Here is a 144179-nt window from a genome sequence, read left to right as displayed (position 1 = left end):
GGTCTTGGATTCCAACTTGTCTGCACTCGTTCTTTTAACGTGTGCTGGACAACCCCAAATCTTCAAGGGTCTGACACTTGGTTTCTTTCCGGTCCAAAGTTCATATGGAGTATTCGGAACCGATTTGATTGGAACCCAATTCAGCACATAAATCGCAGTCTCTAATGCATAACCCCAAAAGGATATGGGTAACTCTGAGTGTATGAGAAGCGACCGGACCATATCCAATAAGGTCCTATTCCTCCTCTCTGAAACCCCGTTAAGTTCTGGTGTAGCAGGAGGAGCTAATTGTGATACTATCCCATTGTTCTTTAAGTAGTCCCTGGATTCGTCAGAGAGATACTCGCCACCTAGATCTGATCAAAGGGCTTTAATTTCTCTCCCTAACTGTTTCTCGACCTCTTGTCTAAACTCTTTAAACTTTTCAAAGGATTCAGACTTGTGTCTCATTAGGTACACGTAACCGTATCGTGAAAAATCATCTGTGAAGGTGATGAAATACACATGTTGATTTCGTATCCTAACACTCAGGGGACCACATACATCAGTATGTATTAGATCAAGTGTGCCTGTACATCTTTCAGGCTTACCGTTAAATGGCCGTTTCGTCATCTTGCCTTGTAGACAAGGCTCACAAGTGGGAAGATCTTCTACAGTTTGAAAATCCAAATGACCATCCTTTACCAATCTTGTGATTCGGTCAACACCGATGTGGCCAAGTCGGTAATGCCATAGACACGTGGGATTAACTGTATCACGGACTCTCTTCTTGGGGATTTCAGCCGATGTAGTTTCGGTTATGTTAGTTTCTAGAGAAGGATGTAGAACATTGAGACCGTTCTCCAGTTCCCCGTATGCGATGAATTTGTTGTTTCTTTTAATAATAATCGTATTACTAAAGAAGACAGAATAACCATGTGCACACAATTTTGAGACGGACTCCAAAAACACACATTTTCGAAATCCACTTTCTCTCTCTCTCTCTCTCTCTCTCAGTTCGGTCTGCTACAGTCTCACAGAAGGTTTCTCCGGAGATTCTTCAACTTTGCTGGTTGCAGATTCTCACCCAAGGCTCTGTGGTATCCTGGGAACGGATTTGCCTGTAACCCAACAGAAAACTCAATGAAACTGAGTGAGGGCAAATAACGTTCTAAAGACAGTGTTTTCAGACGCGCCTCAGATCTTCTCCTCCAAAGTTACAGTGACCCTATTTTCCAACAGGCATCCTCTAGATAGATGTCATGCAAAGCAACAAGTGGCCATGTTATAAAAGACTTCACCGCAAGTTCGTGATGAGTTCTCAATTTCTCATTTCTGCCTGTGGTTTGATTTTGATATATGTGAAATTAATTCTTGGAGTGGGTAAATTCCCAAAATATAAGGGGACTTGACTAAAATAGCCCAATGTATTATTTGACTTCAATATGTATTTATGAGTTATGACAGTTGGTAAGTAGGGTTCTTGAAACAACCTCCACTTTTAACACATCCCTGTCTATGTCTAATGTGGTTATGGGGCTTTTACTGATCCTCATTTTATTGGATCCAGAACCCGATCTATTATTAATCAGAGCAATCGAACCCATTTGTTCTTGACGATTATAATTATCTAATGAGGGGTAATTTGATCCTCCAATGATATAACGATACAAGGCATTGTATAACAAATAGGGTGATATCTCAATATCACGTAAGTAGACCCTAGGACCATTTTACAAATGCCTTGACGACCTCGACACTACTCTTGTAGGCCGAACAACAAATTGCCAGGCAAGACCTTAGGTCAGTGTAAGAGGCAACCTGTTTCCACCGATCTAACCCGACTTCTGTTAGTGACCTACCCAACATGCCGAAAGACCTCCCCCATAAGCAATCTATTGCCTCTGAATTCTGCGAGATCACGACACCACATCGAAATAGTCGGTTATCACCCTGCCCACTTTGGGTGGGATTGGATAAACGTTATTTGCTTATGCGGAGTCTGCCTCTAGTAATGAAACTACCTCCAAACCAAATAGGTCGGCGATCCTGAACGCATTTTGTGAGCCTCACAATAGCTTGCCTATATAAAGGCCTCACCTCCAACCTCACAAGGTACGTGCGATTTAGCTCTTGCAATTCTCTAGCTCTCTTGCTTTCTTGCAAATAATTACCAGTTCGCTGACTCAAGCGCCGGACACTCTGATAATCACTTTCTTGTAGCTCGACTAGACGACCTACTCAGTCTGATGTCCGAGCTGTGTGGTAGCAAGGATAACCAGATCGCACATCATCAATTGGTGTCGTCTGTGGGAAACCTACACATGGGGGTGTAACCGGATCGAATTCGGATCGGATCATATCTGAATTCGAATCCGATTAGAAAATCCAATATTGAATTCGATTTGATATCCAACGGATATTGAAAAATAATATCCGAATTTGAATCCGATTAAATATTTGAATATTATATATAAATTATATAAAATATTCTATATATTATATATAAGAATTAAATAATCGATCAAATTTAGATATTTATCAAATTGAATAAGGTCATATCCGAATTCGAATCCAATTAACTCAGTAAGAATAGGATATCCAAATTCAATCGATTAGATATTCGAATTATTTGAATTCGATTCAATTATGTCGAATATCGAATACAAAATCGGATTTTTGAATACCGTTGACACCCCTACCTACACAAAAGTCGTATTCTCACCCTCTCTCTAACCACAAGTTTAATAACATCTTCTAGCAACACCCCCGTCAACAACAACATACGTGTTGACGAAGCAGTCGTAGGGGGACAAGACCAGCACGCCATGCACACTGATGTCTTCTCTATCACTATCAGGCAGTTCACTATGCACCTGACCTTACCTGGCGTCCCTGTCACATAGAACCTTAACTGCCCTCTGCCCACCGTGAATGCGCCTCTTCCACCAGTTGAGTTCTCGGTGGTTCTCATTGGAATTGATGGTCGCCAGCTCAACGAGCTGGTGCAATTTGTCCGCAGGACTGACCTATAGATGAGAACGTAGGAAGCCCGTTTTGCAGCATTAACAGGGATGCCGAAGTAGCAACACCAGCGAGATCGGACTATAGGGCAGAACGCCAACCAGAACCAATAGCCCGATGACCAAAATCGGAATCAAAATCAGGACCAAGTACTGGACCCACATCATCGTCACAACAACCAAAACCAAGTTCCCATTGTGGAATCAACTCGGGTTGTGACGTCTAAGGCCACCAGCTCAACTGAGGGGTCCCAAAGAAGGTGTCACATACATGCACGCTGCAACATAGGAAGGAGTTGCCTCGTTCTGAGTGACAACGAGGAGGTGGAAAATAAAGAAGAAGACAAGAAAGAGGCGAGCCAGATTGCCACCTCGTTAGTGTAGCCGGTGACCCACACCTTGCCACTAGTCATGGAAATCCTCATGGCCCCACGACCTAAGGATTTCAAGGCTCCCATGCTGGAGTCCTACAACGAAACCACCGACTCGGTCGATCACCTTAATAACTTCTAGGCCTTGATGTAACTACACGGGGCCAACAACGCGAGCCTCTGCATGGCCTTCCCGACCACCTTACAAGGCACATCTCAGAAGTGGTACTCGGGACTGGACGCATGCTCAATCAAGAGTTGGAGCCAGTTTGTCGATCTCTTCACCACCCATTTTGCGATGCGATGAGCAAGTGGTGTCCGAAGTCAGCAACCTGCTTCTTGAACATGGTCCAATGACCCAACAAGAAGCTCTAGGATTAAATCAAGCGGTTCAACTTGGAGCAGCTATAGATCCCAAACCTCGACTCAGTCATCCAGCTCACCGCAATAGTTAATGGCATCTAACACCCTGGCTTGCGTTGAGAGGTTGAGTTGAACCCTCTAGCCTCCATGGAAGAGTTTCTCAACCAAGTGGCCAAGTTCACAAAGGATAAGGAAGCGCTCGAATCCTGGTTAGAGCTGAGTAGAAAATGGAAGAAGTTGGAGGATGAACATGGGAGTAGAAAACAAAGGAAGAAGGGCATGTCGCTGAGGTGCAGCAGGTCCCCCTATACAGAGGCAGCAGATCCTCAGGCCAGCGTTCTTGTACCCCTCCCGTCTAGAAAGGTAACTACATTGCTCTGAATGTGAAGAGGGGAGAAATCTTGATGCAGATAAAGGCGGATGAATACGTTAGATGGCTACCTCGAATGAGAGGGGACCCCGCCAATAGGAACCTGAACAAGTACTGCCACTGGGACATTGGCTATGATACAAAAAATTGTTGTAATCTCAAGGATGAGATCAAGGAGCTGATTCGCTGAGGTTACCTGGAGCAGTTCATCAAGCATGAAGACCGCCACCAACCTTCAACTAGTTTAAAGAAGTGTCGCAGTTGAGTAAGGATTAGAAGAGGGACCAGTCTCTTCGAGACCCACCACTAGTAGAGTAGCCCATCTATGGTGTGATCAACATGATCACGGGTGGGTCCATTGTGGCAAGATACAACACCTCGATAGGAAAGAACTTAGTCCAGGAGCTTGTACATGAGGACGAGAACCAACCGAAGCACCCTCACGGGGAGGAAGTAATTTGCTTCACTGAGGATGACACTCGCGGGATCCAGTATCCGCATGATGACACCCTCGTGGTCAAGTTACTGATAAATAACTTTGAGGTAAAGCGAATTCTAGTTGACTCTGGCAGGTCAGCAAACATCATCTTCCTAGAAGCATTCGAGTGGATGGAGCTGGAGAGGGAGGACCTGCTACCGGACAACGTCCCCTTGGTTGACTTCAGTGGAGAAATGGTGAGGCTTCTAGGTTGCATAAGAGTGTTAGTGATAGCGGGCTTACTACCAAACCAGGTGGACTTCGACCACAACTTCTTAGTGGTCGCAACTCTCTTGCCCTACAACTGCATCTTAGGCCAACCAATCTTACACGTACACAAAGTTGTGGTGTCAACCTATCATCTGTCAATGAAATTCCCGACAAACTATGGGGTGGGAATGGTGTGAGGAGATCAGCTCAAGTCACGGAAGTGTTATGTGGTTGTGCTCAAAGGGAAAGAAAAGTAGGCTGTTGATGTCGACTTGGAGCTACCCTCGGAGAACGGCAATGAGAGAGCTCGTCCTATGGAGGACACTGTCCTGGTTTCAGTCTTAGATATCGACCCTGCAAAAACGGTGCAGATCGGAGCCCACCTCACGGAACCACTGCGCTCTAAACTAATAAGTTTTTTTTATTAATAATTTAGATGTTTTTGCTTGGTCGGTAGTAGAAATGCCCGGCAAAGACCCATCTATCATAACTCATAGGTTGAATGTTGACCCCTTAGTCAAACTAGTTCAGTAGGAAAAGGAACCTTGCCCTAGAGCGGTGACGGATAGTGGACGAGGAGGAAGGGAAGCTCATCGCAAAAGACTTCGCTAAAGAGGTTCAATACCTGAGTTGGATTGCAAACCCAATGCTCGTAAAGAAGGTCAATGACAAATGGCACATGTGTGTCGACTACATTGACCTCAATAGAGCCTACCCAAAGGACAACTTCCCACTCCCTTGGATAGATCGCTTGGTAGATGCGACCTTAGGGTTTGAGCTGTTGAGCTTCATGGATGCTTATTTCGGCTACAACCAAATTCAGATGGATCCAGTCGACCAGGAAAAAAAACTGCCTTTGTAACTGAAATGGGCTTGTACTATTATAAAGTTTTGCCCTTTTGTTTAAAGAACGCTGAAGCGACCTACCAACAACTTGTAAATAAAGAGTTTTTTTATTTAATTGGAAATAAAATAGAAGCATATGTTGATGATATGGTTGTGAAAGCCCTATTTTCAAATTCTTTAATTTTTTTACCTAAATTGCGTTTTTGATATTTTAAGAAAATACAACATGAAATTCAACTTGAACAAGTGCATCTTTAGGGTCACGTTGGGTAAGTGTCTTGGGTACATAGGGAATCGACGTGGCATCGAAGCTAGCTCGAACAGAATCTGGGTCGTCTTATATATGAGACCCCTGGGTCGATTAAAGAGGTCTAAAGACTAGCAGAGCAGATAGCCACCCTAAACCAGTTTATGTCTAAGTCGGTTGGTTGTGCTTTCTATTCTTTAAAACCCTAAAAAAGAAACAAGGCTTTAGTGGACCTAAGTGTGCTAGCTCGCGTTTGACGAGCTGAAGAGGTACTTGAGTTCACCACCATTGCTAACTAGGTCGGAGCCTAGAGACAAGCTAAAACTCTACCTCTCAACGAGTGATGAGGTAGTTAGCTTGGTTTTAATTTGCAAGGTGGACAGGGTGCAACAACTTATTTACTATGTAAGTAAAGTCCTGCATGTTACCGAGATGAGGTACATGAATATCGAAAAGTTGGCCTTCTTGTTGGTGTTGGCAACCCGTAAAGTGTACCCTTACTTTTAGGCCCATACCATTATGGTCCTAACCGATTGACCTCTGAGGCAAGTCCTTCAGAAACCTGAGGTCTTGGGAAGGTTAACAAAATGGGCAATCGAGCTCAACGAGTACGACATCCGGTTTGAGCCACACCTAGTGATTAAGGCCCAAGTCCTGGCAAGCTTCGTCATCGAGTGCACATTTAACATGCCAACCCTTGAAGTAGTCGAGCTCGTGACCACCTCGGAGGCATCTAATCATCTATTGATCTAGCGAAGTGAAGCTAGAGTATTCTCTTTGATTCATGTTTTGAGCATCGAACAATGAAACTAAATATGAGGCGTTTATAACCAGGCTATCGCTGGCAAAGGAGGTCGGCACGAAAGATCTCGTGGTGTGCAACAACTTCCAATTAGTGTTGAACAAAGTGAATGGGCAGTATAAAGCTCAGGAGCCCATCATATTGGCCTACTTGGCCAAGGCTAGAGAGCTCCTGCCTAACATCAACTCTTGGTACATCTAGCAAGCTCCAAAGTCTGAGAAAACTAATGCCAATGTGCTCTCGAAACTGGCTGATGCAACGGACATCACGAAGAGAACGGTCTACAATAAAGACCAACCATAACCTAGCATATCAAGGTGTCAAAAGAGGTTGCTCCTGTTTTGGATGCAGAACCAAGTTGGACCGACCCACTCATTGACTATCTGTGCCATGCGACCCTACTAGCAGAATGCTCAACACAATGCAGCTCGGAGGGTAGAGTGGTCGTGTTGGAATATTTTACTATGTAGGTGGAAGTCAAGCTGTCAGTATCCATCACAACTCATAATGTCTAGAATTTCTTTTAGAGTAATATCGTTTACAGATTTGGACTCCCCAAGGTGCTGATATCAAACAACCGGAAGCAATTCGAAGACATCTAGTTCGAGAACTGGTGTGCCGAGATGGGAATCTAGTAGAATTTCACCTCGGTGGCCTATCCCTAGGCAAATGGTCAGGCCAAAGTGACGAATAAGGGTGATCCTCCATGGATTGAAAGCTAGGCTTTCCCGAACTAAGGGTTTGTGGGTGAACGAGTTGCCTAGTATTCTCTAAGCCTACTGAACTACTATCCAGATGGTGACCAATGGGACTCCTTTTAACCTGACGTACGGGATGGAGTTTGTCATCCCAACCAAGATTGAAGTGTTGACCTTGCGGTCTGTGACATACGGCAAGGAGGCTAACAAGGATGACATACGAACTTACATCGACTTAGTGGAGGAGGTCCACGACTTAGCCTACTCAGGAAGGTTATGGTACTTGAAACAAGTATAAGAAAGGTAGATCCGAACTGGGAAGGCCACTATAGAGTACTCAAGGTGATCGGCTAAGGCACACACAAGCTCAAAATGTTGGAGGAGAGGTAGGTACCTCGTGCGTGGAACGTTGATAACTTAAGGAGATACTATTTCTGAGGAGTTTAGAATTTTTGATCTGCATCCGCGAGAACAAAAGTATAGACCGCCCACTACAGTGACCTGGTCAAACTAACAAGGGGAAGCCAAACCGCTTTCAGCTCTAAGGACTAACGCCCTTATGATGACCTGAAAGATGTTGAGAGCTTGACACATCGGCAAGGTTTTGACTTAACCGAAATCGTAAGCCTAGTCGCTTTGAGATCTAGGCATAGGTGCACCTTGACAACCTTGGGCAGTGTTTTGACACTTAGTCTATTTTCTAGTGATAGAAAGTAGAAGGCGAGAAGGGGGGCACAATATATGCAAAAATTAAATTTCATTAAGTAATGCAAAAGGTACATCGTACTTCGCTAAAAAAAGAGAGAAAAGAAGAACATGAAGTAGATCTTTCTAACGCCGTCGAGCTCAAATTCTCTACGTATAACATATAGGGGGTCCAAGAAAAGATGCAAGAAGTTTAATTGCCTTTGGGCTCCTCAACGCCCATGTTGCCGACTCCATTGCTGCTAGTACTGGCTCCGCCGTTTGCTAGGGGTGATCATGGGCCGGGCCGGGCTTTGCACTTATGATAAGGGCTATAGCTTAGGCCTGAGCCCGGCCCAACCCAGGGTTCCGGGCCTAAAACATAAGCCCTAACCCAAGTCTATATGGGCCCGGGCCAGGTCGGGCCTGATTCCGGGCCAATGTCACTCATATAGAAAACATTATATATCTATATATTAAATGACATAACATGCATATAAGCTTATTTTATACATTATATTATATAAAATATTACATATAATATAAATTGTAGATGTCATGTTATAATATTTATATATAAAATATATAAAATATTGTAAAATTACATGTATATATATGTGTATACATATGTATATATTATACACAGAATGTGTAAGTTTAAATATATGTGGGTCGGGCCGGGCTTAAAGTATTAAGCCCAAGCCCGACCCTAAAATTTGCAAGCTTGATGTGGGCCTTGGCCTGGGTCGGGCCTAAGCACAAAACCTAGGCCCAAGCCCCGAATCTCCAGGCCGGGCCGGGCTGAAATGATCACCCCTACTGTTTGCGCTGCCCTCAACGCCCCCGTCAACCTTGTCTTCCTCCTTGAAGTCAGGCTCCTGATCGACCTAGGTATCATCTTGTCGGTGCATGTGGAGTTCTTCAGCTTGTCCAGGTCGAAGTCGGGGCACACTAAGGCCACCAGTATCGGCATAGCTTGAAACCTTGACGGAAGGCACCTGTTTCAAACTCCTCTCTCTCCTTTAAAAAATCAGGCAAAGTCTTGAAGTCCTCGATAGCTCGAACCTCGACAGTATGGGTGTCATCGAGGAGTTTCCCTTGAAGCTTAGCAAGCTCGACCTCCTTCTCTCGTAACTCGCGGCCTTTGGCTTCTAACTCGTCAGTCAACTTCTCAATGGTGCTCGCTAGTTGGCACTATGACTTCGCTCCTAGACAATCTCGGCCTTCAAGTCATGGACAAGATAGCTAGCTTGTTCCAAGTGAGATCGGTGCTCCGTCACCTCCTCCTCAAGAACTTGGGTTCTAGTAGCTCCCCTCTCAGCTTGCCCTAGCAGTGCATGGGCCATGGTGTCCGTCTAGGGAAAAAGAATGGTGTATCAACAAAAAGCTAAAATTTGGCTAAGAATGAAGGAAGAGGTCAGGAACATACCACCAGGAGGCAACACATAAGCATCCCACCTAGTTCATTGGGACGCGACTCACGGAGCTCTACGACCTCCTCTGGAAAGATGACCTCCTTGCTCTTTACTAGGGTAGTCCTGAAGCCCATGAATCCATGATGGTGTGCTTCTCCTCGGAAGTGGCAATGACGTTCGAAGTAGTGGTTGCCTTGGCCCTGAGTTGTGGAATGAGCTCCTCGGAACTCTGTGCAGCCTTGGGTTTGAGAAAGGTCCCCTCTGGTCGTTCTCCTCAACGAGGTCAACCATCGGCATGGCTTTGGCTGCACTCCGTCTAGCAAGATCAAAAGTTGCAACCTGAGGAGCTTCTTGGGGAGTACCTTCCTCTTATTCCTCCTCATAGCCTAGAATAGACCGGACATTGGCACACCCAACATATTTCCTATACAAAATGTGAAAAAATAAGTTAAGACCAAAAAGATCAATCGAACCTGGATCAACTTCTCCTCAGCCAATAATTCACTCAACTCCAACCTCCTGTCCACTAAGAGTTGCACCCTAATTTGCATCTGTTCACTCAACGTATCCTCCTCGGAGTCCTAAGTCCCCACTCTCCAGGACGTTGAGAATGGCCATCCACCACTCCGATCATGAAAGAAGTACCTCCTCTTCCAATCCGGTACCTTGGAAGGGAATTTGTGCAAAAATTTACACCCGGGCCAAAAGGATAGGTAGTAGTTATACATCCCAGGAGTACTTGAGGGATTTCACTTTATGTGGCATATGCCGACGAAATTCTTGAGATCTAGGGGGAAGCCGACATGGTGACAGAAGGAAATGATGCTAACCAGAGTCCTAATAGAATTGGGGTGAAGCTGATCTAGGCTAACATTGTAGTAGTTTAGCACCTTGGGATTAAGGGGGCGAAGGGGGAACTGAAGACCCACTTTCAAGGCCTCGTCGAAGATAGCGACCTTGTCATCATCATGCTCCTACGGGAACTGCCCAAGGGGAAGGGAATATTTGAACTGGTCTGGTATCCTTTATCGATCTACGAGCTCGTAAACATACTTGACAACCAATTCGGTGGGATCGAACTCATATTTATTTTTGGCTTGATGATGGGAGGATGAGGCTCCCTTATTAGAACCTCGTCATTCCTGGGCCGAGGATCCATCTCTTCCCCGGATCCCTCATTGGCCTGGCAGGACGGATCCCTCTCTTCCTCGAATTCAACACCCACATGATAAAAACAAAGAATGAATCAAGGGGAGATGACTCACCTAGAATGAATAGATTGACCTCGCCAACTACACCAATGACTTCGACAACACCGAGCTCTGCAACCTTACTATGCACTAGAACTCCAAGGTTATGGATGAGTGAAATGGGCCCCCAACGGTCCTATTTATAGATAGTCAAACCGAACTATGGATAGTTGAGATCAGTTGGATCTAACTGTTCACAAGGACACGATGGTTCGTATTCCGAGGCAAAATTAGTTTAGCACGTTTTTTATGTCCACGTGACCTAATAGTTATGTGCCATCCGCGCATCCCCGAAACGCTACCTTGTGCTTAGGTCAGACCGGTTGAACCAACCCAATCCTGAGCCATTGGTTGGACCACAATCGAGACTGAACTTGGGCCAAATCACCTCAGGTTAATACTACTCCCTTATCAGACCAATCACACTAGACTCAAGAGTGAGGGCAATTGATGAGGGATAATTTGGTACTCGAATGATATCACGACACATGGCATTGCAGAACAGTAGGGTGACATCTCGGCACCATGTAAACAGACCCCAGGAGCACTTCGGACACTTCACAACCGCCTTGACGACCTCGGCACCACTCCGGTAGGTCGAACAACGAACAACTAGGCAAGACCTTAGGTCGGCGTAAGAGGCTACCTACTTCCACCAATTTAACCCGGCTCCAGTTAGTAACCTACCCGATGTGCCAAACAACCTCCCCTTAAGCGGTCTATTGCCTCCAAATTCCCCGGGATCATGATGCCACATCGGAATAGCCGGTTATCACCTTGCCTACTTCATGCGGGATTGGATAAACATTACCCACTTATATGGAGTTCGCCTCCAGGCATGAAACCACCTCCAAACTAGATGGGTCGGAGATCTCATACGCATTTCGTGAGATTCACGGAAGCTCACCTATATAAAGGCCTCACTTCCAACCTCATAAGGTACGCGTGATTTAGCTCTTGTAATTCTTAAGCTCTCTTGTTTTCTTGCAAATAATTACCAGTTTGCTGACTTAAGCATCGGAGTGCCCACCCCAAGTCATGTTACCCGAATACTCTGATAATCACTTTCTTGCAACTCGACTAGGTGACCTACTCAGTCCTATGTCCAAGTTGTCTAATAGAAAAGAGCACCAGATTGCACATCATTTATAGCAATTCAAAACTACATTTTTTGGGTAAATTGCTAATCTTCCCTTGAGTTTCTTACCATTATTGAAACGTCCCTTGAAATTTAGTAATAATCATAATCACCTTTTCTTAACTTATCGTCACAGTTACAATAGTAGATTTAAAATCTTCTAATAAGAAGCACAAAAATGTCTAAAATACCCATGCAATTACTGTTAAGGATGGTTTTGAAAAAAAAAAACAATATAAACTTTATGAGAAACAAAAAAAAGGAAAGTTAAAAGTTGAAATTTACCTTTGAACGATTGATATGAAGGGCAAATTTGAAAAATAAATATTTTGGTCAAAAATAATTTTATCTGCATGGGTATTTTAAACATTTTTATTAAAATTCTAATAGTGGGGGGCTAATTGCAACTGTTTTAATAAGTTAAGGGGAAGTGATTACAATTACTAAACTTTAGGGGATGTTTCAGCAACGATAAGAAACTTCATGAGAGGATTCAGCAATTTATTTATATAATAACTTTAATAAAAGCGACAATAAGACGGTAAAATGTTTATATGTTGATAAAACAAATGGTTTTAACCCAAATTGTCTTAATCCTGTCACCTGTTAGACATAAAACATAATTAAGGCCCCGTTCACTTTTCGGTAGTTATTTATCCAGGTAAATGCAATTATCTGGGTAAGTTTTTCCTAGGAAACATCTATCCAAATAAGTGCATTTACCCATGTTCTTTTATTTCTTAGGTTAATAAGGTAATGACCATTTTAGCCATAAAAACCTATTATTAAAAGGGGCATTTTTGTCCCATTCAAGTGTTAGCAACTTTCCCCTAGGTGGGTATCAGTTACCCGCGTAAGTGGTACCTAGGAAAATAAACTTTCCTTGATCTCCACGTAACTCTGAAAAATGAACATGGGATTCTTGGTCAATGGGAACCAAAATCCCATTGACCAACTTCCCCCCCCCTCTGAAAATCCAAAAAAAAAATGCCCCCTAAAAGTTATTAAATAAGAAAACAGGGAAATCTTTATGTCATTAACCATTTAATCGCTTGGGGTTTTCATTGGTTTTAAGCAACAAGAACCTCTCCTGATTCAATTGTTTATTGAGGCATAAATACAGAGCCAGAACCCACATAATTAGTTAGGTTATCTTGGGTACGTAGAACCAATCCATTGACAGTTTTAGGTTCCCCTTGTTTTCACTAGTTCGTTTATCCAGGTTAGTGTTTTCTTAAATTTCAAAGTTCTTGCATTACTAGAGTAAAGAAAGAAGTGGGAGGGAGAGTGCATTATTGACAATTTGGCATGTAGATCAGTTATTTATCCATCTTTCAAGAAGGTATCGGGCGTTTGGGTAACTGATACTCTTCAGAATTTTAACTTAATGTGAAATCCAATAAAACAATATATGAGTATAAGGATGTAGTCAATTGCCCATTTAACCAACTTAATCACAACTAAATATCGGCAAATTAACGAGGTCATAGTTGTGGATATTATTTTAGTCATCTTAGTGCACGACCTACAACTCGTAACCAGAGGATATATACTCTAGTAAAAAAGAATTCTTGGGGGATTTTATCATAAATCAGTACTATGGTTTTTAAAAATGAACCGGTCAGGGGTCCAATTACCGGTTTGAACAGTCCGATCGTTCGAGTTCTGACAAAAATAAAAAATTAAAAAAAATTAGAAAACGATTAAAACCATTTGAACAGTTAATTGGCCGGTTCAACGGTTTGTTAATTAAAATCAACTGTTTTGGAAGGTAATGGAACCGACCAGGTGACCGATTCCCGATTTTTCCGGTCTGACCGTCTGTTCCAGTCCGGTTTTGAAATCCATGATTATTACAATACAAAGTATGAAATATTATGAATATAAGACCTGTTCACGGGCTGTTCCTGTTCTGGATGGGGCTTCAGACTGGGGCCCTTCAAATTTGGCAAAAGCCAAAGCCCGAGCCTGGCCATGAACAGCTCTAATTACGAAATACATGGGGAAATAATGAAGAATGCTCTAGTTGATGACTACGTATTTATTATTAGAATTGGTAATCAAGCTGGGGTTTAATGAAATGGAGAGGCGCAGTAGTTGAATCTCATTCAATGAAGAAAACGGCAGTTGATCAGCAAAACCGGTGAGCATTGTTTAGCTTTGTTATCTCTCATATACACGCACTGACGCACAGTAACCCAATGGGACTTGACCACATGTGAAGACTTTATGGACTCTGTCGGCGAGCCTCATTCACACTGTATTTTTTGTTTTTTTAAGTAACTCTTTCACTCTCTTTCACTCTCTAGTTTGTTATATAATAAGGTCCAAGGGTCTCGCACTTAAATCACACAAAGAAGCTACGGCCTACGAGCTTCTTACCGAGTTGCTACTTTCCTTCATCCCTTGCTTCTCTGATCATTGGGGGGCGTACTTGCATCCCCAATGAGGGCTCTTTCTTTTTGTGGAGGAGCCCGTTTGGGCTTCTGGGTCACTCTGCTACTGAGTGTAGGTTTCTGCCGCTGCGATGATAAGTCGGTCGAGGTGTTTGGCGTTGGAGAATGCGTGGATTGTGTAAAGAACAATATTAAGAGTAGCCATGCATTTTCAGGTAAAAAAGTTATCTTGTGCGCTTCACTAACCTATGATATTGAGTTCACTTTTGCTTCGACCATCGACCGGAGTTAACATGGCCACTCAACTCATGTTATCGTTTGAAGTTTAAGATTCTCTCAACCACGGGCGATTTTCTTTGTTATTCACCGTGGAACGGAACAAAAGTTCTTTCTTAATTTTCTTTTCTCTTCTATAATATCTGATTCAATTCTAAGTTTCTAACCCAGTTGTGTCGTGGTTCTCAACTGAATACTGTCTTGTAGAGTGGTTTGTTCGGTTGAGACTGAGGGCCCAATTGTTTGCAACCTTCTTTGATACAGCTCTGCAGTCAAGAGACTGAAAAACAACTAAGCATATGAAATACGATGAACAAATTTTGAATAGAATCAAGAGAGAAAGAGAGAGAGAGAACTTTCGTGAATGACTTCTGAAAACAGAACGTACACACAAGTGAGCATAAACATGATGGGCCTTGGGCCTGTTCGTTTTTCTGGTAAGTTGGGGGGAGAGTTGGTCAAATTTTTTTTTTTATTTTTTAGGTTATTTACTAGAATATCCCTTATGGTTTCATGGATTTACTTAAACCTACTCTATAGTTTGTATTTTACTAAAACCCTTCTTATAGTTTGCAATTTATTTACTTAATCAACCTTTCATTAAGAACTATTTGTCCAATTAGAGAAAAATGGAGTGATTGTTTGTGTTTTACAAGGGGCAAAAATGATATTTTTGTTTTCAATTTCTTTTGATTAAATTTATTTGAATGGATGTTAGTGCTAAAACTGTAATTTTCCACTTTCATCTAATGAAAGGCTGATTAAGTAAACTGAATACAAACTATAGGGGATATTTTAGTAAAACACAAATTATAGAGTAGGTTTTAGAAAATAACCCTTCTTTTACTTATTATGGGTTCCATGATAAATATACCTTTTTTTGGATATCATTAATATCTTTCTAAGTGGGTAAAAATAGTAAATTGCCTAACTTATCCCAATAAATGCATTACTCAAGAAAGTATTACTTAAGAAACATTTATCTAAATAAGTTACTGATCAAAAAAATAAAGAATCGTTGATGATTGCATAAATCTGAATCTTCTACCCACATGATAGTATGATACAACTGTACATTGGAAACATCTCTCCATGAATGAGAACATACAAATTGGAGAGATATTGTCAATGTAAGACCCTTTGTCCTGTGGGTAGGAGATTTGAATTGTGGTTGCATATGCGAGGCCCATGTCAATTGAAGCTATTCGTGGGCTATGATAAATAATGTGACCAGTTTAACCCATTCATGTTTTACCAAGATTTTGGTGAAGAATTTTGGACCATCGTGTATTCCCATTGAAAGCTAAATCAGAGATTCATAGGCTTAATCGGTATTTAATTGTATTTCAGAAAAAAAAAAGGAATGCTTATCCTATTTTTTTCCCGTCTTTGGGCACAAAAAACAAACCACGTTGCCTCCTTTGGAATTGAAAACAGCGAAAAACGTTTCTTTGAAATGTAATCAAATGTTGCCCAATTTCTAGCAATTCAAAGTCGATGGTCGGTGGAATTGATCATATATATATACTTAGCCCCCTTGTCTTCTCTATCTAAATCCATACCAATGGATGATGATCATAAAAAGAGTAGAACAGTTTATGAATGAGCTATTTTAGTTAATGATCTATTTATACTTAGGGTTTTGAAAAAAGAAAAATCTATTTATGTTTGGGCCTTTGTTAGTGATCTATTTATGCTTATGCAGTTATGCTCCTCCTAGCTCCCTCATTTGTATTAAATTCATTAAAGTTAAATATGCATGCGAACTTTCTGTCCAATACAGTTTGACAAAAGGTTATTAAACTATCTCTAGTCTCAAAGCTTGTCTTATTAATATCTTGGTAAAATGGGGTACTAAGTCCTTTTGCCCAACAAGCTTGCATTAAAATATGCTGGTTATTATTGTTACTTGCATTTGCCTTAACTGTAGGGCTCCGCGTGGCCATTGATTGCAAAGACGCAAAGGGAGAGTTTAAGACAAGAGGCATCGGTGAACTCGACAATGAAGGGAAATTCAAAGTAAATCTTCCCAGCGAAATCGTGAAAGAGAATGGAGAGTTAAAGGAGGAATGCTTTGCACAGCTCTACGGTGCTTCAAATTCCCCGTGCCCAACACACAACGGCCTCGATTCCTCAAAGATCATTTTGAAGTCGAAGGATAACGGAAAGCAAAAGTATGGGCCGACCGGAAAGTTGGCATTCTCGCCGATTACCTGCACATCGGCTTTCCTATGGCCTCATTTCAAGTACCCACCATTACCCAAATTACCACCTTTCCCAAGCGTCCACCCAATGTTTAAGCATCCATGGTACAAGCCCTTCCCTCATAAGGTCTATTATCCTCCTGTGGTTTTCCCTCCATTGCCACCAAAGGTATATAAGAAGCCTCTCCTTCCACCAATACCAATTTACAAGCCCCCAGTTTATAAGAAGCCTCTCCCACCACCAGTGCCAATTTACAAGCCCCCGGTCTACAAAAAGCCTCTTCTACCACCTATTCCAGTCTATAAACCCCCAATCTATAAGAAGCCTCTCCCTCCACCAGTGCCAGTTTACAAGCCCCCAGTCTACAAGAAACCTCTTCCACCGCCTATTCCGGTATATAAACCTCCAATCTATAAGAAGCCTCTCCCTCCACCAGTGCCAATTTACAAGCCCCCAATCTATAAGAAGCCTCTCCCACCGCCCATTCCAGTCTATAAACCCCCAATCTACAAAAAACCTCTCCCACCACCAGTGCCAATCTACGAGCCCCCTGTCTACAAGAAGCCACTCCCACCGCCAATCCCAATTTATAAATCACCTTTTACTCCAATCTATAAGAAACCATGTCCACCCATCCCCCAGCTCCCTCCTTACCCTAAGTTTCCACCAATCCCCAAGATCACTCCCATTTACAAAAAACCCTTGCCTCCTTTCCCCAAATTTCCTCCGAAGTATTATATCCCCCCTAAGTTTGGTGGCTGGCCTCCTCTTCCACCTTATTCATCCCATCCTTGAAGTCAGTTCAAAAGTCATTGGTGTAATTAAAGTAGGACTCCTTTCATGTGTTTACGAGTATTAGTAAATGTGTATGTGGCAATGCCTTCGATGAAGGTAGATTTGTTTTGTTTTTCTATGTTTATGTAAGTCTTATCTATCTATTGATGATAAAGTGTGGGAACTGTAGGTGTTATTTCTCTTTTTGATTTCCATGACAATTTCGTTGTGAAGACTCTTTAGTAGACATTTTCTTATATGGTTATAAGCGGATCGTTTCTGAATAGTTATAAAGGGGCAGTTTCTGAATGGTTATAAAATGAACAGTTCCTGAAGTAAGAGTAAAGGACATATATGTCATCTTTATGCCCACTGTATGCTTAGACAGTTACTATTTCATGTATCCATAGTCACTTTTTATTGTGAAAAAATCGGCTTGAAATTTTACTAGTGTAATAAAGTCTTCAAGGTAGAAGGTGTAAGGCGAAAACCTATTTGGAAAAAGCATGTGCTAGACAGAGAGGCAATGTTACCTTTTTTTTCTTCATAATCAATTGTTTGTAATTGCCGCCATATTCGTAATGCTTTTTGTATTTTATAAGTTGTTTCTTCTTGATGATGAGACTGCAAGAAGCATTGAAATGTCAAATTACACCAATTTAAACTGATTCTTTAATTTTGTGTGAATCAGGAGTTCATGAATTCACTCGTGAAAAAATAAACTTTGCAAAATATTGTGCAAATTAACTATACTTCGGAGATTTCTTTTACAATATTAAAATGAAGAAATAAACAATAAGTTTCAAGTGTTAATAGGTTGGGCTTGAAAAGTTACAATGAAAACTCAATGGATGGAAAGCAAAATGTTTATCTCATGCTTGTAGATCTGTCTTCATACACTCTACCCTTTCCTCCATCTCCACTTATTTTATGGCATCCCATTTATTTTGCTAAGCATATTTTATCTCAAGACAAATGCTTAGGCAAGCGGTTTTTGTAAAGCTAGAATGATGAGGGGTGGTACTACTTTCTAAAGCCATTGAATGAGGGGCTTCGAATTTCGTGATACATTTCATTTTTGAAAAAAACAAGGCTCTTGCATGTTATGAAACTAGGTTAGCCACTTGAAATTGAGAGGTACAGACCTTGGGCTATTTTGAGAACCAAGAATATTCATGATGGCTTTAGTAGGGGTGTCGATTGGGCTGGATTTGGTCCAATTCGATCCAGTCCAGTGTGAGTCCATTACAAATGGATCAGGTCTAATCCAATTCAATGAATAATTTAGGATTATTTTGGACTGGTCCAATTCAATGTCCGGATTGCCCAATTTGTTCAAATTCATTTTGATTTAGATTGGTTTCAACCCAAACCCGGTCCATTGGCACCTATATTCTTATCTTATATCAATGGACCAGATATTGGCTTAATCCAATATAAATTTATTATGGACGGACCAGGTCCAGTCCAATCTAATAAATATTTTAGACCAGATTGCTCCAATCCATTATGTCTTTTTGGTCCGTCCAATCCGTCCAATTCGATTATGGACTGGACAGGGTCAATTCCGAAAACGGTCCATTGACACCCTTAACTACTAGTAGGAGGCCTTCTACTTCTTCCTCAACTTGGGCAAATATTTGAGAGATTAGCTCAAGTAAGTTGTGTTTCGTTTGAAAGAAAAGGTAGAGAAAGGAAGGGAAAGTCGGGGAAACCTTAACAAATTTTGTATAGATTTCCTTACTTTTCCCAACATTTTCTTTTAAACCAAATACAACATAAAGGGTGTGAGATCGCAAGACAAAGATGGTTGAAGTGTTAGACTTTCTTTTTCCTGACCCTTAGCTTGGATGTTGTATCCCATGGACAATAAGCTGTGTTCAAGTTCTTCCAACAGCGAACAGCGAAGGTGATGGTGGCCTCTCTCATTGATGATGAGAATAGGGTGTGGGATCGAGGAATTGTGTATTCTTTCATTCAAGTTACCTATAATACAAGAATCACTCCTGACTCTTTGGTTTGGACTAAGACAATATCAGGCAACTTCTCATATTCTTAAGCTTAATTATAAAGTCTTTGTTCAAAATGTTGTTTCTTCCTCCACCCATAACATGGCATGTCTTGGCCTTTCTTGGAAAGACTTTTGGAAGATCAAGCACCTCCCTCCATGAATTCACATGTTCCTTTGGAGGTGCTTGTGTGGTGCACTTCCCATGTTTGAAAACCTCATAAGGTTGTCTCCTTAAGTTGATATTTTGTGCCCGATTTGTGGTCTATATCCAAAAACTCTTGACCATGATGTGGACACGTTTATTGGGAAGAAGTATAGCCGCTAGCAGCAGCAGTAATTGGGTGTTCTCTATTCTCATCTTATCTAATTCCAACTAGATACAGTTCTATCTTATTTATTCAGCATTCTTATCTTATCTGTTTTCAGTAGTAAGATTAGTAGGGAGTCTTATCTATTTAGTGTCGTTATCTTATCTTATCTGTTTTCAGTAGTAGGATTAGTAGGAAGTCTTATCTATTCAGTGTTCTTATCTTATCTGTTCAGTAGTACAAATTAGTAGGGAGTCTTATCTATTCAGTGTTCTTATCTCCCCTAATCAGGGATCCATCTCCAGTTATGGAAGAAGCTAATTCCAGCCAATATATTTCTAACTCTTCAGATTTTGTGGTAACCATCTCCCGAAAGAAGCTGCCTCCATCTCCTCTCGTGTCAACCTAGAAGGAGCACTTCAGCACCTAGCCCTCTCCATTCTAGATGGGCATCATTTCATAGTTTGTGGTCAAAATAAAGACCAGAAATATTATGAAAATTTCTCCTCCATACTGGATCTGCGTAAATTCAAGATTATTTTAGAGATCCAAATAAATTCGAACTAGCTTATTCCAAGCTAGTAATAGTCAAGTTTATATCTTTATCTGCTTGGGGTGATGCTAGCAAGCCAAAATTCATCACTAAGCCTATTGATAGGAGACCCAATATATTCAACTACTGGGATTATCAAGACGCCTGATACAAAGTCTTCCTATTGCAGAATTCCATCTTTAGACATTCATGGTTTATACGTTTCTTTAAAGATTTTCAAGGCCCATATCCTGATTGGGCATATGTTTGGTGGACCTCTTGTGGAGGTTCAAATGACATTTTCCCTTGCTAGGAGCTCATGGACAAACACAAAGCATTTGGTAAGGGGAGAGCCTACATAGAATTCGATCATGTAAAGCATTTCAAATTCTTCAAAACATTTCGTCTCCCATGGATTATAAAATGAAGTTATCACCTGGGTATTTCTTGGATGCTTCCAACTATTGAGAGAAAAATTGAAATAAAGTGATAGGATAAATTTGATCTCATGGAAATTCTCAAACCCACCTCAGAAGAAGACGACATTTTTTAGTCTATCTTTGAATCCTACATGGACAAGCTTTGAAGTTCCCAGATCTAGACCCACTAGAGCTCGAAGAAATGTCCCTTCGTATGGCCGGAGAGGTGAAAGAAAAAAGCAAAGGAATCTCGAAGGACCTCGAGATTGAAAGTGTCTGTTCTCTCAGCCCGCACCAAGGACATGACACTATTTGAAGATTCCATCTCATCCGAAACAGTAAAAGTTTCGACAACTATTCCTAATAGGACAAGATGGAGATAAGCTAGCATCTCAATAATTAAGATGTGCAATAAGAAAAATCAAAAGGCATCTCAATTTTAGAGGCCTTAGAGATAAGATCGAACAAAGTGGTTCTAGGTTGTCTCTCTTTGGAAGTCTCTGCAACCTCTATATAAGGAGCTCTTCTCTTAGTTGAGGGTGTGCAAAAATTTTTGTGAAGTGCAGAAGTCTCCAAGTTCTTAGTGCTTTGTAATAGTTTGAGTGTTTTTCTTTTCGAGTGATCTTAGAAGTGTGCTATTTGAGCTTTGTAATTTTGTGTGAGATTGTGTGTTGTTATATCATCACTAAGAATCTACCTATTTGTTCTGTATCTTTGTAAGTATCAATATTAAGAAATATTTCAATTTCTATTTTTATTATATTAAGAAATATTTTTGATCGCTATTTTCAATACATTTTCTGCATAATATACTCATCTGCATGTTCTTATTTTCATTGGCTCCATATCCATCCTTTACTATTCATGTTGTTGTTCTAACTTATCCATCCTAACCCTCTTATCATACTGATCACTGTTCATGATACTGTTCACCGGTCATTGTTCACTATTTATACTATGGTGTGGATGAAAACACACCACACTCCAACCAGATAGTTGTTCTACACTATGGACAAAAATGTATGGACCAATCCACACACCTCTATGGTGTTCTACAAGGTGTAGTGCATTTCAGTCCACACCTTGTGTTTGATTCCATGCATCTCGACTACATCATTTAAGATAGCCTATGCCATTAATCATTAAAAACAATATTTTATTTTTTAGTAATATACACAATATAATAATAATAAATTGCTAAAATTTTTAATTAATAATATTAAATAACGCATAATAATATTAATTTTAATAATAAATGGGTAGTAACATTAATGATATTTGATAATATTAACAACAATATGAATAACACTTAATAATAACTAATAATATCGATAACAATTAATATTAATAAAAGTAATATCCAAAACTTAATAATTATAAAATAATATTAACATTAATCAACAAAATAATTAATATTAATAGAAATAATATTCAAAATTTAATAGTTAATAAACTAGTAACTATAATAATTAATAAAATAAAATAATATTTGAAGAGTTGAGAAAGCAAAAGCCAGGTGCGAAAGCAAAAGCCAATTCCATCTGGGACAAGCAAATCATAACTCCCATAAACTTAAAGAGTTGAGAATCAAGAACACATTCTGATTTCTAAAGTAATTTGCAGTTGAAACCCAAGAACCCAATCTATCAACAGTAAGGTTATTCAATTCATCAGAGCTTTTCCTTTTGTTATTGAACAATGTATTGTTACTTCCCCCGCCCCGATAGACCCAATCACCATAGCAGGAATTGACTTCAAAAGGCAAACTTAGAAAGACCTGGGAGGCACCAACTATAGAGCACACCTGGGAAGCACCAACTGCAGAAGCACATCCTTTACTGAGCCTGGCATCACCCAACTAGCCCCAGCAACTTTAATAAAGTGAATTCAGATTGCCCAGGCAGCCAGACAATGAATGTACAGGTGGTCAATGGATTCATCCACTTGTCCCAATAATAGAATGCATCAACACAACAATACACCATGTTCTTGTACTTTTAGAGAGCTCATAGGCTAAGCACTTCAAAGGTCCAACCCTTAGAATATCCTATCTCTTCCTGAACAAATAAAAGGCAATTTTTAGATTCATCTTCATTCCTACCCCCTCATAATTCTCTCTTTTCCGACACAATTTCCAGCACTCAAGCTAATAAATGTTTGGGATTCACATGAAGAAGGTTAAATAGTTTTTAACAAATGATCAAGCAATAACTCTTGTCTTCTTGACATCAACAAGAAAGATATTGAAGGAGGATGCTAATACACCCTTGCTCAGCCAAGGAAAATCAAACTTTTCATGCTAGACCCTGTGTATGGCATTACATTTTGAAGGAGGTTGCTACCATCCCCCTACTGAAGTCAAGTTCCATTAAATCAAGTCAGTTTTAAAATTATGTATAGTTATTATACAAACAAAAGCTTTAGTTTCTGAGTATTTTCTTGAATGTTTTCTTTCGTTGAATATTTAACATGTTCTTTGTATATGCTAGACAGAGTACAGAAAAAAGTAAGGAAAAAGAACACCAACGAAAGAAATGGTTGAAGTTGTAGAAGCTGGCGAATGAGCACTTACCGCCGGTGGTTCGATGCAGCAATGGTTGAAGTTGCAGAAGCGAGTGAGCACTTTTGTTTCTATAGATTAATAGAATATATGTTTATTGCTTTTATAACTCTATAGATGAAGAGGAATTTTGTTTCTCACAGTATATAAACATGCAACCATTCACAAAGCAAAAGAATCGAAGAAGCACGTATTTATCAGCTGTAAAAAAAATATGAAACAAGGGTAAGAGTAGATGGAGATGGAGCACTTAACGTCGGTGGTTCGGTGCAGAAGTGATTGGAGTTGTAGGCAGTGATTGGTGAAGCAAGCAGTGGTGGTCGAAGTTAAGAAGGCAAGTGGAGAAGAAGGGGCAGTAGCAGTGCTCTGTAAGAGAGGTTGCAACAGTAAAAGAAATTAGGTTTACCTTAAGTAAACATTAGATGCGAAGTAGGGGATTAGTCTTCATAGCATACAACGGGGTAGCGTGTTTTGATCCACGAGAAAAACCCATGGATGAGAAATTGGCCCGTGGTGTGAACCGATCCACGAGATAGCGTGGATTTGTCTACACCACAGGCAACCCGAACGTTCTAAGCCACCATTGTGTTTCAAAATGTAATATCTCGTGATCATTCCACGATACCAAACACCACCTAAAAGGCCAAAAACCATTGTTTGGATTGACGGGTCAATGGTTCTACTACATAGGTCAGCGGTTTCTAACCAAACCAAACCAACGGTTTTTGGCCTATAAACGGTCTTAGGGTGAAACAAAACTGGTTGTCTGACTGGTCCTCAAGTCAACCGGTCCGGTCTAATTTTCAAAACCATGAAAAGTAGAGTTTTTTTTTTTTTTTGGGTCTCTGGATGGGTATTTTGACAATTTAAAGCATTTCGTCATCTAACTTAAGGCTAATGGCATATTTGTTTCAAAGCGAAAGTTAACGGGTCTTTATTGCAAATGAAAGTTAAGGGCAATGGTCGCTGACCCATCTACTATAGTACTGTTTTCCCAAAACGAAGAAATCACCTATGTGAAGGAAAGGAATAAAACCCCCTTGACTCGGAGTCTTGGACAGGTCCAAATAGTGCACCCGACACCACTCTCAAGTCTCAAGTGTATGCTTGATATCCCTCCTAAAATCCCTGCGCGCTATACTAACCTCAACTCTCCCAAGTGCCTTTCCCCCGTTCCGTGCCTTCACCTCATACATTACCGACCCAGCTTACCCTCCATACTTCCCAACTTTGTTCGAAGAATAAAAAGCGCGGGTTCATTCCCAGACAGAATCCTTCTTCTCTGATTGAGGAGTTCCCCAAATGGCAAGTGCTGCAGCAGCCATTGACCTGGCCGCGACCCCCAAGTCTGTCGACGAGTCTCTTTGGTGGGACTCTTTCGTCCTTCTCTTGAATGACCTCGAAAACGCCCCTCTATCGCTCGAGCTTCCGCTCTCTCTGGTAAAGCCATGTTATCTCCATTCATTTCACTCATTAGCCACCATTTGGATCTCCGCATTTGAAATCTATCCCTCTTTGTCCAGGTAAAGAAGTTGAAAAACAATCACTCTTGGTTCTTGGATACGGTTTCCCTTTTTAAGCCCCCGAACCAGACATCTAGGGCTGCTCTGGATTCCCATAAAGTTGATGTAGGCTCACATCGGTTGATCATACAACCTCAATTGAAAGATGTGGCTTTACATGTTAGCTCTTGTCTGGTAAGTTTATTATGACTCATTTGTTCTTGCAACAATTAAACCTTGCTGTCTTTCTCCTCCTCCTCTCTCTTCATTTTATATGTTCTAATGCCAATTTTTGAATTTTATTTTATATTTTTGTTTACAACGGCCTTCTGAAACTACCCGGTTTTGACTTAATTATGGTTAACCCTTGGTGTTTCAGGTTCTTGTGTCTTGTTAATTAGGTGACTTAGGTTTATGTTGTGTTAAGTCATAAAAGACAAACACAAGAAAATGCATTTAGACCACTGTATATATCTTTTATACTTTTGATGGTTAAGAAGTTGTTGTGGCTTTGAAAAGAATGAAAAAAATGCATTTAGTCTTTGAGATTCTAATAGTGGAGCATGGAGATATTCTTATATGGTTATACTTTTAATAGAACAGGATATTAAAATTGTCTGTTTGGACCACTTATTGTCTACCCCCTTGCTGTATGTGTGAGATGTTAAAGCAGGAACCCGATTCTTCTGGTTCTAAGAAAGTGTTCTGCTTTATTATCTGATGGCTATGAATGACTATTTTTGGTCTGAGAAAATTTATAGGCATGGCCTACTGGTTGAAATGAATAAGCAGTGCATATATTTTATGTCAAGACAAAAAAATGCTATATATACCAAGACACTGATAAATATGATGCAAATCAGTCTGTGCTGGACTCTTCAAGTTTTATTAGTACTCGAAAATAAATTATCCATTCCTTCCTTAAAAAGTCTAAGCTACGCAAGTATCTGCCTTAGGGGAGAGGATCACAACTGATCCCCATGATCTGGTCTATCTGCAGGAATTAATCTGCACTCTAGTTGAAAAAAAAAAGAAAAGTACAATAGTAACTCTCCTTGATAAGTGTACTGAAACAGGTCAATTGAAACCAGCATAAGCTAAAAACAAGAATGCTAAAGAACCCAAATGCTGCAGAAGTGCAACTCACCATATTAGTTATGTCATTGCATTTTGTGTTGGTTGATAAAAGTATAAGAATTTGATTTTCATGCATACTAAATGAAAACATAATGCATTGATGGCATTTTTTTCTTTAATTTACATTAACCGACATGAATCCATGAGATACACTTCAAATTTAGGTCTGGATCTCCTGAAAGCAAAAATAATGGGAATACCCTAGCACACACCAGGAATATCTCCTATACTTGTATATTAAATTCATGGGGAGTTGTTCCTGTGTGTGGCTTGATACTGTACACTCAGGGTGTTTACAGGATTTATTGCTTTCAGGAAATCCTAGTGCCTCTAGTTTTTGTTTTGCTCTGAAAGACTTAAAGTTGAATTTGCAGTAATTATATTGTTCTTGAAACTTGAAACTTGAAGCCTGAAAGGAAATAATAATGCATTAATGCTCCAGTATCCCTTGACTGAATTCTCCTTTGTTTGATCTTTACATATTTATTTTTAAATTGATTACTTGTTCATGCTTATCCGTCTACTGAATCATTTATTTGATGCTTATCTGTTCTACTGAATCATTTTTTTGATAAGTGATTCTGTTGAATCAATTTTTTTCTGTATTCATGCTAAAATGTATGTTTCTTAGCGTCTCTTCAGTGTCTAGATGAGGTGCAATCATACATTCTTGTCAAACAATCTGTTGAACGTGATAATATGGCTGCAGATTTGAAAAATCAAGAATTTGTGCATTGGGTTAGTAACTATTTACTTTTTTATCCCTCTTGTGTAGTTATACTACAATTTATGATTGTGGCGTTGATTTATACTGCATTCTGCATACTTGTACATGTGATGAAGGTTCTTATGATGAAGTTGCCAGTTTATTGCTATTCTGGTTACAAATAGGATAGACCCTTTGGTTGGTCAGTTTGCTGCTTTCACCTTGTGGTTTTAGCATTTGTACCCTGTAATCCTGTATTACAAGGGCTTTTGAGCCCTGCCTTCCCCTTTGCCCCAATCCATTTATCTACTGGGTTTCAGAAGCATCCATCTTGACCTGATGGAAGGCCTGAGATGTACTCCAAATCTTCGTTGAGGCTTTCTGATTCTGAGAGCTAATTGAGCTTGCCTAACGACTTTGTATTGCTAACTGCCTGCACTTTTCCTCTTTTTGACTAGTGAATGAACGGCAGTAATTGTATTTGATGAGACATCTTTGTCATTTAGTTTCATGTGATTGTATAATGTTTGGTCCTGTTTGAATTTTTTTTACTTAAATTTTAAATAAAGTAGATTCTTTTATGCAATAAATCAAACTTTATGAAGCAAAAGCCCTATTTAGTTGAGGGAGGAGGATGTTTGTATCTTGGTGATTAATTGTACTATAGCTAAGGAGGAGTAGTGCAAAATCTTTGGAGCTTGAGGTTGTTGATCCGTGGCCTTTGAAATATTTTGGTTTACCTCTAGATGGAAAGTAAGGCAATTTCTTTTTTGGTGCTTCATGGTGGAAAAATTGTCTAAAAATTGGGAGCTTGGATAAAGAATTCCTTCTCCCTTAGAGGTATAATCAAATTCATTATCACCTTACAGAGGTGGCAGATGGGTGGGTTGAGTGCCAACCACCCAAATTGACCCACTAACTCACCATGACCCACATTAATTGCTTGTTATTGGGTCGCAACCCACCCTGACCCACCCACTTTGACCCATTTATGCACTACATTCAACCTTTTTTTTTTTCAAAACATAGAAAAAATGTAGTAAAGACAAAAATTGATAAAAATTAAAAAATTATATATTTTAGCAAAAAAGCAGAAATTTCAAAAAAAAACATAGAAATGATAATTGTTTTTTTTTTCAAAGACGTGTATTTCATCCATAAAATCAGAACTGCAAAAATACATAAAATGATATATTTTTTTTAAATTGTATATCTCAACCAAAAAAAGAAAAATTGCATAAAAACAAAGAAAAGGATATATATATATATATATATTTCAATCAAAAAGTAAAAATGTAGAAAATTCATAAGTTGATAAAAAATTCATTATTTCAACCAAATAAACAAAAATTGCAGAAAAAAACAAAATTGATAATAATTTTCAAGAGAAACTCATGTATAACACAATGATTTTCAGAAAAAAAGCCTCATTAGTCATAGTCACAGAGACTCGCTCCTTCAACAGCTTTATCTTCAAACTAAAACAGAAAATAATCAATCAATGCATCATCTCGAAAGTAATTCCAATTATAAAAAGTAATAATTTCTTACATTAAAAGGAAAGTTCTATAAAATAGTTGTAAGGTCAGCTATGTCGTATGGAGCAGAGTGTTGGCAATCAAGAAACAACATGTCCAGAAAATGAATGTGGTAGAAATACGAATGCTAAGATGGAGGAATGGGAAAACTAGAATGGATAGGATTAGGAATGAAGTTATCTGTAGGAACCTAGGAGTGGCTCCAATAGGTGGTAAAATGAGAGAGAGTAGACTAAGATGGTTTGGGCTACAACATGTCCAGAAAATGAATGTTGCAGAAATACGAATTCTAAGATGGAGGAGTGGAAAAACTAGAAAGGATAGGATTAGGAATGAAGTTATCTGTTCGAATCTGGGGGTAGCTTCAATGGGTGATAAAATGAAAGAGAGTAAATTAAGATGGTTTGGGCATGTGCATAGAAGACCGCCAACTGTGCTAGTTAGAAGAAGTGATTTGTTACACATTGAAGGGGCTCGAAGAGCTTGGGGTGGACCAAAAAGCAGTAAAGGACATGGGTAGAAGTAGTAAGAAATGATTTAAGCACTAATAATTTAACAGTGGATATGGCTTTAAATAGAACGGATTGGTGAAACAAGATTCTTGTAGCCGAATCCATATATAGTTGGGATAAGGCATGGATGATGGTGATTTCTTACATTTTGAGATAACACATTGATCCAGAAGTAAAGCTAACAGCAAATAGCTGGGGGGAAGAACTTCAAGCCCTAAGTGGTTCAGATCAAATCAAGGCTTAGATTGAGAATGCTTCCAAAAGCCGAAACCATTTTGAGTTCTGCTTCAGTGGATCAAATGGATTCCATGGATCCCCTTTTCCATATCTTGAGATGATATGTTGATTGATTGTTTTCTGTAAAAGGTAATACTTTCTTACATTTTTGCCAAGAGCAACCCTCAAGTGTTCATCCGTTTCCTGAAGTGACTGTTCAAGCTGCAATGCTTTCTCCTCAAACTCAAATTGAAATCTGTCCTCCCACTGTTGTAATTTCCACTGCTCAGCGTCATTTCCTCTGCTTTCAAACCCTAAACCCCCAAATCCTGCCTAACTTCCCTGAATCTCTTTTTTGACGATGAGGAGAATAAGAAGAAGAGGGAGAAGAAGGAAAAGCATAAAGACGTACTGGGGTTGACATCGGTGGTCACTACAGCAATAGCCGCTAGCAGCTTTTCTCTCTTCTTTGTAACTGCAATTTGTACTCAAGGAGAAGTATCTCTGTAAATGACAATGAGTTAGAGGCATCTCACCCTATGGGTACCCTTGACCCAACCCACCGTGACCCTTTTCTATGAGCCAAATGGGTGGCTTACCCATATTGACCCACTACTCAAATGGGTGGGTTTTGAAGTTGGTGGGTTGGGTGGGTCAAATGTGTCTGGGTCAAAATTGCCAGCCCTAACCTTACCCAATCTCCTAATTTATTTTTCCCTATCTTCCATGCACTTGTAAAATTATCAACAAATTTGGAAAAAGGTTGTGTATGATTTTCTTTAAGAGCAGGTGGCTCTAAAAATGATCAATTATTGAACTGGACCACTGTTTGGAAGAGTAAAGCAAATGAAGGCTTGGGTTTGGGCAGGTTTAGGGATGAGAATATGGCTCTTTTTGGAAAATGGCTAAAAGTTCCTTATTTAATCAAGCTTTGTTTTTTCATTCAGTTATCAAGAGAAGATATGGTCTTCATGTTGGCTTCTAGGTGAGCCTACAACATCCTTGCAAAGCTATTGAGGTTATTATTCCTTGTTTTTGATTGGTAATGGTCAATTTTTTTTTTGATTATTAGGGCTGTTCACAAAATAGTTAGAACTGATCAAACTGACCAAACCGGCCCGATTCAACCCGATTTGATCGGTTCTAAAAAATGATCAATCGGTTCTGGATTAGAAAAATGTAGAAACTGATACTTTGGTTCAGCTTTGGTTTATTATATTATAAACCAAACTAAAACCGGCTCGATGTGTCACTTTCAAATTTGACATATTAATGTGATGTCATGCACAATTTTTATTATGACACTGGGTCCTTGGGTCCCATAGTGTCAATTCAATGTCTTATACTGTTGTTTATCACTCGCGAAATTTCAAGTACTCATCCATTTACCCAAAAAATAAAAGCTAGTCCCCCAAATCCAGCTATAGGCTTGCATCCTCAATCCCCATTATGACACTGTGTTATTTGAACCTCTTACTTCGGTTAATGGATTAAACCGACCAAATGCATTTAAAGTCGGTTTAACGGTTGGTACGTGTAAATTAAATCAAGCTGAACCGACCCGTTTACAGCACTATTGATTATGAAAAAAGTTATCTAATTACAAAAAATAAATGTGGCAGAAATGCATATGTTTAGATGTATGAGTGGAAAAACTAAAAAGGACAGGGTTAGAAATAAACTCATTTGAAATTTATCGAAAAAAAAAAACTCATTTGAAGGAACATAGGAGTAGCTCCAATAGGTGATAAAACGAGAGAATGTAGAGCAGGATGGTATGGTCATGTGCATAGAAGACTGTGTATATAGCATTAGTAAGTAGTAAAACGAAGTGATCTGCTGCAAGTTTTTATTTTTCATTTTTTTAATCTTGAAAAAGTAAGGTATTGTATTGCAAAGAGAAAATGGTTATATCAGCCCATGCACATCAAGGAGCTGTACATTGGGAATATACAGTATAGAGATGATAATATTGTTTACCAAAAAAAAGATGATAATGTTGCTGTTTACAAAAAGAGTGTATGTAATTCAAAAAAAGAGCTGTGTGGAGCTCTTTGAAATGTAAGGATTTCTTTCCTCCCAGATGGTCCAAATTATTGGAGTGGGACACATTCCCTCCAAAAGCTTGCCACTTAGGGGTGCTAATGGATCGGATTCTGATCCAATCCGATCCTATATTGTTGGATTCGGATCTCCCCTGTTCAGATCTTCGGATTGGATTGGATCAGAAAATAGGATCCGATCAAAAATCAGATCGGATTTGGATCACCCCTATCCGATCTGAGAAGATCTGATCCAATATATATATGTTATATATATATATATATATAACACATATGTGTTATTTATTTATTTATAAATATATTATTTGTATTGTATTTTTTGTAAATTTGTTATGTTAATTATTATTATTTTTTATAAAAAACAAGTATATATATGATGAAAATAGTTGAAAGCTACTTGTATTTTTTTTTATTAAATTATTATATTTTATTTTTCTTTTAATAATTTATTAATTTTCTAAGAAATTTAAATTGGAGTGGATCAGATCTGAAAATCCAACTTCATCGGATTCAAATTCAAATCCATACTTATGAGATCCGATTGGATCTTTGGATCAGATCGGATTGTCTCTTAACAGTGTTAGATTGGATTCGGATAATACCCTGATTCAAATCTGATCTGATGCGTTTGCATCCCTATTGCCACGGTTTCTGAGACCACTAAATACTAGCTTCTGAATAGATAGAGGTGTAAAATGGGCCATGGGCAGCCTGCGGGCCGTCTCGGGCCGTGCTGCCCTCCCCCGGGATAACTTGGGGGGTTGGCTCGGCACGGCCCAAGCCCGTGCGGGCCTGTGCTGTGCTGCAGGCCAGGCTGGTCTGTAGGTCAAGCCGGGCCGTGGATCGGGCCAAAATTTATTTAAAAAATTGAAAAAAACTTAAAATTTTAATTTTATATGAATTTTGATGTATACAATTGCTTATATATACAATAATTAAATAAATTAATATAATAAAATTGAAAACAATTGTTTATTTTATCAATATATTATATATTATTATATAATTATAATTTATATAATATATTATATATAAACATATAAAATGTATAAATATATTATAATGTATATTATATATATATATATATATATATATATATATATATATATATATATATATATATATATATATATATTATGGGCCATATCGGCACGTGGGTCGCGGGCGGAACGACCGCTCGGTAGTGCCGTGCTGGCCCAGCCTGCGGACCTAAAACCCCAGGCCCAGCATGGCCTACACAATCGTGCCGTGCCTGGCACGGTCCACGGACCATTGTGCTGGGCTGGTCCAAATTCGTGCCGGGCCGCCGGTGGCACAGCCCGATTTACACCTCTATGAATAGAGACTGAACCAGCTATAGCAAACATCCACTCACCCCAAAGCTTTGAAATAACTGTCCAGAGCTTATAGCTGAAATTGCAATGCAAAAAGAGTGGTCTAAGATTCCAAACTTTGAGCATATAAGATACATCAAGTATTGTTCTGATTCATCCCCTCTTGATAAGGTTGTCTGTACTTAGGCATCATCCTAATACTGCAGAAGCTAGAAAAGGTTGTCTATAATCAGACTCTTGGGAGCACAGTTTCCTGTATAAAGATTTCACAGAAATAGCCGGGCCTATCCTAGGCCCAGTCTCCTTATCTTTATGATCAACACAGGGTAGCACATGCTGTATTTCTGTAACAGTTCAATAGAAGAGTTAACCTCCTAGTCATTTAGGTCTCTCCTGAACTTGGGGCACCAGATTATGGAGTTGTTTTGGGTTTCATAACATTCAACCACCAATGCTTTCATGTTTGAGCTGCTGGGCAGAGAGGGCAAGGAAGGAATCCTTCAAAGGGCATTGTCACACCACGGGGACTTAATTCTGTCACCCTTACTTTGTATTTGATTCCTTTTAAGAAAACTTGAGCTACTTTTACGATGCTTGTCTATGAAAGGTCTAGAAGTGCTAGGTGCAATGACCTCATAAAAGGACTTAGTTTGAAGTAGTAAGAAATGATTTAAGGATTCAATTTAACAATGGTGGAGTGCATCTGGAGGCTTATGTGACAGGTAAATACCACTTTGACTAAAAGGAAAATTCTATAAAACGGTTTTAAGGCCAGCTGTGTTGTATGCGCAGAGTGTTGGGCAGTTAAGAAACAACATATCCAAAAAATGAGTGGCAGAAATGTGAATATTTAGATGGATGAATGGTAAAACTAAAAAAGACGGGGATAGAAATGAAATCATATAAATGTATACCCGGGAGTAGCTCCAATAGGTGATAGAATGAGAGCAAGTAGATTGAGATGGTTTGATCACGTGCATAGAAGACCATCCACACCACCTATTAGGGGCTAGAAGAGCTTGGAGCAGACCAAAAGTTTAAGGGGCTAGAAGAGCTTGGAGCAGACCAAAAGTAATTGGGGAAAGTAATAAGGAATGATGTAAGGACCCATAGTTTAATGATGGATATGCCACCGAACAGAATGGAAAGGTGAAACAGGATTCATGTAGTTAATCCCTGTGACAACTGACAAGTGATTATGAAATTAACAATGGATGTGACACTGAACAGAATGGAAGGGTATAATAGGATTTCATGTAGCTGACCCCATATAGTTGGGATAAGGCTGAGATGATGGTGATAACAAAGATTGTGCTTAGCACCCTTATTGTTAGACTTAGGCTAGCCCCACCCACCTAACATACTTCAGATCTTATTACTTTACCAATCATTTTTGTAGGGGAATATTTCCTAGTGTTTTATATAAACACTTATGATAGCCTCCAGAAGAGAAGGTCTTGTTGGTTCCCATCATCAGATATCTACTTTCTTTGTTGAGCAAGTTGTGAAACTATGAATTACCTGCTAATTGCTTGTTCTTTCACTTCTAGCATTTGGAAGCAGAAGCACTTTTTTTTTCTTTGTTAGGTGAAAATGGAGTGTTCCTCAGGACATCAAAAGCATTTTCAGCTCATCTTTGTTCTCACCTCCTAAGAAGAGGGGAAGTGGCTATCGAGGTGCACAAGAACTGCTGTTGTATTAGAGGAGAGGAATGCAAGGATCTTCAAAGAGAAATCACTACAGAAGGATGCTATCATAGAAAATATTTCTATTAGGGTGGCCCATTGGGTAATTGGATGCATTATCTCCTTTTACTACTAATGACATCATTTAGAATTGTAATACTGTGACTAATTCTTCTTATCCTCGGAGAATATGAACATTGTTGTGGCTTTCATCCCCTGCCTAATATGACAAAGATGAACTTTGATGGTTGTAGGTATGGGTAATCTTTGGAGATTTTGGAGTGGGAAGTGTTCCTAGAAAATGTGAAGGGCATAAAAAAAGATGGCTAAGTTGTTTGACATTTTATTCATCAAAAAAAAAAAAAAAGATGGCTAAGTTGTTTGACATTTTATTCATCAAAAAAAAAAAAAAAGATGGCTAAGGAATTGGGAACCAGTTATAGGTGTGGAAACCAAGAATGGCTAATGGTATGTCTGATGCATTTGCTAGATAAAGCAGTCGGTAAGGAGCTTTTGTATTGGGGTCATAGTTTTCAAAGCACCAAGGCGAGGCTAGGCGACTGGGGGGCGCCTTGTCGCCTAGTCACCTAGGTGGGTGCCTAGGCGTCGCCTAGGCGATGGATTTTTTTATGTTAAAACATAGATCCTAGGGTAGTTCCCTAGGTACCATAACCATATTTCTTTAATAATTGTTCATGATTTTCATAAGAAAGTATAAATTTCATATTAAAGTATAGAAAATCAACATATTCATGAGAAAAAAAGGAAGAAGGAAAATAAAATTCAAAAAATATAGGGGATGTACCCTTATTTTTGTTATAGGAAAAGAAGAAAATAAAAAGTATTGGTAGTAGTAGTAGTAGTAGAAGAAGAAGAAGAAGAAGAGGAGGCAGCGGGGTCTGTCCCTTGAAGGGATGCTTTATCCTTTGGCTTATATTGCTTTATAGTTTATACAACATTCTTTATATTATTACCTTTATAAAAGTTTTGACAGTTACTGATAAAAATATATTTCCCCATTTGTTGAAATACATGCCCAGGTGCACAGGTAAGGTGCATTTTAAGTCATGTACCTTGCTAAAACCCAAGTGACACCACTATCAAGAGGCACATTCTTGGGTTGCTTTGTGCCTCAACCTGGGTGTGCGCCTTTTTATAAGTTTGTTTATTTAGTTTTTTTTTTTTTATGTTTTTGTGTGTTTTACACTTTTGTAATAGTTTATTAAATTCTAATTAACCTTTTATTGTTGCTTATACATTATTAATGGACTATTAACTTTTTAAAGACATAAAAACAAAGATTTTTAAATACTTGAAGCCCTAGCTGTTGTGAATAGGATATCAAATGACAAAATTTAACTAAAGAAGTAACACGAGTCTAATTGATCTCCAATCCTTAATCTTAAACCAAAATGACTTGTGATCAAAATAACTAATTGGCTTTCCGCCTTTGTCATGGCTCCAAGCTTCTAAGATTAAGAATATGGGACTTCTAACATCACACTAGCTACCTACAGGGATGTAAATGGTTTAAAGTGTCGATACACCCAATACACATGAACAGCCGTATCAGGTGTTTCTCTACTTAAGAACTTTTTTTTTTTTTTTCAAAATTGCATTAGGGGGTCGGTTTTAAGCATGTCTACCCCCTGAAAATGGTCAAAGTCCAAAACACCCCTTATTTGAGGTTTTGGACAACTCTTGATACACACATATCGTATCGAAATTTTGAACCTTGGTGATGTGTCTAGGTGATTAACAAACACATTGAGAGTTTTATAGGCTTGAATTGTTGAATGGTTGAAGCATGTTGGTCTTGGAAATCTAAGAGCTTCTAAAGTGGGTGGAGTTGTAAAGGATCATGGGGGAATATAATCGTAAGTTATTCTGGACTAGTTGGCTTTGGGAACTCTCTGAGGGCAGAATTGCTAGCCTTAATTTATGGTCTGAACTGTGGTGAGGCAGGACCGGAGGAATGTGCAATTGGAAGGTGATCGTCAAACTGTTTTAAGTTGGATGAGGACAAATGGTCAATTCCCATGGGAGTTTAGAACTCTGGTGAGACAAGCTCTCTCACTAGGTGCTAGACCTGTTCATGGGCCGGGCTTTTAGTCTTCATTAACGAAAAAATGATAGGCCCGAGCCCGAGCCCGGCCCTACCAACGGGCCTAGAACTTGGGCCCGAGCCCGGCCCTGACGAAAAGCTCGGGCCCGGGCCCGACCTAATAAAAGAAATTTAAAATTTTTCCTACATTATCTATTTTAATTCAGATATTTTTCCCCTATTTAAATAGACAGTTTTACATTCTTAAATCAAAAAATTTATTCAAATGGGCATCACATAACCCATTTTAATTTCATTCTTTTTTTCTTACAATCAAGTGAATCAATTCAATCAACAACCTTCTTTAAGGTTGTTTAATATATTCCCTGTTGTTTGGTTGTTTCTATACAACCAAGGCAAACCTGAAATAAAACACATAAGAGCAAATCATATAGGTTCATATTCCTACAAATAGCATCACACACTAAAACTAAATTCATATAACTTCAAGTTCATGTTCCTCCAAAGTCAAAAAAAAATAATCTGAATAAAACAAACAAAATCCATAAAACATATTCTCCATCCATTCTTAAATTCATCAACAAGATGGAATATTCCAACTCTCAAGTTCCAAGCCATTCTAAAAAATAAAATAAAAGATTTCATTGCCCATATGACCATATGAAATAAAACATTTTCTAGGCTTCTAGCCATCTCCATTCATTCTTGAATTCACCAACAAGATTGAACATTCCAACTTCCAAGTTCCAAGCCATCCTACAAAAGAAAATAAGAGATAAATTCAGTACCCATGTCACATATGTAATTTGTTATCATGTCAAATGACAAATAAATAATGGAAATATATGTTATTATAATACCTAAAACATATCATCAAGTTCAACATTTTCATCATCATCATCACTACTATTTGATTCTCCATCATCTTCTAACAAGCTTGATCGTGAAGAAGCCCCTAACAAGTTTGATCCCCTTGCATACAATTGGAAAATCTATTAGAAAAAATTCAATGAATCATATATTTTAATAAACAATAAATAAAAAAAATTACCTAATACAAGGCCTTGTGCACGAAGCCAATCTTCAAGACAAACCAAAGCTTGAATTGTCTTGGACTTAAGTGAACTTCTCCAAGGATTGATCACCTTCTTTCCAATGCTAAATGTAGATTCGGATGCAACTATGGAAATAGGAATAGCCAAAATATCTCGAGCCATTGATGCCAATTCAGGATACCTAAGTGAATTCTTATTCCAATACTCCAAAACATCAACATCTGCTTTGATATCAAGGTTTTGTTCCTCCAAGTAAAGGTCTAATTGAGTTTTTTCACTTTGAATATTTCTTTTTGAATTCAAAAATTGGTCATAATCCTCAAACCCGTCACCATCATCATTTCTCTCACTCATGTCAAATTGACTAGAAGATCCAACAAAGGAGGTGGAGGAAAAATTTTCTTTGTATTCATTAAACAAATCATGGAGAGTTTTAGTTATAGCATTAACATGTTCCTCAGCTTCATCCCCATAAAGTTTATCAAAACAATACTCCACTAACCTAATCTTGCAACGAGGATCCATCACAGCAGCACAAGACAAAATCATACTATATTCAGCCCAATATTTATCAAATTTCTCCTTCATTTTTCTAACCATGTCAGTTATAAAATTCTGAGGTTCCTTACTCACTAACATCAAATGTTTATGAATCATCCACACTCCCTTGAAGTAAATGTTTGAAGTAGGGTACTTAGTGGCAGAAAACATGCAAGTAACATCATAAAAAACCTTTAAGAACTTGTGAAGCTTATCCACGTTTCCCCATTCTTCTTCCGAAAGCATAAACATTTTAAAAATATTATCCCTTTGCCCCCAATGTTGTAAGACTTGCTTATAATAAATGGCATGTTCAAGCATCAAATAAGTTGAATTCCATCTCACACACATATCTAACCTCAATCTTCTAGTTGTGTTTAAGTGAATTTTTTTCAGCAAGTTCATAAAATCTATGCTTTCGGGCAGCTGATTTCTTTATATTTTTCACACCATCCCGAATTTTACAAACAACATCATCAACAATATTTAAACCAGCTTGCACAATAAGATTCAAAATATGGCTACAACAATGAACTTTGAAAAAATCACCACCACACACCAAAGATTTATGTATTGAAGATCTCAATTTCAAAGAGTTAGCCATCACATCATTGTAACTAGCATTATCTAATGTGATGCTAAAAATTTTCTGATCAATATTCCATTCGCTTAAGCACATGGCCACCTCATCTACTAAAGACAGTCTATCAAAAGGAGGTGCCAAAGCTTTAAAGCGAATAATTCTTTTTTGTAACTTCCAATTGTTGTCAATCCAATGAGTAGTTATACACATGAATTCATTATTAGTGTGCTCAGATCTCAAATTATCAGAAGTTAAACAAATCCGACCAAGTGTATTAGACAAATCACTTTTCACACCCTCTCTCTCTTTCACATAACTAGACATGATATCTCTTTTAGCAGTATGCCTACTCACATTTTTAAATTCAGGATTTATAGATTGAACAAAGAATCTAAAACCAGGCTCTTCAACAGTAGTAAAATGGTGTTTTCCACATACAAGAAAAATTGATAATGCCGTACGAGACTCTTGTTGATCAAACTTGTAGTTTTTCAAAGAAGTACTCCCTCAGTGTTTGATTGAGTAGTTACTTTGTACTGTCTAATATCCTGAATTCTATGTCTAGGGCAACGCTTTAAATGACGCTTCAAGTGAGTAGTTCCCTTACTTGCCTTACCTTGTAATATTTTCATGCAGTGCTTACATCGTGCCTTCTCCGAATTAATCTTTTCCATTTCTTCCCCCACCTTAGATGTCAATCTTTTCTTAGTGGAAGTCTGGTCAAACTCTTGATAGTCATCATCAACTATATCTACTCCAGCAGCCGCATTTTCACTTGCCATTGACATGACAGTAATTATTAAATATGAAATAACCTGCATAATGAATTCTAATTTTATCAATAAGACAAGCATATATTAAATAAAAAACTAAAAGAAATTTCTACAATTTGTTTACATTAAAAAAGAATATAATTTCTGAATCTACAAAAAAAACCAATTGCAGATTATTCAATATAAATTCTGAATTCAATAATCAATATAAATTCTGAATTCAATAATCAATATAAATCAGAATTTATTTACATTAAAAAAGAATATAAATTCAATATAAATTCTAAATTCAATAATCAATATAAATCAGAATTTATTTACATTAAAAAAGAATATAAATTCAAAATAAATTCTGAATTCAATAATCAATATAAATCAGAATTTATTTACATTAAAAAAGAATATAAATTCAATATAAATTCTGAATTCAATAATCAATATAAATCAGAATTTATTTACATTAAAAAAGAATATAAATTCAATATAAATTCTGAATTCAATAATCAATATAAAATCAGAATTTATTTACATTAAAAAAGAATATAAATTCAATATAAATTCTGAATTCAATAATCAATATAAATCAGAATTTATTTACATTAAAAAAGAATATAAATTCAAAATAAATTCTGAATTCAATAATCAATATAAATCAGAATTTATTTACATTAAAAAGAATATAAATTCAATATAAATTCTGAATTTATTTACATTGTCAAAATCTTTTCAATCTTTGTGTCACAGTCCTCTTTCTCGCATATGCCTTCTATGCTAAATGCTGATCTTTCCAAACTATGAAATGCAGGAAAAAAATGTCAAAATTCATTCGTACCCATAACTCAAATGCTCTTTTTCTTTTGGGCTGGTCTAGTCTCCCTATTTGGACCGTGCCCTATAGAGGGTCGGGAGTCCGGACAAACATGGGAATGGGATAGGTCAAATTAAACGGGTTTAGAAGATGCTCTATATGCTGTCCTGCTTCTAACTGTGAACTCTAACGTGGTTCATAGTCTCAGTCTGATTAATCCAAACAATTCAGCTCTTAAGGACAACAATATAGATATATGCCCTTCTGTGAAAAAAACCAATCATGTCCATGCCCCATTAGGTTAATGGGGGGTGAAGAACAATTTTGGGCCCATAGATTTGTGGATCAAAGCACACAAACTTTTACAAGTGACCAATTGGCTACCTACCACACACCCACAAGCCCATATTTTTTTTTATTTAAATAGAAAACATGAATAAAGCTAATCAGTGCACACGACAGTTCTATTGTCTCTGCTTCTGTTCAGCCCTTCTTCTTCTTCTTTCCTTAGTACGGACTCCCTTTGACCTTATTGGGTCAGTGTAGTTAATGTTTTTCTCTCCTTCTTGTGTTCCAAAGACTGAACTGGGTCCTAAAGCTTCTTCTGCCTGAGACATGGTTAAGCATCATTTGTCAGTTGGTTACAGCAGAAAGCCATGTATTTTTGGGTTTTTTTTTTTTTTCGGGAGAGGGGACTAATTATGAGATCCCTGGTTAGCTTAGCCCCCTCAAAGAGGGAAAATTGACAAGAGGAAGCAAAGCTGCAGAATTTCGAGAGAAGGTGTTTTGTTGTAAAAGTAAAAATATCAACACAAGTCGCATTCATTCAATGGGTATTACTGCTGAAATCTGTAAAATAATATGAGTAAGCACCATCAAGAAAGAAAACAGAGGGATGATCGGTTTGGAGTGGGGTAAACAGGTCAAAATCTCCATGTATCGGACGTGAGCCCAATACAAGCCACCAACTCTCCCAAGTGCTGCCACTCGGACCGAGTGGGGTTTATCATGACATCATCTCCATCGTGTCCTGAGTGGCTGAGTCTCCTGATGTTTCTGTTCAAGCACTAACAAGTTCTCAGTTCTCACCCCATCCCTCTTTTATGGCTTACAAGTTACAACATTTCTCTTATTTTGTTGTTTAATTTTATTTGATTATTTCTGTATATTAATTGTTTCTAGACAGGGAGAAGAAACAAGCCACTTCTGCGGTTCTGCCTTGTTCAGAAACAATAGGACCAACTGTTATAAAAACAGTAAACACTAAAGAGGACTCACCGCCACCGCCGGTGATTGTATTCGCCGGAGAGTTCGCGGTGAATTGGTGACTGTGGTCTGTGAGCTGCGAGCTTGACCTGCGATTTTGACAATGATCACTTGATCAGTTCGCGTCTGAGAAAGAAAGAGAGAGAGAGAGAGAGAGAGAGAGCTCACCGTTGCCGCCGGAGTTGTTGCGCCAGTGAACGTTCGCCGCCTCGTCGGTTGTGGCTGCCTGAGAGTGTGAGGATGAGAACAATGCACTGTGGAGGATGTGGAGAACTAGAGATTGGAGATGAAGGGTCGGCTGAAAAAAAGAATGGGAAGAGACATAGATGTCTCGACTAGGGGTTTTATTTAGGTTTAAGTATAGGTCGGGCCGGGCCGGGTTATTTTGGCAAATCCCGAGCCCGATTCGAATTTATTGCGGGCTGGGCTTTTTGGCCCGAGGTTAAGCCCGCGGGCCCATATACTTGTTCAAGCCCGTCCGGGGGCCGGGTCAGGCCGGGCCGGCCCGTCGGGCCGCCCGGCCCATGAACAGGTCTACTAGGTGCTACTTGGGATGCCTCATTTAATTGGGTACCAAGGAGCTCTAATATGTTGGCTGATTCTTTAGCAAGAGCAGGGGTGGGTAGGGAAAATTTTGAATGGGGATGCCCAGGGTTGGGTGCTAATTTGTAATTTGTCTTTTTTGTAAGCTTCTTTTGTAAAGTTTCTTCCTTTTTTCTATTGGAGTGAATCACCTAGCAAGGTGTTGTAATGTTCTATATTGTCGGTTTTCGGCCTCAGCTTGTTTTTTTTGAGCAGATTGGTTCTATTTCAATGAAATATTTCCATTACTAATAAAAAATCCACATTTGTAGTAGGTACACATAATTCTCTCTCTCTCTTCTCTCTTTTCTTTCCTCAGACTGGCCTCACTTACATTTTAGAAAATCCTCAACCTAAGCCTGCTCAAGTTGCACTCCTACTTTGTATAATAATGTGATTTTAGTTTGGCATATATCTCTAACATATATCAATTGATAAACTTATAATGTGAAGCCAAAAGCTTTGATCTGGGGATAAAGGACCCATTGCTAGTTTGAGACCTCCCCCTCCCCCAATAATTTTTCATGTGTCCTAGTTTAGGATGATCAAGACTCACCATTCAATAGGTCATATCTTGAAGATGGTTTGCTAAATTCAGTTTAAAATCTTATCACAATGTGGGTTTTTGTAGAGAACATTTGGATGGTGGTTGGAAGTTCTACATAAACTCTTTTAAATCTCAGATAATGATACATGAATCAGTTGTTTAAGGTGAAGCCCAAAAACAAAGGAAGAAGAAGAGAAAGGAGGAGAAGAAGAAGAAAGTTACGAAGGTGTGTCTCGAGTTACTATTCACACCATAGACAAAAAAGTTTATAATGTTGCTGAACGTACAAGTTTTCCCTTGGGTGCCCAAATAAAAAGAGGAAATGAAAAAACCAAAAAAAGGCCCTTTCATCCTATTGCATATTCTCAACACTCCTATCTATCATGCCCAGCTTGCCTAGGTTACTATCGAACTTTGGCTTGTGAACTCCTTTAGTAAAGCAGTCAACAAGTTGATCCTCAGGTCTTATAAAGATTAGGCAAATTTCTCCACTATCAATTTTCTCTTGGATGAAATGCCTATCCACTTCAATATGTTTTGTATGTCATGGTGAATTGGATTATGAGCATTGTTTATAGTTGCCTAATTGTCATAGTAAAGTCTCATAGAATTTTCTGTTGGAATCCCCATTTCCGTTAACAAGATTTTCAACCATAACAACTTTGAAACCCCATGAGCCATTGCACTGTATTATGCCTCTGCACTAGAGCGAGCAACAATAGATTGCTTCTTGCTCTTCCAAGATATCACATTGCCCCCCAACTAAGGCACAATAGCTAGAAGTAGATCTTCTATCGTCCATTGACCCTGCCCAATCTGCATCTGTGTAGGCCTTGATCTTCAAATGCCCATGATTGGAGTATAACATTCCTTTGCCAAGACACCCCTTCAAGTAAGCGAGAATCCTGTTGATAGCTTGCATGTGAGAGGTTCTGGGCATATATTGACTAACCACATTGACTGCATAGGATATATCTGGTCTTGTCAAACATAGATAGAGAAGACAGCCAACCAATATTTGATAGACCTCTCTATTTAGAAGAAAATCTCCATATGTGGCATTCAACTTGTGGTTAGGGTCTATTGGGGTTCCAACTGGTTTACACCCCAATTTTCCAACATCCTGGAGCAAGTCAAGAACATATTTTCTTTGAGAAATGAAAATACCTTTATTTGATCTTGCTGTTTCAATTCCCAAAAAGTATTTAAGATCACCAAGGTCCTTGACTTCAAACATGGAGGCAAGAAAAGATTTCAACTCAGAGATTTCTAGAGATCACTGTTTTAAAAGGCACGCTTGAGGCGCAAGGCAAGGCGCATTCCAGAGTTGGCGCCTCACATGGGTCAAGGCCGTCAGACTTTAGGAAGGCGCTCGCCTTTGCGCCTAAGGCGTGCGCCTCAGGCCAGGCACCAGGCGGTCTAGGTGAGCGATTATTTTAAATTGCCCTTTCTTTTTTTTGTTTTTAAATTTAGTTTTATAGATGATTATAATTGTATTTATAATATTTATTTCCTTTTATGTGCCAAAATATTGGGATATGGTATGGCAAATTTGAAAGAAAGAATTGAAGACCCAATCGAGAGTGAAAAAAACTTGTCATGCAAGGCTTTCACAAAAATCTTCTCAGACTCCCACTATCAGTCGAAGTCTTGAATGGCAAAGTTCAGAGCCCTTAGCCCTCAACCCCCTGGTTCTTCTTGGATCATCAAGTTCAGGTCTGTCTCAGTTATCTTAGACTCTCAATCGAACAACCATCTTCGAAGTTCGATTATCAGAGGCCATCTCTTAGTCGGACCACCAACTGCAGCGTCTTCAACTCTTCAGAAAAACAGGGGCTTTGCCCAATCAGTTTTTTTCGTTGTGTTACTGTTTCTTTGCTTTTTACACTGAAAACAGGGGTTCCGCCCGCCTCCTCCTTCTTCTTCTTCTTCTTCTCCTCCTTTTTCTTTGTTCACAGAAAAATAGGGGCTTTGCCCAATCTTTGTTTTCATTGTGTTTCTTCTTCGGGAATTGTTTTACACTAAAACAGGGGCTCCGCCCCCTTCTTCTTCTGTGATTGTTTTACACTAAAACAGGGGCTCCACCCCCTTCTTCTTCTTCTTCTTCTTCTTCTTCTTCTTCTTCCCTTGTCTGTTTCACACTAAAATAGGGGCTCCGCCCCACTGTTACACAATGTTTTTTATCAGCAAATATTAATTTGAAAACAGTAAAACAGGGCTCCACCCCATTCTTTTTTTTTTTTTTTAATTTTATTTTCAGTTTTTTCTTTACTTCTTTCTTCCCCCACTTTGTTTTTTGATATTTTCCTGTGCGCACGCCTCGCCTTGCACCTTGCGCCTTAGGCGCATTTGGAACTTGTCGCTTTTTGTGCACCTTTTTCTTTTAAAACACTGCCAACGATGTCATCTCCAATCAAAACAATATCATCTACAGAAACTATCAGCATAGTCACCTGATCATCATGCCTTCTTATGAACAAAGTATGTTTAGCCTGCGACTGAGAGAAGCCAACTGTCAAGATTGCTCTTTTGAATCTATCAAACCAAGCTCTTGGAGATTGTTTACATCCATATTGGGACTTCTTTAAGTGTCAAACCTTTCCCTCACTATTAGGAAGGCTCACTCCTGGTGGTAGGTCCATATAAACTTCCTCTTGTTGGTCTCCGTTAAGAAAGGCATTTTTCACATCCATATGATATACAGGCCAAGAGAAGTATGCCACAAGAGACAAAATCACACAAGTAGAACTCATTTTAGCTATTGGAGCAAACGTTTCTCGGTAATTCAATGCCATAAGTCTGAGTATACCCTTTGGCTACCAACCGTGCCTTATATCTTACAGCAGAGCCATCAACTTTGTGTTTGATTGTATACACCCACTTATATCCAATTGTAGATTTATCCTTGGGAAGAGAAACAAGCTCCCAAGTCTGGTTCTTTATGAGGGCATCCATTTCTAGATTCACAACTTTCCAAGGAGGTGATTTCACTGCCTTTGTAGCACTATGAGGAATAAAAACAAAAGCGATAGAATATAGGCACAATAAGAGGGTGAAAGAGCATCATAGGAAACATAATTGGTGATGGGGTAGTTGGTGCACTTTCTCTTTCCCTTGTGAATGGCAATGGGAAGATCAAGGTTGGGATTAGTGATAGGAGCATTAGTAGGTTCAAGAGGAGTAGGATCAAGGTTACCTGAGTTCGGGTGTTCAAATTGTGATGGACGTTCAGCATAAGGAGCCACCTTTTTCTACTGCTTGATAAAAAAATGTTGCCAAGACCGAGGACAATACATAGGAGGGGAAGGAGGAGGTGAAGGAATGGTAGTAGAAGATGGATTGGAAGTTGAAGATGAGTACGGAATAGGGAGACAAAAGGGAGTATGATCTTCATTGACATTCTCCCCTTGAAGAAAAGGACGCGTTGGCTGGAAAAACGTGGAGGACTCAATGAATGTAACATCCTTAGAAACATATCTCCTTCCAGATCGGGGATTAAAGTAGTGGTACCCTTTCTTGACAGAAGAATAACCAAGGAAAACACATATGATAAACTTAGGATCAAATTTGTGTCTAGAGGGACTCGTATCACGAACAAAGTAGAGGCAACCAAGGGCCCTAAGAGGGAGGCTGAAAGGTGGCTCATCCGGAAAAAAGGAGTTGATGAAGAGATTGATGTTTGAGGCTCCTTGATGGAAGTCGGTTAATGAGGTAGTCAGTTGTCTCACTAGCATCTCCCCAAAAACGAGTGGGAACATGAGTCTGAAACAACAACCTTCTAGCAACTTCAACATGTCTATTCATTCTCTCAGCAACCCCATTCTGTTGTGGAGTACGAGTGCATGAACTCTGGTGGATGACTCCCTTTTCTTCAAGAAATACTTGCAGTTGGTTTTCAAAGGATTCTTTTGCATTTTTAGATCTTATTATTTTAATTCTCTTCTCAAACTATGTTTCTACCGTATTCATGAAATTCTGGACAATTTTAGGAACCTTGTCCCGACTTCGCATCAAGTAGAGCTTGGCGTATCTAGAATAGTCATCAATGAAAAGAATGAAGTACTTGTAACCTCCCATAGAAGTAATAGTATATGGGCCCCAGACACCAGTGTGGATTAAATGAAAGGCAACATTGCTTCTTATATTACTTACAAAGTATGTGGTTCTACATTGTTCTGACAAATAACAAACTTCACAATTAGGACTCAAGCTTAATACTGACTCAAACAACTTTGAAAATAGAAGTTTAACATAAACAAAAGATACATGACCAAGACGACAATGCCATAGTTGCAAAAGACTCAATTTTTGACTTTTAGAGGACTCAACCTAACACAACATTCCTTGTTCCAAAGCTTTATCAAAAAGGTAGACTCCCTCAACTTCAAGTCCACTTCCAATCATCCTCCTTGTGCTCAAGTCCACAGGGCAGTTATGACACTTAGTAAGAGAATTAACAAATAATAGATTTTTATGCAACTAGGGAACATGAAGGACAGGTTTTAAGGAAAGGTTGTTGGCAAGCTTAACTTCACCTAGACTAGATATAGGAGCTTGGGATCCATCAGCAACTGTAACTTTACCTTTTATAGTCGTCAATGTGTATGAAGAAAAAGAGGAAGACATACTAGTCATGTGGGCATTGGTGTGGAAAGGCAAGCAAGTGCAGTACCTGACTTAGCATAAGCATTGGAAGGATTACTATAACAAGTGGATGTCCCATTTTTCTCCAAGTGCAACAAGAGGCCTCTCAGTTTATGCATTAGATCAGAAGACTCCTGAGAGGAAGTCATAGGAATAGGTGGCTGAACATCATTACCAACTACAACCAAGTGTGCATTGCCCTTCTTTCCTGTCTTCAACTTTTTAGGCTTCAGGTGTGGATGAAACTTCCGACATTTGTCCTTAGTATTTCTGGGCTTCTTGCAATATTGACAAATGACATCATCAGACCCCTTGATGATTATAGACTTATTATTTGCTTTGCTTGGGCTTAGAGAACATGAGAGCAGAATGTTCAACCATGGGAGATGTCATCATGGCTGCTCTCCTACTTTCCTCACCTTGCACTAGGGAGTAGGCAACAAGAGAAATAATGTCTGCACTTAGGATATGCTGTTGAGTAAGGTCAAATACAGAGTTTAACCCCGCCTAGAAATCAAAAACCATATTCTTCTCAACATATTTCTTGTACTGCTCCCCATCATGTGGACCTTTCCACTCTAAGGCCTCCAAACGATCCATTTCTTCCCACAGGGACTGTAAGGAGGAGGAGTACATAGCTACAATCCTCTCCCCCTAACAAAAATGACAGGCTTCTCTATGGAGCTGATAAATTCGAGTAGTGTTTTTGACTTGAGAATAGGTAGCTGTGACCCTATCCCAAATATCCTTAGCAGTGGATAAGAACATATAGTTAGAAGCTATATGTGGCTGCATGGAGCAAACCAACCACGACATTACCATCAGATTGTCTTGTTCCCATTTAGCAAACTTTGGGTCTTCTAATTTAGGCTTTATTTCCTTTTCGGTAATAAAACCTAGCTTTCCTCTTCGTCCAATGGTGAGCTTAGTAGATTGGAACCATTCCAAGGAAGTTGGTTCCATTAAGTTTCGCAGTGGTTATCATGCCACTGGAGGTATCCACGTTTCCTGGAAGCACTCTGGGAACTAAGTGAACATCCTTCGAAGCTCCTATTCCTTAACTAGGAATAATTTTTAAGAGTCACAAAGAGTTCCAATACACCACCGACACACAACAAGGCCAAGGGAAGAGCCAACACATGGCTAAGAAGCAACAATCCCAACAATAGTTTGGGTGGCAGAATATAGGAAGAAGAAAAAACCCCAAAAAATTTCTATGGTTTAGAAAATTACATGACCACTTTCTATCTTCTTAGAAATATAAAACGAGCCAAATGAAATTGGTTTGAAGGAGAAACACTCCATTAAAGGCATTGAAACAACATCAAACTTGAATATGAATTTTTTTTGAATTTCCTTTCGGAAAAATCCTAACAAATCACAAAGGTTACAAATGGAGGTGAAACCTATACCAAAAACCCATAAATTCAGGGCGATTTGAACCATACCGATTTCAATAATGGTTGCTGCCACTTGTATGGGCTGCTGATGTCATTTGGTGATGGTCTGATGTCAGTAGGTTGCCTCTAGGGTAATGAACACCAGCAAAAGCCTACCTTGAATCCAGATGAGCTTTGATACCAAGTTGTCTAAGGTGATGCCCAAAAACAAAGGAAGAAGAAGAGAAAGGAGGAGAAGAAGAGAAGAAGAAGAAAGTTATGAAGGTGTGTCTCGAGTCTGTTCACACCAAAGACAAAAAGTTTATAATGTTGCTGAAAGTACAAGTTTTCCCTTACTTGGACACCCAAATACAAAGAGGAGATGAAAAACTGAAAAAAGCCCTTTCATCATATTGCATTTTCTCAACAGAATCAGATTTCAACAGTAGTGGCTAGCAAGTTGGAAAAGCTAATGAATGATTTTCTATGGGAACCGGGGGAGGAGAAAAAGGACCATAGGGTTGGGTGGGAGGTAGTGAGTAGAGGTAAGATTTTTGGTGGTCTTAGCATTGGGAATATCAGGAAGAGGAACTTGGCTCTCTTAGGGATGTGGTTGTAGAGGTTCCCCATTGAGAAAGAAAAGTTGTGGGCTAAGATTGTAACTAGTATCCATGGGCTTGTGGATAATGGGTGGGACTTTGGGATTCTGGCTAGGAGTACAAGATTTTACATTTACATAATGAATGGGACCTTGGAAAGTAATTCAAGCTATCTCCACTTTCCTTGTACCTTCTAACTCGACTTCTGGGTTTGATGGAACTTGGGTTTGAGAAGAACTATTAGGGACACAGAATTGGACAGCACTTTAACTCTCTTGGGCATCCTTGATGGGATTTTTCTAGACCCCACACAGTTAGATAGTAGAATTTGGACCCCATCTCCCTCCGGTTCTTTCACTTGTGCCTCCTTTTTAAGACACTTACTCAACAAGTTGACCTTTTTGGCTTGTCTTTCCCTGTTAAGGAAGTCTTGTGTCAGCCTATCCCTCCTAAGGTTGGGAGTTTATGTTAGGAAGCGTTTCTGGAAAGAACCAACACAGGCAATTTGCTTCAAAGAAAGAGACCCAATAGATGTTTATCTCTTCTTGGGGTGTTCTCTGTAAGACTGTTGGTGAGTCCAGTTACCACTTATTAATTGCCTGTCATTTTGCAAAAAGTATTTGGGAATGGTTTACTTCTTTGTTTGGGTGCAGCAGTTGGAATCCCCCTCTGAATGTGCAAAGCCTATTTACTTCTTCCTTCAGCTGGACAACAAAAAGAGGAAATGTTATGCGGAGATGTGTTAGGGCTGCTGTATGTTGGTATATTTGGGAGGAAAGAAACTCAAGAATATTTTCTGACAAGGAGAGTAGAAAGTGTCATGGAAGTGTCCACATAAGGGCAATACACTGGCTGAAATCATTGGAGCTGTTCACAGACTTCTCAGTGGTGATCTGCTATGAAACTGGAAGGAAATTGCAAAGTCAGTCCTATCTAAGGTGAATTCAAGTCCATCATGGAATCCTCCCCCTCATGGCTTCATCAAACTGAATTTTGACAGTAGCAGTTTGGGAAACCCAGGGCCTTCTGGCATTGGGTGAATTCTATGGAATGAACAAAGGAATATAATAGCCATGTTTTCTGGTCCAATTGGAGTGGGAGACTCCCAAGGTAATGGTAGTCATGGAAGGGGTAAAAAGAGCAAGGGACCTGAATATCAATATGCTGGTCATAGAAGGTGATTCTGAGGTAGTAGTGGGCTGGTTAGGAAGAAAAGATTGGGCTCTGGAACTATAACAATGAGAAGAGGAAGTTTAAGTGGTTGACTAAGGACATTGATGTAAAATGTATTTGGGTAAAGAGAAGAGCCAACTCCTTTGCCGATGGTTTAGCTAGGCGAGGGGTATAGGGATTCTATTTTCTGGGCTCATTTGTAATTGGTTTTTCTCTCCTTGATTGTTTATTCCGATGAAGCTAAGATATATTCTCCCCTCTGTATTTTAATCTCTTGTGTTAATGAAATGATTCCTGTTGTTGATCAAAAAAAAAAAAAAAAAAAACATTGTAAGTTACAGGATCCTGATAATGCTGATTTTTTGGTGTAGGACCTCTGTTAAGTGGTTGGGTCCTGATAATTTGGATATCTGCCACATTGTAAGTTACAGGGGTCCCAGATTACATTTTGTGATTTTGTGCCCCCAAAGCTGAGAAAGTCCCTACTTAAATTTATATCTTTATGGTGATATTGTACAGACATTAATAGTAGAGATATAGGGGCAGGTTAGTTTTGTCATTTTCCTTGTATTATTTGCTGTACTTTACTGTACTTGTAGATTGGCTGTACACTGTTTGTATCTTAAGGACTGGATAGTCCTTTTATCTTTTAATATAAAAGGTCATCTTTCTGGGTGTGGGAGTCAGTTAGACATACCTGATCAGCTCTTTCTTTTCTCCTCCTTCTCGACCTAACTCTGACGATATTTCACAAAATTTCAACATATCAAGTATTTTGGCAGAAATGCTGCAAGTATTTCCTCTAAATTACATATTTATGGTGATACTGTTAATAAATTCATTGGGATGGTTAATCATGTGGGGAATACTGTTAATAGATGTGAATTGTTGTCTGGTAACAAAAATGGAACAGTAATTCAACATCAAGCCACCTGTATATTGCTACTTTCTTTGTCTTACCTTTTCTTTTGTTGCTGTTTTGAAGATACTACTTCAATACTACATTGAGCGACAGTGCTTGCTGAAGTGTACAAGGCAAATTCTTATGCATGCTTGTAAGTCATCATTTTCTCATCTTTTCTTTGGGATAGCATTTCAATTCATGTTACCATTTCCCACTTGTTTCCTTATATTCCTTAACATGTATTCATGTGATTAATAATTTTGGGTTACCATGGTGAAACTTTACTTATGTTTATTTTATTTTAAACTTGGTATTGAGAAATAAACTGTATCGTTATCTGATGTTTGAGAGTATGTGACCTAAACCTTTTTTTTTTTAACCTCGCTAATATACAATGGCAAATGAATTGAACATCAAGGAAATTAGCCATGCAATTTGGGCGGGTCTGGCCCAAGCTCAGTCTGGTCCAATCCATGCTTTTGCATGGGCTAGCTTGGACTTTGAAGCTCTGGGTTTGGCCTGGGTGTGAAAATTTAGGCTTAACCTCAACTTGGTTGGGCTGAGGCCTCAAGTAACCCAAGCGACTTAAAATGCAACTTGAGCCTGACAGGCTTTCTGTAATATATTTATCCCAAGTATATATGTACAACATGCATATATGCATGTTGGTAGGGTCTGGGTTATATGGCATTGGGCCTAATAAACTCGTCAAAAAACACAAAAGATCAGAGAAAAGGCGACTCGAAGATTGTTCTCAAAAAGCTGATAAGAAGAGTCATTGAGTGGGAGTCTTGGTTGGGTTTGGGCAGTAGGGGTGGGTTTTCGAAGGGTGTCAATTTTGGTTGGTAGGGTCTGGGTTTTGCCTTAGTGTTGCAGTGTTTTTTTTTTTTTTTTTTTTTTTTTTTTTTTTTTTTTTCTTTCTTCTGGGTCAAGGATTCTTGTTTGGGGTGGTTTTTCTTTTTGGGGCTTGGGGTTTCTTTGCTTGGGTCTCTGTTGTTTTGGTTTCCCTCTGGTGATTGCTTATCACCTTGTATTTGCATTTTTGATTTAATAAAAAATATTTTATCTTAAAAAAAAACATGCATATATGCTATGTATAATTTACAATACTTTACATACTCTAGTATAGTTGTCGAGGCGTTGCCTAGGCGACAAGGTGCTCATGGAGGATCACCTCGCCTAATTGCCACGATATTTTTTACACTGTTCCTAGATACTTTTATATTCTTAACCTTTTGAGATTATAATAATAAAAGGCATTATTAAACTAAATTATTCAGTTTAATTTAAAATACTAGTCAAAATATTGCTTGGGTTCTTATGATGCTTTCCTACTTGAGAAACAAAATCCAAAACTGAACTGCCATGCAGGCCCTTTTCATCCAAAAGTCAGAGCTTGCTGTTGGGAGATTGCGCACATGAAAATGAATGTGCTTGTGATATTCTTCAGATGAAGGTGGGGGGAGGGCATGGAATTTGTCTTCTCATGCATCTTATCCCAGAAAGTTAGTTATGCTGTTAACAGTTTCTTTTTTTTTTTGTTGAGTAATCAAAATGTTTAATTAATATATGAAATTATATTTATAGATACACAAAAAAGCCTCTAGCCATACAATAAGCTTTACAGAGCAGTCTCAAACATCTCTTTATTTCTTGTGTAATCAAAATGTTTAATTAATATATGAAATTATATTTATAGATATACAAAAAGGCCCCTATCCATCCAATAAGCTTTACAGAACAGTCTCAATCATCTCTTTATTTCTTGTGCTTTAGCAGCTGACATTTTTTTATTGGCAACAAAGGTCAAGTTTATTGATCAGAAGAACATATATACAAGGACTTCATAAAAAGAGGCACCTAATGCTGTCTAATACAATAGCTGACATTTTGAACCATTTCATGCTTCTCTTGGTGTTAAATGGGAACCCTTGTGGAAATTCTGAGTCTTTTGAAGTGTTTTTCTTTGTCTACTGCAGAAATTTTGAGTCTCATGAGATCATTTCAGATTTGATCTTTATCAGAGTAGTTCATTGAGGTCTTGACACTTGACAAGGTATTATTGTATAGAGTTCTCTATTGATTCAGTTATCAGAGGATGGCAGGCTATTTCTGGTTCTATGAGTTGTAGAAGGTGAAGTTATAGAATTGATCCCTTCCAACTTGATGGGCTGTTAAACTCAATTGTGATGGCTGCTCTTTTGGGAAGACTGGATCCTTCTGTGTTGGTTGTTATAAGGATGTGGGTGGTACTATCATCATGGTGCATTCTGGTCTTGTGGGCCATCCGCATGTGCTGATATTTCGGGCCTGTTTGGCGCATCTTTCCGCGTGGTCTTTTGGCTGTTTACAAGCCGGGAAGATCGAAAATCGGTCTATTTCCGTTTGGCACGCGGAAGATCTAGCCGCCAAAAGACGGGATGCCGAAAAGACGCGAGAAGCCCATTTTGGGCTGATTTCAGGAAGCTCCAAATGAAGCTTCTCGCGTCTTTCGCGTTTTAATCTCGTGCGGAAAGATGCATGTCTGCCAAACGGTCTTCGGGCTGCCCAAATCTTATGTCAAAAGCCCAATGCGTATTTTGACTGTCAGAGCTACAAGATGATCTTCTCAAAAAGACTTGCCAAACGGGCCCTTAGTCTTTCTATGGTTTTAGGCTCTCATTCCATCAAGGTGTTGAGAGTATAGAGATTGAGGGAGATTTCCCGGTGGTTTTTGGTTTGATGCTTGGTTATTCTATTGGTCCCTGGTCCTTGTGGCATCATATCAAACAAGCAAGAGCTTTGGTCTCTAGAGTGAACAGCTTGTTATGTGTATCCCAAAGTTGGCTCATTTTTCCACTGATAGCTTGACCAGGGGTGCTCTCATTCCATCAAGGTGTTGAGAGTATAGAGATTGAGGGAGATTTCCCGGTGGTTTTTGGTTTGATGCTTGGTTATTCTATTGGCCCCTGGTCCTTGTGGCATCATATCAAACAAGCAAGAGCTTTGGTCTCTAGAGTGAACAGCTTGTTATGTGTATCCCAAAGTTGGCTTATTTTTCCACTGATAGCTTGACCAGGGGTGCGATAGGGTGGTTCAACTTGTTTATTATTATTATTTTTTTAATACCAAGATAATACATTTGTAGATCGTTCATTGTGTTTGTTTTCTTATGTCTATTTTAGATGGGATCTTCTAATAGGGGCTCTTCTTCAAAAGAAAGAACCTTATCTAATAGCTATATGTTGTTTTTTTAATATAATTTTTTGTTATTGATAAAAGGAGTATTATATATTTCATTCTTGTTTGTTTATTGAGTTCTAATACCAACAGCCTTAGACCTCATTTATGTGGCTCTGCTTGAGTTCTTATCCAGTTAAGCCGGATCTGAAGTCTCTCTCTCTCTCTCTCTCTTTTTTGATGTAGTATACATTGGAAATGTATCCAAAGATGGTAATGCCGTTCAAGAGGAGGCACTGAAGCTGTTTGCTGATGGATTAGAACGAAAGTTATTATCCGTTCTTCAGAACCTTCTATCCTCCAAATATCCAGAACATATGGTATGTTGAACCGCATAATACTTTTCTTTTAATTTGGAACTGTCAGCTAGTATGTTGTGAAATATTTCTGATGCTGATACCACTTTGCATTTATAATATTGTTTTAGTTTTACCACTTATATTTGATGTATAGGCTTGTTCTAAACCATATTCATGGAGTTGTTAAAGCTTGGTGGTTGCTATAAACCATTTAGATGGGCTTTATATTTATGTCTCTTATTCGCTTTACATTTTCTTGCTTTCATACAAGTGTTGAGCCCCTGTTATGTGTTCCAGCTGTGGGCATGTGTCTGGGAATTGAATTTCTCTGATATTAAACTACTGGGATTTGGGATATCATGGTTTAGTCTTCATGCTGGTCTAGATGGATGACCAACTGGATACTTGTCCATTTATTGGAAGTGTATTGTTAATCTTATGTCTTGGGGCAGCCAGGGGTATCATTATAATTATTCACTTCTTTTAGATGTTCATATAAATAGAAAAGAAAATGTAACATACACTCCAAGAAACTATTCCATATTCTTTTCTTCCCCTTTCTCCATCTTCTCTGTCTCTTTCACATTCTTGTGAATTTACATTTTTTCTTACCATTTTTTCTGAACCTACAAATTTGTTGGTTGCGTAGAACAGAAATCCTGGGAAGAACCATAAGCTTAGGATCAACAGATTGAATGGGGATCTGAGAGGGTTGGTCATTATAATTGAAACTGATTTTGTTAGGATTTATTGAGATTTGTCTATGTTTTTCTATTGCTTAGGAGTAGTCTGAGAAAATTGGCCAAAAGTATCAGTCTTCAATTTTTTGATTGTCAACCCTAGGAAGTTGCTTTGGAAGTGGCACTCTTGCATTAATTAATCTCAAGGATATTTCCCTAGAACTAGAGGGTAGTTTGAGTTTTATAGTGCACCCCTCTTTCTCTAGTTCTATTTTTGCACAGGTTAGGTTTTCCACCTACAGAACCTTTTTGGTCCTGACTATCAGTCAGTTTTTGTAGTTGTTTATCATTCCTGTTTATTGAGGAATATTATTGGAATTTTTTTAGATCCCCGGATCCTTTTGGAAGTGACTGAAAGCTAGGCCTAGACCAGAATATTGTCTCGAGCAGTGTTGGAAAGAGTTGAGATGTGCTGGTGGCCACTCTTAAATTGGATAAACCAGTCTGGAGTTGTTTCAGTCTATGAAAATGTACATAGATGGGTGTGGAAGTCTTGGGTACATTACAGGAGAAACTGTGAAAGCAGAGATTGTGGATCCACATTGTGGTAGATGGGTACAGGAGAATTACATGCTTACTTTTTGGTTCATTAACTCAATGCAACCACATATTAGTAGGAAAGTACTTGTGGGCAAATACTGCAAAGGAGATGTAGAATTGTGAAGATAAGACTTGTTGCCAGGCATTAAATGTGGCTAGAGCATATCAATTGTACAACAAGATAAATAATCTAAAGAGGGGGGAGAAAGCACTATCATTGTATTTTTCCACTCTAAAGTCTCTCTAGCAAGAGATCTATCATGTGGAAACAAGGGACTGAGAAAGCTCCAAGGATGCTATGGATTCCAGAAGGTGGGTGACATTTTGTCTTGAACAGTTACTGGTATTATTGTACTTTTTTTTTGATTGGAAACAGTAACTTTCATTAATTCTTTAAGAAACTTGGTACAACTGTCACCTTCAAAAAACAAGGTGACCCCTCACCAAATTACAAACAGGCCCAAAAAAGGTTCTGCCTACTAACTCCTTGCTTTGCTAAAGTATCAGCCATTGCATTGGCTGATCTCCTAGTCCATTTAAACCTGACTTCGTGCTCCCCTTTTAGTTGCATAATCTCCCTTACAGGTTGTCCAAGGGACCAGGCGCCTAAGTTGTTTGTTTGTATCCAACCTATTACCAGTTTTGAGTCTCTCTCCACTTCCAACTGCTGAAAACCCAGCTGTTTAGCCAGCTTGAGCCTTTGTAGGAGTGCCAGAACTTCTGCTCTAAGAGAGTCCCCTGGGCTGAAGCTGTTTAGCCAGCTTGAGCCCTTGTATTATTGTACTTCTTCAGGAGGTTCAGATAATTAGAAAGGAAAGGGGTTCAAACTTGGAAAAGAAAGGGCTTCACACGCTCCAAATTCTTTCCATATTCTTTTCTTTTCTTTTCTCTTCTTTCTCTCTTTCATTCTTGTGAATCTACATTGTTTTTCTTATTTTCATTCGTGTGATTTCATATTCTCTTCTCTCTTCTTTCTCTCTGTCTCTCTCGCATTTTTTGTTCTTTAATAAAACCTTACTTTTACTTATCAAAAGGATAAAACCAATACAACATAAAATAGCAAGTGATTGTCCTAACTAGGTGTCCTACTCTTACTTGGCTTCTTAGGATTATTAATTTGCACTGTAAACCGAGAACTATGACTCCTAACAACTATATAACTGAAACAACTATAGAGATAGTTAGTAGTGTGTGTGGTTCCAACCCCACACTGTTGAAGAGATAGTTTTAGTAGTGTGTGTAGTTCCAACCCCACACTTATTTATTTTGTTTTTTATTTATTATTTCCTTTTATAGTTGGGCCGGCTGGGCCTTGTTTATGTTTATCTTTTTTATTTTGTGTTGGAGTTTAAGTAGGGTTATTAGAGTAACTCCTACTATTGTAAGGAGATTAATGTTTATAAATAACAATTAAATGGGGCGGCAGGTATACACAACCGAATCCCTTCTTTCTTTATCTCTTTTCTTTTCTCTCTCTCTTCTTCTCTTCGAAGTTTGAACCTGTGTTTCTTTTCTTAAATTACATCAGTCCACAGCAGTGTTCTATTTGTTTTATTCAAGTTGGTATCAGAGCTCGATCTAGGGCTTCTCATGTGAGTCTAACCCAGTCGACCGCATGAGAATTATCTAGGGCTGGAAGATTAGAAAGGAGCTATCTTTGCCTGATTCTTGGAGGTTACCAGAGATCGTTAGCAGCTGTCCGGAGATTGGAGAGTGTTTTTTTGGTAATCAGGAAGAATCAGAGAAGGTTAGAGGAATCTAGATTGGATCTTTATCAAGATTGAAGGTGGCAATCAGAGTTTTCTGGGTAAGTTTTCATTTCTTCTTGAGCCAGCAGTAGTAAGAAATAAGTTAGATTTATTTAGAAGGTACGACTGAGAAAATCTGAGTTTTCTAGGGTTTGTTCTTAACCCTACGAACTATTTTTTGACTGTGAGCCTTTCTTGGAGGGATCATCTGGAAAAGATCTGATCTTGAACTTTTGACTGTGAATATTGGACTGAATACAGTCCATGTTTGTCTACCAGGGAGTTAATCCTTGACTGTGTTTGCATTCTTGGAAAGGGTCTATCGGCTGATTACAGTCCAGATCTGTCTACCAGGAAGTTGACCTTTTTCTGACTGTTTGCACTGTTGGAAAGGATCTATTGACTGAGATTAAATTCTGGGTTGTCTTCTCTATTTTTTAGTGTTGCAGAAAAAGAATTTATCCTTTTAGGTATTCTTCTTGGAAGTTTTTAGCTTATTAGTGCTCTCTTAAGAATGGAGAAGTTTGGAAGTGAGTTAAAAACACAAGGGGAAGGATTTTTTGGGACTGGTAACATGACTGGAAATTCTTTTCAAATTACCACTGTTAGATTTGATGGAACCAATTACTTGGAGTGGGCCCAATCAGCAATGATGGCTATTGGAGGTAGAGGTAAATTAGGCCATGTGACTGGAGATACAAAGAAGCCAGCAAAGGAAGATACTTTACATGCAAAATGGGTTCAAGAGAATTACTTAGTAATGACTTAGCTATGTAATTCCATGCAGCCCCACATCAGCCGCAACTATCTTTGGGCAAAAACAACCAAGGAGATTTGGGACAGTATGAAGGAAACTTATTCCCAACCACTCAATGTTGCTAGGGCTTATGAGCTGAAGTGTGAAGTGAATAACCTCAAGCAAGGGGAGAAGCCAGTCTCAGTGTATTTTGCTACTCTGAAATCTCTTTGGCATGAAATTGATCACTTAGAAACTATTGAATGGGAAAGCTAGAGGGATGTAGCAACATTCAGAAAACTGATTGAAACAAATAGAGTTTTTGAGTTATTAGCCAGTCTAAACTCAGAGTTTGACATTATAAGACAACAACTTCTCACTAGGGAGAGTGTGACTTTATCTCAGGCCTACTCATTAGTCCACAATGAAGAGAGTAGGAGGAAGGTTATGCTATCTTTTCAGCCCATAGAAGCAGCCTTGGCAGCAACAAAATCTAAGGTTGGAGGGGGAAAGGAAAGGGAAATTAGGAAGGAACACAAGAGAGAGATTTTTTGTGATTATTGCAAAAAGCCCAAACACACTTGGGATACCTGTTGGAAATTGCATCCTCACCTAATGCTAGCTAGACTTAGAAACAAGAAGGGGAGTGCCAATATAGCAACTACTACTGACAGTACATCTTCTTCCAGCACAAGGACCACATCCTTGGATGCTTTAGTAGCTGTCTGGGCTGCACAACACAACTAGAGAATGAAGCTGGTATTTCTAGATCTACATCTCAGTTTTCAGTCACCACTCCTACTCATCCTACTTCAGCCCTTGCTCATACAGGTACAAGAGCTACTGCATGTCATGCTTCTGTCCTAGGTAACACTAGGCCTTTCTAGGTAATAGATTCAGGTGCTTCAGACCATATGACCAGCCTATCTACTTTGTTTACCACCTATTGTTTATCCTCTAGGAGAGACAAAGTTTCTATTGTTGATGGTTCCCTTGTGCCAATTTCTGGCAAGGGAGACATCAGATTGTCTGATGCCATCTCCCTATCCTCAGTTTTGCATGTTCCTAAGCTTAGTGCTAACTTGCTTTCAGTTAGTAGTATTACTAAAAATCAAAATTGCCCAGTAACCTTTTTTCCTGATCAGTGTGTTTTTCAAGATCTGGAAACGAAGAAGGTGAATTCGATTGGCTGTGAGATGAATGGAGTTTACTTGCTTGAACATCCAAAGGGGAAGCAGAGTGAAGTGGGAAAATTGTTTGTCTCTCAGTCTTGGAGTAAGATTATGCTTTGGCATAACCGATTAGGTCATTTGTGTTTTGGGTCTTTGAAGAGTATTTTTCCAAATTTATTCGAGTCAGTCGAAGTGTCTAGTTTGAAGTGTGAAAGTTGTGAACTTGCAAAACACAGTATATCATCTTATCCTTTGAGTAACAAAAGAAGCAACCTTCCTTTTGAAATTGTGCATACCGATGTTTGGGGGCCATATCATACTCCCACTATGGGGGGGGGGGTACAGATATTTCTTGTTATTTGTTGATGATTATACCCGCTTCTCATGGGTTTACCTTATGCACTCTCGAGATGAGGTCCCTTTTCTGACCCAGGCTTTCCATCAAATGGTTCTAACCCAGTTTGAAATGAAGATCAAAATTCTTAGATCCGATAATGCCAAGGAATATTTTGCAAAACCCTTGGCATCCTATCTCCTTGATCATGCGGTCATTCATCAGAGCACCTGTCCTCGTACACCTCAACAAAATGGGGTTGTTGAGAGAAAGAATAGACATATCTTAGAGGTAGCAGATGCATCATGCTCAACTTCAATGTTCCCATACGTTTATGGGGGGATGCATTCCGTACAGCCGTTTACCTTATTAACAGGGTTCCTTCATAGGTTCTAAACATGCAAACACCATTCGGCCTTATGTATCCAGATAAGGACCTGTTCACTATTCCTCTCAAAACTTTTGGGTGTATTTGTTTTGTTCAAATCCTTGGACCTCATCGTTCCAAGTTTGATCCCAAAGCTACTAAGTGTATTTTCCTTAGGTATGCACAAAATCAAAAAGGATATTGTTGTTATGAGCCTGTTTTAGGGAAACGTTTTGTGTCCATGGATGTCACCTTTTTTGAGGATATGCCCTACTATTATAGGGCTTCTCCTCAGGGGGAGAATGGTGAGGAAGGGATTTCAATTTCAGCCCCAAAAGTTCCTTTACCTGTCCCAGTTACTGAGGGGGAGTGTCGTGAAGAGGGTTGTCAAAAGTGCAGGGAGTTGGGGGTATATCACAGAAAGTGGTGGAGGCAGGTTGATTCCTGTCCTCAGCAGCAATCCGGGTCAATCCCAACATCTTCTATGGCCCCAGATCCAGACACTACCATTGCTCCTACTGTTGAGCCCACTATTACTGATGCTCAGCCTCTACCGTCAGATGACCTTGATCTTCCAATTGCAATTCGTAAAGGGAAGCGTCGTTGCACCTCATCCACTGCCCATTGTATCTCCAAGTTCCTTTCCTATGATTTTTTCTTAGAGTCCTATAGATCTTACCTGGCATCTATTGCTACTATTCCTATACCCAGAAAAGTGCAAGAAGCTCTTTTGATACCTGAGTGGAAGGAGGTAATGAAAGCAGAGATGGATGCTCTTGTTAAGAACACATGGGAACTAGTTAACCAGCTTGAAGGGAAGAAACCTATTAGATGCAAATGGGTGTTTATTGTAAAATATAATGTTGATGGTACTGTAGAGAGGTATAAGGCCAGATTGGTTGCAAAAGGATTCACACAAACTTATGGCATAGACTATGCGGAAACCTTTGCACCTGTTGCAAAAATGAACACTATTAGAGTCCTACCATCCATTGCTACAAACTTCTCATGGTCACTATTTCAGCTAGATGTTAAGAATGCTTTCGTCAATAGAAACTTGCAAGAAGAGGTATACATGGAGTTACCCCTTGGCTTTTATAGTACAAAAGCAAGAAAGAAAGTTTTCCTACTAAAGAAGGCTTTATATGGCCTGAAACATTCGTCGAGAGCTTGGTTTGATAGGTTTAGACTGGCTTTGGACAAATTTGGCTACATACAGGCTCAATTAGATCACACTCTCTTCTTTAAGAAGACATGTCTTTCCCTGACACTACTTGCAGTCTATGTAGATGACATTGTGATAATAGGGAGTGATATTAGTGAGATTGAATCTCTTAAACAACATCTTCACAAGGAATTTGAAGTGAAGGACTTGGGAGAATTGCACTATTTCTTGGGAATTGAGGTAGCTTGATCTAAGCATGGCATTTTTATCTCTCAGAGGAAGTATGTTCTTGACTTATTGGAGGAAACTAGAAGGTTAGGAGTGGAACAAGCTGACACACCTATTGAGCTTAACCATAAAATAAGTGTAGAAAGTGGAGTACCTCTTGAGGACAGGGCTATGTACCAAAGGCTGGTTGGGAAACTTCTTTATCTTTGCCTAATTTGGCCAAATATTTCATATGCTGTTAGTGTTAGCCAATACATGCATTCTCTTAGGACCACTCACCTCCTTGTAGTGGAAAGGATTCTTGACTACTTGAAGAGATGCCTAGGGAGAGGTATACTCTTCAAGAATAATGGTCACATGAAGATAGAATTGTATACAGATGCGGATTAGGCTGGTTGCGTTGATGACAGGAAGTCTACCTCTGGATATTGTGCATTTGTGGGGGCAAATCTTGTTTCCTAGAGAAGCAAGAAACAAAATGTTGTTGCTCGCTCTAGTGCAGAAGCTGAATACGGATCCATGGCCAAATGGTGTTGCATAAGTGTTATGGCTGAGATCCTTGCTTAATGAGCTAGAAATTGATTATGAGAAGCCTCTGATGCTGTATTGCGATAATCAAGTTGCAATTAATATTGCCCACAACCCAATACAGCATGACAGGACAAAGCATATTGAGGTGGACAGACATTTTATCCGAGAGCGAGTTGCATCTCAAGAAGTATGTCTTCCTTACATTGCCTTAGACATGCAATTAGCTGATCTCCTTCCAAAGCAGTCACAAAGAGCAAGCTGGAGACAAATTTACGCAAGTTGGGAATGACAAACATCTACTCCCAACTTGAGGGGGAGTGTAAAGATAGTTAGGTGTGTGTGTGGTTCCAATCCCACACTGTTGAAGAGATAGTTTTAGTAGTGTGTGTGGTTCCAACCCCACACTTATTTATTATGTTTTTTATTTATTATTTCCTTTCACAGTTGGGCTGGCTGGGCCTTGTTTATGTTTATCTTTTTTATTTTGTGTTAGAGTTTAAGTAGGGGTATTAGAGTAACTCCTACTATTGTAAGGAAATTAATGTTTATCTCTCTTCTCCTTCCTTTCTCTCTTTTCTTTTCTCTCTCTCTTCTCTTCGAACCTGTGTTTCTTTTCTTAAATTACATCAGTTCACAGCAGTATTCTATTTGTTTTATTCAAGTACAACCTTGCTGTAAACACTCTCCTAACAAACTTCTAACATTACTGTTTCATAAACTCAATTACTAACTCATAACACTCAGAATTTATTCTAGCTCGCAGCTAGAATCTTCTCAATTATTGTGCAAAATAAGAATCAAAGCCTTAGATTGTTGGGCGCTTATCTTTCTTCTATAAGTCTTGAAGTTTGCTGTATGATCCCTATCAATATTATTATGGCTTACTAATATTTGATACTTATTCTAGTATGATGTTTCTGTTTGAGAAAAATAGTAAGGACGATGGGTAGAATTCTTCCTTGTCCGTTTTGTTCGTGTTGCTTGCCATTCTTTCCTTTTTATTCTTAACTTCTCTCTAAAAAAAAGACCAATTATTTATTTTAATTTCTGATGTGGAATTGTGAGGATGCATTGTAGGAAATTGACCTTGCCACTTTGTGGGCTGAAGAGACTCTGATTGAAGATAGTTTGGTCTTGGACATTCTTTTCCTCGCTTATTACGAGTCATTTTGTGCTTGTAATGGTGAACAATGGAAGAATTTGTGTTTGCTTTACAAGGTACTATCTTGATTTTTTATTTTTTATTAGATGCTGGATCCTGTGCAGTTTTCCATCTGAATCCTTGCGTATGGTGCCTAATTTCAGGGTGTCTTATCTGGGTCTTTTAACTTTGCAATGTTGACATTATCAATTGAAGCAAGAAATTCTTTATATCATGCTAAAGTTCAGCTACTGCTAATTCTTATTGAAACCTTGGACCTGGAAAGTCTTCTTCAAATGGTTCATGATGAAGTGCCTTTCAGGTATGCTGCAAAATTCTCTCTCTCTCTCTCTCTCTCTCTCCCTCTCTCTCTCTCTATGTGTGTGTGTATATATATATATATTTTTTTTTTTCTTTTTTTTGTTGATAATCAACCGGTCTACAACTTTTATTTATTAGACAAGAAAATTCTTCTTTTTCTTCGTTGTTTTCTAGTTTGGTTATTGGATCACTTTTGACATTCTTTATCAGGCAGGGTCACTCTGTTTTTTCCTTGAAGGATGTCCAAGTGATGGATTCTGTGATTTCAAGTTTCAATGTTCTTGAGACAGGAGAAGCAAGTCCTTTGATACTTGCATGGGCTGTATTCCTCTGTTTAATTTCCTCACTTCCTGAAAAACAAGATAATAATGTGCTCATGGTATATGACTTTGCTAAAATGTTCTCTCTCATATCAGCTCCATTCTTACTTTACAACTTGATGTTGACTCAACATTGTTTCATGAGATTTTTTTTTTATTTGATTGGTGTATTATTTCAGGAGATTGATCATGCGGGGTATGTTCGCCAAGCTTTTGAGGCCGCACCATTGAATTATTTTCTTGAAATTCTTGAGAATGATATTTTGAAGGATTCAGATGTAAGTTACTCTAATATCAGAAATTAGAAAGATTTGTTTCTTTTGAACTTGTTAGAAAATATAATATTTGCTTTTTAAAATTTGTTACTTAATTGCATCTTCTTAACTTATATCTCAATTTGCTATAATATCTTAACTTGAGTTCGCAACTCCTGTGTCTGTTGTACTTGGTCTCTTTGGTATCTATTTGTAAGTTACCTTCCATTCCATTACAATGTCTGTCTTTGATTGGTGGCTGATCAGAGATCTTGTTAATATATAGAGATGAAGCAGTGTATATTCTGGGGTAGAGAGGAGGAAGAATGAGTAAGAATTAATAGCCTAGTCCAAACAACTACCCTCTCCCATTGAAAGTAAGCATAACAATGAGAAAACGAAGCCCTTTATCTAGGGTGTGTGGGATTTTTTGTGGGAGTAATGTAATGCACTAATACCCATTTCTCTAACAACAAAATTTAAAGAATCAACTCTAGGTGAGGAGTTGACTTCAAGAGGGACTTTATTGAAAGTGTGTCCATGAGGATTATCAGTTGGAATGTGAGAGGGTTGGGAAGTGCTAGGAAAAGGAGGGTAATAAAGGATTTATTCACAAGAGAGAAGCCTAATATTGTGATGGTGCAAGAGACAAAGCTCTCTGAACTGGATGGAAGATGGATAAGAAGTTTTTGGAGGATTAGGGGTGTTAGTTGGTCCTCGGCTCCATCTTGGGGTGCCTAGAATGGGAAAACTACAGGAGGCCCTATTTTGGCTTGGCGAAAAACGAAACCTCTGCAATGGGTCCCTAGATCAGTGCCTGAGCATTGAAAAGGAAGCAGCTCAGTGAAAGATCGACCGAATCCCAGATATGTAAGAGAGGGTGGCGCGGAAAAGGAAGGGGTTGATGAGGGCTGGGTCAACTACCAGCTAGAAGACCCAGATTTGGAAGAGGACTCGGATGACCAGTCCAGCATAGGCAGTACGGAGGTAGAACAACTTTCAGAGGCGGACTTGGCTGCAACCCTGCACCTTAGTACATTGTTTTCAGAAGACATAGGGGAAGGATATTGGCTGGATCGGCTTATACACGGGAGAACAAGGGTGGGGAAGGCAACGTCGATCTGGACTTAGAAGTTCCTGAACCAAAGCTTGATAATGGGCGAGAGTTAGTAATTAACTATCCATGACTCCTCTGAAGCAAAGCAAGAACGTAGAAAGGAGGGACGAACAACTGGGTGCAGAGAGGGACCGCTGTAAAACGAAAGAGACAGGACGGTTCACTCCACAGATCCAAACCAAGGAGCTTTCCAACAACCACACCTTCCAGGATCCGATAGCTTCTAACTCCAGTGCCTCCAGTCCGCTCCAGCTAAACCAAGGTAACAGTGTCTTTTCAGTTATTGGTACTAATGGTTGCTCTGTGTCCTGTGTGCCAGATTCCGTTCCCATTTCAGAGGCTGCAGTCTGTGTAGGAGAAGGGGGGCCAGGTATTAGTTGTAGAGGTAGAGAGGAGTTAGAGAGGGAGGAGGAGGAGAATGAATGGTTAAAAGGAAGGGATACTGAGACTAGGTTAGGGTACAACAAGGAGGAAGAAGGCACAGGTGGGGACACTGGCCTGGGAGATAAAATGAAAGAATCAGAGAAAAAAGAATTGGCAAGTGAGGATTCTGTGGCAATATTTGTATAGAAACTGGGGTGTAAACTGAAGGATCCAAATAAGCTGAAAGCATTCCTGGAGAAAAAGAGAGAAGAAGTCAAGGCCGAGTGGAGGAGAATGAGTGAGGCTGGAAGCAAGGTGAAGGAAGGGGCAAGTGACAAAGGCATTAGAACTAGAGGGGCGAGGAGGGGACGAAGTAGGTGAGGGAAAAGGAGCGAGGGGTGGACATAAAAAGAGTAATGAAAATTATAAGTTGGAATGTGAGAGGACTGGGTAGTGCAATGAAAAGAGCAGTAAGGAGTCTGGAAAATGGACCCCGATGTGGTACTATTACAGGAAAAGAAAAGAGTAGAATTTGATACCAAATGGGTAAGGAGTGTGTGGAGGAGTAGGGGGATTAGTTGGGTGGTCCTACCATCTTGGGGATCAGTAGGGGGGTGGTGACATTGTGGAAAAATGAGGTAGTGGAAGGCCTAGAGGAATTGGTAGGACAATTCATAGTCTCATTGAAATTTAGGCAAGTGGAAGATAGTTTTGAATGGGTATTAACCAATGTGTACGGGCCAAATACTATAGAGAAAGAAGATTATTATGGGAGGAGTTTGCAGACATAAGCGGTTTGTGGGAAGGTCCATGGTGCCTAGGAGGTGACTTTATTGTAACAAGATTCTTGGCAGAAACAAATAGTTCTAGGCAGAGGAGCACCACAAGTACGAGGAGGTTTAACCAATTCATTGAGGCCTTTGAATTAAAAGAAATTCCATTGTCACAGAGGTGGTATACTTGGTCCAATCTCCAAATGAATCCAATTTGCTCTAAGTTGGACAGATTCCTATTTACAAACAACCTGGAAGAACATTGGGGGAATCTGAACTCTAGAGCACTCCCAATGGTGACTTCTGACCATTGGCCTATTGTACTTTGTAAGGAGGAGGTGCATAGTGTGGGCCCAACTCCATTTAGATTTGAGAACATGTGGTTAGAGCATCCGGGGTTCATTAGGAAGGTTGAAGAGTTGTGGGTAGAGAGCTGTTAGGAACCTGCCTAACTCAGGGCTCTTCGAGGGGCCAACCTCCTGAATTCTTGGAAGGAGAGAGAGAGAGAGAGAGAGAGAGAGAGTTTAATGCTGAAAGAGTCCTCCCTTATTCCTTTTTTGGCTCTACTACTTATAGTGTTACAATCTTGACTGTTACAGCTGTTACATGTGGATGGCAGTTGTGACAAGTGGCTGCTGATGTGGCCTCTTCTTGTAACTGACTAACTGCCTTCTGTTGGTCTGTTCCAACAGTCTTGACAGTCCAATTGGGTGGCAGTTGTTACAAGTGGATGGCGGTTATTACAAGTGGCTGGTTAGTGGCCTCCTCTTGTAAAACTGACTAACTGCCTTCTGTTGGTCTGTTCCAACAGTCTTGACAATCCCCCCTTCCTTTAGAGTGACCTTGCCCTCAAGGTCTAATGTAGGAAAATTTGATTGCAGATCTAAGTAGGAAAATTTGAGTCCATGTGCATGAATATGGGCTGATCTAGATCTCCTCTTTGCTTTGTCAGTGTTGCAAGACTGATGGGCCTTGGGCCTTTGCATGTCTGCCCTTGTAGATGGACTGTAGAGTTTCCTGATGTGAAGTCCATGGTGAGATGGGCCCAGTCACAGACCACGGGTCTTAGCTGCCTTAACCATTGAATGCCTAGCACCACGTCTGCTCCACTGAGATGGAGAGGATATAGGTCCACCGCAAACTGATGACCCTGAATCTTTAGTGGTAGGCCCATGCAAATGCTATTGCAAGATAGGCTATTACCGTTGGCCACATGAACCGTAAAGGTCGTTGTTGGTTGCACCGGAAGTCCCATTTTATCCACCAAGACTTGAGTTATGAAGTTAAGGGAGCTGCCACTGTCTGAGGATTGACACTTGGCGCCCTAGAATCAGCCCTGCAACTCTCATTGTTTGAGGGGACGCAAGTCCCGTAAGGGCTTGTAAGGATATTTCAGGCATGGCATTGGATTGTATTTCCCAACTTGGGTTAGATTCTCCGCAACCGGGGATGTCGTGTTCCTCTTCGACATCTGTTTGGAGGAGAAATGCTTGTTGTTTCTTTTAGTGATGGCCCGACCCAAATTTCTTTTTGCAGTTGTAACAAAGACCTTTGTCTCTGTGGGCTTGCATCTCTGCCCAAGTCAGCCGTTTGAAAGGAACCAGTGGGCCTGGGCTCAGAACTACTTCCTCCTTGTCTAGTGCTGTCGTCCTCTCTTGCTCCCTTCTTGCTTCTGGACCCCATGGTCGCTGCACCTTTCTTGCTTGACTGAACTTGTCCTCATACAATCTTTCTAGTGCTGCTGCATTGATGACCGAAGTGGGCTGCATCGCTTTCACTTCCAGTCACAGTTCTTCTTTTAGGCCGCCGACGAAGCTTCCCACCAATGCCTTCTCCGTCCATCCTTGGACTCTCACGGCCAGCCTTTCGAACTCCATCTGGTATTCTTTTACTGATCCCACTTGCCACAGTTTTGCCAAGTTTTCATCAAGATCTTCGAACCTAGATGATCCAAAACGGACAGTTATGGCGTCCGTGAAGTCTGCCCAGGTTTGATGGGGGTGCCCCCTTCGGTACCATTGAAACCAGAGGATAGCTTCCCCTTCAAGATGCGCAGAAGCCAGAGCTACTTTATCCTGTCCCGGTGTTTCATGGTAATCGAAATACCCTTCTTCTCTGAGAATCCAGGGGGTTGGGTTGCCGCTTGAGAATGTGGGGAAGTCGATTTTGGCTATTCGTGTTGTCGCCCCTATTCTGCGACTGTTTTCATTGCTGCGCTCTTCGGGGCTTCCTCTGTCAATGTTTGTTGCCCCCTGCTTCAGTCGATGGAGGAGAGCAGTGAAGCTTTCCTTCATTTCTTTGAGATCTGAAGTCATTCGATGGATCTCGACCTCCATCTGATCCACTCGGGTGTCTACTGATGTGTTTCTTGTGTTGGTCAACCTGGCTCTGATACCAAATTGTTAGGAACTTGCCTAACTCAGGGCTCTTCGAGGGGCCAACCTCCTGAATTCTTGGAAGGAGAGAGAGAGAGAGAGTTTAATGCTGAAAGAGTCCTCCCTTATTCCTTTTTTGGCTCTACTAATAGTGTTACAATCTTGACTGTTACAGCTGTTACAAGTGGATGGCAGTTGTGACAAGTGGCTGCTGATGTGGCCTCTTCTTGTAACTAACTAGCTGCCTTCTGTTGGTCTGTTCCAACAGTCTTGACAGTCCAATTGGGTGGCAGTTGTTACAAGTGGATGGCGGTTATTACAAGTGGCTGGTTAGTGGTCTCCTCTTGTAAAACTGACTAACTGCCTTCTGTTGGTCTATTCCAACAGTCTTGACAAGAGCAATCCAGCAGGGGTGTGGTATGGAATGAGGTTTCATAAGAAGCTCTAGTATCTGAAAGGGAGAATCAATGAATAGAATCTTCTAGAATTTGGGAGATTGGAGGAAAGGAAATAGCATGCGATCACACAAATTGCGGACCTGGACAATAAAGAAGGGAGGGAAGGCCTAACTGAAGAGGACAAGGAACATAGGTGGAGTTTAAGGAAATAGTTAGAAGATTATATGCTTTAGGAGGAAATAAGTTGGAGGCAGAAGTCAAGATGCTAGTGGTTAATAGAGGGGGATAGGAACACTAAATTCTTTCATGCCTTGGCTTGTGGTAGAAGGAGGAAGAATTCTATTACTAGATTGGAAATTGAAGGGAACAACATCACAAGACAAAGAGAAATAGCGGGAGCATTTGCAGATCATTTTAGGAGCATATATAGAAGGCCACTGAATAATAGGGTATGGTTGGAGGGCTTGGATTGGTCAACACTGAAGAGAGAAGAGAAGGATTGGTTGGAGAAGAAATTTGAGTTGGAAGAAATAAAAGAGGCAGTATTTTCGATGGATAGATCAAAGGCACCAGGCCCAGATGGTTTTACGATGGCTTTCTATCAGGGTTGCTGGGAGATCTTAAAGGAGGACATATTGTTGGTATTTGATGAATTCCATACTAGAGGAGTGATTAACCCGGGGCTAAACTCCACATTCATTGCTTTAGTTCCCAAGTGAGGCAAGCCACCCAAAGGACTACAAGCCGATCAGTCTAGTTAACAACCTTTATAAGATCATCACGAAGGTGCTGTCAATTAGAATCGGAAAGGTGGTACCATCTATCATCTCGAACAATCAAGGAGCTTTTGTGAGGGGGAGACAAATAACAGATCAGATATTGGTAGCAAATGAGAGTTTAGAAGATTACAAGAGATCCGGGAGAAGAGGCGATGATGAATTTTGGGTTTGGAGATATCTAGTGCAATTGGGTGATGGGATGCATTAAGGATTGTCACTATTCTATCTTGGTGAACAGGACAGTGGTGGACTATTTCCTAGCTTTGAGGGGGATCAGACAAGGAGATCCTCTATCCCCCTTTTTGTTCACATTGGTAGCTGAAGTGCTAGGGGGTTTGATATCTAAAGCAGACTCCAGGGAGCTTATAAGAGGGTGGAGAGTTGGAAGGGATAATGTACCATTTACACATCTACAATTTGCAGATGATACGATTCTGTTTTGTAAAGGTGGGGATGCCAATTGGATTAAAAATTTGAAACTCTCTATACAACTCTTTGAACAGATGTCAAATATTAGGGTGAATTTTGAAAAAAAGTTGTATAGTTGGAGTCAATATGGGGGAAGGGGAGATGGGGGAGTTTGCAGATATTTTGGGATGTGCAGTGTCTAATTAGCCATTAAACTACTTGGGCTTACCTTTGGGAGATAATCCTCAGAGAGATGATTTTTGGGCCCCTGTTGTGGAGAGATTTGAAAAGAGGCTGGCCAACTGGAAAAGAAATTATTTGTCCCTTGGAGGGAGAATCACCCTAATTAGGTCTACGTTGGCTAACCTTCCTGTATATTTTCTGTGAGTTTTTAGGATACCGGTGAAGGTGGCTAATAGGTTGGAAAAGCTAATGAGGGATTTTTTGTGGGAGTTGGGGGAGGGGAAGAGGGACCATAGGGTCAAATGGGAGGTGGTTTTTAGAGCTAAAGAGGAGGGAGGGTTGGGTATTGGTAATATTAAGACTAGGAACCTGACACTACTAGGAAAATGGTTATGGAGATTCTCACTGGAGAAAGATAGGTTGTGGGTTAAGGTGGTGGGAAGTATACATGGACTGGCAGATAATGGTTGGGATTTAGGAGTTCTAGCAAGGGCCACAAGAGATTCCCCTTGGAGAGCCATTCAAGCCATCTTGCCTTTATTCTCTCCATGGATCAGGTATGACTTGCATTCTGGTACCCTTATTAAATTTTGGGAACAAGTCTGGGTTGGGGACTTCCCTCTGAAAGATCATTTTCCAGGCCTTTTTGCTTTGTCCTACCTCAAGAATGAACCAATTTCTTCCTTTATTGCTCCTTCTAATTCACCCTCTGGGTTTAGTTGGAACCTAAGCTTGAGAAGAGGTGTTAGGGACACAGAGATTGCCTGTACCATAGCCTTACTTTCCATCTAAAGCAGATAGCAGAATCTAGACACTCACTCCCACGGGCTCTTATACTTGTGTCTCCTTTTTCAAAGCACTATTACCCTCTCATCTCGCTGTCTTTTCTGTTCCTGTTAACGAAATGTGTTGTCGACCTATATCTCCCAAGGTTGGGAGTTTTTGTTAGGAAGCCTTCCCGGGAAGAGTTAATACAGGGGGTCTACTCCAAAGGAAAAGACCCGATAGCTGTTTCTCTCCTCATTGGTGTGTTCTTTGTAAGTTTGATGGTGAGTCCGGATATCACTTGCTAATTTCTTGTCGGTTTGTTAAAGCTATTTGGGTATGGTTTACTTCTTTGTTTGGATGCAGGTGGACCCCCCCTTTGAATTTTCAAAGCTTGTTTTCTTCCATGCCTAATTGGCCAACTAAAAGGGCTAAAATCATGTGGAGGTGTGGTGGAGCTGCAGTATGTTGGACAGTGTGGGAGGAGAGGAACTCAAGGATCTTCTCAAGTATAGAGAGAGGTATGGAAGAAATTATAGAGAGAATTCACATTAGAATGACACAATGGTTGAGAACACTGGAGCTGTTCAAAGTGTTTTCAGTTGATGAGTTGATAAGGAATTGGAAGGAGATTGCAGATTCAGGCCTATGTAGAAAGTTATCAAAAGCTTGCTGGAGTCCTCCACCTATTGGATTCACCAAACTGAATTTTGATGGTAGCAACATAGGCAACCCAAGGCAACCCAAGGCCTTCTGGAATTGGAGGTGTGATAAGGGATGGAACAGGGAACGTGTTAGCCATGTACTCTGGGCCGATTGGGGTGGGAGATTCATTGAGGTGGTTATAGAAGGTGATTTTGCAATGGTGGTGAAATGGCTAACAGAGGACTGTGCTATGATGTGGAAATACAACAACGAAAAGAGGAAATATAAATGGTTAACCAGGGACATGGAAATTCAATGTAATGGAATAAAGAGAAGTGCAAATGCATTGGCTAATGGTCTAGGTAGGCAAGGGGTAAATAGAGACACATAATTTTGGGCTGTTTTGTAATCACTACAAGATTAGAAAGTTCTTGGGTAACTGGAGTTAAGACGTTTTAGCTCCATCCCGTTGTAATCTTGTTTTTATCATTAATAAAATTTCAATGTTACTGATAAAAAAAAATCTGGTCTCTAGAGCTTTGCCTAGGGTCACATCAGACCATTGTCCAATCAAGATCAGTGTGGAATCCCTAATTAGTGGACCTAAACCATTTAGGTTTGAGAATATGTGGTTAACTCATCCGGGTTTTGAAAGCATAGTGAAGGACTGCTGGAACGTGGAGTTAAGGGGAATAAAGTGGAAATGAATCAAATTTCATCAAAAGTTGAAGAGACTGATAGTCAAATTGAAGGAGTGGAATAAAGATCACTTTGGTAGGTAGAGGAACAAAAGTTGAGCCTGTTCACACAAATTGAAAAAAATGGATGAGAGGGAAGCCCAAGGGTTGCTGAGCGAGCAGGATAGAGAATCAGGAAGGCAATTGGAGGACCTAGAAGAGGATGGGAATGCTAGGTTCTTTCATGAGTTGGCAAATGGTAGAAGGAGGAAGAACTTAGTGGCTAGACTAGAGCTAGAAGGGCAGGTAATTACCAATCAAGAGGACTTTGAATGAGAGGGTGCCTTTGGAAGGATTGGAATGACTGAGATTAGATGGAGAAAAAGCAAGGTGGTTAGAAAGGAATATTGAAGAAGAGGAGATCAGTAGGGCAGTGTTTATGATGGATAGATTTAAGGTGCCAGGTCCCGATGGATTTACTATGGCTTTCTACCAAGATTGTTGGGACATTTTGAAAGAGGATTTATGTGATGCTGTTCAGGAATTTATAGAGAATCATATAGTAAGTCCGGGAGTCAATGCCACTTTTTTGGCCTTAGTCCCTAAGAAATCAGATGCTATCCAACCTAAGGATTTCAGGCCAATTAGTTTGGTAACTAGTATTTATAAAATCTTGGCTAAGGCGTTGTTTTTGAGGCTTAAAGCAATTTTTCCATCCCTAATAAGCCACGCCCAAGGATCCTTTGTACAAGGGAGACAAATAGCAGATCAGATCCTAATTGCTAATGAGTGCGTGGAGGATATGAGAAGATCTAAAAGAAAAGGCTTTGTTTGTAAGTTGGATCTAGAAAAGGCCTATGATTTGGTGGACTGGCATTTTTTTGGTACAAGTATTGTGAAATTGTGGATTTGGGAATAAGTGGTGTAGTTGGAATTTTGGATGTATTAGTTCCTGCCATTACTTTGTCTTGGTTAATGGAGTGGTGAAGGACTTCTTCCCAGCCTGTAGAGGTATCAGTCAAGGGGACCCTCTATCACCTTTCCTCTTCATTCTAATAGCAGAGGTGCTTAGTAGTATGATCTCAAAGGCTGATAGAGAAGATGTGATTAAAGGGTGGAGAATAGGTAGGGATGGTATTACGGTCACCCATCTCCAATTTGCAGATGATATTTTGATTTTCTGTGATGGGGATGATATTGAGAAAGTGAGAAATCTCAAGGATCTGGTTAGAAGTTTTGAGAGAGTGTCAAATTTGAGTGTCAACTTTGAAAAGAGTTGTGTAGCTGGTGTTAACTTGGAGGATAGGGAGGTGGAGTTTATAGCAAGATGCTTAGGATGTTCTATGTCGTCCTGGCCTATGACCTACTTGGGGCTTCCGCTAGGGGCAAACCCTAGGGAGGAGAGTAGCTTTTGGTGTCCAGTGGTAGAGAGGTTCCAAAAGAAGTTAACACCTTGGAGTAAAAACTACTTATCCTTGGGGGGTAGAATCATGTTGATAAGAGCCACACTTGCTAACTTACCAACCTATTTCCTGTTTGTGTTTAGGATACCACCTAGGGAAGCTAAGAAGCTAGAGAAGTTGAGAGATTTTCTTTGGGAGCCAGGGGAAAGTAAGAAGGAACACTTGATAAAATGGGAGGTGGTATGCCAGAATAAAGAGGAAGGGGGATTAGGGTTAGGGAATTTGATTAAAAAAAAATAAAGCATTGTTGGGGAAGTGGCTGTGGAGGTGGCCAGTGGAGAGAGAGAGACTTTGGCATGAGGTGGTGGGTGGTATTCATGGTCGCTCAAAAAATGGATGGGATGCTAGAAGTATCATGGCGGGCAACCTTGGCAACACCTTGGAAAGCTATTGATGGCATTCTTCCTCAGTTTCTTAGTTTTGTTAGGTATGATGTTTGCAATGGTAACTCAGTCCTCTTTTGGGAGGATACTTGGGTTGGAGAGGCTCCATTGAAGGACCTTTTCCCTTCTTTGTTCTCTGTTTCAAGGTATAAAAAGCATTTTGTGTCAAAGTTTTTTTCCATTATGAATGATCCATTAACACCAAATTGGGACTTTGGGTTTCGTAGAGGTTTAAGGGAAGAGGAAATTGTGTCTCTCACAAATCTGCCAAGTCTACTTGATACAGTATGTTTGGACCCTTCTGAACCTGATAATCGAATTTGGACACCCCAGCGGAATGGATCCTTTTCATGCGTTTCTTTCTTTAAATTCATTACTCAGTCTATCTCTACTCCCAACCAGCCTTTCCCTTTTAAGGAAATTTGGTGCAGGCCTGTCCCCCCTAAGGTTATGGCTTTTTGTTGGGATGTGTATTATGGGAAAATAAACACCTTTGACATTCTACAAAAGAGAAGACCTTTTCTCTATCTCTCACCTTCTTGGTGTATTCTTTGCAGGTCACATGGTGAGGACTGTAACCATATACTAATATCTTGTTCATTTATTGCAGAGTTATGGGAGTGGCTCTTCTCATTGTTTGGGTGCAGGTTGGTTAGGCCAGCAGATGCAAGTTTGATTTTTGATCCTGCTTTCTTCCCTTGGCGTCACATAAGAGGAAGAATTATGTGGAGGTGTGCAAGAGCAGCGCTGATCTGGTCCGTGTGGGAAGAAAGGAATACCAGAATTTTCCAAGAGAAGGAGAGAAGCCCAAAAGAGATGAAGGACTGCATTCTAAATAGGGTGATTTTGTGGCTAAAATCACTGAACCTATATCAATTCTCATTTAATGATATTTGGAGGAGTTGGTTAGCAGTGGCTAATTATTCATCCATAAAGACTAAAGTGAGTATGGCTTGGGAACCCCCTCCTGAAAGATTCTTGAAGCTGAATTTCGACGGAAGTAGTCTTGGTAATCCTGGTCCGTCAGGGGTGGGAGGGGTATTGAGGAATGAGAGTGGGAATGTGGTTCTTATTTTCTCAGGACCCATAGGAGTTGGAAACTCTAATAGGGCGGAACTTGCTGCTGCTATCCAGGGAGTACAGTTAGCAGTGCAGATAGGTGTGGAATAGTTGGTAATAGAAGGGGATTCCAAGGTGGTAGTGGGCTGGCTACAAAATCCGGAATCTATAGTGTGGTGTTTTAAGAATGAAATTAAAAAATTCAACTACCTAACAAGAAGCTTGACAGTGAGAATACAATGGGTGGGGAGATCAGCAAACTCTATGGCTGATGGTCTTGCAAAGCAAGGGGTAAATAGGGAAAGTTTGTATTGGGCTCAATTGTAGACTGAATCTATTTTCTATCTTTTGTCTTTCTTCCTACTGTTAGGAGAGGACGCAGCTCGTGCCTCTCCGCAGGAAGCTTGCAACTGCACTAGTTTTTATTAATGAAATTTATCCTTCTTATTTATCAAAAAAAAATCAAGAATCAACTACTGATAAAATCTGGGGCTTTTGGCCTCTGATACAGATTCTATACAGGTTCTGGCTGCTGGTCTTTATACTAGCCGATCAAGGTGTTCATACAAGTAACTATAAATCTAGCTTTCTGAATGCAGTAGTGCAACTGCCAAGGCCCTGGGAAATCATTTCTCATCAAATCAATAATCAACTGTTAATCTTCTTTCACTTCAAGATTAACATTCTAATGAGCAGTTGAGGTGAAATAAATTATATCAAGTCAAGGATTTAGATCTGAGTTTCGAGTATGATGTGGATGCGTTTATTGGGAAGAAGTATAGCCGCCGGCAACAGCAGTAATTGGGTGTTCTCAGTTCTCATCTTATCTAATTCCAGCTAGATACATTTCTATCTTATCTATTCAGCATTCTTATCTTATCTGTTTTCAGTAGTAGGGTTAGTAGGGAGTCGTATCTATTCAGTGTTCTTATCTTATCTATTCAGTAGTATAGATTAGTAGGGAGTCTTCCTAAAAGCAGGACTCTTATCTCTTGTAATCCTCTATTTAAGGAGCTGATAATATTCAATAAAGGCATGGAAATTCTCAGTCAAGACAGAGTAGAGGAGAGTTGGTGACCTCTTGAACAAATCACCATTAAGGCGCCAAGATAGGTTCCTCAAGAAAAGGGAGGAACAAGGGAAAACAGGAGGTTTTCCCCGTGGACCGACCCGTGATGAGATCCTATTCGCGAGTCCATAACGATTTGGTATCAGAGCAAGGCGTCATGGGTGACCTTGAGCAGTTGACGACTAGGGTTCATGAACTGGAGCTCAAGATCGTGGAAAACAGCACGGAGGTGCGTGAGATCAAGGATGACGTTCGAGAATTAAGGCGCTTGATGGAGTTGTACTTTTCCAGCAAGGAAAGGAACTTGGAAGGGGCTGCAACCACAACCGGCCACCGACCAGACATGGCAGATTCGTCTGGCGAGCAGCAGGTCGTTGCCCTAGTGCAGGTTAGCAACACCCAGAATGTCCCGATTAAGCAGGAATCCGGTGTCGTTGAGGATTCCATCGACGAGAGTTCAAAGAAGAATAAGAGCAACTACTCCAAGGTCGTCATCGCTGACCTCAAAAGCGACGACGATGACTGTGCCTCCATTGCTCCTCTTGATTCCACCAGGAGCATTAAGGAAGAAAATTGTGGGGAGAAAAGTACCTCAGTATGTAAAGACGCTGTGGTTGATGCCACAGAAGGAGAAGCTAAACGGTTAAATAAACTGGGGAAGTGTCGTTCAAGAATTAACAAGGGCAAATGTTCTCTTGAATGTGGGCCTGATACGGATGCCGATCAACACTGTCAAGGGGCTCCAGCATCCCGTGAGGAAAAAGTCAGCAACCTTAAAACTAGTTTGGTTCATGTTGCAAGGAAGATGCCCAAAAATGCCCATGCACATTTTATACTTTGGCCTAATGTACCAGAGGTTGGGTCCGCCATAGAAGGCAGTGCCAACATATGAAAAGGCAGCAGAAATATTACTTCGGAGTGAGGAAGAGATTGACAGGTTGGGTCAGAAATATTACTTCGGCCCTAATCAATTACTCATCTCTTCTTTTGTGTAAATATGGTTCAGTTGTTGCAGGTGTGGGGGCAAGTGTTGGTGAAGGAGCTTGTATGCCTCATGTTGCGGCTGCAAATGTTGCAAAAGAGTGTTTGTTAGCTATAGTCAGATCAAATCCTAGGGCTGCACATATCTAGGTGAATCTTGCTAATGCATACTATTTGGCTAGTGATCATAAAAGTGATGGAAAGTGCCTGGAGAAGGCAGCAAAACTGGAGCCTAATTGCATGTCAACTCGATATGTTGTTGCGCTTCATCGTATCAAGGATGTAGAAAGGTCTCAAGATCCCATTGAACAACTTTCATGGGCTGCGAGTGAAATGGCTTCAATACTCAGAAAAGGGGACTCTGCAACAATTGAGCTTCGGATAGCATGGGCAGGACTTGCCATGGTTCACAAGGCTCATCATGAAATTGCAGCAACGTTTGAAACTGGACATATTGATTTGGCGGAAGTGGAAGAACGAGCTCTATACACACTAAAGCAGGCAATAGAAGAGGATCCAAATGATGCAGTTCAGTGGCACCAGCTTGGCCTTCACAATCTTTGTACTCTACGGTTCAAGACATCTCAGAAGTCCCTTAAGGCTACAGTTGCCCGCGACAAAGAATGCAACTATGCATGGTCAAATCTTGGTATCTCACTACAGCTGTCTGAGGATGAACCCTCTTCATTGGAACCCGATCCAGGGGGCAAAATCATTCCACCTATCCTGGATTCCTTTGACTGAGTTTCAAGACACATATCCTGATTTCGAGCTTGAGGACAAGCTCTTAGTCCAGGAGGGGAGTAATGATGTGGATGCGTTTATTGGGAAGAAGTATAGCCGCCAGCAGCAGCGGTAATTGGGTGTCTTATCTTATCTGTTTTCAGTAGTAGGATTAGTAGGGAGTCTTATCTATTCAGTGTTCTTATCTTATCTTATCTGTTTCCAGTAGTAGGATTAGTAGGGAGTCTTATCTATTCAGTGTTCTTATCTTATCTGTTCAGTAGTATAGATTAGTAGGGAGTCTTCCCAAAAGCAGGACTCTTATCTCTTGTAATCCCTTATTTAAGGAGCTGATAATATTCAATAAAGGCATGGAAATTCTCAGTCAAGACAGAGTAGAGGAGAGTTGGTGATCTCTTGAACAAATCACCATTAAGGCGCCAAGATAGGTTCCTCAAGAAAAGGGAGGAACAAGGGAAAACAGGAGGTTTTCCCCGTGGACCGATCCGTGGCGAGATCCTATTCGCGGGCCCATAACAGAGTAGTGTTCTGCCCTTGGTCATAATGAAAGTAATTTCTGAAAATTTGCAGGATGATGTAGCAGGCCAAAAATTTCAGGGGAATAATCAGTATATTTGAAATTATATTTTTGGGTACATGATTTACAATTATGTTTAGACATTTATCTTGCCCCTTCTTTTAATTGTGTTTTACATAACCATCTGATTTTTCTCCTATTTACTACCTATTATGGGCTGAAACTAGATATTTTTCAACATTTCGTTCCAGCCATCCTTGGAACCAGAAAGAAATGTTGAAATTTCAAAAATTCTGACAATTTTTAAACCTTGGTGTAATAGAGAGAGCGATTCATCTCTTTTGGAGTTTCCAACACCCATCAAACCTGACTGAACCATCAAAACTTCTTAATTTTTTTTTTGAGAAAAGTTAACTGATTTCATTTAACAAAAAGAGGGGTGCACAAGAGGGTGTACAAGGAGAAAAAGAAAGAAAAACAGGGATCAGACCCCTGAGAATTACACAGGGGGGATCTTATCACAGTACAGTTCTAAAAGAGCACCTAATTTTGCTAACCCATCTGCAAGAGCATTGAGCTCCCTTGGGATCCAGTGCAGGTTTGCATTTGAAGCTGCCAATAAATCCCTTGCTTCTGCTAGGGAGTGACTGAGTCTCCACAGTCCAGCCTTCTGTCTTCCTAGCCACTTTATGGTGTTAGCTGAATCTCCCTCTATGGTTAAGTTCTGAATGCCTAGCTAGTTGATTAAGCAGATCCCTGTAAGTGCAGCCATCACTTCAGCCTTAGTAGAGCCAGCTGTACCTATCGGTCCGCTGTACACCCAGCAGATGTTTCCATTTTCATCCCTTAGTACTCCTCCAATACCAGCAGATCCGGGGTTACTTGAAGCACTTCCGTCGAAGATTAGGGTCCATGTTTCTTCCATCCTAAGGGCAGGCCTCCTGTAGATTGGGGGGAAGGAGGTGGGGGGGGGGGGGAGGAGAAAAGGAAGAGACCGGCGTCCCTGTTGAGGTCATTTATGGAGACTCCTTTAAACTTGTCTGAACTGGCTGCCCACTGATTACAGAGATAGGTGTTGTGTGAGATCAAATCAGGCCTTGACCTTGCCCTATTCTCAAAAGGGCGGTTGTTCCTTTCTTCCCAAACTTCCCAAAGCACAGCATGCAGAATTATTTGTCAAAACACCTTGCCTCTCTTGCTCAATCCTTTTCCTTGCCACTGGTGAATCAGGTCCTGAAGTTGATTTGGAGTAGCCCACCTATACCCAGCTAGCTGGAGGAAATGACACCAAATGTCTCTGGTTTCCTGACAGAGGATGAAGAGGTGATCAGTTGTTTCCCCTTCTCTCAGGCAAAGGATGCAGACATGGGGGAGATAGCTAGTCTGCCAAGGTTCTTCTTTTAAAGCAGCTCACAAGTGTTTATCCTTTTCAGATATTTTTCAGCACTTTGTTCTTGTCATCCTTGGAACCAGAAAGAAATGTTAAAATATCAATAATTCTGACAAAGTTTTAAACCTTGTGCAATCTGTTTTGGAATGGTAGAATACTGATATGTTTCATTCTATTGCCAATGGGCATATTTTTACAGTAAGCTGCTGCAATAAATAGAAAGAAAGAAAGAAAAATAGAAAGAAAAGAAAATAGAAAGAAGAAAAAATAGAAAGAAGAGAAAATAGAAAGTACAAAAATAGAAAGAAAGAAATAGAAAGAAAAAACTTTCTAAATCAATCCTTCCACAATCCTAGGAATATATACATTTCTATTTTCAGATCTGAACCAATAGCCCCCCGTTTTCCAACACTCCCCCTCAAGCTGGTGAATAGAGGTCCTCCATTCCCAACTTGGCTATAATTCTCCAAAAGTCTGTACTATTGAGCCCTTTAGTAAGTACATCCGCCAGTTGTCCTTTTGTAGACACATAGGGAGTGCAAATCAACTTGCTGTCCAGTTTCTCTTTTATAAAGTGTCGGTCAATTTCGATGTGCTTCGTCCTGTGAGCAATATTGATGGCTGACTTGTTGTCACAATATAGTTTCATAGGCTCTTCTCGTGGAATCAGGTCTTCTAAAATTATCTTCAACCAGAGTAATTCACACATTCCTTGTGCCATAGCCCTGAATTCTGCCTCTGCACTTGACCGAGCCACTACATTTTGCTTCTTACTCCTCCAAGTGACTAAGTTTCCTCCTAAGAAGGTACAGTAACCAGAAGTGGACCGTCTATCTACTGGAAATCCTGCATAATCGACATCTGTATATGCTTCAAGAGTCAGTCCTCCATTTCTTCTGAATAAAATTCCTTTTCCTGGATTGGCTTTCAAATAGTGCAGAATTCGATGAGCAGCCTGCAGATGAACTTCTTTAGGATTATGCATAAACTGACTTATTACACTTACAGCATATGCAATATCCGTTCGTGTATGTGCAAGATAAATGGGTTTTCCAACTAGTCTTTGGAACATCTCCTTGTCTGCACTTGCATTCTCGTGGGCTTCTCCATGTTTATGATTGGGATCTATAGGCGTGGAAGCTGGTTTATATGCCATATTTCCTATTTCTCTCAAAAGATCAACAACATACTTTTGTTGAGAGATAAAGATGCCTTGTTTAGAATGTGCAACTTCAATTCCGAGAAACTACTTTAGTCTCCCCAAGTCTTTTATCTCAGATTCTCTGGCAAGGCAGTTTTTCAATGCTTCCTTCTTCTTTTTATCATTCCCAGTAACGATTATATCATCCACATAGACTAATAGTGCAGTAACTCTCCCTGAGGCTGTGTGTTTGATAAACAATGTGTGGTCACCTTGACTTTGCTTGTAACCTGTACTCAGCATTACCTTCGTAAACCTTCCAAACCATGCTCTCGGAGATTGTTTGAGACCGTATAGTGCTTTCTTCAACTGACAAACTTTGTTCCCTTTAATGCCTTCTCCAAAACCCGGTGGAATGTCCATGTATATCTCCTCTTCTAGATCACCATGGAGAAACGCATTTTTTACATCAAACTGTTGCAAATCCCAATTATAGTTAGCAGCCAACGACAGTAACACCCTTACTGTATTCATTTTAGCTATTGGGGCAAAATTCTCCTGATAATCTACCCCATAAGTCTGTGTATATCCCTTGGCTACCAGGTGTGCTTTGTACCTTTCTAATGACCCATCAGATTTGTACTTAATTGTGAACACCCATTTACAACCTACCGTCTTCTTGTTTCTTGGTAGATCCACAACTTCCCATGTGTTGTTTTTTTCTAATGCCTCCATTTCCACTCTCATGGCTTTTCTCCACTCCTTATTAGAAAGTGCCTCGGCTAGAGTATTAGGAATTGGAATGGTGTTAAGGCTGGCTAGAAAACTTTTATGGGATTTAGAGAATCTTTGGAATGATACATATTTGGCTAAAGGGTACAATGGGCGTTTGGTACATTCTCTGGTTCCTTTTCTCAGTGCAATAGGTAGGTCATACTCGTACTCAGACTGTGAAGGTGTAGGTTCAGGATCTAAGCATCCCTCAGTTCTAGGATTAGGAGTTGAATCTTGGACTTGCACAGGTTGAGGATCTGGATTTTTCCTCCTAGAGTAAACCTGCATATATCTCACATTATCATGCACATCATTCGTGGTGTTAACAGTGTCCGAATTTGGTTCAATGGTCGGGTTGTTTGACTCTTGTTGAGACTCGGGAATGTGGGGCTCAGAGGAATGTGACTCAGAGGGATGTGATTCTTGACGATTGAATGTCTGTGAGGAGGGTAAAACATCTAGGGAGAGTAGATCCGATGCCTTATCTTCCATTAATGAGGGCTCCCCCTGAAGATAAGGTTGAGTGAAAAAAGATTTTCCTTCCTCAAATGTGACATCGATGGAGGTGTAGAATTTTCTGGTGGCTGGATGATAACATTTATAACCTTTCTGAGTTGGGGAATATCCCAAGAAGACACACCTGATTGCTCGTGGGTCTAATTTCCCCTTATTATGGACATGAACAAAGGCAATGCCGCCAAAAATTCTTGGTGTGAGATTATTTGAGGCTCGAATATCAGGGTAAAATTGAGAAAGGACTTGTATTGGGCTTCGGTTGTCAAGAACTTTAGATGGTAGTCTATTTATGGTGTAGGCAGTAGTAAGGACAACTTCCCCCCAATATTGTTTTGGCACCTGATTTTGAAAGAGAAAGGCTCGAGTGGTTTGCAAAAGATGGCCATTTTTTCTCTCAGCTACCCCATTCTGTTGGGGAGTGTTAACACAGGAGGATTCATGCACAATGTCTTCTTTCTGAAAAAATGGGTACAAATTCTGATTAAAATAATCTGTAGCATTATCAGATCGAAACCTTTTAATTCTCACACCAAACTGAGTTTGGACCATGTTATGAAAGTTGGGAAGAATCGTACCCACATCAGATTTAGACTTAAGAAGAAAAATCCATGTGACCCTAGTGCAATCATCAATAAAGGTGACGAACCATCTGGAACCAGTAATGTTGGGAATTTGAGAAGGGCCCCATATATCCGAATGAATCAAATAAAAAGGAGTTGAAGATCTTTTATTGCTGATTGGGAAAGAAACCCTTTTGTGCTTAGCAAGTTCACAAACATCAATTCCTTTAAACAAGGAAGGAAGCATTGTTTTTAAAATAGGAAATGAAGGATGACCAAAACAGAAATGATGACGCCAAATTAAATCTTTATTTGAGGTAGATAAGAATGACTCGTGTGTGACATGCATAACAGTGTGAGATGATTTGCTGGTTGCTTCAAGGTAGTAGAGTCCATCTCTTTCCTTAGCAAGTCCAATCTTCTTCCCCGAAACCTGGTCATGAAATACACAATAAGAAGGGAAGAACACAACATTGCAGTTCACATCCTAGGTGAGTTTATGTATAGAGATAAGGTTAGTGGATAACTTAGGAACATGAAGCACATTTTTAAGTAATAGGGATGGAGTAATTTGAATATTCCCAATCCCTACCACTGTGGTGAAAGAACCATCAGCAACAGAAATTTTTCTATTGCTAGGACAGAGTGTATAGGTGAGAAAATGTAGTGAAGAGGGTGTCATGTGGTCAGTAGCTCCAGAATCAAGAATCCATGGAAAAACACTAGCCGAGGCATGTAATCCTAGAGATAAAGACTCACCTGAGAGAGCAAGAGAGGTGGAACCACTTCCTGGTTTCAAGGATTTCAGGAAGCACCTTAGCCTTTCAATTTCTTCATCATTAAATGGTCCCTGACTTGAGTGTTCTTGCTGCGGGGTTGTGGAGACATTATGGGCCTGTTGAACTCCTTTTGAAACTCCTCGATTTCCCCATTCCTAGCTGGATGTGGGAGGTTTCCCATGAAGTTTCCAGCACCGATCTTTCGTGTGTCTGGGCTTCTTGCAATAGGTGCACCAGAGGTTATTGTTAGAGTCACGGGTGGTTGTGTCACGAGCCAAGTTGTGATTGTTCTCACCCTTTGAACCACTGTAACTTCCTCCCCTTGCCCCCATGGCTGAGCCTTCGGGATCTTTAGGCTCAAGCATGATTCCACGGCGGCTTTCCTCAGCTCTGACAAGGGCTATGACTTCATTCAATGGAGGCACTTCTTCTTTGCCAAGAATTTGTATTCGGACCTAATCAAATTCAGCATTCAGTCCGACCAAAAAATCATACACTCTATCTCTTTCAATAAAATTCTTCAAGATCACAGCATCATCTGTGCACTTTGTCTGAAGAACCCGATAATGATCAAGCTCATGCCATAAATTTTGCAGCAGATTTGCATACTCTGTAACACTCCTGCTCCCTTGTTTGGCCGCCACAGTCTTCACTTTGACCTCATAGACACGAGCAGCGTCATGGGCTTTGGAATAGGTTTGTCGGACAGCATCCCAAATAGCCTTTGCAGAGGGAAGAAACATACAAGTATCACTGATCTCGGGTGTCATTGAACTCCACAACCATGACATAATCATGGAGTCCTCTTTGTCCCAAGCATCAAAATTTGGCTCGCCCAACCTTGGTCCTGTTCCAAGGAGGTGACTAATTTTTCCTTTTCCCTTCAAATAGGTACGCACTAGTTGTGACCACTTCAAGTAATTCTGGCCATTCAGTCTATATGTTGCCTGAATATTCTGCAAATCACCAGTGTGAGGATGAGAGTTTGTTGCTCCTTCATCGGTTTGGACGGGAGCACTTGTTGCAGTCATGTCGGACATTGTTAATGGAGGAAAAATAAGGCCAGCAGGAAAGGAGAATAAAGGAACACTTCTGGCAATGAAGGCCGAAAAACACAAAAAACTGGCAATGAAGGCCGAAAAAATCTCAAGGTTGACAAACCTAGAGCTCTGATACCATGTTTTGGAATGGTAGAATACTGATATGTTTCATTCTATTGCCAATGGGCATATTTATACAGTTAGCTGCTGCAATAAATAGAAAGAAAGAAAAATAGAAAGAAAAGAAAATAGAAAGAAGAAAAAATAGAAAGAAGAGAAAATAGAAAGTACAAAAATAGAAAGAAAGAAAAAGAAAGAAAAAACTTTCTAAATCAATCCTTCCACAATCCTAGGAATATATACAATTCTATTTTCAGATCTGAACCAATAACCCCACGTTTTCCAACACAATCAGACCTGACTGAACCATCAAAACTTCTTATGACATTCCATTACCATGTTTTCATTGCTCAACATTCAAGGTGGCTTGTGCAGGTCCCTGCACATTCCGTTTCAGCTTAGATTTTAGATCATTTTACTCTCTGCATACATCAGTCTTCTTTTCTGTTAAAATTTTATTTCCTCGTTTGGATTATCAAGGAATTGTGTACATGCATTTACTTTTCTTTTTAATTAGCTGGTCATGGAAATTAGTGTATTATTAAGATGCTTTCTTTCTTAAAAGAGAACATATGCTAATTTTCCATATTGATTGTGGAAATTATCTTGCAGGGTCCTATTAGTGGTTATCGAAGTGTCTTGAGGACATTCATTTCTGCATTTATTGCATCTTATGAGATTACACTTCAGGTAACTTTGGTTTGAAATTCTGTTATTATATTTGAAATAATCTACTATGCTTCTTGCTTATCCTTTCTTTCTTCATGGTGCAGATAGAAGATGATACCCTTAAGTTGATTTTGGATATCCTCTGCAAAATTTATCACGGAGAGGTTTGGCCACAATACTGGTTGTTATAATTTATAAAGATATTCACGTTCACTATGTTATGCTGTAACTAGCTTAGTTTATGGAGGTTATTGCCATTTATTGTGCAGGAGTCACTTTGTGTTCAATTTTGGGATAGAGACAGTTTTATAGATGGTCCTATTCGGTGTCTTCTTTGCACTTTAGAGGGTGAGTTCCCATTTCGAACTGTTGAACTGGTTCGCTTCTTATCTGCCCTCTGCGAAGGAACATGGCCTTCTAAATGTGTGTAAGTAGAATTTCTTTTATGTATTTATATTTTCTGTGTTGGTTGTTCTTTGTTTTTGTTTTGTTAATTTGTTTGCATGGCTCCATTTTTTTGCCCTGTAGAAGATTGTAGGGTCTTCTCTCTCTTTCTTTGGAGGACCCTTTACAGTAGAAGCAGATTCTTCTAGTTTTACTGTTGCGTATATGAGGCTGGCTGTGTATATTTTCCAAGAGTGCCCCATTCTCTTTTGTTTATATTTGTGCTCTTACTGATGTTAACGAGTTTGTTGATTCAATAGCAAAAGATGGTGTCCTAGCTTACTAACAGAAATGGTGATGTAATTTTGGCTGGGGTTTTGATTTGGAAGTATCATGCCAATCTAATATGAGGAATCTGGATAGATGACACATCATGGAACACCTCTCATGGTAGTTGGAAGTCAGTTTGTTAGGATGCTTATATAAATATATATGCATAAATATGTATAGGTGTAATACTGGAAGAACTTTGACCAATCAAAACCCCCAGGCAAATTTTGATGAATACCACTTGATTGGTTACCACTTTTTTGATATTGTGTTGGTAGGAGAGATTCTTATATCCTGTAGAAGCAACTATTTGATGACTATAAAATGATGAGTGGCTGTTATATTTCCGTTTTCTTTTATTTTTTTAAACACAGAAATACTAGAAAATTTCTGTTACTCCATCTTTTGCATCCGCACATTCCTTGTAGTGATTAGGGAGGAAAGACATTTACTTTAAATCTTCCATCCTAATTTTTGAAAGTAAAGACTGTACTAGGATTGGGGAAGTGCATATCCATAACCTGCATTCTTTCCCAAACATAAAGTTGTTCATGCTTAAACCAATAATGCAAACCATTTTCTGTACTGAATGTTCAGCCCATAATTGCATATATTGTATACTGCTTTTTTTTATTTTTTTTTCTATTTTTCATTCTTGAAAGATTTCTTGGATACTGTTCAGATCAATTCTGGCTACCAGTGTAGTCTGATGCTATTTTCTTTGCTTATCATTTCAACAGGTATAACTTTTTAGAAAAGTCAGTTGGTATATCAACATTGTTTGAGATCCCTGGTGATATAGAAAACATTTCTCAGATCATAGAGACATACTGGCCGCTGCATGTTCCTGGGGTTGAAGGCCTTCTGATTCCTAGTCAAACTCATGGTCACATTTTGAAAATCATTGAAAGAAATACTGCTCTTGTTCGTTGGGAGGTATATGGGCCTAAATGCTGAACATTCAATTTTTCTTTGTGATCTTTAAGCTGGGTATTTAATTTGGATAACTATATTAGACTTCTCTTGTTGTGGTTTGGTAAAATTTATTCATGCTTAGCCTCATCCTCCAATTTGTTTTCATGTTAATGGTTTACGGAATTTTGTTTTAATTAGAAAAAAGGACTTGTAAATTATGATGATGGAGAATACAATATCCTTCTTTATAACTGTCACTAATGTTTTTATTCCATCTTTCATTTTGGTTTTACCTGACATGTATCACTTATGGTGCAGTGTGCACAATCTGGAGTGTTAGTGTTGCTCCTGCGTTTGGCCCGGGAGTTCTATTTTAGCAGACATGAGGAAGTACTTGTTATTCTTGACCTTCTTTGTCGACTGGCGTCCTTTAGCAAGGTATTCTGCTATTGATATTTCATCCTGACCTGCTTTGTCAACCGGTATTCCTCCTTAATGTTGTTGCTTACCTAATTATTCAAAATTTGGGTCTACCTATGAGGTTGTGATGAATGGCTGTGGACAGAAACTTGGGGAGGCTGTGAGCTGTGGGTGTTAGCATGATTATCACATTCTGACATGGCTATGTGGTTCTATAAACAGCAGGTCCTCAAAATCTATGAGACTACGAGTGTTGACTTCATGCTTGTACATCATGGCCACACTGTAGTAGAACAAATGTAGTTGGCCACACTTCATAGCTGCTTAATCATGTACATTTTTTTGGGTAGAAAAAGACGAATAAGATTCCAAACTAAATCATGGGGTCCAAATAGAGTACAGAAGACATATTGAACATGCCCCACTCTAGACATACAACACTATGCTCTCCAGAAAAGACTACCACTCACCATGCATATATGATGTACATTATAAAGTAGATAAAGTAGTACTATCCATTTCACCAACATTCTATAAACTGCAGGTCCTCAAAATCTATGAGACTATGAGTGTTGACTTCATGCTTGTATATCATGGCCACACTGTAGTAGAACAAATGTAGTTGGCCACACTTCATAGCTGCTTAATCATGTACATTTTTTTTTTGTAGAAAAAGACGAATAAGATTCCAAACTAAATCATGGGGTCCAAATAGAGTACAGAAGACGTATTGAACACGCCCCACTCTAGACATACAACACTATGCTCTCCAAAAAAGACTACCACTCACCATGCATATATGATGTACATTATAAAGTAGATAAAGTAGTACTCACCAACATTATATCTGGCAAGTGTTTCATGGTAATATGCTTCTAGCACACCAGAAATTTATAGGAACTGCAGGCAATGAGAATGACATTCTTATTGGATTTCCGGAGAGTAAAAGTGGAAAGAGGTTCTCAAATTTATTGGCTGCGTCAATAGTAGAGAGGAGGGATCATCACATATGAGACGTCTAATTGGAAAAGCCAAAGCTCTTGCATCTGGATTGAATATTTACTTGTAAAAAACAAAAAACCTGGAGTGAATATCCTCATTCACATGAATAAGGAGATTGGTAATTGTAGAGAAGATGGGCCGAATGGCCCATAGGTTGTTTATTCTTTCTTGTTATTTATGTTTCTTTTCTGTAATGGGCCTTTCTCTGGGCCCATCCTGTCTATATTAAGTTCTTTGTAAATTCTTGCCCACCTAAGGGCCTCCTTGTAATTATTCAAATATATCTTAATAAAAGAATGTTAGGGTGCTGAGAGAGAGTAGGTTCGAAACTCTCATTCTCAGACCCTCATTGCTGAACTCTCAAGCTCTCTTCTCTTTAGTTTTCTTCATGGTATCAGAGCATATCTGAACCTGAATATCATAGGGTTGGAAGCTTAGTCACATACTGCCTGATTCTTGGAGGTCAGTGGACGAGCCCAAGACTAGAATCTCTTGGGGAAGGGGTTTGGTGACCAGGAAGAATCAGAGAAAAAAAAAAGGGGAAGGAGAAGGGGAAAAGCTCGGTTCTGTTTTTGAAGCTCGATTGTGTTTGGACTGTTGAAGCTCGAACTGTAAGTTGTGCTCAGTTTTCTACTCTGAAGTTCAACTGTGTTTGGACTATTGAAGCTTGACTGTGTTTGGACTGGTTGTTCTGTTTTTGAAGCTCGACTGTGTTTGGACTGTTGAAGCTCGAACTGTAAGTTGCTCAGTTTCTGGTTGTTCTTTATTATCTTCGACTGTGTTTGGACTGTTGAAGTGTCCGAAAACCCTAGCTGTTTTGTACTACCTTCGACTGCATTAAATCTAGTTTAACCCAGGAATTTCTGGACTGTTTTTTCTCTTCTTCTTGGACTGTTAAAACCTGCCGAAAGTGTTTGGATGTGTTTGAAGCTCGGTTCTGTTTTTGAAGGAGAAGGGGAACAGCTCGGTTTTGTTTTTGAAGCTTGACTGTGTTTGGACTGTTGAAGCTCGAACTGTAAGTTGTGCTCAGTTTTCTGCTCTGAAGTTCGACTGTGTTTGGACTATTGAAGCTCGACTGTGTTTGGACTGGTTGTTCTGTTTTTGAAGCTCGACTGTGTTTGGACTGTTGAAGCTCGAACTATAAGTTGTGCTCAGTTTCTGGTTGTTCTGTATTATCTTCGACTGTGTTTGGACTGTTGAAGTGTCCGAAAACCCTAGCTGTTCTATACTACCTTCGACTGTATTAAATCTGGTTTAACCCAGAAATTTCTGCGTTGTCTTTCTCTTCTTCTTGGACTATTAAAACCTATCGAAACATCCTTGTAACAAGGCTGTGTATTGTTACTCATATTTTGGCTGTTTTAAGGGGCTATACGAACTGTTTTTTGGGGTCTTTTCTCTTCCTTGACAGTGGGGCTGTCTCTATTGCCCACACTGTGTTTGTGAAAAGGCCTGTTCAGCAATACCGATTGGTATTTACTCTTCTTGGCTGAGTGCACAACTTTGAAAAGGTACTTCGGCTGATTGCACAGTGCCTAGGAGTTTCTGATTACTTCTTGAAGGCTGAACTCAGTATATTGTCTTCTTGTGGTCGGCTGAACTCTGTTTAGAGTATTTACATGATGTACTCCTCAGAGTTTGAAAACAAAAGTGGTGCCGAATATGGACTGGTTCAGGGAACTCCAAATGATTCCTTATTGACTGTGACCACAGTTAAACTAGATGGAACTAATTATCTGGCATGGTTACAATCAGTAAAGATTCATGTTTGTAGTAGAGGAAAGTGGGGATTCATTTCCGGGAGTAAGAAGGCTCCCCCAGAAGATGATCCATCCTATGAGAAGTGGATGCAAGAAAATTACACTGTCATTGGGTGGCTTGTGAACTCAATGCAGCCGCAAATCAGCCAACATATGGATGAATTCAGCAAAAGAAATTTGGGACAGTGTTGCGGAAACCTATTCACAAAAACTCAATGTGGCCCGGGCATATAAATTGAGAAGTGATGTAAAGAATTTAAGACAAGGGGAGAAACCTCTTGCTGTATATTTCTCAACCCTGAAGTCCTTATGGCAAGAGATTGACCTAATAGAAGCTGTACCTTGGGACACCACCAATGATGCAGAGACTTACAGAAAATTGGTTGAAAGGGACAGGGTATTTGAGTTCTTAACTGGACTAAACCCAAAATATGATATCACAAAACGGAATATTCTTTCCAAGGAGTGTGTCTCTTTGTCACAAGCTTATGCATTGGTGAGTAGTGAAGAGAGCAGAAGGGCTGTTCAGGTTCAAGGGGCTGATATGAATGATCGCTTTGCCAATATGGGGATTAAACCCAAAGGGAATGCTGGAACTTCTGGTGGCATAGGAAAGAAATAAGTTATATGTGAGTACTGCAAGAAGTCAAAGCACACCAAAGATAAGTGCTGGAAATTACATCCTAATCTTGTTCCCAGTCGGTTTCAGAAAAAGTATGATAGTAAAAGATCAGGAAGTGCAAATGTAGCTACCGGGCCAGATAGTGAAGAAATGTTTACTTCTACACAGTTGGCAGCCATGAGAGCAGAATATGAAAAGTTTGGGAAGATGATTAGTCAGCTGAGTGATGTGACCTCTTCTTCCAACCCTTCAGGTAATTCTTCTGTTGCTTCAGTATTTGCTCATTCAGGTATAAGGGCTTCTGCCAATCATGCTACCACTTCAGGTAATCTCAAGATCCCTTGGATTATTGACTCAGGTGCTTCTGACCATATGACTAATCTTTCTACCCTATTTGTTTCATATGACTTGCTCCCTGGACGTGATAAAATCACTTTAGCTGATGGTTCACTTGCCCCTATCTCTGGTAAGGGAACCATCAAGGCTACGGATTCCTTGTTCCTACCTTCTGCCCTTCATGTACCTAAACTAAATACAAATTTGTTGTCTGTAAGCAGTTTAACCAAATCACTAAACTGTTGTGTAACCTTCTTTTCTTCCTACTGTGTTTTTCAGGATCTGGAGTCTTAGAAGGTGATTGGGAGTGGCCATGAGGCGAACGGAATATACCTGCTTGATACCCTGGAACAATGCACTGATCATCTTGGGAATGCTGCTTTTGGATCTGTTTATTCAGAGTCTGTTAGTCGGATTATGTTGTCATCGTCGTTTTGGTCATCTGTCTTTTTCTGCCTTGAGTCATCTTTTCCCTGAACTGTTTAAGGGAATTAGTTTGTCTAGTCTTCATTGTGAGTCTTGTGAATTGTCAAAGCATTGTAGAAACAATTATCCTTTGAGTAATAAAAGATCTTTTCCTTTTAATATTGTGCACTCTGATGTGTGGGGGCCTTACCACTTACCTTCCATGGGTGGCTATAAATATTTTATCCTGTTTATTGATGATTTTTCTCGGTTCACTTGGATATTCCTGATGAAATCCCGTGATGAAGTTCCAAGACTTGTAAGACAATTCCATGAATTTGTTTTAACCTAATTTGATACCAGGGTTAAAATTTTCAGATCTGACAATGCAAAAGAATACTTTGAGAAAAACCTATCCTGCTATCTCTCTGACATGGGGGTTATTCATCAAAGCTCATGTGCTAGGACCCCAGAACAGAATGGAGTTGCTGAGAGGAAAAATAGGCATATTGTTGAAGTTGCAAGAAGTATCTTATTTGCCTCACATGTTCCTACTAGGTTTTGGGGTGATGCTGTTTTTACTGCTACCTATCTTATAAACCGTATGCCATCCAGGGTTTTGGGGTTTAAGTCTCCCTTCAATCTTCTTCATCCAGACAAGGACCTTTTTCTTGTTCCTATTCGTGTCTTTGGCTGCACCTGTTATATACATGTTCCAAGTGTCCAAAGGCATAAATTTGAACCCAAAGCTCAAAAGTGTATCTTCCTTGGTTATTCCCCCACACAGAAGGGTTATTGTTATTTTGATCCAAAGTCTGGCAATCGGTATGTCTCAATGGATGTCACCTTTGATGAGCTTTCCCCCTTTTATGGTTCCTCTCCAGAAGGACATTGTCCACAGGGGGAGGATTTGTCACAGGTGTTTGCTCTTCCTCTTCCTGTCCCTGTTGAGTCTCTTGATGTGTCTGCTTCTCTTTCAAATGCATCAAGGGTGGATCAGTCATTCCTTTCCCCTTGTCCCAGTACTCTACCTCCTCGTCCTATCCTCAATCCCAAGGTGTATCAAAGGCAAAGATCTAGAAATGTGCAGGTTGTTTATCCTACAACACATGGGCCTCATACACTTCCAGTCACAGAAGAGACAACAGGTATTGTTTCAGCATCTTTGGATTCATCCTTTTTTGACCTTGATATTCCCATTGCTGTTAGGAAAGGAAAACGGAAGTGCACTGCACACTGCATTTCCAAGCACCTTTCTTACAGTTTGCTTTCACCTCCATACTTTGCCTATCTCTCTTCTGTTGCTTCTCATCCTATTCCCAGGTCTGTGTCAGAAGCTCTTAAGATTCCAGAGTGGAGGGATGCTATGAGATCTGAAATCGATGCCCTATACAAGAATGACACATGGGAAGTGGTGGATTTGCCTGAAGGGAAGGATCCAGTCGGTTGCAAGTGGGTCTTTACTATCAAATACCAAGCTGATGGCACTATTGAAAGGTACAAGGCCAGGCTGGTTGCAAAAGGCTATACACAGACATATGGGATTGATTATTTAGAGACCTTTGCACCTGTTGCCAAGATGACATCTGTGAGGGTTCTTCTATCTTTAGTTGCTCACTTTGACTGGCCCCTTTATCAATTGGATGTGAAGAATGCATTTCTGAATGGTGAATTACATGAGGAGGTTTATATGTCTCTTCCTCCAGGGATGTATGGAACTGATATGAAAGGGAAGGTATGCAGGCTGAAGAAATCTCTTTATGGACTAAAACAGTCCCCTAGAGCATGGTTTGAGAGATTTAGAACAACACTTGTTAACTTTGGTTATGTGCAGACACAGTCCGATCATACTCTTTTTGTGAAGAGGAGTGGACCTCTGGCAGTATACTTCATTGTGTATGTAGATGATATTGTAGTGACTGGTAATGATGTTTCAGGAATTCATGATCTAAAATCTTTTCTCCATACAGAGTTTGAGATTAAAGATTTGGGAGACTTAAGATACTTTCTTGGTATAGAAGTGGCTCGATCCAAGGATGGGATTCTTATATCCCAAAGGAAGTATGTTCTTGACTTGCTCTCCGAGACTGGAAAGATGGGTGCTAGACCAGTTGCTACTCCTATTGATATGAGTCATAAACTCTCAGCCTCAGAAGGGACATTGTTAGAAGACAAAGGAATCTTTCAGAGACTTCTTGGGAATCTTTTGTATCTATGCATGACTCGGCCAAATATTGCATATGCAGTCAGTTGCATTAGCCAATTCATGCATGCTCCCCGAGACACTCATATGGCAGCAGCAGAGAGAATCCTATGTTATTTGAAGGGCTCCCCAGGAAAAGGTATTCTGTTTGCCAAGCATGGTCATATGAAAGTTGAAGCCTACACCGATGCTGACTGGGCCGGAAACATTGATGACAGAAAATCTACTTCTGGGTATTGCAGCTTGGTGGCTGGTAATGTTGTTTCTTGGAGAAGCAAGAAACAATCGGTTGTTGCTCGGTCCTCTGCTGAAGCAGAATACAGGGCCATGGCACATGGAGTTTCTGAATTATTTTGGCTAAAATCATTGATGGAAAAATTTGGAGTTGAATATGACAAGCCAATGATGTTGTATTGTGATAATCAGGCTGCCATCAACATTGCTCACAACCCAGTGCAACATGATAGAACCAAGCATATTGAAGTTGATCGACACTTCATTAGGGAAAGGATCTCTTCGGGTGAAGTGTCTTCCTTTCATCACATCTGAAGGACAGTTGGTAGATTTTCTCACCAAAGGCATTCCCAAGGCAAAACTTCAGCATGATACCAGCAAGCTTGGCATGATTGACATCTATGCTCAGCTTGAAGGGGAGTGTAGAGAAGATGGGCCAAATGGCCCATAGGTTGTTTATTCTTTCTTGTTATTTATGTTTCTTTTCTGTAATGGGCCTTATTCTGGGCCCATCCTGTCTATATTAAGTTCTTTGTAAATTCTTGCCCACCTAAGGGCCTCCTTGTAAATATATCTAAATAGAAGAATGTTAGGGTGCTGAGAGAGAGTAGGTTCGAAACTCTCATTCTCAGACCCTCATTGCTGAACTCTCAAGCTCTCCTCTCTTCAGTTTTCTTCAGTAATATTGGGTTTACTTAACCAGGTCTGTGTTGATAGAAGTGAGCCTTGTTTTTTGCAATTCGGTTCTTTAGTAAGAAAGACCTGTATTTAAGAATAGACCATCATGTCTATGTATTATGTGGATGGGGCTGCTATTGGGATTCTTATTATTTTAAATATGTTTTGTCCCTGAACTGATTTTAAGTTTGTAATTTTGTAGGCTGTATGTTTTTCATTGTTGGACATTGGTAATTCATCTCCAGTTCAAGCAGCTCGCACAAGTGGGCATATAGAAGAGAGTTTACGGTAATTTACTGGCTTACAAAATTTTCTTGATATTTACTTTCATCGAGCCTTCACATTTTGTTTTATTGATTGTACCCTATGATCATTTTGGATATTCTTCCATGTCCTTTTTTACAAATAGTTTACTATTCTATTTTCTCAGTATAAATTGTTTATTGTCTTCTGTAGGGTTGATGTTGTTGAGATTATCTGCACTTTGGTAAAAAATTTATCGCCTGATGGTAGTGGTGCAAAACTGATGGCCTTGAGCATTACTATAATGGCGAACATGTTGAAGTGGTATGCCATTCATGTTTCTGTTTGCTTTGCACATGCATTGTGATTCTGAATACGTATTGTTGTATGGTTGTATCACTAAGCTAAGCTATACAGAAGGTGAACACCAAATGGACAACTATAAACAGAAGGCTCATTAGTAGTTACTATTCATCAGCTTCTCAGGAACCTGGGCCTGTATAACTTAACTCGGCCTTAATCCCAATTATTTGTAGTCATCTACACGAACCATCTCCCTCCATTATAGGCCATCAAGAGCTTTCCTGTTAGGTTATAAGCCCTTGGATTATTTCTTACTTTAAATAACCATCAGCTAGTATATTGCATTCTTTTAAATCCAAAATGAGATTGTATTTGCTACTACAATGAATATGATATTAGATGATTTTCTAGTTTCTACAGTTCCAGAGATACTCCAATTGGCTCACTTTTCAGTAAGGCTGTGTTTGGTAAGAGTGCAAACGCTGAACTGAAGCGAATTTGCAAACTGGTTCAGCTTTGCAGGTGTTTGGTAAGAAAGCATTTTTATTACAGAAAATGACAGTAAATTTTTTGTCTGACATGTTTCATTCAAAATAGGAGCAAAGTTTGTTTTCAAAAACTCGAAGCAAACTTTTGCACCCAAAGTTGATCAATGTAAAAAAGGTAGATTCCTGTCTTGGAATCACAACCAAATACGTTTTTTAAGAATACAAAATTTATCAAGGCAGAACCAAACCAAGTCTGCATTTTTTCATGAACTATTTGCATTTGCATCTTACCAAATGCACTCTAAATGTTTTCATATTTGTTCTTTTACTTTTTATATGAATGATTCTGTTTTTTTTTTTTTTGCTTCAATAGATGTTTTTCATTTATACTAACTTTTTATGGACTTATTTCATTGATATTATGCAATTATTAAGTTTTGCAAGTCTACCATTTCAAACATGTTCATGTCTTACACTGTTGGCCATAGAAGAATAAATATAATGTAGTTAATTTAGGGAAATGTAGTTGAACAAACAGTTTCCAAAGCCAAGTCTTTTATTTGTTTGCCATTTGCCTTAACTTGTGGTATTGGGGGAAATGTGGCCGAACAAACAGCTTCCAAAGCCAAGGTATTATTTTTATTTGGCATTTGCCTTGCCTTATGGTTAATCATGGTCAGGAGGACATTGATAAAAGTAAAGAGGTGCTCCTGATTATTTAAATCTCTGACAAAATGATTAATCACAATCATATCCTTATATGAATTTGATATAAGAAAAATGTTTGACAATTTCATGTTAAAATTTGTGTCGATTTTCTTCTATAACTGGAAAGTAAGGTTCCTTGAAAAAAATAATAAAATAAATAAATGAGAAGGGTTTCCATTCTTCCTGTACTGTGTGTACATATAAAAGAAAGATTTTTTTTTTTTTTTATAGTGTGTAATGGTGAACTTTTTGTCCCAATTCTGCAATTGCAGCTCTCCATCTCATGTTGCTGTGGTGGCTCTAAAGTCAAATATACTTGATGTGGCCCTGAGGATAAATAGTTTTGAAGAGAACAGTAATGTGTCAAGGTGAATTCATAGTCAAACAATATCCTTTTTTTATTCCTAAATAACTTGGTCATAGCTTGGTGGTAATAGTAGTTGTTATTTACACAAGTGGTGAAGGTTCAAATCACATTACATGCATATTATTTTATTCATAAAAAAATCCTTCTTTTATTCCTTATTGGTGCATCAAAGAAATGTTTAAGAACTTATAATCTGCTTGCTTCATCTTACTTTTCAAATTTTAACAGAATTATGTTATTTTGACAATGATGTACTTGTATGCATTCCAAATTTATTGTAATAAGTGTTGGTTCCCTTGATGTTTCCATCCATGGAATGTTTTCAATCAATAATTTAGTATAGTTTTTGCTTGCAACTCTCCTAACTTAGTAGAAAGTATTTTAATAAGTATACTATTCTTCCCTTTTAAATTTTTCTTCTTTCACCTTGGAAAAGGATTAATCTCAAATACACTTTGTACGCTTTTCCCCACTGTTTTTGTGTTGCTATTAGAAGAGCATTGTTAGATTGATTTAAGTTTTATATTTAAAATCAAGCTTTCATCTTGTCACAAGGAACTTCTCTTCTTTTCAGTGGCAGATGGTGTCTGTCGGGTGGACTTGCAAGAATGCTCTTAATTGATTGTGAACAGAATGAGGAATGTTGCCAATTGACTATTTCAGGCATGTTTCTCTGATTCTTGTTGAATGAGCAATTGTCTTTAAACTGTTTTTGTTTGTTGAGGTTCCTACATTATGTTATTGTTAAGTTTCCTGTTTATGCTTAATGTTTAAGTCCTGCTTCTCTATTCACACCATTTCCATTCATTGGCTATTCATGTCATTAGCCTCTTCTAGCATACTCTAAATCCTGAATCTGTTCTGGCTATTTGACCAAGTTGATTGTTAGCAAATTCAATATTAGATAAACAGTTATGGTGATCATATGTCCAGTTATGTGTAGTTCATCTTATTGGTTAAATTTGAACTAGGTTTATTTGAACATATGTTTAACTAAATAATACTATCCCACCTATGGTTCGAGCTTTCTGCAAGGAATCTTTTCTTGGAAAGGTTAGCGCTTGTGATGTGCTGCAAAGAAGAAGGCCTTTTTGCTGCCTCTCTCCTCATATGTGCTTGTTGTGTGGAAAAGTGGAGAAACCCTACCCTACTTATTAATCTCCTGTTCCTTTGTTACTCTTATCTGGGAGTTTCTCTGTGATCTTTCCGGTTGCAGGTGATTCCCTCCTCAAGAGGTGGCAGACATTTTCAGGCCTAACTTCCTTCAGCAATTAAAGAAAAGAGGAAGGTTGATATGGTGAGCTACTAAGGCTGCAACTGTTTGGGTGGTTTGGGAGGAAAGGAATAACAGAATTTTTAATGGCAAAAGTAAAACTGTGGAGGAGGTTATTGTGACAATGGAATACTTTCAGAGTTCACATTTTGGATTGAAAACATGGAATGCTTTCAGAGTTCACATTGACTGATATTCTAAGGGCTTGGAAGGAGATAGCACAATCCTCTAGAGACAAAGAATAAAAATGGAATGGAAACCCCCCACAAGGTAGTAAAGATAAGCTGAACTTTGATGGATGCTCTCTGGGTAATCCGGGTATGGCAGGTATTAGTGGAGCAATTAGAAATTCAGAGGGCAAATTAGTGGCCCTTTACTCCGGGACACTCGGTGTGGCTAACTCCATAACTCTGAAATATTGGCTTTACTACAAGGTCTCAGATTAGCTAAGCAATTGGGCCTCAGAAATATTGGAAGGGGACTCAAAAGTTCTCTTGGCATGAAGTAATAGACATATTCCATGGACTCTCAAGAATGCTTTCAGGGAAATAGAAAGGACTTCAAAAGAGCTGGATGCTGAATTCAAATGGGTTAGAAGGATTGCAAATGGGGTAGCTGACTTCCTTGCTAAACAAGGGGTAGAAAGGCAGCAATTGTTTTGGGGATCTTTGTAACATAGTGTTGGTTTTAGGGCTGATGTTATGGTCATTAAATTAAACTTTTAATGCTTTTCACATGTTTTTAATATAATCAAAGTTCCATTGATAAAAAAACTAAATAATACTATGGTTCTTAGTGCTGATCATTTTCTTTTCTACTTAAGACATAAGGTTTTCTTGTAGTAAGATTAAGTTGAGCTTTTCCTTGGTATACTAGTATTGCATTTTAGTTTAATTTCGGGTCTTTTCTGTTTCTCCTGTCATTGTTTCTTCTCTCTTCTTTCCATTGTACATTTTGTTGGAAGAGGAGATGTATTCTTCTGTTTAATTATATGGTACTAATTAAGCTTTGTTGCTAACTTTGTGGGCTACCAATACATCATGACATGTGTTAGTGCATTTATTAGATTGCTTGGTATTTAGTGTAGCAATTTTTTCTTTTCTTTTTTTCTTTTTTGTATGTATTTGGTTCACACAGTGGAATGCAGAATAAGCTTATCACTTTCTTTGCAAAGTGCAATATGGTAAGAAGAATATGACTATGTTGGTTCAATGCAATCATTTTGTTAAAGTTCGACCTGCCCTAGAAGTCTGTTTTGTTTGTTAGCTGTAAAGTAAACAGCAAGAAGGAAGAGAGGAATGAAGAAGGAAGAAAGAGGAAGGAGAAGAGAAAAGGTCTGGTTCGAAAATAGGAAAAAGTCAACCCTAGTTTCGGCCAGACCTGTTATTATATTATTAATGTGACTAGAAAAGACATAAGTGCCCTTATTTAATTAAGGGGCACTTGAACTAACATAATAGTACACATCAGCACTCTCAACAGGTACAAAGACCAAAATACTCCTTCACTAATACTCCCCCTCAAGCTGGTGAGTATATATCATATAATTCTAGCTTGTTACATATGTAGTCCACTCTCCCCTGACTCAAACCTTTTGTAAACAAGTCTGCCCACTGATTTCCTGTATTAACATATGCAGTCTCTATCACTCCATTCAGCACCTTCTCTCACAAAATGACAGTCAACTTCGATGTGCTTGGTTCTTTCATGAAACACCGGATTGGAAGAGATATGAACCGCTGCCTGATTGTCACAATAGAGCTTCATTGGAGTACTGATGTCATATCCTATCTCCTGTAGAAGATTCCTTAGCCACACTAATTCACAAGCAGTATGTGCCATGGCCCTATATTCTGCTTCTGCACTGCTTCTTGCCACAACTGTTTGCTTCTTACTTTTCCACGTTACCAGGTTACCCCCAGGAAGGTACAATAGCCTGTGGTAGACCGTCTATCAGACATGGAACCTGCCCAATCAGCATCGGTGTATCCTTCTACTTCCAGTTTTCCACCACTTTTGTACAGTAACCCACAGCCAGGAGCTCCTTTCATGTACCTCACAATCCTTAGCACTGCATTCCAATGTGGGACCAAAGGTTTCTGCATGAACTGACTCACCACACTAACCGCAAATGAAATATCTGCCGAGTAATGGTTAGGTAGTTTAGTTTGCCTACAAGACGTCAGTATCTGCCAGGGTCTTCAAATACTTCACCTATATTACTGCTCAGCTTCGTATTTGTTTCCATAGGTGTCTTAGTCGGTTTAGTACCCAACAAACCTGTTTCTTCTAGTAAATCAAGCACATATTTCCTCTGACACAAATTAATGCCATGCTTAGATCTTGCTACATCTATGCCCAAAAAGTATTTCAATTTGCCCAGGTCCTTTGTCTGAAAGTGTTCCTGTAGGAATGCCTTCAATCTGTCAATGCCCATTTTATCATTCCTAGTCACAACGATATCATCTACATACACCACCAGTAGTATTTTTCCTGCTGGAGAGTCATGATTGAAGACAGAATGATCAACTTGGCACTGTTTCATACCAAACTTCTTGACCACCTCACTGAACCTACCAAACCATGCTCGAGGGGACTGTTTAAGTCCATATATAGCCTTCTTAAGTCTGCATACCTAACCATCCTCCCCCTGAGCAACAAACCCTGGTGGTTGCTCCATGTAGACCTCCTCGAGCAAATCACCATGCAAAAAGGCATTTTTTATATCTAGTTGATGTAGAGGCCAATCATACATAGCTGCCAGGGAGATGACAACACGAACTGACCCTATCTTAGCAACCGGGGAGAATGTCTCTGTGTAGTCAATGCCATAGGTTTGGGAGTACCCTTTTGCAACCAATTGTGCCTTCAGGCGCTCAACACGACCATCTGGCAAGTACTTAACGGTATACACCCACTTACAACTGACAACCTGCTTCCCAGGAGGAAGAGCGGTGAGGTCCCAAGTGTGATTATGAGGTAGGGCAGAGAGCTCTTCTTCCATAGCACGACACCACTCTGGAGAGGTAAGGGCTTCCTAGACATCCTTAGGAACAACCACTGAGGATAACAAGGAGATGAACTGACGATGGGAGGCGGAGAAGTGAGTAAGGGAAACAAAATTGGAAATAGGGTGAAGGGTGTAGGTGCGTTTAGCTTTCCGTAAGGCAATGGGGAGATCAAAGTCGGAGGCTGGTGTCGGATCTGGAGCCGGATCTGTTGACAGTGATGAAGCCGGAGGAGGCACAACCGGTACACGTGGGCGATGTGTATACACGTGACGGATAGGTGGATGGTCAACGGACGGTGGCACCGGAGGCAAAGACGTAGGCACGATTGGAACCAGAGGAGGATCAGCCACAGGAAGGGGAAGAGGAGGAGGTGACGTGGAGGAAGTAGCATCACCGGACTCCATGAAGAACAGAGTAGACTCGAAGAAAGTAACATCAGTACATACCAAAGAACGACGAGAACTAGGATGGTAACACTTGTACCCTTTCTGAGTCCGGGAATAGCCAAGGAAGATACACTTAAGGGATCATGCATCTAACTTGTTAGTCCCGGGACCCAGATTATGGACGAAGCAGACACACCCAAATACCCATGGAGGAAGCGGAAACGGAGACATGTTGGGGAACAAGACACTAAAAGGAGAACGACCATCCAGAATAGACATGGGCATCCGATTAATTAAGAAAAAAGAGGTGAGCATTGCATCGCTCCAAAAGGGTTTGAGAACATTCATGTGGTGCATGAGTGAGCGTGTCGTTTCTACAATATGTCGGTTCTTTCTCTCAGCAACCCCATTTAGTTGTGGGGTGTAGGTACATGAAGTTTGGTGTATAATGCCATGTTGGTCCAAGTATTCTTGAAAAGATGAAGACAAGTATTCACGGCCATTATCAGAATGGAAAATTTTGATGTGAACGCCAAATTGATTGCGGATCTCAGCATAAAATTTCTGGAAGATGGCGAATAATTCACTTCTTTTTTTCATCAAATAGAGCCACGTCATTCTTGAAAAGTCATAAACAAAAATAACAAAATATTTGTGTCCATTATATGACATCACTTTATAAGGACCCCAAACATCTGAATGAATTAAAGAAAAATGACTCGACACTCGGTTATCAACCCTAGAACTAAAGGGAACACGATGGTGTTTCCCAAATTGACACGACTCACAATCTAGAACAGAAAGTTGACTCAATGAAGGGACCAAGGACTTTAGCACTTTCAGTGAAGGATGATCAAATCTACAATGCCACTGGAGAGGAGAAATAGATGACTGAAGTGCCGTTGACGTTCTTCCACCACCATCAAGATAATACAGTCCACCGGCTTCATGCCCTCCACCAATCTTCATCCCCGTCTTGAGATCCTGAAAAACACACATAGAGGGGTAAAGTAATGGAGCAATTAAGGGACTTGGTCAGCTTACTAACAGACATAAGATTAAATGGAAGTTTAGGTACATATAAAACAGAGGATAGGGACATAGGGTCTAGGTCAACATTACCAACACCACGAATAGATGATGTGGAGCCATTAGCAAGGGTAACAAATTGTGATGTTGAGCAATGAGTGAGAGATGAAAACACACCTGGAGTTCCCGTCATGTGATCGGAGGCTCCAGAGTCAATAATCCAGGGTTTGGGTGTGGATGCCAAACAAGCCATACCTGGGTGTGCAAAGGTAGCTATGTTCTGCTGCGACGTGGATTGGACAAACCTTTCATACTCATCATGAGGAACACTCACCTTCTCCTTGCCTGGACCATCTGGAGAGGTAGAAGGCATCTAGTCAGCTGACCGGTTCTCCTGTCTAAAGCTGGAACTGGTGTCACTAGTCATGGCATGGTTGGCCCGCATCGCGGGTGGACCATGTAAGTCATAGCAGTAGTTAATAGTATGCCCATCCAAACCACAATGAGTACACCTCCGTGGACCCGAGCCACGTCCTCTACCACGAGCTCCCCCTGAATCTCTGCCTCCAGTACGACCACCACCACGGATATGTGTAGATCCACCACTACCACTCCGGCCATACACTGGACCACTACTGCCACCACGGCCAGGCTGGGCTCCTCGAGCCCCACTTCTGCCACCTCGTCCTCTCGACATTGCAAATGCTGATTTATCGGAGATATTAGAGTTTTCCATAGATCCAATGGAAGTCCTCCGAAGATGAGCAAACACCTCCTCTAAAGATGGAAGGGCAGATCCTCCTAGTATCTAGGCTCGTACTGGTTCATACTCAGACTTCAGCCCCACCAGAAACCGAGTCACATCAAGTTGCTCTCTCTGTTGCTGCTGAACCTTGACATCAGAAGTGAGAGGGTGATAGACATTTAGCTCATTACGGATATTTCTCATACTGGCATAGTACTCCTCAAGGCTCTGATTTCCCTGTTGCAGATTGAAGTATTCCTGATACAGTTGATATACCCTAGTTGTATTATCCTGACCAGAATACAATTTCTTAGCATGATCCCACACCTCTTTGGCTGTGTCAAGAAACATGAAGTTCACACTGATTCTGGGTTCCATACTGTTCCACAACCATGTGATAATCCGTGCATCTTCCTGTTCCCAGTCTTCATACTCCTAAGAATTAGTGGGGGGGTTCTCCTCTCTTATGTGCTTTACCTTCTTTTTCGCCTTCAGAAAAACCTCTATAGACTTGGCCCAAGGGACATAATTCTCTCCATTCAGTTTAAAGGAGGTCATTTGGACATTCAGGTAGTCAGTAGATATCATCACACTAGGTTTACTATCATTGTTATCTGCCATTGCCGAATTCCCTTATCACTGAATCCTGAGCACTACACACTGCACACAGACACTTCACCGAAATCTGCACACTGATTTCAGCAATGACAAAGGCTGACAGTTGTACTTGTAACACAACAAACCCTACTCTACAGCTACCGGAGGTTTCACCATTAAGTAAACACTACTTCCCTTTGAATCACACACAAACCAGCATAAACCCTAGCATACTGCAATCTGAAAACCCATCATACGATCTGTACCACACCTCTCATGTGTTCCATAACAGAAAATATGCATAAAAAAACTCTTTACCTCTTCGCCTGAAGGCCAACCACACGAAGGAATGAAACACCACTGCACCACACACACCAGCCCTACATTAATTAGGGGAGGGCTTAGAAACCGCATCAACCAATCACCAACGACACCACCGGAGGCATAGAAACCTCCAAGGGAAGAGGGCAATCACTCCTTTTCAGCCCTTTTCCCAGTCTCCAACCAACGGCTGAGAAATCCAAGAAAAACCCTAGTTCAAATGCGCAGAAAACAGAATTCTAGCAGGTCTGATTTGTTTGATGTAGCTCTGATACCATGTTAAAGTTCGGTCTGCCCTAGAAGTTTGTTTTGTTTGTTAGCTGTAAAGTAAACAGCAAGACGGAAGAGAGGAAAGAAGAAGGAAGAAAGAGGAAAGAGGAAGGAGAAGAGAAAAGGTCTGGTTCGAAAATAGGAAAAAGTCAACCCTAGTTTCGGCCAGACCTGTTATTATATTATTAATGTGACTGGAATAGACATAAGTGTCCTTATTTAAGTAAGGGGCACTCGAACTAACATAATAGTACACATCAGCACTCTCAACAGGTACAAAGACCAAAATACCCCTTCACTAACACATTTTGTTTTTGGATGCCTAAAAGGCAATACTTCATTGGAAAGTGCTCTGATTACAAAGATGACCATAAGCAAGATCAGTCAGAAAAAACAGAATATTAGAATGTGAGCATGCAACTAGAGAGGATTAAACTGCTGATCAAAAGCACAAGTGAAACCAAACACCTGGGGAGGAAACTCGCAAATTCTCTGCAAAGGGCGTGAACAGATTTGGAACACCAAAAAGGAGGACAAACTACCTCAAACAGAGAATAATCTCAGACAGCAAATTCCCACACCAAAGAAGTCCAAGATGCGATTAGCAACACCATATCATGCGGGTTCAAGACATCATACATCAAAATGTGTGTTGATTGCACCCTAACAAATATGAAAATAATAAAAAGAAACTGGTATATTAACCCACAAAATGAATATTTAGTTTAATAGCTGTCTATTTTATTATTATAATCTCAATAGAATAAGAATATAAAAATACGTAATGATACTTCAAGACTTGGTGATGGAGGAAAGGTTCGTAGAAGCTGCAAGATGGAGGAAAGTGATGAAGATTGAAGCAAAAGATTTCATTTTCGAAGAGATAAGGATCAGAGGTCTGCAGAGCTTGGAGATTAGGGAGGCAAAGAAAGCCACAATACTGCTGGAAGGTCTTGAAGTGATCGGTTGGATGCAGAAGTTTGTTTTGGGAGCAAGTTCTAAAGGTAAACAAGTGAACTTTATGGAGTTCAACTTAGATGGAAGAAAGAGATATGAGCTGGAATGTAAAAAGAATGCAAAAGGATGGTACATAACTCTGTAGGAATTCTTTGGAGGGAGAAAGAAGCAGTTAGTTTGCTTCCCAGAAGGTAGAAGGGTCATGGATGGAAGGTAATGGTAGAGTTACTGAGTGATTTTGCTGAACAGCTGAAAACAGATCAAATAGAAGCTGTAGCAAAGGGAAAGAAAGTGCGTAAACAAAAGAGAGAGGAAGAATCCAATGACAGGAAATGGATGACTGCAGAAAAAGGAAGAAGAAGCTGTAAATTGGTAGCAACAGGAGGAAAGGAGGATTGAGGGAAGAAATTTGTGGTGGAAACTTCAAGCCCACCAAAGGGTTGGAGGGGTATTGCGTAGGTGATAATCAAAGAATTGAACCTGCCAAAGCTGATGGTGATTACACCTTATGAATCTTGTAAAGCTCTGATTGATCTGAGTGAAGCTGAAGTAGAGATTTCAACTTTAAATATTCATTCAGAGGCTGGTGTTGTCACAGTCTCGAATTGGTGTCCTCTCTCTAAGGTCTTATCTTTGAGGATCAAAAAAGTGCTTCCATGTCTTATCAGCCAAGCCCAAGGAGCTTTTGTTCAGGGAAGACAAATAGTAGATCAGATTATAATAGCAAATGAATGTGTGGATGAGGTGAGGAGATCGGGTCATCAAGGCCTACGATCTAGTAGATTAGGGATTCTTGGTACTCGTGCTAAGGAAGTGTAGGTTCGAGTATAGATGGTGCAAATGGATAAATGGTTGCCTATCCTCCTGCCATTACTCCATCTTGGTCAATGGGGAAGTTAATGGTTTTTCCCCAGCTAGTAGGGGTCTGAGACAAGGCGATCCCATGTCATCTTTCCTATTCACTCTAGTTGTTGACGCTTTGAGTAGACTCCTCTTAGAAGCGGATAGGGCCGGGTCTTTAAGTAGGTGGAGAATAGGTAGAGACAGAGTTTTAGTTATCCATCTTCAATTTGCAGATGACATAATAATCTTTTGTGAAGGTTGTGATCTGATGGAGGTAATGAATTTGAAGGATTTAATAATTCACTTTGAGAGGGCCTCAAATTTGAAGATAAATTTTGAGAAGAGCTATGTTGTGGGAATAAATTTGAACAGAGAGGAGGTGGAGTCTATAGCAGCTTGTTTAGAATGCACTTGGTTAGAGTGGCCTTTATCCTACCTAAGACTTCCCTTAGGTGCAAATCCAAAAGAAAGTAGGTTTCGGAACCCAGTGGTGGAAAATTTTGAAAAAAAAAAATGGCAGCTTAGAAGATAAACTATATTTCCTTGGGGGGTAGAGTTTCTTTGATTAAGGCAACTCTAGCCAACTTGTCAATATACTTCCTATTAGTCTTTAGAATTCCTAAAAGGGAGGCAAAGAGGTTGGAAAAATTGATGAGGGACTTCCTTCTTATGGGAACTTGGAGAAGAATAAAGAGACCACTTAATTAGGTTGGAGGTGGTGAGTCAAAGCAAAAAAGGAGTCCTAGGATTAGGGAATTTAGTGAGTAAGAACGAAGCTCTTTTAGGTAAGTGGCTTTGGAGGTGGCCCCTGGAGAGAGAGAGGTTGTGGCATGAAGTAGTGAAGAGTATCCATGGCTGTTCCGAATTAGGTTGGGATGCAGGGGTATCCCGATGGGCTTTGCTCGTAACACCCTGGAAGGCAATTTCTATCATTCTCTCCAAATTCCTCATGTTTGTAAGGTATGATGTTTGTTCTAGAAATTCCATTCTTTTTTTGGGAAGACATTTGAGTGATCATTCAACCCCTAAAAGATTGTTTCCCTTCCCTCTATTCCATCTCCCTCTTTAAAAAGAAACCTATTTCTAGGTTCCCCCCCCCACCCGTTTCTCCCATTGGATTTAAACTGGGATTTTGGGTTCCAAAGAGGGTTAAGGGATGATGAATCTTCTTGTGCTTCAAAGCTCTTGTTGCTTCTAGACTCTGTGTGTTTGGACCCCCCTAACCCGGATAGAAGGGTTTGGTCTCTAACCCCGGTTGGCTCCTTCAATTGTGCATCTTTCTTTAAATCCCTTTTCTTCCACCCCCTCTTCTCAGGTCTTCTTTGTTAAAGTGGTTTGGTCAAGGACACTACCTTCTAAAATAGTTGTGTTCTGTTGGGAAGCCTATTATGATAAGATCAATACTGTGGAAAACTTGCAAAAGAAGAAACCTTATATGTGTTTGTCCCCAAATTGGTGCTTTATATGTAAACGGAAGGGTGAGGACTGTAACCATTTGCTGATATCGTGCTCTTTTGCTATCAATAATTGGAACTGGGTTGTATCATTATTTGGGTGTAGGTGGAACCCCGTTGTGTCACGAGGGTAGTTCTACAGCGGAAGAAACTCGTGCGGCGTCCAGGCCAAGGTAGGCCAGGACAAGCCTTTATGCGCTTAGAGGCTAGGAGTTGTCCGATGAGATGGCTCCACCAAGGTCAATAGCATTGGATCATGACCTCAAGTCCAATGGCCGGGGCACTCGGCTAGCTCAGACCGGTCCATGGGAGGCACCGCTTATGTGCTAAAGGGGGACAACCATAATGCAAGGCGACTGTGCGCCGATGAGGTGACTTGGCACCGATGTGAAGGGTCTCCTGTATGCCGATGATGATAGGCACCTGTGTGCCATGTTGATAGGCAACTGCTTGGGCTGGAACACACCTGTGCACTAGAGGCAACGGGGTAGCTCACTCAGCTTGGGCAAGGGGCTGGTGTGGTGAAGGATCATGCTTGAGCCTATTCCGCATGCCAAGCCTCCCTTGAGTGTTGGCAGCGCAGTGCCGGTAGCCATGCTAGCCATTAACTAGAGCCGCCCCGCAAGGGATGAAGGTCTAGGAGTGCCAAGGTTAGGCACCCAAGGAGGTCGACCACCCCTCCTCAAAGAGTACGTTAAGCTTTTGGTGGTCTGCCTGAAGATAACATCAATTCTCCCAAAAATCTTACAGGCGAAAATGACGGTGATGTCCCTAACGTAAGCCTGCCAAGCGTAGGCAAGGCTAAGCCTGTGTCAGACCGTAACAGGCTCCCCCACTCAATTCATTGTTGTCCTCGACAATGACTCCTTTCGTGAATGGGTGTCTGTGTCCCGCGCCATCCACATGTCTGCCAGTTCTAGGGCTCGCCTGACCAACCCGGGTCTTGCCTATATTGGTGTCCATTTATGGGGACGGAACCATTTCACCATGTCGGCCTGCCTAGACTTCACCCCCAGTGTTGAGGTTACTCAAACCGCGCAATGGCTATGCCGTTGAACTATGAAAGAAGGGCCCTCGAAGAATTGTGTGTGGTGCTTCGCGGAGGTCCGCCCCATGTATCATCTTACCTCAAGGCTCGACCGTCTTCTTGGTAGCTTTTCAGTGATGCTACCGAACACGCTGATAGGTTTACTCCTCATGTTGGTGATGACCTGGGTACCCTTTCACCATGCTGGCCTGCAGACTTCACCTCGCTGATTCGAGTTATTCAAACCTAGCCATGGCTTATGCTCTCTTGGCCCTCGAAACTACGCTTCGCCACGCCAACTCGGGCTACCTCTTCACTCCGAGGGGGCCCCACTGCTCCTGCCTCAAGGAGACCTGACCGCTTTGAATGCGAGTGTGGCAACTTTTACCCATGAGTTGCCGAACATGCACTCGCCTTGTGGTGCGTTGTCGCTGTTGCGAATGATTGTTTGAACTGAGCATGTCCACCTGATACTTTGCCGGTGTAGGGCCGCCTTGCTCCAATGGCCAGTGTACCCGCATTCCTATCAAGGCTCACGCGTCTGCCCCCACATGAGGACAACAACCAATGTGTCTGCTCCCGCAAGGGAAGCTGTTTTAGGGTCATTGGAATGGGGACACGAACAATAAATGGCCTCTTGCCAGGCTTGATCTGAATTCTGTTCGATCCTGGGTGGAAGTGCCTAGGGACCGCACCCCACAATGTTGCTGCTTGTCGTGATGACCGCTTCAACTGGCTCTGGGCTAATCTGCTTAACACCAATTGCGGTTGCAATTGGCTAGCTTGCTCTGATACCAACTGTCACGGGGGTAGTTCTACAGCGAAAGAAACCCGTGCAGCGTCCAGGCCAAGGTGGGCCAGGACAAGCCTTTATGCGCTTAGAGGCTAGGAGTTGCCCAATGAGATGGCTCCACCAAGGTCAGTAGCACTGGATCATGACCTCAAGTCCAATGGCCGGGGCACTTGGTTGGCTCAGACCGGTCCATGGGAGGCGCCGCTTACGTGCTAAAGGGGGACAACCATAATGCAAGGCGACTGTGCGCCGAGGAGGTGACTTGGCACCGATGTGAAGGGTCTCCTATATGCCGATGATGATAGGCACCTGTGTGCCATGTTGATAGGCAACCGCTTGGGCCGGAACACACCCATGCGCTAGAGGCAACGGGGTAGCTCACTCAGCTTGGGCAAGGGGCTGGCGTGGTGAAGGGTCATGCTTGAGCCAAGCTCGCATGCCAAGCCTCCCTTGAGTGTCGGCAGCGTAGTGCCGGTAGCCATGCTAGCCATTAACCAGAGCCGCCCCGCAAGGGATGAAGGTCTAGGAGTGCCAAGGTTAGGCACCCAAGGAGGTCGACCACCCCTCAAAGAGTACGTTAAGCTTTTGGTGGTCTGCCTGAAGATAACATTAATTCTCCCAAAAATCTTAGAGGCGAAAATGACGGTGATGTCCCTAACGTAAGCCTGCCAAGCGTAGGCAAGGCTAAGCCTGTGTCAGACCGTAACCGGCTCCCCCACTCACTTCATTGTAGTCCTCAACAATGACTCCTTCCGTGAATGGGCGTCTTTGTCCCGCGCCATCCACATGTCTGCCAGTTCCAGTGCTCGCCTGACCATTTCACCATGCCGGCCTGCCTGGACTTCACCCCCAATGTTGAGGTTACTCAAACCGCGCAATGGCTATGCCATTGAACTGTGAAAGAAGGGCCCTCGAAGAAATGTGTGGTGCTTCGCGGAGGTCCGCCCCATGTATCATCTTACCTCAAGGCTCGACCGTCTTCTTGGTAGCTTTTTAGTGATGCTACCGAACACGCTGATAGGTCTACTCCTCATGTTGGTGATGACCTGGGTACCCTTTCACCATTCTGGCCTGCAGACTTCACCTCGCCGATTCGGATTACTCAAACCTAGCCATGGCTTATGCTCTCTTGGCCCTTGAAACTATGCTTCGCCTCGCCGACTCGAGCTACCTCTTCACTTCGAGGGGGCCCCACTACTGCTGCCTCAAGGAGACCTAACCGCTTTGAACGCGAGTGTGGCAACTTTTACCCACGAGTTGTCGAACATGCACTCGCCTTGTGGTGCGCTGTCGCTGCTACGAATGATCCACCTGTTTGAACTGAGCATGTCCACCTGATACTTTGCCGGTGTAGGGCCGCCTTGCTCCAATGGCCAGTGTACCCACATTCCTATCAAGGCTCACGCGTCTGCCCCCGCATGAGGACAACAACCAATGCGTCTGCCCCCGCAAGGAAGCTGTTTTAGGGTCATTGGAATGGGGACACGAACAATAAATGGCCTCTTGCCAGGCCTGATCTGAATTTTGTTCGATCCTGGGTGGAAGTGCCTAGGGACCGCACCCCACAATGTTGTTGCTTGTCGTGATGATCGCTTCAACTGGCTCTGGGCTAATCTGCTTGACACCAATTGCGGCTGCAATTGACCGCACCCCATGCAGCGTCCAGGCCAAGGTAGGTCAGGACAAGCCTTTATGCACTTAGAGATTAGGAGTTGCCCGATGAGATGGCTCCACCAAGGTCAGTAGCACTAGATCATGACCTCAAGTCCAATGGCCGGGGCACTCGACTGGCTCAGACCGGTCCATGGGAGGCGCCGCTTACATGCTAAAGGGGGACAACCATAATGCAAGGCGACTGTGTGCCGAGGAGGTGACTTGGCACCGATGTGAAGGGTCTCCTGTATGCCGATGATGATAGGCACCTGTGTGCCATGTTGATAGGCAACCGCTTGGGCCGGAACACACCCGTGCGCTAGAGGCAACGGGGTAGCTCACTTAGCTTGGGCAAGGGGCTGGCGTGGTGAAGGGTCATGCTTGAGCCAAGCCCGCATGCCAAGCCTCCCTTGAGTGTCGGCAGCGCAGTGCCGGTCCAACACTGTCCCCATGTGCATGTGTGCGCCCATGAGGAACCTTGGTAGCCATGCTAGCCATTAACCAGAGCCGCCCCGCAAGGGATGAAGGTCTAGGAGTGCCAAGGTTATGAAGGGATGAGAGATCCATCCTATGGACGCCCAAAGATTGCGGAATAAGGGGCGAATTTCAAAAATTTTATCTCTCCCTTCAACTGGGAATCGTATTCCCTATTTAGAAAATCATATTTTCAAGGATCAATCTTGAACCATAAACTGAACCAGATCTGAACCAAAAGGAGTGGGAGAGGATTATACCTGATACGGAGAAATACTATCTCCCAATGGAGGTGTTCACGCCCAAGGAAGGATCCAAAATCTGCTCCCACTGAAGATGGCGCAGTGAAGGATGGAGCAGAATCAGCAATGTTCTTCAAAAGAACTTGACCCTTCGCAAGAATCAACTGGACGGCTTGTGAGTACAGCTCCAATCAATCTTTTCCCAAAAGATTGAAATCAAGATCCAATCTTGATTGCTCCCAAGAACTGGAGATCGAACTGAAGGAATGGCAATGGCAGGAAGGTGGCGGCAGGAGAGAATTCGCAGTATGCAGGAAATCTCTCAATCTCTCTTTCTTTAAGAGAAGAATGTTGTTGATGATGTAAAAGGCTGCCGCCCCCTTCCCCTTTTATAATCTCAAAGGGATCAACTCCTAATCAGATTAGGAGTTGCTAATCCAAATCATATTTGGGTTAGAAGTCCCTTAGTGATAAGGGATAATCCTTATCTTATCTGCAAATCAGATCAGCTGTCTCCTAATCTAATTAGGAGGTTTCCAGTTCTAAATCTTATTTAGATCTTGGACTCTCTGAGTGGATAGGGTCTAAGCCCAATCCTTTTAGCTGACCCACTTCAGAATTCGCCCCCTTTAAATGACTGATCAAATCAGCCCAGTTCGAAATGGGCTTAAGGCCCATTTAAGGTTATGTACTCAAAAACCTTCCAAATTGCTGCCCAGTTGGGCTTCCTTGTATGGCGTGGGACCCAAGCATTGATCTACACATCAGCCACATGGGTTCAGCCCAGCCTTTGTTACAAGGCCTGGCCGAATGCACTGCTGAAGACAGTGTACCCCCTGAAACCCATCAAATGAGCTCTATGGGCCCAACACTTACACTAAGTGGTCCCTGGGCCAAGCCACCTTGTAACACCCAGGGACTGTGGGCAGATGCAAGATTAGCCCATCAGGTGTTATCCTCAATGGTCTTACACTTAACCTCTCAGCCCATAATGATCATACACTGCCCGACAAGAGAGGACCTCTCCCTCGGCTGCAAGGAACAGTGTTGCACTCTCCACTTATATGGATCCCGGGAATTAAAACCTTCTTGCAAACAATTTAGAAACCATACATATATACTTTTATATCTTATATAAAATATATTTTGCAAAACAAATCTCAACGGTTGAAATCGGCTGCCGGCAGTCTTGGTTTCCATCAGTGAGAGTGCATCCCCGATCATTACCTTTGTCCGACAAAGGGGCTGATCCTGTCACTATGATCACCCACTCAGATGAATTCTCGGACTGTCCCAACATACCCAGGTTTTGACCCCCGCTAAGGATCTCATTGATTGGTACATCAAAGACAGCCCAATCCGACACCTAGTGTAGTATCATAATCGAGTCTAGGGGTCGGGTGTAACTTTCCAGTTTTGCCCATCAATCTCCAAGGTCCAGGGCAATACTGGAAATCTGGTCCAGTTCAAAGATTCAATTAATCCCACACTGTATGTGCCTAGGGTCTCACCCTGGCAGCTGAGACAGGCCACCCCAACCGACTTGGTGGCACCACAGTGTCAGCCTTGTCAGGATAGGTCTCCCCAGACCGACCCACTGGCTGTGAACATTCTAAACTAACACAAGTCTCATTAAGTGTCCAGTTTAAGGGTATTACACAGAAACATACCAAGGGAACATGAATCAAATATGTATCTTTATTCATTTACAATAAACTCATAAAGTACATCATTCTGATTGAAGCTAAGGGCATACAAAACTGTCTAACAGGTTAGGCACCCAAGGAGGTCGACCACCCCTCCTCAAAGAGTACGTTAAGCTTTTGGTGGTCTGCCTAAAGATAACATCAATTCTCCCAAAAATCTTACAGGCGAAAATGACGATGATGTCCCTAACGTAAGCCTGCCAAGCGTAGGCAAGGCTAAGCCTGTGTCAGACCGTAACAGCTGTTCACGCCGTTTTCCTTTGGGAGAATGACAAAAAGACGGAAGCTAATGTGGAAATGTATCAGAGCCGCTACCTTGTGGACGTTATGGGAGGAGAGAAATGTTAGTATATTTGAAGAAAAGGAAAGAAGCCTTGCTGAAGTCAAGGACTGCATAATGGCAAGGACAACCTTGTGGTTGAAATCTTCACACTTGTTGGCGGATTACTCCTTTGATGACTTAAGGAGAAATTGGGCAGCACTGGGTTCTACAGACTCCACAAAGAACAGACCACAAGTAGAATATAAACCCCCACTGGAAGGAATGGTAAAATTGAATTTTGATGGTAGCTGCCAAGGTAGCCCAGGGCCATCCGGAATAGGAGGGATTCTGAGAGATAAAGACAGCAACATGATATCTTTATTTTCAGGACCAGTGGGTGTTGGTGATTCTGTAAGGGCCGAGATACTAGTAGTGGTACAAGGTATACACATGGCCAATCAACTTGGAGTGGACAATTTGATAGTAGTTGCTGGCTGACTGTTGGGGCTACAGGGATCTGTTAAAGAAAGTTAAATGGCTGACAAGAAATATGACAGTCAGGGTTCAGTGGATTAGCAGATCAGCAAATGCAATGGCTGGTTCTCTGGCCAAGCAAGGGGTATCAAGGGGAGATCTATTTTTGGGCTACCTTGTAATTGTGTTTCAGGCTTCTGTGTGTTTAGTGCTTATGGTTCAGTCCTTGGGGGAGGTGTCACCTCGTGCCTCCTCCTAGACTGACTGTACTTTCTTTATTTGAATTAATAAAATCACTCTCATTTATAAAAAAAAGAATATAAAAATATTTCATAGTGCCTTGTATAAATTGGCTCAGCGATTGAGTGAGGTGACCCTCCATGGGTGCCTTGTCACCTAGGTGTTGCCTTGTTGCCTTGACAAATGAGAAATATGTGCTTAACAAATCACTGCAGTAAATGTGTGGTTGATTCTCTTAGTGTATGACAATTTATAAAACATCACTTTGTTACTAAGTAGCCATGCTTATATCCTCTATTGACCCAAAGATTGATGCTAGAGAAAGCCCTTGAATGGTCTTGAAAGTGGTCATTCAACATTTTGTGGCATTCAGACAAAATGTTTTTGCTGCTTTGCCATAGGTCAACATCCATTTATCAGCTGAGAGCGATTTAATAATTTTATCCATCAAAACATCTCTGCTTTGTTACAAAATGTTTTCGCTGCTTTTCCATAGGTCAACACCCATTTATCACCTGAGAGCGATTTAATAATTTTATCCATCAAAACATCTCTGCTTTGTTACAAAACGTTTTCGCTGCTTTTCCATAGGTCAACACCCATTTATCACCTGAGAGCGATTTAATAATTTTATCCATCAAAGCATCTCTTCTTTGTTATTGTGGTTATTTCTATTGTTAATGTTATATCATCCATTTTCTGCTAACCAGCATTACTTTGATTTTCTTTTTCTTGTTTAGTAAGCATTGTATTTGTGTTAATAATCATGAAACTACTGATTTGATTTGTTTTTGTAATTTAGTTCTGGATTTCACAATGAGGCTTTTGGAAACGGGAGCTCAGGATGATGCTGTGTTAGCTCTAGTTGTTTTTTGCCTTCAGTATGTTTTTGTTAATCATGAGTACTGGAAATACAAGTTGAAGCATTTTCGTTGGAAAGTGACAATCAAGGTATTTATTTTTGTTCATTTTCTGGTGCCTTTTCCACTTCTTGTTGAAATAAAGATTTCTATCTTGGTTTTGGTTCACCATGTGTACCCTGTTTTTGTTGATTATAAAATTTATTGTTGAAACATTGTATGTTTGCATTAGCATGTGATTGTTCTTCTACAGTTTGGAATATAGTTGCTTGCGCATTTACCATATGCTGGATGAGTTCAGTTGTTGGAATTTCCATTTTGTGTTGGCTGCAATAAATGTTTATTTGGAAAAGCCTGTTTTGGGATGCAAAACCACTGGCTGCAACAAGATGGTGTATGCACAATTTTGGGGATTGATGATGAAACCATAACAAAACTATTTGGTTTACAAACAATTAAAGGAGATGGAAGATAATTTCATTTGCATGCACAGGTTTGCAGAAAAGAACAACTGTTGTAGAGATGGATACATTTTATCTAATTTGGCATGTAAATCATGTTGGCTTGTTACATGTGTGACTTTTTCATATCATTCTTGCTCCCTTTGTTATTGTGATCTCCATTTATCGTTGTTTCTTGGTCATGTGTGATGGGTGGCAATTATCTGTGTATCACATGCAACGACTTAGAAGTTCAAGCGTGGAGATGCTTAAACGAATCAGTTGAGTGAGTTCAATACATTTATAAGTAGAATTATTTGAACCATTCATTTATTGGGAGGTGGGAATGGAGTAACAGATTTATTGGATGGAACTTGTGAAAATTATCTTGGTCTTTTTTGAAACTTGTGAAAATTATCTTAGGTCCTGTTAGGGAAAGTCGAGCTTAAGCCTTTTACAGGAGGCTGCTAATTTTCTATGTCAAAGCTTTCCCGTGAAGCCCAAGAGAGTGGACAGATCTATTCATAGTAGCTTCCTTGATCATCAAGCCAAAGAAGAAATTGTCTTTAATGTTCTTTTGGTGAAAATAGTTCTCTTGACTAAAGCCTAATATGGCTTTCTTGACCATCAAGCCAAAGAATAAATTGTCAAACTATTTGTGCAGATGCAGAAATTTAAGCTGCTGATTTGTTCTAACCTTACCATTCCTTTTCTGTTATTTTAGGTACTTGAAGTTATGAAGAAATGCATTACATCAATTCCCCACTTACAGAAGCTGGGCCATGTTATCAGAAATATCTTACTTTCTGATTCCTCCATTCATAACACACTTTTCCGGATTATGTGTATAACTACTCATACAGTGGAGGTCAGTCATACTAAATTGTCTACATTTCATATTTGATATATGTGTCTTTTGAATTTTCCTGTATTGAAAGTCAACAAAATTTGACAGAGACTGTATATCATCCGTCTTTATGAACTGAAGGAGATTGAAGGTTTACAGCTTGCAGTATGTTCTGTTTTAGATATTGTGTCAACCATGCTCAACGACCTTTCCAAGGTGTGTTGCAACTGCAAAAGTTTTCATTGTCTTAGCTCAGCTTTCTGCAAGTTGGAAGGATTTTGATTTTGATTTTTTTTATAATTATTTTGATTTAGATTTAGTGTTAGGTTCTTAAATGTGCTAAAACTATATCATTTTATTAATTGTTTACCAATATGCTTCATGATTGCACTTCATCATCAAGTTTCATTATATTGAATTTCACATAATTGTGATGATTCACTCGTGAAAATTATTCTTTCACCAATTGTTCAAGTATATATTCATTTAAGCAGGTTTATATGTTTCCTGAATGCAGTTATCTACTACTTTATTCAGTTTTTTCATTACTCTCTGGTAGGGCAACACTACTAAAAGTTTTCAATGAAGCTAAACATTATTTACATTGGTTCTTTTTATTAAGTCTTCGATTTTGTTCAATGTTTACATTACCTAAGGCTGTATTGTACGTGCTCATGATCAAATGATTTCCCCAAATATTTTACATGTCAATTTTGTGATAGTTCTTTTCTTTTCTTTTTTTTTTTTTTGGTAACAATTTGATCCATCTATGAAAATGCGTTCAGGATATTTCATTCAGTTTGCCAGTCTTTCACCAAGCAATTTTGTCATCTGTGACCAAGCCAATTCCTGTTGTGAAAGCAGTGATATCTTTGATATCCTTCTTCAGGGATCAGGTAATGACTATTTCCTCATCTGGAAGCTGCTAAATTTACAGATTGATGGTCTCTGTTTCATTTAGTTTTATACTCCACCCCACAAAGAACATCCACCTTGGAAAACCTAGATTTAAAGGAAACAACCATAATTTCTCTGCCTCCACTTTGTTTGACTTTTATTTCCAGCACTACCCTCTAATTGGTGCTGCTAGAATGTTGGGGAATATTTCCATCCCACCATGACAAGGAGTAATGTGGCGAAGTGAGGTAGTTCATCGTTACAATGTGTTCATTTGGTGCTATGTTTTTAACTTTTTATAAGTTTTTTAGTCTACTAGAAAACAAAACTTTTTCTTATTAGCGTTAAAAGACACTAAAGCTTAAACAGTTAAAACTCTATTTCTTGCATATAGTCAGAAATAACTTGGAAAAAATTATATTTACTTTATCAGGTCTAGAGTTGGGCCCAATTCCCACCGGGTCCCTTTTTTTAATTTTTGATGGATAATATAATTTTTTTAGTTTTTACAGTGTTATCAGGCTTGTATTTAATGAAATAAATAAAGGGCAAACAGTCTCTATCGAGAGAGAGCCAACTGCCGCCCCTATATGTTATATAAACGCGGAGGCGTGACGCGAGGTGTTCCACTACCTAGAGGCATGAGGCGTAGTTCAGAATGCAAGAGGCATAAGCCTCCTTAAGAGGGGGGAGGGGGTTAGGAGGAGGATGAAGAGTAAGGGGGGATATCATTTTTTTCTTTATTTTTAATAAAAATCTTTTATATTAAGAAGAATAAAGATGCATAGCATTAGTTGAAAGGGGGGGTCTTGTTGATCTTCAGACTTCACATATGGGGTAATAATTTCCCCACTAACCACCTCTCTTACAAAGTGACAATCCACCTCTATGTGTTTAGTTCTCTCATGATACACTAGATTAAATGATATATGAATGGCTGCCTTGTTGTCACAAAATAGTTTAATGGGAGTTGTGACTGATATTCCCATTTCCTGTAACAGTTGTTTCAACCACACCAACTCACATGTAGTGTGGGCCATGGCTTTGTACTCAGCCTCAACACTACTCTTAGCCACCACATTCTACTTCCAGCTTTTCCAAGTAATCAAATTCCTGGCCAAAATCATGCAGTAACCAGTTGTTGATTTCTTGTCAGTAACTGATCCTACCCAATCAACATCTGTGTATCCTTCTAAGGAAAGTTCTCTCCCTTTCTTATACAACAACCCTTTACCTGGAGCACCCTTCAAATAGCGTAGAACTCTTAACAATACCTTCCCAATGGGTTGTCCTTGGGTTCTGCATGAATTGGTTCAATAATCCAACACTGAAAGAAATGTTTGGTCTTGTGATGGTTAAATATATCAGTTTTCCAACTACTCTCCTGTACCATCCAAGATTGGCTAGGGGTTCCCCCTCACTATCGAACATCTTCACATTCAGATCTATAAGGGTATCTAGTATCCATTGGTTTTGCCTCTAGAAGACCAGTCTCTTCCAACAAGTCAAGCACATACTTTCTTTGTGAGAGAGAGATTCCCCACTTTGACCTTGCTACTTCTTTGCCCAGAAAATATTTCAAGTGCCCCAAGTCCTAAGTCTGGAATTGGCTTTGTAAGAACTGTTTAAGCCATGGTTTTTGAACCACCATCAACCTAGATGGTCAAACCGTTCGGCCTTGGAACTGTCCAAGCAATTGGTTCCGTTTTACCCCAAACTCGGTCGGTCAATGACCCGCTACCCTAGGCAGTTGAGTCGTTGACCTGTTCAATGGTTTTTGGTTGTTTTTTACTTTAATTTTTATTTTATTTTTGTTAGAACGAGTTGTCCGTTAAAACCAAATGGTCGAACCATCAACCCAAAAACCAGTGGCCAAAACGCTTCCGGTTCCAAGTTGTTTTTTTAAAACATTGGTATGAGCTTTTCAGTGCCATGCTCATCACTTCCTGTGATAATAATTCAGTGTTCAGAGGTTGCATCTCTACTGAACACTGAATGATCAACCCTACATTGTGTCATCCCAAACTGCTGAACCACACTACTGAATCTCCCAAACTAGGTCCTCAGAGATTGCTTCAACCAAGTGTTTTAAAAGCACAAGACGAGGCACGCGCCTTTTTGAAGCAAGGCGCAAAAATACAAAAAAAAATCTAAAAAAAGTCAGAAATTTCAAAAAAAAACCCAAAAAATGCAAAAAATAGAAAATATTAAATATAGTGTTAATAAGAAATATAAAGTTAAGTTTGAAAATTAATGGTTTAAAAAACCTATTATCTAAAATTAAAATGCATAAGCATAACATGTAAAGCATATTCAAATGAAAATTTAAAAATAAAATCAAGCATACAAAACATTTTCAAGATTGTAAAGCCCACAATCTCTTTTTTGCCTCAATTGCGTTACTTCAAGTAACTAATGTGATGTAAAACAAATTACATTCTTGATTCTACGAGTCACCTTTGTGCCACACCCCTCGAGGCAAGCCCAAAAAATAATGATTTTATAATTTTAATTGCCTTTTAAGAAGATATTTTAGTAAGATGAATGAATGAACACCATTAGCCAGGCTCAAGGTGCACCAGGCGCACGCTTAGGCGCACCAAGTGTGCCCCTTTTGAAAGTGTTGCACCTTGGACCTGGTCGAAGTGCTTACCCTAAAATGCGCCTCAGGCTTTTAAATCATTGCTTCAACCAATAAATTGCTTTCTTCAATCGACACACCTTTCCTTCCTCCCCTTGAGCAACAGACCCTGGAGGTTGTTCCATATACACCTCTTATAGGTCATCATGGAGAAATCCTTTTTTAATATCCAACTAAAACAATGGCCAGTCAAAGTGTGTAGCTGGAGAAATAAGTACACGAACCAAACCCATTTTAGCCATAGGTGAAAAAGTATCAGTGTAATCAACTCCATAGGTCTATATACCCTCTGGCTACTAAGCTGCTTTATATCACTTCACACTACTATCTGCAAGATACTTAACAGTGTAAACCCACCGACAACCAATTGCTTTCTTCCCTGTAGGAAGAGAAGTAAGGTCCCAAGTATATGATTAGATTGAAGAGCATGAAATACACTTACCTCTGTGAAGCACAATGGGAAGGCCTAAATGAGACGGATTCATTGACGGAGAAGTCGATGATGGCTGCTAAGGTGGAGATGAAGAAGGCTAAAACACAATAATACCAAAAGGGTCGTGAGCATACACTCGATGGATCAGTGGTCACATTGACTCTTGAACAATAGGGGAGCAGTCGTAGACACCTCCACTAGTAAGGGAAGAGGAGGTGGATATAAGGGATCAAGAGAAGTAGGCTTTGCTAATGAGAAGAAAGGAACAATTTTAAAGGTCACATTAAGAAGAACAAAGAGCGATGGAGAGGACTGTAACACTTATACCCTTTTTGGTTCCAACATGGTTTCAAATGTCGCGAAATGTCGCTAATGTCGCCCGACATATGTTTCAAACCCGGACCCAGGCAATGAACAAAACAAACACAACCAATGACACGCAGAGGTAAAGGGAATGGAGATTGAGATGGAAAGACAATAGAAAAGAGAGAGGAACCACGTAACACTGAAGATGGCATATGATTAATGAGAAAGCAAGAAGTAAAAATAACATCACTCCAATATTTTTTTGGAATTGGCATTTGAATGAAAAGTGCTTGAGCGGTGTCAAGTAAATGTGTATTCTTCCGCTTAGCTATTCCATTTTTTTTTTTTTTGATCAGTTAGCTATTCCATTTTGTTGTGGAGTAAAGGAGCTGGACGATTGATGTATTATGCCATGAGATTCAAAGAACATACAAATGAGCATTGGAAAATATTCTTTTGCATTGTTAGATCGAAAATATTTAATGGGGGTACCAAATTGATTCTTAATTTCAGCATAAAAGGAGAGAAGATATCAAACCCTTTAGTATGAGATTTCATTAAATAAATCCAAGTCATCCTTGAAAAATCAGCAACAAAGGTAATAAAATATTTAAAACCATTGTAAGACTCAGTTGGACAAGGACCCCAAACATTTGAATGAACATGTTCAAAAGGCTCGAGACTGGAAGAGAGGGATGACCATGGTAGGTTCCCTTGGAACAAAGGAGACACGATGATGATTACTAAGCTGACAATCTTTACATTTTAACTCATGAACAGACACAACATCTGGAACAAGACTCTTGAGAGCTGGAAGAGAGGGATGACCCATCCGACAGTGCCACTTTAATGGTATAATGGACGAATGAAGAGTTGTCAGTGATGCACCACCATCTAGATAATACAATCCTCCAGTTTTATGCCCGCCACTAATCGTCTTCCTTGTCAACTTACTAACAAACACAAGACTAAAGGGAAATTTAGGAACATAGAGAACCAACAACAAAGTGAAATCAAAATGTAAAGTAACGTCATTGGTACTAGAAACAAGAGAGGTAGTACCATCTGCCAGGGTAACCGATTGGGTGGTAGAGGGAGGGGATAAAGATGCAAATAAGTCTAAGGACCTTGTCATGTGATCTGAGGCCCTGAAATCAATAATCCATGGTTTAGAAGAGGAAACAAGATATGTTGTGCTTGACTTTGCAAGAGTTGCAGTATTACTGGAAGAAGAAGAAGGCAAACGAAGTTTTTCACTCTTCTCAGGTGATAGAAGCCATTTTCTTCTCCTTCCCAGTACCTAAAGCAATAGTCATCACTTGTAGGACTACTATGTCCTTTTACAACAACATGATTGGTCCAAGTAGATGGTGAGCCATGCGGATCATAACAGAAGTTCACAGTGTGTCCTTCCCATCCACAATAGCTACATTCTTTGATCATTCCTCGACCACCAACATTGACACCAGGACCTCTAAACCTCCCCTCTCTACCACCACTGTGACCTATTCTCACACCACGGTTACCCCCTTTGGGATAGCTGCTTCTACCATGTGAGCCACCTCTACCACCTCTGGTTCTGGTTAGGGCAGACTTCTCTAATACTGGAGAACATCTGTATGTGGACTGCTACCTAAAATCTTGGCATGCATCGGTTCAAATTCAGACCTCAATCCAGAAAGAAAACGTGCCACATCCAACTGATCTCTCTGTTGTTTCTGCACTTTGTGATCAATCAAAAGGGGCTGGTACTGATCCAACTAATTGAGCAGGCTCTTCAAGCAAGCATAGTACTCTTCCACACTCCTATCACCTTGCTGTAGTTGAAAATATTCCTGATACAATCAATAGATTCAAGTTATGTTGTCTTGTCCTGAATACAATCGCTTAGCATGTTTCCAAATTTCTTTTGCAGTATAAAAGAACATCAGGTTCACACTGATATGAGGTTCCATATTGTTCCAAAGATGCATCATAATCTGCACATTCTCTTGGGCTCAGTCATTATACCCTGCAGCCCCTGGGTCTGGTTTATTCTCTTTAATATATTTTAACTTTCCTTTGGCTGTCAAATTTACCTCAACAGGTTGTACCATCAAACTTGTTTTGGTTTCACTGCCAAAATCTGCCATCGGTTATTTCTGCAACACTCTCCCAAGACGAACACCTTCCAGACTCAACAACAACACTGAACCGACTTAACTACAGGTGCAGAAACTTCAACAACATAGCCGCAACCCCTAAACCCAGAACATCAGCACAAGAAACTTCTTCTACAAGTCAACAGACCTCATGGTTCACAGAAAACAACCCACCAAGCACAAACAATGATCAACCGATCTGCACATTCACAGTCCTTCGAACTGCCAAATAGAGGGAGTCTAAAACACCATCAAACAAACAACCAATGATGCAACTTGAGGCATGGAAGCCTCCTAACCTTCTGGGCGATCAGTCCTTTTAGGCTCCTCCCCATCCTTTCTTCTCTTATAGTAGAAAACCTCAGTTGATTTAGTACTAGGCATCCTTCACTGATGCAGTCAGGAAACTTGATCAACCAGGCTCTGATACCATGCTATCAGGCCTGTATTTAATTAAATAAAGGGGAATTTTCTTAAACTACCCTTGTGGTTTAGCTAATTGACAAACTCACCCTTACTATTTACATATTGTCTTAAAGTACCCCTTTTGTTTCTAATAATTGTCTAAAACCTTCCTTTCTGTTAACTTTCCGTCACACTACATTCACATGTGACATCACGTGACTGGTAATTTTTTAAATTCCTAAAATATCCTTCCTGTGAACTGTTCATCGTCCTCAACCTTGAGATGAAGAGCATAATGGTGGTGACAAGAACCCCTTCTCCTTCTGGTTCCTCTCTATCCTCTCACTGTCTCCATCTTTCCCTTTCTCGGAAGTACAGGAATGGGAGTTTAAATACATTTATCCAAATAAATGATTTCCCATAAAAATGAAGTGATCTCAAACTTCCTTGCTTCTCCTTTAAACTCATCGGCTTTGGCTTGGGACTTTGGTCTTCGAAGAGGGTTAAGGGATGAGGAAGCCAATTGTTTGTCTAACTTGCTTCGCTTCCTTGATATAGTGTGGTTGGATCCCTCGTTGCTAGATAAAAGAATCTGGACCCCTAACCCCAAAGGGTTCTTTTCTTGTGGTTCCTTTTTTAAGTCACTTTGGAATACCTCTCAACAGGCCTTCCCTTCTAAATAAGTCTAGTTTAGGTCGGTCTCCCTTAAGGTAATGGCTTTTTGTTGGGAAGTGTGCCATGGAAAAGTTAACACCTTGGATAACTTACAAAAGAGAAGACCCTTTCTCTGTATCTCTCCAAAATGGTGCACTCTTTGCAGATTTCATGTTGAGGACTGTTATCATTTATTTCTTTCTTGTGATGTCACTGCAGAGCTTTGGGTTTGGCTTTTCTCCTTATTTGGGAGCAGGTGGGAGATGCCATCAGAAGTAAATTTGTTGTTCAACCTGTCTACCTTCTCATGGCCCCAGAAAAGAAGAAGAAGTATGTGGAGGTGTGCAAGAGCAGCTTTGATTTGGACAGTTTGGGAAGAAAGGAATAATAGAATATTCCACGAGAAGGAAAGGAGCAACCATGCCTTGGAGGATGGAGGAATTGGACAGCAATAGCAAGCTGTTCATCCTTAAGGGATAGGGTTTTCACAAACTGGGCCCCCCTCCACAAGGTTTTTTGAAACTAAACTTTGTGGGGAGCAGCCGGGGCAACCCATGGCCCTCTGGTTTGGGAGGTGTTCTGAGAAATGAGAATGGAAAGGTCATTCTTCTCTACTCTAGCCCTTTGGGAGTTGGGAATTCTATTGTAGTAGAATTGTTAGCTGCCATACAAGGAGTTCGTCTTGCAAAAGATTTGGGAGTGGAGTAGTTGCTGATTGAAGGAGATTCTAAGATAGTAGTGGGTAAGGGTGTCAATGGACCGGTTTTGGATTGGACCTCGTCCAATCCAAAATCGATTTGGACGGACCAACAAGACATTGGATTGGACCAATCCGGTCCAAAATATTTATTAGATTGGATTGGACCTGGTCCATCCGTAACAAATTTATATTGGATTGGATTGGATTAAGCCAATATCTGATCCATTGATATGAGATAAGAATATATGTGTCAATGGACCGGGTTTGGGTTGAAATCAATCTAAATCAAAATGAATTTGAACAGATTGGACGGTCCGGTCATTGAATTGGACCGGTCCAAATTGGTCCAAAACATTCATTGGATTGGATTGGACCTGGTCCATTTATAATAGACTCACATTGGACTGGATCGGATTGGACCAAATCCATTCCAATTGACACCCCTAGTAGTGGGGTGGGTAAATAGTTCAAAGGAGGTCACTTGGATCTACAAGAACGAGCTCAAGAGAATGCCCTTACGGATACTTTGGCAAAACATGGGACAGCTAGGGATACACTGTTTTGGGCTAAATAGTAATCTTATAGTAGCAAGTATGTGTTCATTGTTTTAGCTTTTTTGGTTCATTTTTGTGGGTTCCATGTCTTGGATAGGCGTTAACTCATGCCTCCCCAAGGGTCTATAATCTCCTCTTGATTTTAATGAAATGTGATTTTATTATTTATCAAAAAAAAAAAAGATTTCCTAGAAAACAAAAATGAATGGACCTGTTTGAAACGTGGGGAGTCTGCTCTCATCTCATTAGAGGCCCTCAACCCTTGATCCATGTCGTAGAGGGAATCAATCAAAGCTTTCTTAAAGTTAAAAATCTCATTGTCGTTGGGATCCTCTAGTTTATTGGCTACTGTAGTTGCAGCTGCTAGTGCTTAGTCTGGTCCATCCAATTGTCTGTTACGACCGTCAAGTGGAGGGGTGACAACAATGAGAATGAGGGAAAGGGTTGATTGATTTCGGAGATTATGGACTCCACTCCAGATGCTATGCCACTTAATGGAGATCCAAAGACCTGACCTTGTAACTAATCACCCCTTTGACGAAAATCACCGAGGAGCTTTCATACCCACGCAATGGAGAGAAGATCAGCGACAATGTCTTCCATGGATATCACTTGATGCTGACGGACGTTGAGGATCAACTAGTTTATATTCAATCTCTTGTTCAATGGAAGACATCGATGGATATTCATCAGATATCAACTAGTTTATATTCAATCCTGGTTCAATGGAAGACATTGTCAGTGATCCTTGTTGGATATCACTTGGTTACAATGAAGTGATATCACTTAGTGATCTTCAAGCTCTTTGGTTCCGATAGATGTTGAGGATCAACTGGGCTTGAGTTGAGAGAGAGAGACACCGCCTACGATGCCTGTGCCACTGTTGGCTTCGAGGTTCAGGCCAGATTTGTTTCCATCGATGGCAATAAAACCCATTCCGTTGCTTCTATTTCACAGTTTCAAATGGCAAGCACCGGCGAGGGTTAACACCCGACCCCAAGGCAGCAATTTCAGCGCATTCCTTTGCAGACGAGGCCTATGAGACGGCAGTATTTGGCTCAGGTGGTTGTCAAGACTTGAAAATGGTTTTTATTTAGACTGTCAGATTCTCTCTCTCTACCTTTCTGGTGTTTCAAATTTTTCATCAGTTGGGTTTTATTTTGAAAATTTGAGGAATTATGGAGGGAAAATTCAACATTTTATTTCTTTTGTAGCACTTAAAGACGGTGTCAATTTTCAGAAACAGTAGGGGTACTTTAAGACAATATGTAAACAGTAAGGGTAGAGTTAGTCAATTAGCTAAACCATAAGGATGGTTTAAGAAATTTGCCCTTAAATAAATAAAGGAAAGCCTCCTAGTATGATTCTAGAAGGAGAAGTAATAGAGAAGAAGAAGAATAGATGGAGACAAAGAGAATAGGGCAAACAGTCTCTATCGAGAGAGGGCCAACTGCCGCCCCTATATGTTATATTCATAATGAAATGAAAAATTACAGTAATACCCCTGACACTATAATATGAGAACAAAGATAAAACAGAATAAGGAGAGGAGAAAAGACCAAAATAACCCTATGAAGACACTATATTTTAACATACAGAACAAATAATTACAAATGGTATACATTGAATGCTCTGCATTCTTTTAGTGAGGGAAGCCCCTGCCCTCTCATCTTACATCAGTTCCCTAGTGCAAAATACCCCATTATTGCTTTGCCCTATTTACCCCTTGTCTTGCCATGATGTCTGCCACCATATTTGTAATGCCACTACTGCCATGTCCCTTGCATTTTTCTGTTGCAGTCATTTTATGAGGTCTTAAACCTGTGGTCCAGAGATGGACCAGTTTATGGTCAGGTCCTGTGTTTCCCAACCCATTCCCTGATAATTGGGTGGCTTGCATATTGGGCACCACCTTGGTATTTGGGTACCCGTTGCATCCCCCAAGGGTCACCCCATTTCCAGTATCTGTGTCTCCACATCTGTGTATAGGCATATTAACTTCCAGGTCGAGTTCATTTGATTCTGTTTTGCTAATTTATTACCTTATAAGGTTAAAATGTTGAGTGTTATATTGGATGTTTATTTGTTGTATTTGTAGGCCATACAAGTAGGTGCTGCAAGGGTTCTTTCTATGTTATGCACCATTGCAGATAATGCACAACCATATTTGTTTGGGAACATATGCCTTGCTTCAGATGATATGCAGGTACTGAATCTCAATTTCTTTGAGCTTATCCCTTGACCTCGTAACAAGATTTTAAAATTGGCCTGGTCAAAATTTTCACCTCTTTTTTTTTAATTTTTCCACAACTATATTCTCTTCAGATCATGGATCTAAGGTATTCTATCTCTGACATACTATGTGAGGGAACACCAAGGAATGAAGATCTGTTTGTTGCTATACTTAAACTGCTCACTTCTGCAGCAACATTTCAGGTTTGTTTCTTTATATTACAAACACAATTTAATGTTCTTTAATCATGTCAATCTGTCACTAGATTGGTATGCTAGCACTGTCAGATGATGAAATTGCAAGATTTGCCTGCTTGAAGTTAATTCCTTGCTTTAAAAATCACAAGGTTCATTATTCATCATCTTTCTGAAGGATTAGATTAGACTTTGGAAATCTTTGCATGGTTAAATTTGGTCCTTATGCACTCCAATCTGTTACCTCTAGAAGTTTTGCAGGATAAAATGTCAGCGGAGTTGACAACAATTGTTTATATTTGGAAACTATCTTTTTTTACTTTTTTTGGAGAAGGGTAACCATTTATGTTTCATTTTTTTTTATCAATAACCACTTATATTTCATTGAAAAGGAGCAACATGAGTAGACTATGACTGTACAGGGAGGCATCCCTGTTGTAAAAAAAATGACTACTTTTTCCTTATGGTTGATTTGTCATTTTAATGGACCTCATATCGCAGCCTGCATTCCTTGTTTCTGTGATTGCCACTAAAGAGAATATGGAGGACCAACTGAGTTTGTCTGGAGATTTGAAACGGCAAGCAAAGGAAGCTTCTTTTGGGTCATTACGACCTAGCAAAGCAAGTATCATAGATGCACTTTTCCAACATGTCAAAAAAACTGATGTTCTTATTGAGAGGTGTGTTGTCTGGATAGGATGGTATTCATTCAGTTCACTATTTAATTCAATAATTAAATCCTTAATTATTTCGACATGTTTATTATTAATTTACTTCGTTAACAAACTTCTTTTTTCCATAATTGAAACTTCATGACGTGGTTTAATTGATTTTCATTCTTATTTTATAATTTTGTTGTTGAAACAATATTCTATATAATTTGTGAAATTTCTATATTTCCAGCCATCCCTATTTACTGTTGCATGTGCTGAAGTTTCTGAAAGCATTGTGGCAAGGAGCCACTCAATATGTGCAAATCCTAGAGTTGTTCAAGACATCTGATAACTTCTGGAAATTGTTGTCATCATCCATTTCAGCAGTTGCTACCACAAGTACTCCCCTTGAAGATTTGTCTGGAGTTGCAAATCTAAGCTTGGCATACAAGTATGAATGCCATTCTGTAGCACTGGATATTATTGCGCATGAAATGTATTTGCAGGAAAAACTACAACAAGCGGAAGTGTCTGCAAAACAGTCTTCTGAACCCTCTAAAGAAAGAATAGAAAACACAGTTAGTAAAGAAAAATCTGGATCTGCTAGTCTCACTGATCTTATGGATATTTTGTCTACCTGGTGCAAAAGCCCAGTTCTGGGCAACTTGATAAAGTTATATGCAACTTCTGGATTTCACAGCAAAGTATTTCTCCATTCAAAGGTAAAGCTTTTTTCTTTCTCAGCTTTCATAGTTCATGTTTTTTCTGTATGACAGAGGTAGCCATTTATTGGTACATTTGTTTTATTGTGTTTCAAAGTTGGGTTGCATTTGGATCATGGTTCACAATATCAGCAATCTTTGGCAAAATTTCCCTGAAATATCCCCATTTTGCTAGATGGTTTCCAAGAATCTTTTTTTTTTCCTAATAAATCCGATATTTTGCCAACATGTCAGCAATATTTACAGATTTCATTGATGGACTATATATTTAAGGTTTAAAACTTTAGAATATTATAAAATACTTTTGAATTTTGATATTTTGTTAAACTCATCATAATTTTTTAAAAATCTTTTCCTTAAAGAACCAATGGGGGATTGGTGATTGAATGATTGGCTTACTATTTTCATATGATTCACTTACTAAGTCACTATAATTCGATAGGAAAAGAGAATTGCATATAATTAAAGAAGGGAATTCTCAACCTAATCAAAATGTATAATAATAAAAAAGACAAAAGTCAAAATGGCCAGTGACATAATGAAGAGAAGATGGCTAAAAGATGAAAAGGGAGACAAAGAGAAAGCTACACATCAAAGTCTCTTAATTTTCTCCTATTTGATTTATGCATTTATTTGCAATGGTGTTTTTGAGCCTTAAATGTGCAATTATGCTTCTTCTAACAATTCCTTGAAGGTTTTCTCTAACTAATTCCATGTTTCTTGAAAACTTTCCCTATTTTTTGGGTTTTTGAAATATCCTAGAGAAATTAGCAAAATATCTCTGAAATTTCTCTTTTCTCCACATGGTAAAATGCCCATCTTTATCAAAGCCCAAAAGACCAAATTCCTAATTTTAGGCTTTGTGCTTCGGGACTTTAAAGTGTTTTGGGTTCAGATTGTAATGTTTTTAAAGCAACTTTACCAAACACTTAAAACAGTTGTTTGCTCAATTTTGTTTTTCACAGTCCAAAACTCAGAAGCAAAAGCTTATCCAAATAGTCTTTTTTTTTCTATCAATAACAGAAGCATTTCATTAAATAATAAAAATAATTACAAAGGTGGGGGGAGATAAATTATCTCGACTCCCCCAGAAAGGAAACGGAAAATTACAGCACGGCCCAGAACAGCTGATCCCTTCCCACCACCCCTTGTTTAGCTAGTGTATCTGCGAATGAATTAGCACACCTCTTGACCCACTGAAGCCTCACTTCCATACCCTGAGTCAGCCATTTAAAGAGTCTTCTTTCATTAAGATGAGCCCACATACCCTCATCCTCCTTCCCTAACCATCCTATCACCACTTTTAAGCCTCCTTCGATGATCAATCTGTTAATACTTAATTCCTTAGCCCTTCTTGCACCCTCTACCACAGCCATAACCTCAGCCCATAGTGAGTCCCCACAGTCATAACCTCTGTCCTGAAAACTCCACCAATCCCTGATGACCCAGGGTTTTACCCTCACTTCTGCCATCAAAATTCAACTTAATGAAACCTTAATGTGGCGGGTTCCAAGAAGAAATATGGACATTTCTACTTGGGGCTGAATCTTCCAGTGACTTTCAATTATTCAGCAAAACCACTGTAGGAATATCATCAAAAATATCCACTGATCTTATCCATTGTAGGAATATCAAACAGAGTTCTACTTCTGAGTCTTCTGACAAACTTTGTGATTCTAAGAATCATTTTTTTTAAGTTGAAATGAAAATTGTTGGTGCTTATTTTTCTGGGTTGAAAAGTCATACGGAGAATTGATTTTTAGGTCGAATATTAATTAAATTTTGCTTAAGATTGTTTATGGCATGTATCAGCATCTTCCTTTTCTTGTAATGTTCTTGTGTGGTTTCTGCTTCAGGCCTATATTGGTTGTGCCCTTATATCCAATTAGATTTCATATGTATGATCTTAACATTTTTTAACTCCATGAAATGGCATTATATTAGAACATGCCAACCAATTGTGTTCAGATGTTTCTCACCTTTCTCTGATAAAGTGATAATCTTAGTAGCATAGATAATACTCTGCTTCTGTTTTGCAATTGTTTCATGTATGTTCAGATGTTTTCTCATTAGAAAATACCCACCCCATTGAGAAAAAAATGCACAATTTCTCTGATCCTTGGTGATGGGGACTTACAGTTCAATAATAAAAAACACTTCATGTGCAATGTCTCAGACCTTTCAGATATTTATCACTATGTAATTGTAGCACTGGTCCTTTCTTTTATGCATTAGCAGGTCAATATTAAGAGTTGTGGTGGTTGGCTGGGGAAGTGTAATTATTTTCCCATTTATGATCTATAAATATAATGAACTAATTTGACATTTTTTTGGTCAATAACTCTGAAAAGATTTCATTAATTAGAAAACTTTAGGATACAACAAGAAGTTGTGAAATAAGCCAGCTATAGTAAGCTGACCCAGAACAGAATTACAAATGTGCCCAAAACATATGCGTTCTTTGAACCCCTTGCTTTGCTAAGCTATCTGCCAAACTGTTGGCAGATCTCCTAACCCATCCCACCTGGATTGACATGTTCCTTGGCATCCATTTAAGTCTTTGGAATTCATTCTTCAACTGCCATGTCACCCCTTCCCCTTTCTGCAACCATTTTATTACAGTTTTTGAGTTTCCCTCGATGATCAATCTATTAATACCCAACTCTTTAGCCTTCTCAACCCCAGATGCTGCAACTAGAAACTCTGCCCTTGCCACATCACCCTTCTCCACAGGACCGGAGTACAGAGCAATAATGTTTCCATTTTCATCTCTAATACCCCTCCCCCCCAATGCCTGAAGGGCCATCCAAGTTCAGCTTCTTCCAGCCATCTGTTGGAGGAGACCATGCCTCAAAAAACTGGTCTCGTAGATGAGGAGGCAGCAATAAGTCCCCAAACCCTAAAAAAGTCTTCGACCTTAAAAGCTGAAAACAACTTCAAGCTTTTTATCCAATATGCCACCCTCAATGTTATTGTTTTGACTAATGCTTCCTTACATTTTTCTTTTCCTTCAAATATCCGTGCATTTCTTTCCTCCCAAAATCTGATTTTACTACCAGAAGACAAGTCATACCTGATATGATTTAGGAAGGTTGGGAGAACACCATGGATGGCCTTCCAAGGAGCAGCCAAGGTAGCCCTACGGAGACATCCAGCATCCAATCCGTTCTCGACATGCCATGAGTTCTTGCAACAACTTTGTGCCATAATTTCTCATTTTCATTTGGAAACCTCCAAAGCCATTTGCAAAGCAGAGCCTGATTTTTAGCCTAACATTACCAATTCCCAAATCCCCTTCCACCTTCAATTTCATCACCTTTTCCTATCTAACCAAATGATCCTTCTTTTTTTCCCTGGCTCCCAAAGAAAATCCCTCATGATTTTTTCAATTTTCCTCACTATCACCTGTGGCATCCTAGACATTGACATGTAGTACACTGGAAGATTTGGTAAGGTAGACTTGATTAGAGTTATTCTCCCCCCCCCCCCCAATGAGATATAGTTCCTTTTTCCACCCCGCCAAGCATTTCTTGATCCTTTCCACCACTGGGGACCAAAAACTAGCAGATCTAGGGTTGTCTCCTAGGGGTAAGCCCAAGTATTTCAATGGCCACTCTCCTTTCTCACAACTTAGGGAATCTACCAAAAACCTCACTTCATGCTCTTCAATGTTGGTTCCAACCAATAAGCTCTTTGACCAATTAATCCTCAAGTTAGACATCATCTCAAAGAGTTTCACAACTAGCCTCAGATTTTCCACTCCCTCCTTACTTTCTCCATCACAAAAAATGAGAATATCATCTACAAACTACGAGTGACCAAAACATTATCCCTCCCAATTGACCAACCCCAAAATAACTGCAAACAATTTGCTCTCGAAATCAATTTACTTAGGGCTTCAACAATCAAAGTAAATAGAAAGGGAGAAAGGGGGGTCACCTTGCTTAAGCCCACGGAATCCCTCAAAGAAATCATACATTGTCCCATTAACTATTATTGAATAGTGACTAGTTTGTCAACACCCTTAATCCATTTACACCACAAATTTCCAAAGCCACACCTCATAATATCAATCAAGAAGTTCAATCCACCAAATCATAGGCTTTTTCCAAATCCAGTTTGATAGCCACTCCTTTCCTCTTTAATCTCTTTTGAGCCTCTACACATTCATTGGCAATTAAGATTTGATCAATAATCTGTCTATCCTGTATAAAGGCCCCTTGAGATTGAGAAACAAGTGGGGGGATCACCTTCTTAATCCTTAGAGACAACACCTTTGCTATCACCTTGTAAATATTGGTGACTACACTTATTGGTCTGAAATCCCCTGGCTGGTTGGCATTTTTCTTCTTTGGGATCAATGCTAAAAATGTAGAGTTCATACCCGGACTTATCACCCCTCTTCTATAGAACTCATTGAACACTCTAAGAAAATCTCCTTTAATTATGTCCCAACAGTCTTGATAGAATGCCATTGTGAAATCATCGGGTCCTGGTGCTTTTGATTTGTTCATAGAAAAGACTACTTCCTTAATCTCTCCCTCTTCAAACCTTTTTTCCAAAACTTGGACTTGAGTCTCCCCCAATGTCTCCCAATCAATGCCTTCAATCCTCCACCTCTCAACTAGGGGTCTTCTGTAAAAAGACCTAAAATGCTCTGAGAATGCTTTAGCAATCTCACCTTGGTCCATGGTCTTATTTTCCCCCACCAATAAAGAAGTAATCATGCTCTTTCTTCTCCTTTCATTTGCAATGGCATGGAAAAATTTGTATTTCCATAACCTTCTCTGATCCATCTCTCTCTTGATTTTTGCTTCCAGCATATTTCCTCCCTCAATAGTCTCCCCTAGCTCTTTCTTCAAGTACCATCTCAACTCCATTTCAACTTTGCCTAAAGTTCCATCTACCTCTTTGCTATCAATTGCTTCAATCTGATAAATTAAATCAGCTTCCTTCTCCTCCAATCTTCCAAACTTCTCCCTATTCCACTCCTTGATCTCCTTTTTCAACAATTGGAGTTTCTTTAGCAACTTTTGGCCTTCCCACATTGGAGACTGATCCAAGTTATTCCACCAAACCTTGACTTTCTCTTTAAAATCCGGGTGAGTGAGCCACATATTTTCAAATCTAAATGGAGTTGGGCCACCATCACTGATTCTCTCATACAAACAGATGGGCCAATGGTCTGAGGTGATTCTAGGTAGATTTCTCCCGACTAACCCTGGCCAGTGCTCTTCCCAATTAGGTGAAAGTAAAAACCTATCAAGCTTGGATAGAATAGGGATTGTTTGAATGTTTGACCAAGTATAGCAAGATTGCCCCAGGGGAATATCTCTCAGCTCAAAAGCTTCAATAAAGGAATTGAACTTTCTCATACTCGATGTAGTTCTTTGCCTACCCCCAGTTGTCTCACTCACAAATCTTACCACATTGAAATCTCCCCCTAGACACCAAGGTCCTCCCCAAAGTCCCCTAATATCCCCTAGATCCCCCCATATATTATTCCTTTCTCTATGGGTTTGCCCCATAGGCATTCATGAGAACCCATCCAAATCCGCCCTGCACCCCTTCAACTTAATAGAAACTGAGAATCTGCCCACTAATTCTTACAGACATTGAACTGCTTCTTCTCTCCACATTGTTACAATGCCCCCCCGATGCACCCCAAGAGGGAGCATAGCTCCAATTAATATTTCTCTATTCCCACATGCTCCTTATCCACTTCTTGTCTCCTTATCTACATGACCTAATTTGACATACCAGCAACACATTCTTCATGTGCTTTATTTGAGTAGAACTTTGGATATGTGTCTTTAAATGCGATGTACACCTGCTTTTGCTTGAACTGGTAAACTTTTTTCTTAAGGTTGTCCAGTATCCTTGACATTCATAGCTGGTGAAAATAATATTTCCAAGTCTTGGAATAAAAACCAAGCTAATGAATTTTTCAATTGTTAAATTTCTGGTGTAATTTCATCATATGCAAATAAAGTTAAGTATTTTTCTTTTGAATATCTATGCAGATTGCTTCAAGCTTGTTCATTGTGCATGTAATGGGGAAATTAACAACTGGTAATTCTGGGAGTTTGTCATTGTCATTAACTGAGAAGATACGGAATATGTATAAACAGGTTGGTTTCTGTCCTTCACATGGTTGGACATGCCAATTTTTTTTTCTGGAAACTGTTCTACACATTATGTGAATAATTTACCCATTCTTGGATCCCTCAAAATCCTGAATATTTGGGGGGGGTTTGACAACATGGTTTTGATTTTGAAAACAAGAGCAACTGCTATGACAGCAAAAACAATATAAATTTGCTGACATAGCAGTTTTTGTTTTCAAAAACAAAACCAACCTTGTTGTCAGACACCCCCCTTAATTGACCAGTAATCTTTAATTTTTTTCCATTTCTTAGTTCTTCACTTTGTTTTTAATTTCTCCTTTTTACAGTTGAAGGAACAATCTGCATTTTCCGAACTGTTAGCTCAGTATTCAGTTCGAGGTTACAGGTATAGTGCCAAGAAAATGTGTTTTCAATATGAAGTTTTTTTAAATCCAAGTAGAATAAGCACATTCAACTATGCTTTCTGCCATCTCTTCGTCTTTTTAAATTGGCTGCTTTCCTTTTTATGTTTGAGCAGTGGAAAGAGTGAAGTGGAAAGAAGACAAAGAATTTCATTCGGATGGTATCCCGGGATTTGAGATATATTGGTTAATAATTTTTTGATCTTAACTAAATAAGTAATCATGACTGAAAAAAAAATTAGAAAGCTTCATTTTTTATATATTTTGCTTAATCTATGGTACCATTGTACAATCATCAGCTATGTGCATTTATATGGATTTTATACTAGGCATTTTGGAACAACAATGGAATGATTTCTACTCCACTCAATTGGTGTGGTAACAACCAATTTTCTGATAGCCAAGGAAACTGGGGATGGGAGTTGGCAACTCATCATGTGGTCTTTATGAAAGAAATCTTCCTGGAAAAAACAAGACTTCCAACTCTTCTTGAGTTCAATTCATCTTCCTCTTCTATCCCATTTTCATTTTTGTATGCTAATCCTTTATTTTCCATTTTGCAGAGTTTTTTTGTCTTAATCGAAGTGTTTGGACTTATGTATAAATTGCAGTACCATTACAAATGGGCAGTCCAGTTGTTTCTTGTTTCCTTTTCCATAATTAGAAAATTTTATTTCATATATAGGGATTTACAAAAAAGGGCATTAGCTTCATAGTGTACCCCCATGAGTTATTATTAGGCTAGGTGGCAAAGTTACAGTGTGTGCCTTGTAATTTTATTAATATTGGTGCATCATATTAGTATGTGTGTTGAAAGATACTATCATATGCTATATGTATTACTGATTTATTTCACATTGTATTTGGTTTCTGAGAAAATTATTGAAATTGGAAAAGCTATGGGAAAGTCCTTAGTGGTTTCATTAAATGTCATATTGACTTTCCCAATATCAAAATTTTCTTACAAACTAAATGCAGAGTATGGTTTCATTAAATGTCATATTGCTATATGTATTACTGATGCAAATTTTGCATCATTTCCTCCTACCTTTTCTCTCTCATATAAAGTGGGGACCACGCCAATTTGCTCCCTACCTTACTCTGCCCAAACAAGTAGCCTTCCTCCTGCCTCATTTCTCTTTCATATAAATTAGGGACACACCATTATACTTTCACAAAAAAGGTCAAATCTGAAGCAAAAGTAAACCAGGATTTGCATTCAATCCATTTACATGCCTATGCAATTTACACCATTGCAAATGAAATTCCTACAACCAAATGGACGCTGGGTGAATAATGGGTTCTAGTGTAGTTGGTCAGTTTATGTTCTATACCATTTTCAGTATGTTTTGTACAAGTGCTGTCCATCTCCATGGGTTTTGCCTGGGTAGGGAAGTCATGAGGAGAGTTCAACAAAGGCTACTTTTCCTTGTCCAAGGCAACCACCATTATCAAGTATGATTTGTAGAAAGAATAAAAGAGGATTTCGTGTTTGTTCTACACTCCATGAACCTTAGATCCAGAGGAGAGGTAATGAGTTTTGTTAATGCCAGCTCTAGCCATTACCAGAGATGTAGGCGTCTCAGGTACCCCAACCTCCTCAGAGAATGATTTGAATGTGCTTGTGTTTAGATTGTTATTTTAAGTTGTACTAACCTGGTACTTGAAACAACAAAAATAGTGTATTCCCATACTATGACTTGAGAGGCTCTGAAAGAGGAGCATTGGAGGTTGACTAATCAAGGAGAGGCAGTTCTTGCACCTGTGCCTTTCTGTACAATACATTGGGCCAGACACTCCTCCAGAGCCTACCTCTTCTTTAATTAGCCTATGATTTACTTTCCAAAGTGGTGACATTCTATTCCCTTGCTTGTTTAGTTTGGCATGAGCTCTCAATCAAGTGGAAGCAGAAAGTTCAGATGCCCTGGCCCTTCACTTGTTCCGTATCATTCCCCCTACTTTTGCTGCTTTGAAGCCTCCATTTTCACTAATTGCTAGGTAGGGAGATGGTTATGCACTGGGTAGCGCAGTGCATCTGTTTCAGGTAGTGTCCACCCAAACCAGCAGAGCAGAGACAGACTGGCCATAGGTTTGAACCCTTCCACCTTGATTATTTATCATCCTGTGGTTACTGGATGATGGGAAAACAGAACATTTGAAATGGGCACAAAATTTCAATAAATGAATTGTCTCATTATTCATTGTTTCTGTCTCTTTTAATAGCATTTGCTTGCCAAAACAGAAACCCACCAGGCACCTGCATTTGATGCAGCATCTGCATTTTGCTGCATTTCTTTCATTTTTTTTCTTGGTAGTTAATTCTTTTCAACAGAAGTTTTCTTTCTTCCATACTGTCCTTTGATCATCCTTTTTGTGATTGCAGTGAAGGAAAGGAGCTCGAGACTTTAATACTCAGTGACCTCTACTACCATCTAGAAGGAGAGCTGGAAGGCCGTACTATGAGTCCTGGACCTTTCAAAGATCTCTCTCAGTATCTAATTGAGTCAAATCTCTTGCAAATTAATGAGCAAATGGACAGGGGGGATTTCTACTCGGCTTCCAATTGTGCCTTCCTGTATGACCTTGTGCTTTTACAAGTTGATATGGGATTGGAATTTTGGGATCATTCAGAATGGAAGGCATCAAAACCAATTGCTGAAAGGATGTTGAGTTACATGCAGAATGCAAACTCGATGGCGTTTCTTGCAAATTCCAAGCTTTCTGCGTTAAAGGCATTGACAGCCATGTTATGTGTGTATGAAGAAAATGTGAGTTATCTGCCTGTGGAAACAAAAGGTTTTCACATCAAGTCTATTCATTTCATGGAAAATCAGTGGAAAATGATGTGTTTTCTGTTAAAGAGGAAAAAATATAAGTGAAATATTTCATATAAAAATATTTTTCCTATTTTGCTGTGATATAAAGGAGTTACTCTAATTTTCTCTTGTATCAAATGCTCATCTTTTTTTCTGGGAAATTTTACAATATTTCTTTATACACTGCATATATTGCGGCAGAGCTTGTGTTTTCCAGCTTGAGCTGGCAAGAGCAAAAACATTAACAGTTTTTCCCTTTGTTTTGTTCCTATGCATTACTAATTGAACATTTCTGTCCATGCAGTCTACTGAGGTAAAGAGAAAGCATATTGATAGAGGAATCTCTGAGCAACTCTGTGAGTCATGTATTAATCACATATGCAATGATTTGCAAAGAACAGTTAAGGCAATAGATCTATCTTCAGATGTTTCTGAGGATATCCTTAATTTTGTCTCAGCACAAACTGAACTACTATTACATCTCATGAGATCTTTATTTAGAAAGCTTTCCCCAACAGTCAACAGACAAATGTATGTATCTATCTGTAAACTTGTCTCGAAGACTTCAGGAACTGTCCTTAGAGTATTGAGTGATCTCCGGACATCAAGTACTGTGGTTAAGGGAGCAATGAAACTCGTCCTTATGTTGCTTCTCACATCAATTAAGTCAAGCTACTCTAATTCATGTGTCAGGGAAAAGTTGGATACAGGATCTATTGAAGCTTTTACTGAAGTTTCTCTTGTGAGTCTTGGACTGTTACCCATTCTTTGTAACTTTATTGAAACGGTGGAGTATTGCACCCTCACTATTGCAACAATTGACCTAATGCTGAATAGTTTCCTGACTTCTGATACTTGGTTACCGATCATACAAAAGCATCTCCGGTTACAGTTTCTTGTTCAGAAGCTCCAAGAAAGGGATTCTTTTGCTTCCATTCCCATAATTTTGAAATTCCTTTTGACCCTTGCTCAAGTGAGAGGAGGTGCTGAGATGCTTCAAAATGCCAATGTTTTCTCATCTCTGAAAGCGTTATTTGCTCTCTTATTGGATGGGAATCATATATTAAATATTCAAGGCAACAATGGTTTTGCTACATCACTTGACAAAGATGAAAAACCTCAATATATATGGGGGCTTGGCTTGGCTGTGGTTACAGCAATGATTAATTCTTTAGGGGACAGTTCTTCTTGTGATGATATGATGGATGGTTTGATTTCTTACTTCTTCTGTGAGCAATTTCATTTGGTTTCTTATTATCTTAATGCACCTGACTTCTCATCCGATGGTCATGACAAGAAAAGGGCAAGGACCCAGAAAACACAAACTTCTCTAGCTGCTCTAAAAGAGACAGAACATACTCTGATGCTTATCTGTATGCTTGCAAAACATAGAAACTGGGTTAAGGCCATGAAAGAAATGGATTCACAACTAAGGGAGAGATGTATTCATCTTTTGGCCTTTATTAGCAAAGGAGCTCAGCGCCTTGGAGAACATTCAAGTAGGACATCACCTCTTATGTGCCCCCCAATCCTTAAAGAGGAGGTTGAATCTAACAAAAAGCCATCATTTCTTGAAAGCAGAAGCGGATGGTTTGGTCTTTCCCTTCTTGGTTGTGCAACTAAAACTGAGGTTTCTGATGCTGTTGCAATACAAATATATAAAATTGCTTTTCTGCTTCTGGAATTTCTTTGTCTCCAAGTTGAAGGAGCAGCTAAGAGGGCCGAGGAAGTGGGGTACATTGATCTTGCACATTTCCCTGAGCTTCCTATGCCTGAGATTCTGCATGGTTTACAGGTATGATGATTAACGGCATGTCTCTCACTTTTATATGATAAACAATAGGATGTCAATGGTTTGAATCTAAAAATAACCCCAGCAAAGTATTAAAAGCAGATAATAAGCTTTGCAATTTCTCTATGGGATGGATATCTGGCCTCTTGATATCTGGAACATCATACCTTGTTTAGAAAATTAGGTAGACTAGTGAGTTACATGCTCATTCCTGGGGTAGTAAAAGAAAACAAAATCAGATTATATTGGAAATATAGCTTCTTTTGTTTAAAGTAAGGAAATGCAGCTTTTCTGCAACATCTTATATGATTATGGGTTTGTGGGTTTTTAGGATCAGGTTGTTGCTATCGTTACTGAACTCTGTGAAGCCCACAAGTCCAAGCCAATTCAGCCGGAAATCCAGGGCGTGTGTTTCTTGATGCTGCAAATAATGGAAAAGGCATTGTACTTGGAATTTGGTGTCTCACAAACTTGTGGTATTAGACCAGTGCTGGGTCGTGTTGAAGACTTCTCAAGGGGAATCAAACTTCTGATGCAAGGTACTAAACCTTCTACCAGAATGCATCCTTCTGCATAATCATTTGCTTGGCTTGTTGATATTTTTTGTACGTATTACTGTGTTTTGACTCTAACTCTGCTGTCTTTGATTTTTGTAGCGGCAGAAACAAACTCGTTTTTGAAAACATCAATCAAGGACTTGAAACAGATAATATCACTCATGTATCCTGGTGTAGTGCAAGCCGAGGGTTTCTTGTAACTGCATTCTTAATACATTGTGTAAAAGGTGTTAGCTTCACTTGATATTATTTGCTTCCAATTTCTTGTGTGGGATTTTCTTCCCCCCTACCCCCACCAAAAAAATTAAAAAAGAAAAGAACAGAAAGAAAAAGATAGCAACAGGTCTGAATTGCCATATGATGCACGTCTGTCTCTGGAACCAAAATGAAACGACCAACCTCAATAATGTAGATGGTAAGTCCTTAAAAATGGTCTAGATGCACATAGGCGTAAGACAATGACCAGGCATGTCATTACTGTTAGGATTTACCTCTCATACTCCTGCGATCTGGTTGGATTTTGAGTTGCAAGATATTGTATAGTAGAGCATTAGCTCTCAACCTGCACTCATAACCACAATAAAAAATTGGACTGCAAAACTGCAACTTTGCGTTGAATTTAGACCTCTGTTGAACAGCACTACTAAATTTTGATTCAAGTCTAGTGGAGAATTAGCGTTCAGCCCAAAATTTAGCAGGGCTGTTCAACAGGTCATAAGTTCAACGTATAATTGCAATTTTGCAGTCCAGTTGAAATAACTTTTTGCGTGTACCACACATCAATGATGAGAGAAACTTGTGCTCAAAGTTAAAATAAGATATTGATTCTTGTGTGAGTTCTTCGTCTATTGACCATTAACATCGAAATTTCACATTATGAAGACCATGAAAGTTGTAAGCAGATGGTTCACCTGATGGGATTTATTTATTTATTTTACTATTATTTTTTTTTGGGTGGAGGGGGAGGGGGTGGGGGATTTTACTCCATAATCATAAAGAAACCTACTGTCGGTCATTTTGCAGTACACTTCGGTTGTGTTTATGGTATCATTGCTGCGGCTCCGCGCACCTGCTGACACCTTTCGAAGCACTTTCTAGTGTGAATCAAAGCACGAAAGCCGTTGTGCGGCGTTTTCTTGCTGCGTCACGAGTCTACAAGCCTTTCTCATTTCAGTGCTCGTTTCAGTAGGAGCCTTTAGTATTTTGATTAGAGTAGGGGTTGTGAGAGAGTAGAGCGTACCGCCCTGCCATAGTTGCGAGTCTGTTTATAGTCGCGACTGTTGTCATAGTCAACAAGGTTGAAACTTCCAGGAAAAAACTTCGAATTGGGAGGGCGATCCTCCCGGTGAACTGACCGTACCCCAAACCGACACAGGTGAACAAGTAGAGTATACTAGGGCGCTTGAGAGAACCATGTTTTTACTAGAAATGTTTGGGATTTATCAACACAGAAATTGTCCTTGTCACTTCCACTAGAAAATGACAATTGGATTGGTGTTGACATTTATAATAGAAACATTAAATTTGGCATTTCATGAAATGGTAAGGCACCTCTATTTAATAAAAGTGGATTTTTTTTATGTAAATATTGACCTATTTTATCAAAAAATCGTATTGATAAACTAGTGTTTTCAAAACCAGACTGGACCAAATGGTCAGCCAGAAAATCAGGAACGAGTCACCTGACCAGTTCCATTTCACCCCAAAACCAATTTTTTGCCAAAAACTGTTGATTTGGTCAGTGAATCACTGACCTGGGTGGTCAAACTATTAATTCGGACAACAGTTTTTGGCTGTTCTTTGTTTTATTTTTTATTTTTTTTTCAGAACGGGCTGCCCATTCGGACTGGACAGTCAGACCATTCGACCTGGGAACCAGTCCCCAGAATGGTCCCCTCCAGTCCAGTTTTAAAAGCCTTGTGATAAATCCTAAATGTTTCTAGTAGAAGCAGCAATGATATCAAACACAACCTTTGGAATCTAGTTCAATCCCAAGTCCAAAGCTTTTGCCATCAGTTTAAAGGATTATAATAAGTTTAGCACTCGTGTCAATGATATAGTAGCTGGTATGATCATTAAGCATCCTCCAGATATGGAGGCATGGGATCAAACCCGCTCCCTGGACTCTAGTGGTATGGTCAGCAAGCCTCGTGTGCATCCTGCTCTGTTCCCACCCTAACAGACTAAACAGAAGACAGTACAACAAAGGACTAAAAAAATACAAGAAAAGAGAAGGCAATAAACTGAATGAAATCTGATGGGGACACCACAGTTATCCACATCCGGCAACTCCTGCTGCAAAGAGAATCCTATGGAAGCTAATTCATGGGCAGCTGAATTGGATTTTTACTTCACAAAGAAGAACCTTCTTACTGCTAACTAGCAACAAATTGTCCTTCACAAGGAAAAGGATTTGTCTGCTACATATCTCTTTCCTTATACTTTGAGCACCAACCAAAGGTTGATTGTCGGATTCCAAAGTAAACCTTGAGACCTCAATGGTCTGAGTTGGTTTAACCCTTCATGGATCGCAAGGGCTTCTACTCAATGTTTTTGAACCGTTGTTAACCCGGACGTATCCAGGCAACCAGTTACCTTTTACTCCAAACCCAGCCCTGATAAAAAATCATTGAATTGGTCAGCGACCTGCTGACCCGGGTAGTTGAATCATCCACCTGTTAAATGATTTTGGTTTCTTTTTATTTTTATTTTTTTTATTTTTTTGTTGGAATGGGCCATTCATTCGAACCAGATGGTTGAACCATCAATCTGGAAACTAGTGGCCAGAATGGTTCTGATTTCTTTTCGGTTTTTAAAACATTGCTTCTACCTGTGAGGGAGATATTGCCGAGGCTGATCCACATTTAGTAACCATGAACCC

At 40.0% G+C, this 144179-nt stretch overlaps 2 protein-coding genes, 1 long non-coding RNA gene and 1 pseudogene across 5 annotated transcripts; all 4 read left to right on the top strand.

Moving 5' to 3' along the window:
- The first annotated feature begins 14207 nt into the window (after positions 1-14207).
- LOC104600138 (uncharacterized) lies at positions 14208-17740 on the top strand. Its single transcript, XM_010262980.3, has 2 exons — positions 14208-14485; positions 16477-17740. Exons 1-2 carry the CDS (start codon positions 14320-14322, stop codon positions 17544-17546), a joined length of 1236 nt encoding a protein of 411 aa, XP_010261282.1. The 5' UTR covers positions 14208-14319; the 3' UTR covers positions 17547-17740.
- Positions 17741-23032: 5292 nt separating this feature from the next.
- On the top strand, positions 23033-23412 carry LOC148791347 (uncharacterized). Its single transcript, XR_016076135.1, has 2 exons — positions 23033-23172; positions 23285-23412. It is a non-coding gene; the product is annotated as an uncharacterized LOC148791347 (long non-coding RNA).
- Positions 23413-24365: 953 nt separating this feature from the next.
- On the top strand, positions 24366-141558 carry LOC104600140 (nucleoporin (DUF3414)). 3 transcript variants are annotated; one of them, XM_010262981.3, is made up of 32 exons: positions 24366-24795; positions 24879-25052; positions 26637-26732; positions 51048-51117; positions 54372-54505; positions 63123-63263; positions 63351-63508; positions 63718-63886; positions 64007-64105; positions 85713-85790; positions 85874-85933; positions 86039-86196; positions 87224-87419; positions 87717-87836; positions 95261-95346; positions 95515-95625; positions 97073-97168; positions 97742-97830; positions 115727-115875; positions 116949-117092; positions 117180-117287; positions 117857-117967; positions 127901-128008; positions 128128-128238; positions 128731-128909; positions 129133-129604; positions 135628-135735; positions 136059-136117; positions 138517-138901; positions 139254-140744; positions 141073-141280; positions 141398-141558. In XM_010262981.3, the coding sequence occupies exons 1-32, from the start codon at positions 24658-24660 to the stop codon at positions 141496-141498; spliced, it is 5907 nt and encodes a 1968-aa protein (XP_010261283.1). In that variant the 5' UTR covers positions 24366-24657; the 3' UTR covers positions 141499-141558. The 3 variants fall into 3 exon arrangements, with proteins under 3 accessions (XP_010261283.1, XP_088743525.1, XP_088743526.1); XM_088887399.1 differs by having other exon boundaries at positions 24415-24795; positions 63746-63886; XM_088887400.1 differs by lacking the exons at positions 24366-24795; positions 24879-25052; positions 26637-26732; ... (1 more) ...; positions 54372-54505; positions 63123-63263 and having other exon boundaries at positions 63376-63508; positions 63722-63886.
- On the top strand, positions 76696-78338 carry LOC148791346 (uncharacterized; annotated as a pseudogene).
- Positions 141559-144179: the final 2621 nt, after the last annotated feature.

The sequence above is a fragment of the Nelumbo nucifera genome, chromosome 5 (assembly GCF_055504915.1).
Source record: "Nelumbo nucifera cultivar China Antique chromosome 5, China Antique-T2T, whole genome shotgun sequence".
Lineage (NCBI taxonomy): Eukaryota > Viridiplantae > Streptophyta > Magnoliopsida > Proteales > Nelumbonaceae > Nelumbo > Nelumbo nucifera.
Note: the sequence above shows the minus strand (reverse complement) of the source record. Positions and strands in the feature narration are given on the sequence as shown.

What these genes read in the sequence shown, in the direction of transcription:
- LOC104600138 (XM_010262980.3), top strand. Translation starts at nt 14,320, where the DNA reads ATGAGGGCTCTTTCTTTTTGTGGAGGAGCCCGTTTGGGCTTCTGGGTC. An exon ending in GAGTAGCCATGCATTTTCAG is followed by an intron (nt 14,486 to 16,476) that starts GTAAAAAAGTTA and finishes CCTTAACTGTAG; the next exon opens with GGCTCCGCGTGGCCATTGAT.
- LOC104600140 (XM_010262981.3), top strand. Translation starts at nt 24,658, where the DNA reads ATGGCAAGTGCTGCAGCAGCCATTGACCTGGCCGCGACCCCCAAGTCT. An exon ending in ACATGGCCTTCTAAATGTGT is followed by an intron (nt 86,197 to 87,223) that starts GTAAGTAGAATT and finishes TCATTTCAACAG; the next exon opens with GTATAACTTTTTAGAAAAGT. An exon ending in AGATTCTGCATGGTTTACAG is followed by an intron (nt 140,745 to 141,072) that starts GTATGATGATTA and finishes GTGGGTTTTTAG; the next exon opens with GATCAGGTTGTTGCTATCGT.